Source organism: Bos indicus, chromosome 16, assembly GCF_029378745.1.
Source record: "Bos indicus isolate NIAB-ARS_2022 breed Sahiwal x Tharparkar chromosome 16, NIAB-ARS_B.indTharparkar_mat_pri_1.0, whole genome shotgun sequence".
NCBI lineage: Eukaryota > Metazoa > Chordata > Mammalia > Artiodactyla > Bovidae > Bos > Bos indicus.
Genome location: NC_091775.1, coordinates 4,735,230 through 4,876,766, shown reverse-complemented (window position 1 = coordinate 4,876,766; position 141,537 = coordinate 4,735,230). Strand labels below are relative to the sequence as shown.

At 47.9% G+C, this 141,537-nt stretch overlaps 4 protein-coding genes and 1 long non-coding RNA gene across 9 annotated transcripts; 3 read left to right on the top strand and 2 right to left on the bottom strand.

Annotated features, from left to right (window-relative positions):
- The first annotated feature begins 60,904 nt into the window (after window positions 1-60,904).
- FCAMR (Fc alpha and mu receptor) lies at window positions 60,905-81,064 on the top strand. Of its 3 annotated transcripts, XM_070767855.1 has the most exons (6): window positions 60,905-61,304; window positions 64,036-64,096; window positions 69,454-69,792; window positions 70,731-71,490; window positions 72,162-72,316; window positions 73,182-74,465. In XM_070767855.1, exons 1-6 carry the CDS (start codon window positions 61,266-61,268, stop codon window positions 73,349-73,351), a joined length of 1,524 nt encoding a protein of 507 aa, XP_070623956.1. In that variant the 5' UTR covers window positions 60,905-61,265; the 3' UTR covers window positions 73,352-74,465. The 3 variants fall into 3 exon arrangements, with proteins under 3 accessions (XP_070623956.1, XP_070623955.1, XP_070623954.1); XM_070767854.1 differs by lacking the exons at window positions 60,905-61,304; window positions 64,036-64,096 and adding an exon at window positions 76,559-81,064 and having other exon boundaries at window positions 69,255-69,792; window positions 74,373-74,475; XM_070767853.1 differs by lacking the exons at window positions 60,905-61,304; window positions 64,036-64,096 and having other exon boundaries at window positions 69,255-69,792.
- A 36-nt stretch (window positions 81,065-81,100) lies between these two features.
- Window positions 81,101-89,175, bottom strand: LOC109570693 (uncharacterized). Its single transcript, XR_002182518.2, has 5 exons — window positions 89,082-89,175; window positions 86,073-86,186; window positions 85,675-85,715; window positions 82,137-82,226; window positions 81,101-81,278 (listed from the first exon to the last, which is right to left on the bottom strand). It is a non-coding gene; the product is annotated as an uncharacterized lncRNA (long non-coding RNA).
- PIGR (polymeric immunoglobulin receptor) lies at window positions 83,741-101,412 on the top strand. The gene is made up of 11 exons (XM_019976844.2): window positions 83,741-83,895; window positions 90,871-90,964; window positions 91,777-92,121; window positions 92,870-93,523; window positions 94,685-95,017; window positions 95,964-96,287; window positions 97,524-97,686; window positions 98,062-98,183; window positions 98,823-98,954; window positions 99,075-99,133; window positions 100,130-101,412. The coding sequence occupies exons 2-11, from the start codon at window positions 90,922-90,924 to the stop codon at window positions 100,226-100,228; spliced, it is 2,274 nt and encodes a 757-aa protein (XP_019832403.2). The 5' UTR covers window positions 83,741-83,895; window positions 90,871-90,921; the 3' UTR covers window positions 100,229-101,412.
- A 6,181-nt stretch (window positions 101,413-107,593) lies between these two features.
- On the top strand, window positions 107,594-127,713 carry FCMR (Fc mu receptor). Of its 3 annotated transcripts, none has more exons than XM_070767851.1 (8): window positions 107,594-107,774; window positions 115,413-115,748; window positions 116,512-116,643; window positions 117,611-117,833; window positions 120,317-120,453; window positions 120,778-120,936; window positions 121,723-121,781; window positions 125,192-127,713. In XM_070767851.1, exons 1-8 carry the CDS (start codon window positions 107,738-107,740, stop codon window positions 125,366-125,368), a joined length of 1,260 nt encoding a protein of 419 aa, XP_070623952.1. In that variant the 5' UTR covers window positions 107,594-107,737; the 3' UTR covers window positions 125,369-127,713. The 3 variants fall into 3 exon arrangements, with proteins under 3 accessions (XP_070623952.1, XP_070623951.1, XP_070623953.1); XM_070767850.1 differs by lacking the exon at window positions 107,594-107,774 and adding an exon at window positions 114,971-115,340; XM_070767852.1 differs by lacking the exon at window positions 107,594-107,774 and adding an exon at window positions 114,974-115,316.
- On the bottom strand, window positions 127,247-131,239 carry IL24 (interleukin 24). Its single transcript, XM_019975906.2, has 5 exons — window positions 131,048-131,239; window positions 129,903-129,965; window positions 128,875-129,033; window positions 128,222-128,293; window positions 127,247-127,330 (listed from the first exon to the last, which is right to left on the bottom strand). Exons 1-5 carry the CDS (start codon window positions 131,216-131,218, stop codon window positions 127,247-127,249), a joined length of 549 nt encoding a protein of 182 aa, XP_019831465.2. The 5' UTR covers window positions 131,219-131,239.
- Between the last annotated feature and the right edge of the window lie 10,298 nt (window positions 131,240-141,537).

Below are 141,537 nucleotides of genomic sequence, written 5' to 3'. Positions count from 1 at the left end.
AGCAAATGCTTTCAATTTTTCACCATTGAGGATAATGTTAGCTGTGGGTTTGTCATATATAGCTTTTATTATGTTGAGGTATGTTCCTTCTATTCCTGCTTTCTGGAGAGTTTTTATCATAAATGGATGTTGAATTTTGTCAAAGGCTTTCTCTGCATCTATTGCGATAATCATATGGTTTTTATTTTTCAATTTGTTAACGTGGTGTATTACATTGATTGATTTGTGAATATTGAAGAATCCTTGCACCCCTGGGATAAAGCCCACTTGGTCATGGTGTATGATCTTTTTAATGTGTTTTTGGATTCTGATTGCTAGAATTTTGTTAAGGATTTTTGCATCTATGTTCATCAGTGATATTGGCCTGTAGTTTTCTTTTTTTGTGGCATCTTTGTCAGGTTTTGGTATTAGGGTGATGGTGGCCGCATAGAATGGGTTTGGAAGTTTACCTTCCTCTGCAATTTCCTGGAAGAGTTTGAGTAGAATAGGTGTTAGCTCTTCTCTAAATTTTTGGTAAAATTCTGCTGTGAAGCTGTCTGGACTTGGGCTTTTGTTTGCTGGAAGATTTTTGATTACAGTTTCAATTTCCGTGCTTGTGATGGGTCTGTTAAGATTTTCTATTTCTTCCTGGTCCAGTTTTGGAAAGTTGTACTTTTCTAAGAATTTGTCCATTTCTTCCACGTTGTCCATTTTATTGTCCATATAATTGTTGATAGTAGTCTCTTATGATCCTTTGTATTTCTGTGTTGTCTGTTGTGATCTCTCCATTTTCATGTCTAATTTTATTGATTTGATTTTTCTCCCTTTGTTTCTTGATGAGTCTGGCTAATGGTTTGTCAATTTTATTTATCCTTTCAAAGAACGAGCTTTTGGCTTTGTTAATTTTTGCTATGGTCTCTTCTGTTTCTTTTGCATTTATTTCTGCCCTAATTTTTAAGATTTCTTTCCTTCTACTAACCCTGGGGTTCTTCATTTCTTCCTTTTCTAGTTGTTTTAGGTGTAGAGTTAGGTTATTTATTTGACTTTTTTCTTGTTTCTTGATGTATGCCTGTATTGCTATGAACTTTCCCCTTAGGACTGCTTTTACAGTGTCCCACAGGTTTTGGGTTGTTGTGTTTTCATTTTCATTCGTTTCTATGCAAATTGTGATTTCTTTTTTGATTTCTTCTGTGATTTGTTGGTTATTCAGCAGCGTGTTGTTCAGCCTCCATATGTTGGAATTGTTAATAGTTTTTCTCCTGTAATTGAGATCTAATCTTACTGCATTGTGGTCAGAAAAGATGCTTGGAATGATTTCTAGTTTTTTGAATTTACCAAGGCTAGATTTATGGCCCAGGATGTGATCTATCCTGGAGAAGGTTCCATGTGCGCTTGAGAAAAAGGTGAAATTCATTGTTTTGGGATGAAATGTCCTATAGATATCAATTAGGTCTAACTGGTCTATTGTATTGTTTAAAGTTTGTGTTTCCTTGTTAATTTTCTGTCTAGTTGATCTATTCATAGGTGTGAGTGGGGTATTAAAGTCTTCCACTATTATTGTGTTATTGTTAATTTCTCCTTTCATACTTTTTAGCATTTGTCTTACATATTGCAGTGCTCCCGTGTTGGGTGCATATATCTTTATAATTGTTATATCTTCTTCTTGGATTGATCCTTTGATCATTATGTAGTGACCATCTTTGTCTCTTTTCACAGCCTTTGTTTTAAAAGTCTATTTTATCTGATATGAGTATTGCTACTCCTGCTTTCTTTTGGTCCCTATTTGCATGGAAAATCTTTTTCCAGCCCTTCACTTTCAGTCTGTATGTGTCCCCTGTTTTGACGTGGGTCTCTTGTAGACAACATATGTAGGGGTCTTGTTTTTGCATCCATTCAGCCAGTCTTTGTCTTTTGGTTGGGACATTCAACCCATTTACGTTAAAGGTAATTACTGATAAGTATGATCCCGTTGCCATTTACTCTATTGTTTTGGGTTGGAGTTTATACACCATTTTTGTGTTTCCTGTCTAGAGAATATCCTTTAGTATTTGTTGGAGAGCAGGTTTGGTGGTGCTGAATTCTCTCAGCTTTTGCTTGTCTGTAAAGCTTTTGATTTCTCCTTCATATTTGAATGAGATCCTTGCTGGGTACAATAATCTGGGCTGTATGTTATTTTCTTTCATCACTTTAAGTTTGTCTTGCCATATCCTCCTGGCTTGAAGAGTTTCTATTGAGAGATCAGCTGTTATCCTTATGGGAATTCTCTTGTGTGTTATTTGTTGTTTTTCCCTTGCTGCTTTTAATATTTGTTCTTTGTGTTTGATCTTTGTTAATTTGATTAATATGTGTCTTGGGGTGTTTCACCTTGGGTTTATCCTGTTTGGGACTCTCTGGGTTTCTTGGACTTGAGTGATTATTTCCTTCCCCATTTTAGGGAAGTTTTCAACTATTATCTCCTCAAGTATTTTCTCATGGCCTTTCTTTTTGTCTTCTTCTTCTGGGACCCCTATGATTCGAATGTTGTAGCATTTAATATTGTCCTGGAGGTCTCTGAGATTGTCCTCATTTCTTTTAATTCGTTTTTCTTTTTTCCTCTCTGATTCATTTATTTCTACCATTCTATCTTCTAATTCACTAATCCTGTCTTCTGCCTCTGTTATTCTACTATTTGTTGCCTCCAGAGTGTTTTTAATTTCATTTATTGCATTATTCATTATATATTGACTCTTTTTTATTTCTTCCAGGTCCTTGTTAAACCTTTCTTGCATCTTCTCAATCCTTGTCTCCAGGCTATTAATCTATGATTCCATTTTGATTTCAAGATTTTGGATCAGTTTCACTATCATTATTTGGAATTCTTTATCAGGTAGATTCCCTACCTCTTCCTCTTTTGTTTGGTTTGGTGGGCATTTATCCTGTTCCTTTATCTGCTGGGTATTCCTCTGTCTCTTCATTTGTTTAAATTGCTGAGTTTGGGGTGTCCTTTCTGTATTCTGGCAGTTTGTGGAGTTCTCTTTATTGTGGTGTTTCCTCGCTGTGTGTGGGTTTGTACAGGTGGCTTGTCAAGGTTTCTTGGTTAGGGAAGCTTGTGTCGGTGTTCTGGTGGGTGGAGCTGTATTTCTTCTCTCTGGAGTGCAATGAAGTGTCCAGTAATGAGTTATGAGATGTCTATGGTTTTGGGGTGACTTTGGGCAGCCTGTATCTTGGAGCTCAGGCCTGTGTTCCTTTGTTGCTGGAGAATTTGCTTGGTATGTCTTGCCCTGGAACTTGTTGGCCCTTGTGTGGTGCTTGGTTTCAGTGTAGGTATGGAGGCATTTGATGAGCTCCTGTCAATTAATGTTCCCTGGAGTCAGGGTTTGGACTTAACCCTCCTGCTTCCAGTTATCGGTCTTATTTTTACAGTAGTTTCAAAACTTCTCCTTCTATACAGCACCATCGATAAAACATCTACGTTAAAGATGAAAAGTTTCTCCACCGTGAGGGTCACCCAGAGAGGTTCACAGCGTTACATGGAGAAGAGAAGAGGGAGGAGGGAGTTAGAGGTGACCTGAATGAGATGAGGTGGAATCAATAGAGGAGAGAGTGGGCTAGCCAGTAATCACTTCCTTATGTGCACTCCACAACTGAACCGCTCAGAGATGTTCACGGAGTTATACAGAGAAGAGAAGAAGGAGGAAGGAGACAGAGGTGGCCAGGAGGATAAAAGGGGGGAATGAAAAGGAGGGAGACAGATCCAGCCAGTAATCAGTTCCCTAAGTGTTCTCCACCGTCTGGAACACATAGAAATTCACAGACTTGGGTAGAGTAGAAAGGGGTTAGGGAGGAGACACAGGCAACCTGGTGGAGAAAAAGTAGAGTCCAAAGGGAGAGAGAGCAGTCAAGCCAGTAATCTTGCTCCCTAGTGAAAGATGGGTACTGAAGATTGGGTTCTTAAAGGTACAAAATTGGTCACAAATACATAAAAGCAAAAATTAAATATCTAGAGTAGAGTTTGGAATTTCAAAAATACAATGTTAAAGAAAAGAAGAAGGAAAAGAAAGAGAGAAAAAACAAACAAACCAAAACAAACAAAGTTGCAAGAATTATAAAGAAAATATAGGTACAAAATTGATAACTAATACCAAAAAGCAAAAGTTAAAAATCTAGAGTAGAGTTTGGAATCTCAAAAATACAATGTTAAAAAAAAAGAAGAAGATAAAGAAAGAGAGAAAAAACAAACAAACAAACAAAAACTAACAAAGTCGCAAAAATTATAAAGAAAATACAGGTACAAAATTGTTAACAAATACCAAAAAGCATAAATTAAAAATCTACAGTAGAGTTTGGAATTTCAGATATACAATGTTATATAAAAGAAGAAGAGAAAGAAAGAGAGAAAAAAAAAATCACAGAAATTATAAAAAATAATATAGGTACAAAATTGATAACAAATACCAAAAAGCTAAAATTAAAAATCTAGAGTAGAGTTTGGAATTTCAAAAATACAATGTTAAAGAAAAGAAGAAAAAAGGTCAAAAAAATTATAAAAAATATATATATGAATATATATATGAAGTTTGCTTTAAAAAAAAATAGGGTCTTTTTTTTTGCAAAGTAATAGTAGGTTATAAAAGTGAAAATTAAAGGAATAATAGAGGACTTAAAATTTTTTTTTAATTTAAAAAAAAAGAAAGAAAGAATGAATGATCACAAAAATAGTAAAAATATATCTAGGACTTTCTCTGGTTTTCTTGTGGGTATTGTGGGTTCAGTTCATTTTCGGCTAGTTCCTTGGTCCAACTTATATTTCTCAAGCTCTATTGGCCCCTTCCTATGTAGTCGGTACTAACCACAGGGTTTTAATCTATTGCCAGTAGCTTTCAAGGCGGTTCCCTCTGTTATAGCTTCTTCTGTTTGCTGGTCTCTTCAGTGTCTGGTTTCCACCCTGACACAGAGGGGACGGACGGTGGAGGACACTTTTTTTTTTTTTTAGGCTCACTTGTTCAGTCGCGCTGTGGGGAGGGAGGGAGGGAGGGATGCTGCAAACAAATAACACTGGCGTGTGCTCGCAGTGCCTCAGCCACACGGGTCTGCCCCCGCTCACGGCGCATGTAGCCTCCCTGCCCACACTGCTCAGGCTCTAGGTTGCTCTGCCAGGAACCATCCGTGGCCGGCCCTGGACTGCTTGCACCTCCCAGGTCCAAGCTGCTCAGGTTCAGGCACTCGGGTAGTCCTCAGAGGCGCAGACTCGGTTGGGCCTGAGTTTTGTGCCCTTCCCAGGTCCAAGCAGCTCAGGTGATGAGGTGTTTGGCCAACGTGATTGCTGCAACTTATCGCCTCCCTGGCACTCAGTTATCTAGTTGTACAACCCGCGCACCTTCTCAGGCGGATGTTGACCATCCAGACCCCCCAAGAAGTTTTAGTTAGCAAAGAAGCCTGCTTACAGTTTTATAGATAATGTCTCTCTGGGGCTGCAATTGCCCCCTTCCGGCTCTGACTGCCTGTCACCAGAGGGGGATGGTCTGCAGCCGGCTATCTCTGTTCAACCCTTTGTTCCGTGCGCGAGCCTGGCGGTGTCTTAGGTTAGGGCTGGCTTTTCGCGTGGTAGATATCCCACACTCTGGTTTGCTAGCCCAAATTATTTCGCTCAGATAGCACTCCAGGTATTCAGGCCAGATCCTTACTCTAAGCAATGCAGCCTGCGCCGCGCCTCCCTGCCCAGCCCCCGCTTGCTAGTGGCCTATGCAGGCGTCTGCACTGCTTCTCCGCTGGGGGAGTTACTGTAGGGCTCATAATCTGTGGGTTTTAATTGTTTATTTTTCCTCCCTGTTATGTTGCCCTCTGTGCTCCCAAGGCTCGGCACAGATTCGGCAGTGAGAAGGTTTCCTGGCGTTTGGAAACTTCTCTCTTTTTAAGACTCCCTTCCCGGGACTGAACTCCGTCCCTCCCTCTTTTGTCTCTTTTTTTGTCTTCTGTATTTTTTCCTACCTCCTTTTGAAGACTTGGGTTGCTTTTCTGGGTGCCTGATGTCCTCTGTCGGCATTCAGAAGTTGTTTTGTGGAATTTACTCGGCGTTTAAATGTTCTTTTGATGAATTTGTGGGGGAGAAAGTGTTCCCCTCGTCCTACTCCTCTGCCATCTTAGCTCCTCCCTGCTTATTTTATTTACTTTCTTTTTCCCTCAACAAAAATATAAACTCTGTGGAAGCAAGGACTTTCCTATATTGTAGAAGAATTCTTGAGTAAGCACTCTACAAATATTTATTTAATGAATATATGAAAGAATTTCTTTGAAACACAGTAAAGAAACAGAAAAGGAGAAAGGCTGAAAGGGAAAGAGAGAGAGAGATTCTGAAAGCAGAAAAAAGAGCTCCTAAAAGGAGACACTGTCAACAGTATCAAACACCCCTGATACATCAAATACCACAATGACAAAAACACTTTCACTGGGTTTGGAAATTAAGTTACCAACAGTTTCAGCAAAGGCAATTTCAGTGGAGAGTTGAGTGTGGAAGCTGACTTTAGAGGGTTGTCAGGTAAGTGGAAGTGAAGACAGTATAGATTTAAACTTAGCTGTAAAAGGAAAATATAAAAGACAAATGACAGAAAGTCATCAGTGTTGAGGAGGACTTTTTAATAGTTTGCTTTAAGATGAAATAGATTTGAGCATGATCATATGCTAGGAGGAAAGAGTCAGCAGAGGAAAAAAAGTAACTATATAGGAAAGGTCATCATTATAGAGCAAGGTTTTTAAAGGGAAAAGGGGATAGAATCAGGTAAACAAGAATGAATTCTTGGGAAAGAGGGTCAGCACCTTCTCCAGATCAAGAGAGAAGGAAAAGATGAAGAGATGAAAAACAAACAAAAACTGTGGGTTGAGAAGGAGAAATGGAGGGAGTTCCCTCAATAAATCGCATTTTCCCTTTTAATTCAGAAGCAGCGTCAACTGTTGAAAGCAAAGGAAGTAGGGACAGGGTAAGAAGCTTAATAAAAGAGGGGGAGGTGTTTACAAAGTAGCCATAGTGGTAGGCATGACAGTTCAGTTCAGTTCAGTCGCTCAGTTGTGTCCGACTCTTTGCGATCCCATGAATTGCAGCATGCCAGGCTCCCTGTCCATCACCAAAGCTCATTTGGAACAATAACAGAAAAGAAGGTGTGGTGATACCAGAGGCCCAAATCGGGTCAGAAATGACCCAGGGAAGAGTGAATATGCAGAGAAAGAAGGGTGGTGTTGGATCAACTCAGGCTCGAGGAGGCACAGGCATACCTCCAAACCTGGTCCTCCGACTGAGGCCCCCTCACTCACTGTTATACACCTACCACATACAAACATCCCCACCAGAAATCAACCGTATTGAAAAAACAATTACCCTAATTTTCCACACAATTAAGCTAAATCCACAGCTCTTGGAGCCACCCTTGTTCATCCTCAGAACCTGTGAGAACCACTCCAGTATCCTGATGGTACCTGAAGAAGCTGTAGGTACCTGGAGGCTGCTAAAACGGGGCTTTAAGTTTACTCTGGAAGCACAGAGCATTGGTATTACATTCAGGAAGGCAGAAAAAGCATGTTCTGAAGATGGTCTGGGGTAAGCAGAACACTGACACCGCCTCCCAGTGTCATCACAGCCCCTAGATATAAGGGAGCTGGGAGGGGAGGTTGGCAGGCATATTTCAATTAGGGCAGGAGACAGAGAAGCAGCCTGTGAAATGCTGAGAATACAGCAGAGTTCTGCGTCTAGTAGAGAGCGTGGGATGTGGAGGAATTCTGGTGTAGGAGCCTCCATGTGGGCTGGGCTGAGATCCTTCCTTGGTGGTGGCAGGATTATGCTGGTCTGGGGTCTGCAGAGCAGAACACAGGCTAGGAGTAAGTTGTTCCCTTTGAGGGGTTTTCACTCCTCAGTCTTGGGAGTTGGGAGTGTCAGGGTAGAGAGGTGATTAATCGCCCCTGCTGTGACAGCCTTCAAGGCTTGGAGCAATCTAAGCTCATCTTGTACCAGTTCCTCTAGTCAAGAGTTGAAGGGTGGATAGTTGATTGGCTTGAAATAACATTCAGCTTAAATCCAATCCTAAGAAAGACACAGAGGAGAGAGTCTGTTCCCATACAAACCTTTCTAACACTTGTCCTTTGAAGAGTTTTGGCTAGAATCCGTATTTAACAAACATTTAAAGAACATGACGTGTTGTAATTCAGGCTTCAAGTTGGGGACAAAGGAGCCATGGATTCTGCTCTCAGAAAGCCTTCCAATGTAGGAAATGTAAACAGATAGGTTAGAGAGGGTCCTGGAGAAAGAGAACCACGGTTGGCTTTCATAAATGTATGAGAACCCATTTTGGCCTAAGCCTTTTTGTCACCTAAGTCTGGCCACAGTGCTTGGCATTAAGCTGGCCTCAATAATTAACAATCTTAAAGGAGAGAATGCAGAAACAAAAAGGGAGCAATCAAAAAACAAGAATGCAACCTTGGGTCAGGGTCCTGATTCGTCAAGGGATATACATAATACTATATCTTTGAGTTCTTCATGCACTAAGGCCCCCTCCCAGGTGGAGAATGGAAAGATGGTGTTGACCCTTGACTTCAATCAACCAGACTTGGACTCTGTCAACCTTGGCCCCAATTTTATGCTGAATTCTCCTCTGCTCAAGCCCCATCATGAGTATGTAATATATACCCTTAGCTTAAAACTTCCTCAGTTTTGCTGTTTTGGGGGATACTCCTTCAGGAAAGATCCCCAACGTTCTCCTTATTTGCTGCAAGTAGGAAATCCTTCTTTCCCCCAATTTTTGGTTTGGGTGTGTCTGTTAGGGGAAGCACACTGACTGAAACCGCCCACCCTGGCCAGGCACCATAGTAACCATTTGCATGAGTTGTTTTATGACAGGAAATCCTGATAAGGAATACGGAACTAATAAGCCACGACCAACCGGAAGAGTCTGGGAAAGGTGGAAAGGAGACACCACGTGTCCATCCACTTCCCAGAATCCCTCTCGCTAGCATCCATCTTGGCTGAGTGATGCATGTGCCACCAGGAAAGACTCTGAATTAGAATGATTGGCCAAAGACCACCCGGAAACTAATCCCGTCACCCTAAAACCCGAGACTGCCAGCCACGTGGCAGAGCAATTCTCTTGGGTTCCCTTTCCCTACTGCTCTCCACCCGGGTGCCCTTTCCCAATAAAATCTCTTGCTTTGTCAGCACATGTGTCTCCTCAGACAATTCATTTCCGAGTGTTAGGCAAGAGCCCAGTTTCAGGCCCTGGAAGGGGTCCACCTTCCTGCAACAAATGGTGACTCTGGCAGGACTCTTCTTCGCTGACACTGACATCCTGACCACTCGGGGTACTCAAGGACCTGCTTGCCTGCCAATAAGCCAAACCCAGAGGCCACAACTGGGACCCTTCTGTCCCTGGTCTCCTCCTGATGTGGACAACTGGCCAGAGTGCCCCGACCAGGTAAAGAACAAGAGACTTTATTGACCTCTCTCTTCTTCCCTCTCTCTTTCCTCTCCTTAACCCTTCCTATCCTTCCCCATTTTTCTAGTCCCCCAGTCCTGGATGCAGGAATCTGGTCGAAGGGCCTCAGACTGAGCTGAGGATTGGAGACTGATCTCCTCTTGGCAGAGAACTCGAATTCTGGTTCTGGTCTGGTCTGATTTCTGGTAGGGCTGAGTTCCAGTCCTCCCTTCTCTGGAGGCCCAGAGTAAAGTCCCACAATACCTAGGTATCTTCAGGTGGCAGGAGACATCTGTAAGGCCACCCCTTTTGCCCCCCTCTCCCGCCTCCTCCCCCTTCTTCTTTCAACCTGACTTCCTTTCCTCCCTTTGAAATCTTTGAAGCTGTTAGTACTTGGATCTGAAGTTCTGTGTCTCTATAGAAGGTTTTCTGAGAGACTGTATTCTTGTATGTAAGGGAGTATCTGATGAGGACTGCCAGGTTTATATGTGTGTGTTTTAACTCTGTGTTCTGTGTTGTGATTTTTGATGGCCATTTTGCTTTGTCTGGCCACCATTTGGTTTAGAACTGCTCCCATTTTGTTAGAACTTGATTTTCTTTCCCTGTGCCTTGAGACCAGGGCTCTCAGGAACATTTATCTAGACCATCTCTAACTCCTGAGACTGAGGGGAAAGGGGGAAAAGACTTTAAAATTTTTATTTATTTCAACTGTTTTTTTATAAACCAGTAAATTCTATACTGTAATATCTAATTCATGACTAAAATTAGAAAATGAAGCTAGATCTTGCACTGTGTCTGTCTAAATGTCTTGGTATGTCTTTGTCTCTGGGTAATATTTTTGAGGTTAATTTGTAAATGAGCTCTATTTATTTGGCTTTAAAAAAGGTAAGTGCTTACACGTCAAATAATTCTAAATTAAACAGTAAATTCCAGGTTCGTGTGAACTGGGAAATATTCAGTATTATATACCTGATATTAATGGTTGTTTGTTGACCTATCTAATATAGACATGTCTTAGAGTAATTAACATTAAGTAGAATATTTTCATTGTACCTAGGTTTAATATAAGTTAAATATTATATCTGTTACAAGTTTATCAACAAGGAAATTACCTCGAGTGAAGAAATTTCTTAAAAAATGTAAATGAGATGTGAGCTTTTATATAAACTCTATTAAGAATAATTATTCTTTAGAAATATCTGTCTAAAATAGTCTCTCTGGATTGGCATAACTTAAATTTCTAAGGGTTGTGCCAAGTGTGCTAAGTGTTGGAAGTCTATTGAATAGTTGGGTCATTTCCAAATAAAATAAGATTTTGAAACATTTACTACTAAACACTAATTTCCTTTTACATAGAAACTAAAGAGGTTCGGGACTATAAATGAATAATATTTGGTGCCATCCTAAAATGTTCTAAGAAAACAAAGGTTTTAGAAATTATCACTGGTATTTATGCTCACCAATCTATAAAATGCTAATATAAAAGTTAGTTCTTGGTTGCTAAAGGAAAGTAGGAAGTGTGTTTTCAGTAAAAAAAAAAAAGAGAGAGAGAGAGAGAAAGAAAGAAAAAGATATGAAAAAATACTAAAAAGAGGTATGCATGATCAGAATTTTCTAAAATTGGATTACAGTTAGTTAGATAAATGGATTTTGTTAGAAATGACACAGCCATAAGAAAACTGGTTAGAGTCAACTAGGTCCAAGATGGCGGAGCTGACTTTCACTAGACCTTGAGCCTTGGTATTTAGGCCTATTGTGACATATCAATAAGCTAAATGATACACCCATCACCATTGATTCAATCTGGCCAAATGTTCTAAACTCTTTTAATTGATCTTTTTGATAAAACTTCCTAAATAGAATTCTTTTGAAGTTCTTTTGACCTCTAGCTAACTTTGGGGTGCTTCAGAGGGCCCCTGAAACATCCCAAAGAGAGATATTAAACTGTGTTTATTTGGTTGGCTAAATTACATGAAAAAGATTATCAAATGAGTAATAAATCCACTCATGTTATAATGTATGGTAAAATTACTAATACAGATATCCTAGAAATTATATGGAGTTCTTAACATTCCGATGGTTTTTCCAATAGTCATGTATGGATGTGAGAGTTGGACTGTGAAGAAAGCTGAGCGCTGAAGAATTAATGCTTTTGAACTGTGGTGTTGGAGAAGACTCTTGGGAGTCCCTTGGACTGCAAGGAGATCCAACCAGTCCATTCTAAAGGAGATCCGTCCTGGGTGTTCATTGGAAGGATTGATGATAAAGCTGAAACTCCAATACGTTGGCATCTCATGTGAAGAGTTGACTCTTTGGAAAAGACTCTGATGCTGGGAGGGATTGGGGGCAGGAGGAGAAGGGGACGACAGAGGATGAGATGGCTGGATGGCATCACTGACTCGATGGACGTGAGTCTGGGTGAACTCCGGGAGTTGGTGATGGACAGGGAGGCCTGGCATGCTGCGATTCATGGGGTCACAAAGAGTCAGACACGACTGAGCGACTGAACTGAAGTGAACTGAACATTCTGATATGTCCTGGTATTCTAATGGAAAACCTGATGACTTCACAAAAGTTGACAAAAGGACTGAATGAACCAGCAAATATGCTTATAACTTTAATGGTTTCTATCTGAAAAATTACGGGTTTGAATCTTAGGTTTTCAGGGAGTAGGGAAAACCTTCCTCTCAAACTAATTATGACAATACTTTGGTAAAATTAAACATTATAAACAAAACAATTATATTTTCTCTCTATCTGACTCCTCCAAAAATTGGAAATTCTTAGGTTTCCAGTAAGTTTATCAAATGAGTTAGGAAGGTTATCTCATGGGTACAAAAATCTCAAGAAATTTTTGAGACCTTAAAAAGGGAAGAATTCACCTAGATTTATTAGGCAAAATCTGTGATAAGCCTTTGGTGTGAGTTTCCCAGCCCTGTTTTATTTTTAAAAGTTCAGTCTGAGACTCTATAAATGTTTCAGCATAAAACCCGAGACTGCGAGCTACGTGGCAGAGCAATTCTCCTGGGTTCCCTTACCCTACTGCTCTCCACCCGGGTGCCCTTTTCCAATAAAATCTCTTGCTTTGTCAGCACATGTGTCTCCTTGGACAATTCATTTCCGAGTGTTAGACAAGAGCCCAGTTTCGGGCCGTGGAAGGGGTCCACCTTCCTGCAACATGTTTACTGGCTCAAAAGGCTTCCCTGGTAGCTCAGATGGGTAAAGAGTCTGCCTGCAATACAGGAGACCCAGGTTTGAACCCTGGGTCAGGAAGATTCCCCTAGAAAATGAACTGACAACCCCCTCAGTATTCTTGTCTGGGAAACCCCATGGACAGAGGAGCCTGGCAGGCTACAGTCCACGGGGTCACAAAGAGTCAGACACGACTGAGCGACTAACACTTAACACTGGCTCAACATCCACCAAGAAGGGAACCTGGTTTTCAGGTAACAGAGACAGAACACACAGATGAACAGTGCCCAGAAAGAGGAGGGCAGAGGGGCATAGTACAGACAAGCATGTCACTGCTGTCAGAGGAAGCTGACAGGAAGCAGAGGACACTGAGCTCCATTTTTGAAGGACGAAGAACGTAACGTGAAAAGCAAGGGGAAAAGAAGTCTTTAACGGGTTTGAATTTAGAAGGGAGGAAGGAAAAGTTGTAAGAACTCCTTGTCCTGAAGAGAAACTGTGAGTCCAGTTAGCCACTTCAACCCCAGTCATGCCCAGACAGGAAGTCCTGTGCAAGTGCATCCCGTCAACCTGACACAGGGTTTTCTCTGGCCTGGAGCCAGGCCACTCTCCTCCTCCTATTTCACCACATTCACAGCCACAGACTGAAACCAGAGGCTCTGGAAGGCCTCCCACCTCTGGAAGGGTCCAGGCAGGAAGGTAACCATGAACCAATGTTTAGCTCAGGAGACAAAAGGCCCTTTGATGGGCCCCTGGCCTTGTGGCAGACTTTTTCCTCTCTGCAAATAAACTTGGATTCCATGCAGGGAAAGCAGAAGTGGTAAGCACTGGTTATTGAGGAGCCCCTTGTCCTTGAAGATGGGTGCGACTATAGCATGGGGTGCAGTTTGAACCCTGGCCTAGCTATCAAGTTTCCACTGATGCCCTTGATAAGGTCCTTCTCACACCCAGGAATTTTGTACTGGCTCTGACAGAGATGGGGCTGGGGCCAGGGAAACATGTGGTGAGAACAGGACATGCAACAATACAAGGGTCCCAAAGCACAGTCCCTAGTTTAGGAGCTACCCTCAGGTTAGAGACCCTGAGCTTGCATTTCTAGAGGCCTCTCTCCTACTGTGAAGTGCTAGTTCCTTGGTCAACCTCAGTTATAGCAGCTTTCCAAGGCAAAATGTAGCAAAGAATACTAAGCAGTTGCATGGATCTACAGGGAAAGGTACTGAGCGAGGGAAGTTGGCTTGAGAAGTGAGGCCCAGTGTGTTGGGGGAGGTGAGGAGCCAACCACCCAGGGGGCTGGTAGAGGAGGATATGGTAATGAGGGAAGCAGAGAAGGGGTTCCTGGGCCAGTCCCTGGAGGTGGTGCCTATTAGACCTGCCCCTCTATTCTGGAATCACCCTCCCTGACAGGCTTCTTAATCCTTCCACAAGTTTCAGAATCATCCTCCCTTCCTCTCATAACTTCCTCATCCCCTTGGGAAGTTTTTCTTGGGATAAATAGAAGACCCTTTTCTGAACTGTGTCAATTTATTATAAGAAGTGCATTGTGGAAGAAGACCATTTACACCCTTTTACCTTAGGAAAGGAAAGTGGAATGTTTTATAAGGTTTCAGCAGGAGGGGCAGCTGAAGATCAGCTAGTTTCAGGAATAGTTGATCAAGAATAGTTTTCAAAGGAAGGAGAAACTGTGCTTCCAGTTTAGTACCTACTGTTTGGGCCTTTTGGATTTCTTCAAGAGAACTGAAGAGGAGGGACTTCCTTGTGGTCCAGTGGTTAAGAATCCACCTGCCAGTGCTGGAGACGCAGGAGACTCAGGCTCAATCCCTAGGTGGGGAAGATCCCCCGGAGGAGGAAATGGTAATGTTGTAGGAAAGGGGATCCCTTCCAGGGCCCGAAACTGGGCTCTTGTCTAACACTCGGAAATGAATTGTCCTAGGATACACATGTGCTGGCAAAGCAAGAGATTTTATTGGGAAAGGGCACCCAGATGGAGAGCAGTAGGGTAAGGGAACCCAGGAGAACTGCTCTGCCGCGTGGCTGGCAGTCTCGGGTTTTATGGTGACGGGATTAGTTTCCCAGTGGTCTTTGGCCAATCATTCTAATTCAGAGTCTTTCCTGGTGGCTCACACATCGCTCAGCCAAGATGGATGCTAGCAAGAGAGATTCTGAGAAGTGGACGAACACGCGGTGTCTCCTTTAGACCTTTCCAGAACTCTTCCAGTTGGTGGTGGCTTTTTAGTTCCGTATTCCTTATCAGGATTTCCTGTCATAAAACAACTCATGCAAATGGTTACTATGATGCCTGGCCAGGGTGGGCGGTTTCCTAACAGTAACCCACTCCAGTATTCTTGCCTAGAGAATCCCCTGGACAGAGGAGTCTGGCAGGCTAGATTGCTTGCATATCCAAACTTGTGATTAGAGGGTTGGAACTGGGAGGGTAACAGGTAGGAAGGCCAGAGATCCCCAAGCAGTAGGAGGAAATAAACTGCAAATGGCAGACTTTTCTTCTTTTTCCCCTTCTCTGTTGATGAAACCGGTTCTGCCTAAGACTAACCTTTTTTTCTTTTCTCAGCCCTTGGGCTGATAATAGCTCAACAAACCAGTATTCAAGTCAACTATTTTATGGCCAGGGAGGGGGAAGGGATGGCGTGGGGAGGGGGGAATGACACACCTTGTGCTGTCCTATCTCAAAAATGCAAACTGTTGGAGAAGAGTCTGGTGAAACTCCCTCAGCCTCGAGGTATCACTCTTATCGATTAGCAGCTCACTAACAAACATAAAACACCTTACTAAAAACTAGCAAGCAGGCACTCTTTCTGTCCGCTTCTGATGTCTACATCAGCAGCTTTCCCTATCTCTATTATACTTTAATAAAACTTTGCTACGCAAAAAGCTCCAAGTAGTCAAGCCTCGTCTCTGACCCCGGATGGAAATCCTCTCCTCCAGAGGTCATGAATCCCGGTGTAACACATGGTTTGCAGCAACCTTTCAGAACTTTCAGTCTCACCCACCACCTTCCCACCCCCAGCCTCTGGAGAGGGAAGAGGAGATGGACATTGAGTTTAAACACCAAATGAATTAATCAAGCAGGGCTATGCAATGAAATCTCCATAAAAGCCCCAAAAAGGATGGAGTTTGGAGAACTTCCATATTGGTGAACTCATGGAAATTAGTGGAAAGTGTTGGCCTAGAGGGGACATGGAAGCTTGTGCCCTTTCCTCACGCATTACCATGTGCATCTCTTCCATCTGGCTGTTCCTGCATTATATCCTTTTATAATAATCAGGAATCTAATAAGTAAAATGTTTCTCTGAGTTCTGTGAGCTGGTCTAGTAAATTAATCAGAACCCAAGAAAGTGGTTGCTGGAACGTCAAGGAAGGGGTCACTGGAAGCTCCAATTTTATAGCCAGTAGGTAAGAAAAACCTGGACTTGTGACTGGCATCTGAAGTGGCATGGCAGTCTTGTAGGACTGAGCCTTTAACTTCTGAAATCTGATGCTATCTCCAGATTGTTGTTGTTCAGATGCTAAGTTGTGTCTGATTCTCCGAGACTTCATGAACTGCAGCACACCAGGCTTCTCTATACTCCACTATCTCCTGGAGTTTGCTCAAATTTATGTTCACTGAGTCAGTGATGCTACCTAACCATCTCATCCTCTGCTGCCCCCTTCTACATTTGCCTTCAAACTTTCCCATCATCAGGGTCTTTTCCAATGAGTCAGCTGTTTGCATCAGATGGCCAAAATATGAGTTTCAGCTGCAGGTAGACAGTTTCAAAATTGAAGTGATTGTAGGTAACTCAGCTGGTGTCCAAGATTGCTTGGTGGTGTATGGACTCCTGCCCCCAAGCTACTGAACTCAGGTTTGACTGGTCACTACTCAAAAGTGCATACTTTTGAGAAACAAGTCCTAGTAGAAATGAAAAGTTTGCTGGTATGAATGGAAAGAGGCTGGCAACTGGGGAGAAGGTGGACTTGTGTCCAAAACCCAACTCTGAAGTTTCTGTTCAACCATGAATGTTTTTAAAAGGAGAATCATTTGGGAGGGGGTCAGAGTCTTCATTATCTTCCACTGTGTAAAGACTGTCTTAAGATTAGTTGGTGGTGAGGTAACAGAGTGCCATTCTAGGAATCTTGTGCTCAGCCTGACCGCCCTCCAGCTGAATGGGAGTCTTAGTACTTACAGAAGAACTCAAAGATATTGTTAGGATATTCCTTGAGGTGAAACCAGGAATGTGCCCCATTGCTGCACTATTGCTTCTTCATAGCTCCTCCTTTTTTTTTTTTTTTTTTTTGCAATCCCTTCCTTCCATCTTGCAACAACACAAGAGAAGACTCTACATGTGGACATCACCAGAAGGACAATACCAAAATCAGTTTGATTATATTATTTGCAGCCAAAGATGGAGTAGCTCTATACAGTCAACAAAAACAAGACTGGGAGCTGACTGTGGTTCAGATCATGAGCTCCATTTTGCCAAATTCAGAATTAAATTGAAGAAAGTAGGGAAAACCACTAGACCATTCAGGTATGACCTAAATCAAATCCCTTATGACTATACAGTGGAAGTGACAAATAGATTCAAGGGATTAGATCTGATAGACAGAGTACCTGAAGAACTATGGATGGAGGTTCATGACATTTTACAGAGGCATTGATCAAGACCTTCCCCAAGAAAAAGAAATGCAAAAAGGCAAAATGGTTGTCTGAGGAGGCCTTACAAACAGCTATAAACAGAAGAGAAGCAAAAGACAAAGGAGAAAAGGAAAGATATACCCATCTGAATGCAGAGTTCCAAAGAATAGCAAGGAGAGATAAGAAAGCCTTCCTCAGTGATCGGTGCAAAGAAATAGAGGAAAACAATAGAATGGGGAAAACTAGAGATCTCTTCAAGAAAATTAGAGATACCAAGGCAACTTTTCATGCAAAGATGGGCACAATAAAGTACAGAAATGGTATGGACCTAACAGAAGCAGAAGATATTAAGAAGAGGTGGCAAGAATACACAGAAGAACTATACAAAAAAGATTTTGCAACCCAGATAATCACAATGGTGTGATCACTCACCTAGAGCCAGACATCCTGGAATATGAAGTCAAATGGGCCTTAGGAAGCATCACTACACACAAAGCTAGTGGAGGTGATGGAATTCCAGTTGAGCTATATCAAATCCTAAAAGATGATGCTGTGAAAGTGCTGCACTCAATATGCCAGCAAATTTGGAAAACTCAGCAATGGCCACAGGACTGGAAAAGGTCAGTTTTCATTCCAATCCCAAAGAAAGGCAATGCTCAAGAATGCTCAAACTACCGCACAATTGCTCTCATCTCACACGCTAGCAAAATAATACTGAAAATTCTCCAAGCCAGCTTCAATAAGACATGAACTGTGAGCTTCCAGATGTTCAAGCTGGACTTAGAAAAGGCAGAGGAACCAGAGGTCAAATTGCCAACATCAGTTGGATCATCAAAAAAGCAAGAGAGTTCCAGAAAAACATCTTATTCTGCTTTATTGACTACTCCAAAGCCTTTGACTGTGTGGATCACAACAAACTGGAAAATTCTGAAAGAGATGGGAATACCAGACCACCTTCCCTGCCTCCTGAGAAATCTGTATGCAGGTCAGGAAGTAACAGTTAGAACTGGACATGGAACAACAGACTGGTTCCAAATTGGGAAAGGAGTACATCAATGCTGTATATTATCACCCTGCTTATTTAACTTATATGCAGACTACATCATGTGAAATGCTGAGCTGGCTGAAGCACAAGCTGGAATCAAGATTGCCAGGAGAAATATCAATAACCTCAGATATTCAGATGACACCACCTTTATGGCAGAAAGTGAAGAAGAACTAAAGAGCCTCTTGATGAAAGTGAAACAGGATAGTGAAAAAGCTGGCTTAAAACTCAACATTCAGAAAACTTAAGATCATGGCATCTAGTCCTATCACTTCATGGTAAATAGATGGGGAAACAGTAGAAACAGTAACAGACTTTATTTTGGGGGGGCTCCAAAATCACCATAAATGGTGACTGCAGCCATGAAATTTAAAAATGCTTGCTCCTTGGAAGAAAAGTTATGACCAACCTAGACAGCTTATTAAAAAGCAGAGACACTACTTTGCCAACAAAGGTCTGTCTAATCAAAGCTATTGGTTTTCCAGTATTCAAGTATGGATGTGAGAGTGGACTATAAAGAAAGCTGAGCACTGAAGAATTGATGCTTTTGAACTGTGGTATTGAAGAAGACTCTTAAGAGTTCCTTGAACTGCAAGGAGATCCAACCAGTCCATCCTAAAGGAAATCAGTCCTGAATATTCTTTGGAAGGACTGATGCTGAAGCTGAAACTCCAATACTTTGGCCACCTGATGCGAAGAACTGACTCATTGGAAAAGACCCTGTTGCTGGGAAAGATTGAAGGTGGGAGGAGAAGGGGACGACAGAGGATGAGATGGTTGGATGGCATCACTGACTCGATGGACATGAGTTTCATTAAGCTCCGGGAGTTGGTTATGGACAGGGAGACTTGGCGTGCTGCAGTCCATGGGGTCACAAAGAATCGGACATGACTGAGCAACTGAACTGAATAAAACTTACTTCCCTGGTAAGCAACTATTCGATTCTGCCCTTTGAAACTCAGGGAGGTCAAGGAGGCTGAATGAGCCCTCTTTCTTACAAACAATGGAACAGGGATATAGAAAGGGTTTGTACGTGGGAGGGCCCCACAGGGTTATCCATACCCATCAGTCACACACACATTGGAATTGGGTTCAGAAAAACAGGGTTAAAAATAATGTGTATTTGGACAAAATCATATTTTCTGCCATTTCAATAAACAAAGGAATAATAAACAATAAACAAAGGCCCACCATCAAGCCATCCATCACTTTAGCCACTCCAAAGTGCAACCAGAGGGGAATTTAGAACAGAGATAAAACAGGATAGGGCCCTGGCTGTATTCCTTTGATGAACATCAAAGAGCCCAGACTTTTGCATTGTAGAAAAGTACTAAAATCATTAACTTGAGATGTCTGTTTTTTCGTGGTTAGCAGTGGTTTTTTGATGTTCAACTACATGTTTTTTGTTTCTTTTTATTTTCTTCTTTTTGCATGTTTTATTGAAAAACTCCTATGTATCCTGACCCTTCTTTTAACTCTTCGTAACGATTCCTTAGAGCTATCCGAGAGGCTGATTCCCAGGCTATCATCGTCAATAAGGTCCCTGAATAAATCATAGCTCTTGACTTTTAGGTTGTCCTTTTTTTTTTTTCCCCCAGTCAACATATGTGCAAGAAGGGTTGAGGGGAATAACTGCTGGGACAAGGACACGAGAGGGCAACCGTGGAAAACTCTCAGCCCTCTAGAAGTAAAGTAGTATATGAGCAAATTCATGTGACCCACCTCCATCCCTTTAGTATCAGCACCAGCCCCTTCCCTTTGGCTCCAGCCCTGCCTGTGCCCCGCCTCCCCACAAACGGAAGGACCTGACACCTGGGGCTGGGCCTTGGAAGAGGGGCTGTAAGACCAGGGCTCTGGGGAGGCAGGAAGAAAGGAGAAGAACCTGTTGAACTAGGAGGAAGCATTCTAGTCATTCTCTCCCCAGACTGAAAAGGAAAGCGAGTGAGAGAGCAAGTGAGGTGAACTGGGGAGGGGATGAGGAGGGGCTGCGAAAGTTTGGACGTTCTCCCCTTCTGAGTCAGAAGCCAGTGGGTGCTGCGTTGTCTCCTTGCTTCCAGCAGGATCTGAAGAAGGCAAACTGTGGACTGCTCCCATCTTGCAAGGCTGTGTGTATAACGAGGGGCAAGGTTCAGTGCCCAGAGGAGGATGGAATTTGATGGGCAACAGACAGATTGACTTGGGGCCTCTGCATAGCCATGCCATCCCAGATGCAAGATGGGAGAGGCTGGCCTGGCCTGCACCAATGCATTCTTCTGTGAAACGTAAATTTGCAAGGCATTGTGTTGGCCAGTGCCTAGGTTCCCTCATCCACACATAATAAAATGCATCACGTTTTCAAGTTAACCAACAATGAAAATTGGTGAGTATCTTTTCCTTTTTCTTCTTTCTACAATGCAATCAGATAGGCTATTCCTGTCATTTATAACATAAATGTGTCACAGAAGGTGAATTCATCGGAGAAGGGAGAGGGACTGGGGAAAATGTGAAAGGGACCTCTTAATCTGTCTCAAGATTTCAGTTCAGTTCAGTCCAGTGTTGCTCAGTCGTGTCTGGTTCTTTTAATTCAGTTTACTAACAGCGCAATGGATTAATCTGACTCCCTCTTTTGATGCACAGTGAAGAGGAAAAGTAAAAGAAGGATTGGAACAAGACTCCAGGACAGAGTTTTAAATAAAGTGATGCTTAATAAATACACAATAAATTGATTGGTCAAGGAGAAACAGTTAATGACAGACACCCAATTCAGGACAACAGTTCAACAAGAGTCCTGGGTGAGGAAATGCCCCCTTCAGGCCTTGGGTTAACCTGCCCATCACCTCCTGACCTCTGACAACAACACCTGTCTTTCTCACCAGTCCAGCATTTCTCAGTAATACAAAAATGCCCATAGTGACAATTTCATTTGTATCTAAAACATAGAAGATGAGGAAGTTGAGATTTTTAATTTTATTTTACAGATGAGGAAGCTGAAGCTGAAACAGATTAAGTGACCAGTCCACCGTCCCAAAGGGATGCTTCCAGGACCAGAACCCAGGTGTCCTGACTCCCAGGCCAGGCTGACTTCTTGGCTCTAACTGCGTCTCCTGAGACTTTGCTTTGGGTTCTGCTGCCATTTGGATTCAGCCACGCGGGATGCTTCTCCCCAGACTGACCTTGTGCTGCTCCTGACCTCTCTGCTAGACTTGTTAAGAGTATGCCTGCCACAGTGCTTTTAGAGCTAGGTCCCAGAGATAAGCACACTCATTTTTGCTCAGGAAAATCCCCAAAGCCACCACCCTATTGAAACCAAGCAAGACCCTGTGGGGCTCCCAGGCACAGAAACTTTTTTGTGTTCCCCATTTCTTATGTGTAAGGAATGGGCTCCAGGACCTTCCCTGAGTTCCACAGGGCAGATTCAACAGGTGCTAATCAGGAAAGGGAGGAGAGGCAAGACAGGGAAGAACAGGTGAAGAAACAATAGCACAGCCTTGGGGCAAGGCCTCTTTCTGCCTCAAGGGATACACATCCCTGTGTAGAATTAAACCCCCAACAGAAGGAAGGTGAACTATTTGATGAAGCATTCTTCATTCCAGAGAGAAGGTCATAGTTCTATAACCTTCAGAACCACAAAAGTTCCTCAAGAGACAACCTGAGACCAGATTAAAAGAATGCAGGCCCTGCACACACCCTGATCCTTATCAACTATCCTGCTCCAGAACCACTGCTATAAAACTCCTCACCAAATCCATCCCCAGGTTGGAGCACAGCTTTTTTGATGGCGGGAGCCCACTATGTCCCCCTTAGCCTGGCAAAGCAATGAAGCTATTCTTTTCTACTTCACCCAAAACTCTGTCTCCAAGATTCAATTAGGCACCAGGGCAGAGAAGTCGAGTTTTTGGCATCGTTATGACCTCCTAACTGGACTCGCTGTCAGAGACACTTTGTGATGTTCCTATCTGGCTCAGTAATCCTGGGAAAATCACTTCACCTCTTTCAACTCCAGCATCTTTACCTGTAAAATATGGATGATAATACAATCCATTCAATGTTGTTGACAAGATTAAATGAGATAGCTGTTTTGAAGGGCCTACAAGGTGCTCAGCAAGGGTGATCTGCCCATCCTTCCTCCTCCCTCTTGCTTTTTCTTCTTTGCTATGGTTCATCTTGCATGTCACTCCGAGACTGATTTTTCTGAAACTGCACTCACTTCAGGCTATTCCCTGGATCACAAGTCTCAACTGACTTCCCACTGCCAAGTCCAGTCGCCTCTCCATGTACCATGCAGGACCCTGGGCCACCAGCCACCCACTCCACTCTTCTCCCATGCTTCATCTCCCACTGCTCAGGAACATACTCAGTCTGGTTGCACAGTTCCCACTGACACTGTCTAGTTCCTCTTTTCCTTTGCTTCTGCTAGTTCAACCCCCTGGAATGCCCCTCCCTGCCTCTCTAGCCCTGGAGGCATCCCTCCCTGCTATGTGAATCTCTCCCTTCTCTAATTTCCAACTTCATTTCCTGTCTGTCTTTGTTGCTTCGGCACCAATCATAGAGTTACATCAGTCTTCAGGTTGTTTCCCCTGCCTATATCTTTCCTTATCAACTTTACTGTCCCTCCAGGGCAGTCCAAGGTCTTTACCACTTTGAGTTCCCACTAAGCCGGTAGAGTTAAGTGGGTACACCAAATGAATCCACATCTCCAGGCCTGAGTCCAAATCCCAGGCAGAGTATTTCCTTGCTGTCTCTTTTTCTCAGCTGTAAAATGAATAATTTGACTTCTTTGGTAGAGCGTTGCTTTTTTCAAATGTGCTTTGCCATCAAATAAATATTCACTGCATACCTGCTATGTGTGACCTGTGCTTTTTGACATATTGAGCTTATCTAATACTCATCATCTCAATGTAGTAACCTCAGCTCTGGAACCCCAAATTCTAGCATGAAGTTCATGGAGATGAAATTAAAAGACTGCATCTGAAGTTGCATCATGCCTGACAAGTAGTAGATGCTCAGTACATCTTTTCTGAACCTGACTATTAGGTCCTCAATTAATTGGACACAGTTAACTCCCTCATGCAGTACTAAAACAAGCAGATCCCCTGTCCTCGTGAAGCATCCCAGCAAAGGGTGAAATAGACATGAAACAAATAATGACAGTTATCAAACAGAGTATGATGAGAACATATAATGGGACCTAGGGGCTTCCCTGGTGGCTCAGATGCCAAACAATCTGCCTGCAGTGCAAGAGACCTGGGTTCAATCAATGAGTCGGGAAGATCCCCTGGAGAAGGAAATGGCAACCAACTCCAGTATTCTTGCCTGGAGAATTCCATGAACAGAGGAGCCTGACAGGCTACAGTCAATGGGGTCACAAAGAGTCATACATGACAGCGAATAACACTTTCAATGGGACCTAGCATGGCTACAGTATTGGGTCAGACTTCTCTGAAGAAGATTCTGAGTGCACATCTGGAAGATAGGAATCATGTAAGTGGGAAGAGAGAGGAGAAAAGATTTAGAGGTGGGGAAGATGGATATTCCAGACAGTGGCAAGAGCAAGTGCAAAGGTCCTAAAGCAGGAAATCATAGAATCTTTTCCAGGAAATTGAGCATAGCTTGGTGAAGACAGTGGAGCAAGGTGAAGCTAAAGGCAGGCTCCTACAGAGTGTGCAGAGTCTGGCTGACCATGCTGAGAAATTTGCATGTGATGCCCCATGGGACCACTGGGAGTCCCAGGCCACAAGAGTGACATGATCAGGTCTGTGTTTTTGGAAGATCACTCTGGATATATGTGAAGAATAGATGAAAGGTCGAGGGTGGATTCAGGAAAGTGGAACTGAGTTAAAGAAGCACTGGTGCCTGAAACACTCCCAGTAAAGATGCTAAGTGTCTGTGGACCTGGAAGCTGGCCACAGCGGTTGGTGCTCAGAGAGCAGCAGCAGCTTCCAGGCCCAAGAACCATCTCCTTCCTGAAGTACATTTGCCCCACCTCTATCTCTTGTTCATGCTCTTCCCTCTCAGTGAGACAGCCTGATTTTGGGTGGGGATGGAAAAAAAAAAAAGAACTGCAAACACCACCGCATTAAGCATGGGCTAAGCCACAGACTAGTTTGAACCTGTTGGTTCAGAGCTAGCTACAAGGCAGAGACCTACCTGGCCTGATTCAGAGTGGCCTCTCCACATTCTTGTGCCCACAGTCACCTACAGGAGGCCAGGGTCCGCCCCTTCCTACCCAGACAGCTGGCAGTGGCCCAACCACCACTTACATCCCCTGCGCCCAGGCATTGCTGCATTCTCTTGTTCGGAGTTGGGTGGCTTCTGGAGGTGGGATTAATAGGTAGGCTCTGGGTTGGAGATGTGGAAATAAGAGCCCATTCCTGATCCTGGCAGTTCTTCCCACTAAGACCTGATGGCCTAAACTTTGGGTGTATCCACAGCTCAGACAGCCCAGGCTCAGGTGGAGCCCCCAACACTCATGATTCCATGTTAGTCTCCTCTGTTGTGAGCGATTGAAATGAACATTGATTAGGGTTAGGGGACTTCGGTTTTAGGACTCTGCTCAGTCAACAATATACGCAGGTAACACAACTTCTCTTGGCTTTGACTTTTTCAACTATAAAATAAGGGAACAATGCTTGTGTTATGTATATCAAACAGCAAGAAAGAAGACCTATGTGAAGGTATTTATAAAAGTTAAAAATATAGTACCAATGTAAAAGATGTTAATAATGATATCCATGAACAACAAAGGCAATTATAATAACTGTATGTCCATAGAAAAGAGGAGAGTGAAAAAGCTGGCTTAAAACTCAACATTCAAAAAATTAAGATCATGGCATTGGTCCCATCACTTCATCACAAATAGATGGGGAAACAATGGAAACAGTGACAGACTCTATTTTCTTGGGCTCCAAAATCACAGCAGATAGTGACTGCGGCCATGAAATTAAAAGACACTTGCTCCTTGGAAGTAAAGCTATGACCAATCTAGACAGCATATTAAAAAGCAGAGACATTACTTTGCCAATAAAGGTCTGTCTAATCAAAGCTATGGTTTTTCCAGTGGTCATGTATGGATGTGAGAGTTGGACTATAAAGAAAGCTGAGCAATGAAGAATTGATGCTTTTGAACTGTGGTGTTGGAGAAGACTCTTGAGAGTCCCTTGGACTGCAAGGAGATCCAACCAGTCCATCCAAAAGGAAGTCAGTCCTGGGTGTTCATTGGAAGGACTGATTTTGAAGCTGAAACTCCAATACTTTGGCCACCTGATACAAAGAGTTGATACATTGGAAAATATCCTGATGCTGGGAAAGATTGAGGGCAAGAGGAGAAGGGAATGACAGAGGATGAGATGATTGGGTGACATCACCGACTCAATGGACATGAGTGAGCAAATTCTGGAAGATGATGAAGGACAGGGAAGCCTGGTGTGCTGCAGTTCATGGGGTCGCAAAGAGTCAGACACAACTGAGCGACTGAACAACAACAGATGTCCATGGGAACTCTGTGTGGCTGTCCAGGCACTAAGAATCCTTGAACTTGAGCTCTGGAAGTAGTACTCTAGCAACAAGGCTGAGGCTTCCCACACCCAATTTGCCCTCCTGGCCCTCCCCTCAACGGAGTCAAGGCTGGGACAGAAGTTTAGTCCCTCGTGGTTGTGCTGCACTAGGTTAGAGAAGTTTTGACACAGCCCTGCACACGGCAGCCAGAGCACTGCTGTCTCCACTGGGACTCTTATCCTGAAGCCCCATCTGACTAATGCAGGTACTTCATAAGGAATGAGGTACAGATAATTATCAGTTCAGGCATGGCAGTTGCAACTGCCCTAGGCAAGATTGAAACTGATGCCTAAAATTGAGATGATTCCTGGAAGGATTCAAGTGCCTAGAGACAAGACAAAAAAAGAGTTCTAAGGCCAACCAGAGGACAAAATATAAAGTTTCTACACATGGCTTCCAAGTCCCAACCTTGCTGCCCCCCAAGGATGCCCTTCTTTCTCAAGGTTTTCATGAGGTTTCCAAATCTGACCCCTCTCAGGGCTCTGACACTGTGAATAAGCTCATGAGTTTAAGCCAAAGGAATGACTCTTCAAGAACACACCCACCTACAGAGAAGCCTAATCAGCCAAGACCACCAGACACAAACCTGACTCGGGGCAGTGAGGGAGGGCATTCCAGAGAAGCTATAGTAAGAGAATGAACCTCAATAATAGGGAAGACAGGAAGCATGGTTTACAAGGATTTGGTTCCTGCTGAAGAATTTTGAAGAGAGTCTCCCGGTTCTGACTTGATTGTTGTTTCTGATGCAAGATTAGGATACATGGAAATTAACTAGGGATTGAATGCTGTCATGAGCCGAGGAGTGTTCAGCAATTGAGTATTCCTTATAACAGATGGATAGAGCAATGTTGAGTTGAGAGAATCATCTGGAAGAAAGAGCTGGTCACTCAAGGAGGAGTCTTTATGACATTTTACACCTGCTGAATGACTTAGGGAGAAACAACACTTTCTATATTGCAGCTGGTTTTATCTGTGTCTGTCCTCCCAACCTGATTAAGGGCAGAGCTGCTTATTTGTTTTTCATAATGAGATGATTTTGATGATTTGACCTTCAGGTTGGATGCCTATCTATCTATCCATCCATCCATATATGTCACATGATGATCGGGGACATAGCTACTGGAATCAGACTGCTTGTATCCATATCCCAGTTCTACTACTTGCTTATCCCTGAGATCTTTAGCAAGCTATGTTGCCAAAGATAACTCTGTCTCTCAATTTCCTCTTCTGTAAAGTAGGAACAAAATCAGAGCAGTTGCCTCGTAGGATTATCAAAATAATACATGTGAAGTTCTTAGACCAGTGTCTGGCCCTGAATTAGTGTTCAACAAGCTTTAGTTCTTTTTCTTATTATTATTATTTTTATTTTAAAAGTAACCTAACTTCTGATTAAAGATGGCAGATCGACTATACATGTTTTCTCTTCACCCTTCAAAGAACTCTCTATATAATAATTAAAATGTATAACTGAGAGCAATGGAAAGACTAATAGATTATTAGCATATGGAAAGAAGAAAGTGAAGTCGCTCAGTCGTATCCGACTCTTTGCAACCCCATGGACTGTAGTCTACCAGGCTCCTCCATCCATGGGATTTTCCAGGTAAGAGTACTGGAGTGGGTTGCCATTTCCTTCTCCAGGAGATCCTCCCGATCCAGGGATTGAACCCAGGTCTTTCGCATTGTAGGCAGACACTTTACTGTCTGAGCCACCAGGGAAGTCGATGAGATGATTAGCATGTGGAAGAAATCAACAAATACTCAGAAGACATGAGTAGGTGAAGGAGTGACCACTGTTGATGCTAAGAACAGGAACCCAGAACGCAGAGGAGAGAGTGCCTGGCATGCTGCATGCTAAGTTGCTTCAGTCATGTATGACTCATTGTGATCCCATGGACTGTAGCCCACCAGGCTCCTCTGTCCATGGGATTCTCCAGGCAAGAATACTGGAGTGGGTTGCCATTCCCTTCTCCAGGGTATCTTCCCAACCCAGGGATCAAACTTGTGGTTCTTACATCTCCTGCTTTAGCAGGTAGGTTCTTTACCACTAGCACCACCTGGGAAGCCCTTGGAGTGCCTGGGGAAGATCAGAGAGTAAGGGTGTAACTGGAAAGGGTCAATTTTGACTCCATACTGGATCTGTTTCTGCAACTTCTACTCTTACTTTGCCACTTTTGTTATTATCAGTTCAGTTCATCACTCAGTTGTGTCCGACTCTTCTCGACCCCATGAATCGCAGCACGCCACGCCTCCCTGTCCATCACCAACTCCCGGAGTTCACTCAAACTCACGTCCATCGAGTCAGTGATGCCATCCAGCCATCTCATCCTCTGTTGTCCCCTTCTCCTCCTGCCCCCAATCCATCCCAGCATCACAGTCTTTTCCAATGAGTCAACTCTTCGCATGAGGTGGCCAAAGTACTGGAGTTTCAGCTTTAGCATCATTCTCTCCAAAGAAATCCCAGGACTGATCTCCTTCAGAATGGACTGGTTGGATCTCCTTGCAGTCCAAGGGACTCTCAAGAGTCTTCTCCAACACCACAGTTCAAAAGCATCAATTCTTCAGCGCTCAGCCTTCTTCACAGTCCAACTCTTACATCCATACATGACCACAGGAAAAACCATAGCCTTGACTAGATGGACCTTTGTTGGCAAAGTAATGTCTCTGCTTTTGAATATGCTATCTAGGTTGGTCATAACTTTACTTCCAAAGAGTAAGCGTCTTTTAATTTCATGGCTGCAGTCACCATCTGCAGTGATTTTGGAGCCCCCCAAAATAAAGTCTGACACTGTTTCCACTGTTTCCCCATCTATTTCCCATGAAGTGATGGGACCGGATGCCATGATCTTCATTTTCTGAATCTTGAGCTTTAAGCCAACTTTTTCACTCTCCACTTTCACTTTCATCAAGAGGCTTTTTAGTTCCTCTTCACTTTCTGCCATAAGGGTGGTGTCATCTGCATATCTGAGGTGATTGATATTCCTGCCGGCAATCTTGATTCCAGCTTGTGTTTCTTCCAGTCCAGCGTTTCTCATGATGTACTCTGCATAAAAGTTAAATAAGCAGGGTGACAATATACAGCCTTGACATACTCCTTTTCCTATCTGGAACCAGTCTGTTGTTCTATGTCCAGTTCTAACTGTTGCTTCCTGACCTGTATACAGATTTCTCAAGAGGCAGGTCAGGTGGTCTGGTATTCCCATTTCTTTCAGAATTTTCCACAGTTTATTGTGATTCACACAGTCAAATGCTTTGGCATAGTCAATAAAGCAGAAATAGATGTTTTTTCTGGAACTCTCTTGCTTTTTCCATGATCCAGTGGATATTGGCAATTTGATCTCTGGTTCCTCTGCCTTTTCTAAAATCAGCTTGTTATTATAGGTATACATAATTGTCTGCCTCAGGGAGCCCTGCCCACTACCCAGCTCCCGCATGACCCTTAGGCTAGGGTGCCTTTGTTTGGCTCACAGGGAGATAGCCTGACTCTGTGAAGGACTGCAACATTCTTGAGTTATTTGTGTGGGAAATGGCACCCCTCATCTGCTGCTTATTGGCATGGCTCAGAAATTCACATTTTGGGGGCCAGGGCCAGAATCACAGATATCTTTGTTTATTGATATGACAGGAGATATTCCATTTCACACCACCTGTGAAATAACTGTAGGGAAGTGAAACTAGCACATCCCCCTGCCTGAGGTTTGCCATTCTAAGCAATATTTGCAAGAATTGAATAGTCTTTTACTTTGTTTCCTCACCTCCCCCCATCTCTGATCCATAAAAGAAACTAATGTCCAGGCTCTGACAAGATGGTTATTTTGAGACATTAGTCTGCCATCTTTCCAGTCAGCCAGCTCTCTGAATAAAGTCATACCCCTTGCCTCAACACCTTGTCTCTTGGATTTTCTGGCCTATTGTGCAGTGAGCAGAGCAAGCTTGGACTGGCTAACAGGGGGCTGCCATGTTGAGCAGAACCCAGTGAACTTGGCCCTAAGAAATGCCAAGTGGAATGAAGCCAAGAGTGAAACATGGGTTTGAAACGGGGTGTCTGCTGAAATCCTATACACAGAACAACTGAATGCTACCCAAAGCCTTTGCTCGAAATACACAGGAGCCATGAACCAGCCTTCAAGGAAAACAGAACAACAACCAAAAACCAGAAACAAAATCCTGAAACAAAAAACAATGAAGGACATTTCCCATGAGAAACAGAATAGTCTCAGAGAAAAGATTCTCCCAAAATGCCATTTAGATGGCCCCCAGCATAACTGCTGTCTCCCCACCTTACCAGCCTGAAGCAAAGCACGTACATGAACATAGAAGTCCGAATCTGATGTTTTAAAGGAAGAACAGACAAAAAGGTCAATTATATATCTTAGAAGAGCCTCCATCATAAGAGAGAGAGAGAGAGAAAGAGACGGGGGGGGGGGGGTAGTTCTAATTAGGAAATATACAAATTAGTGAGTATGTATCTATCCAGATAGATATAAACTTACTACATACACACACACACACACACACACACACACACACACACATATATATATATATATACACATATAGCTGCTGCTGCTGCTAAGTCGCTTCAGTCATGTCCGACTCTGTGCGACCCCAGAGACGGCACCCCACCAGGCTCCCGAATCCCTGGGATTCTCCAGGCAAGAACACTGGAGTGGGTTGCCATTTCCTTCTCCAATGCATGAAAGTGAAAAGTGAAAGTGAAGTTGCTCAGTCGTGTCCGACCCTCAGCGACCCCATGGACTGCAGCCTACCAGGCTTCTCCGCCCATGGGATTTTCCAGGCACAAGTACTGCTGTTCAGTCACTAAGTTGTGTCTGACTCTGCAACCCCATGTACTATAGCATATCAGGCTCCTCTGTCCGCTATCTCCTAGAGTTTGCTCAAGTTCATGTCCTTTGAGTTGGTGATACTATCTAGCCATCTCATCCTCTTCTGCCCCCTTAACCTTTTGCCTTCAATCTTTTCCAGCCTCGGGGGTTTTTTTCCAGTGAGTCAGCTCTTCTCATCAGGTAGCCAAAGTATATGTGAAAGAGAGTTGAAACTCATGTTGAAGGATAATATTACAGCCAAAATAATACCTTGAACACCAACATACCTACCACCAACCTCAGAAAACGGATGTTCCCTGTTCCTTGGACATCACTGTGGCTCTCCTTAACCATATCCCTGCTTCCTCTAACCCAAACTGTGGTAATCATGCTCTTACCTTTCTTTATACTTATTCACATATGTATCTATCCCTAAGCAATTCATTGTTTACTTTTCCTTATTTTACTTCTATACAAATGAAATCCCATTTTCTATATCTTGTGCTGTGCTGTGTTCAGTCGTGTCTAACTTTTCGCAACCCCATGGATTGTAACCCACCAGGCTCCTCTGTCCATGAAATTTTCCAAGCAAGAATACTGGAGTGAGTTACCATTTCCTCCTCCAGGGAATCTTCCCAACCCAGGGATCAAAAGCAAGCCTCCTGTGTCTCTTGCACTGGCAGGCAGACTCCACCACTGTACCACCTGGGAAGCCCTCCGTTTTCTTCTGTGACACTTTTTCCCACTCAACATTATATTTTCTTTTAAGTAAAAGTTTTATTAAGATATAATTCAAATAATATAAAATTTACCCTTTTGAAGTGTACAATCCAGTGGTTTTTAAAGTAAGTGAAGTCGCTCAGTCGTGTCCGACTCTTTGTGACCCTGTGGACTGTAGCCTACCAGGCTTCTCTGTCCATGGAATTCTCCAGGCAAGAATACTGGAGTGGGTTACCTTTTTAGTTTAGTCACAAAGTTGTACAACCATCACAGTCATTTAACTTAAGAACACTTTTGTCACCCCAAAATAAACCCTACCTTCAGTAGAGATCACTCTCTATTCCCTCTCCTCTCAGCTCCTGGAAACCACTAATCTACTTTCTTTTTATATCTACATGTGTGTGCATGCTAAGTTGCTTCATCATGTCCGACTCTGCAACCATATGGACTGTAGCCTGCCAGGCTCCTTTGTCCATGGGATTCTCCAGACAAGAATACTGCAATAGGTTGCCATGCCATCCTTCGGGGATCTTCCTGACCCAGGGATTGATTCCTTCAATCCTTCCTTCAATCAATTACTTCAAAGTAAGCACCTTAACTTACTTTAAAAGGAGGCATTTCATGTCTCCTAAATCAGCAGAAGGGTTTTTTATCACTAGCGTCACCTGGGAAGCCCTTCTATTATCTACAAGACTTGCCAATTCTGGATAGTCTGTATTAATTAAATCATATGATATATAACATTTTGTGACTGGCTTCTTTCACTTAGCATAATGTCTTCAAGGTTCATCCTTATCACAGCATGTTATCAGTTGCTATTGTTGTTGTTATTGAGTTGCTTGTGACCCCATGGACTGCAGCACATCAGGCTTTCCTGTCCTTCACCATCTCTCTGAACTTGCTCAAATTCATGTTCATTGAGTCTGTGATGCCACCCAACCATCTCATCCTCTGTCATCCCCTTCACTTGCCCTCAATCTTTCCCAGCATCAGGGACTTTTCTAATGAATCGGCTCTGCATCAGGTGGCCAAAGTATTGGAGTTTCAACTTCAGCATCAGTCCTTCCAATGAATATTCAGGACTGGTTTCCTTTAGGATTGACTGGTTTCATCTCCTTGCTGTCGAAGGGACTCTCAAGTCTTCTCCAACACCACAGTTCAAAAGCGTCAGTAATTCTTCAGCAGTCAGCCTTCTTTATGGTCCAAGTCTCATATTCATGCATAACTACTGGAAAAATCATAGCTTTGACTATACAGACCTTTGTTGGCAAAGTAAAGTCTCTGCTTTTTAATATACTATCTAGATTTGTTATAGCTTTTCTTCCAAGGAGCAAGCCTGTTATCAGCACTTCATTCCTTTTGTGGCTGAGTAATGCTCCATTGTGTAGCCATAATACAATTTTGTTTATCCATTCTTCATTTGATCAACAATCTGGGTTGTTTCTACCATTTAACTATTATTAATAATGCTGCTGTGAACATTCTTGTATAGATTTTTTGTTTTACATTTTATTGTATGGGGTGTATGTTTTGATTCTCTTGGAGAATACCTAGGAGTGAAATTGCTGGGTCATATGGAGAAGGACATGGTAACCCACTCCAGTATTCTTGCCTGGAGAATCCCATGGACGGAGAAGCCTGGTAGGCTACAATCCACGGGGTCGCAAAGAGTTGGACACGACTGAGCGACTTCACTTTCACTTTTCACTTTCATGCATTGGAGAAGGAAATGGCAACCCACTCCAGTGTTCTTGCCTGGAGAATCCCAGGGACAGAGGAGCCTGGTGGGCTGATGTCTCTGGGGTCTCACAGAGTTGGACACGACTAAAGTGATGCAGCAGCAGCAGCAGGTGTCTGATGAATGAACTTTTGATGTCAGAAGGCCAGAACTCTACTCTTAGATCATGCTAAGCACCTCCATTTTTTTTTAGCATACATCCCATGAAGTAGCATGTAATTCGGATATGCCTGTACAGAATAGTGATTACCTAACCTTTTCCCACCTTTGCCAACAAAGGCCCATCTAGTCAAACCTATGGTTTTTCCAGTAGTCATGTATGGATGTGAGAGTCGGACTATAAAGAAAGCTGAGGAATGAAGAATTGATGCTTTTGAACTGTGGTGTTGGAGAAGACTCTTGAGAGTCCCTTGGACTGCAAGGAGATCCAACAAGTCCATCCTAAAGGAAATCAGACCTGGGTGTTCATTGGAAGGACTGATACTGAAGTTGAAACTCCAATATTTTGGCCACCTGATGCGAAGAGCTGACTCGTTTGAAAAGACTGATGCTGGAAAAGATTGAAGGCAGGAGGAGAAGGGGATGACAGAGGATGAGATGGTTTGATGGCATCACCAATTCAATGGACATGAATTTGAGTAAACTCCAGGAGTTGGTGATGGATCGGGAGGCCTGATGTGCTGCAGTCCATGGGGTTGCAAAGAGTTAGACATGACTGAGCGACTGAACTGAACTGAACTGAACTGACTGAACCTTTTCCCTAACTCCAATCAATTTTTCCCACACCTAAAACCACCCTGCTTTTTTATCCCATAAACATATCAAGCCCCTCACCTGGAAGAAGTTGGATTTGAGATTTGTTGTCCATGCTCCTCACTTGGCTGCCTTGCAAATAAACCCTCTCTTTGCTGCAATCCTTGGTGTCTCAAATGATGCAGATGATAACCCTCTAACGCAAGAAAGCAAAGAGGAATTAAAGAGTCTCTTAATGAGGGTGAAAGAAGAGAGTGAAAAAGCTGGCTTAAAGCTCAATACTGAAAAAACTAAGATCATGGCATCTGGTCCCATCATTTCGTGGCAAATAAAAGGGGAAAATGTGGAAGCAGTGACAGATTTCCTCTTTGGGGATGTAAAATCACTGCAGATGGTAACTGCAGCCATGAAATTAGAAGACAATTGCTTCTTGGAAGGAAAGCTATGACAAATATAGATACTGTGTTAAAAAGCGAAGACATCACTTTGCCGACAAAGATCCTTATAGTCAGGGCTATGGTCTTTCCAGTAGTCATGTACTGATGTGAGAATTAAACCATAAAGAAGGCTGAGCCCTGAAGAATTCATGCTTTTGAACTGTGGTGCTGGAGAAGACTGCTGAAAGCCCCTTGGACTGCAAGGAGATCCAACCAGTCAATCCTAAAGGAAATCAATCCTGAATACTCTTTGGAAGGACTGATGCTGAAACTGAAACTCCAATATTTTGGCCACCTGATGCAAAGAGTGGATTCATTGGAAAAGACCCTGATGCTGGGAAAGACTGAAGGCAGAAGAAGAAGAGAGTGACAGAGGATGAGATGATTGGATGGCATCACCAATTCAGTGGACATGAACTTGGGCAAACTCAGGGAGATAGTGAAGGACAGGGAGACCCCTGAACAACAACAACACACTGAGCAAAATGAACCTGGTTTGGTAAAAAAAAAAGTCCAGTTAAGAAAGAGGTCATACTGGAATAGAGTGGATTCCTAATCTGACATAACTGGTGTCCTTATATTGGGTTGGTCAAAATGTTTATTTGGGTTTTTCTGTAACATAAAATGAAAAACAAAACTTTACCTGAGGGGACATATTTTCCCAGGGGGTGAACACTACAGTAAGATTGGAGTTCTGCTACCCGAAACCAAGAAACAACCAGAAGCTAGGAGAAAGGCCTGGAGCAGACACTTCGCTGGTCTTCAAAGGGAACAAGACCAAATCAGCAGCCTGATTTTGGAGTTCCAGCCTCCAGAACCATAAGACATAAAGTTTCCATTATTCAAGAACCCAGTTTATGGCACTTTGTTATAGCAGCCTGGCAAACCAATATACCTGCTATTCACTTATTTGCAGATGAGATAAACTGAATGTTTGAAGGAGGAAATGTGACTTACCATAAATATATATTTGGGCTCTGTCCCCATTCCTGACACAGAATTGTCAACTCCTTGTAAATTCCTAAGGGATAAGAGCACTGAGGGCATCTTTTGTTCTAACAGGGGACTCTCAGTCGGCTCCTGGGTGGCTCCTGGATACTGCTGATCTCCAGAAAGACCACGCCGTGATGTGAAGCTTGGAATTTTCAGCCCCACCATCCAATCTCCAGAGAGGGTTGAGGGGCTAGAAATGGAATATATAAATGATCATGCCCAAGTGAGGAAAGCCTCCATATAAGTCCCCAAACTGCAGAGTTGGGAGAGCTTCCAGGTTGATAAACACTTAAAGGTGCTGGGAAGGTATCGTACTCAGAGAGCGTGTGGAAGCCCCTCCCCACATACCTGCCCTGTGCATCTCTTCCATCTGGATGTTCATCTGTATCCTTCATCATATTCTTTTATAACAAACTGGTAAACAGTAAATACACTGTTTTCCTGAGTCATGTAAGCCATTCTATCAAGTTAATCAAACACAAGGAAAGAGTTGTGGGAACCTCCAATTCATAGCTGATGGACGGGAAGTACAGGAAACAGATGGGCTTGCAACTGGCATCTGGAGGGTGAGGGGTGGCACAGACTTGTGGGACTGAGCCCTTACCTGCAGGCTCTGATGCTGTCTCCAGGTAAATAGTATCAGAACTGAGTTAAATTGTAGGACACCCAGCTGACTGGGTGTCCTACATTGCTTGGTGTGGGGGAATCCTACATGTTTGGTGACCAGAAGTGTCAGAAGTAAAATGTTCTCTGTAAAAGTAACCAGGACACATAGACTGCAGGCTTTTCTAATACAAAATGGAATTTAACTTCTCATCCATGTGTTCTTTAAATGCAAATGATTCATTAAATAGTGTTTCTCCAGTCTTCTTTCAAAACGCCCCAGAGAGAAAGCCAGGGATACCTCTCCTTTTCACCCTCTATCTCCTGTGATTTGACCACAGTCTACTTTCTGCTAATGGGGCAGAAGGCAGGGTATCACTCAGCTGTGTCTGACTCTTTGCAACCCCATGGACTGTAGCCTGCCAGGTTCCTCTGTCCATGAAATTCTGCAGGCCAGAATACTGGAGTGGATAGCCATTCCCTTCTCCAGGGGATCTTCCCAACCCAGGAACTGAATCCATGTCTCCTGCATTGCAGGCGGATTCTCTACCGACTAAGCCACCAGGGAAGCCCCCAAAACACCCCAAGTATACTACTAATTCTTCTGAAAGACTTACAAAAATAAATGCTGGTCCTACTGAAATTAAATAAATAATTGGAAATGAATTATTCTATTCACCAAATTACAAAACCACCTAAAACTATGCAGTGTGATGGCCAAGAACCTTTTCTCCAGAATCTGATAACCTTGGAGCACCCTCCCCTAATGCAATAGAAAACCTCATTTCCCGGAGCCTGGGAGCAAGCCCTACAGCTAAGGCTGCCACTGGCCTAGAGAGTGACCAAGAGGTTTCAATCACTAGTGAGAGCAGGACAATAATCAAACTGAACTTAGCTAGAAAAATCCCAAGTGCTACTTGAACTTGGTGGAGTAGAAACAATATTTTGTCTCTGTTCCAAAATCCCATTAACATGTAAAGAATTTTAAAAGGTAAAAATTCACAAAGACAAAAAAGAGAAAAGGAGATGACAGTGAACAATGAAAAGCAAGTTAGGAGAGGGTTCCTGACCAGGTGGGGCAGGGAGAATGTGATCCCAAGCCTGAGACTGGGAAGCCGGAGAAAAGCAGCCTTTTGTGCTGAAGCTGCAGAAACATCAGGAATTAGAGGAACGTGGAACTCAGAAGGTGTGGATGTGGAGAATTCCAGCTGAAAGTAAAGCAATTGTACCAGATAACTAAACACAGAAACACCAGGCACAGCTGAGAACTGAGAGATTAATTCACTGTCTACTCTGAATAGTTGAAACCTCAGTCTTCCTCTATTTGATTCAAAAATGCCAGCAGAGGCTTATACTCTCTCTCCACCTCTGCCCCTCTACCCACCCCACCCTGCACAGGACTGGAAGATTCTCTGGGGAAACCAACCAGCCCAAGAGAAAATGGCTATTGCAACTGAATTTGGGGGGTTCTGCCATGAAATGGATGGGTCACTGCCTGAAAAAACAAAACAAATCTTCTGCAGTGAAGCTTGTCAAGACTATCGACAGGCCCCCAAAATACACACAATCAGATAGCTGTTTGGGTGCTTCAGTCTTAAGGATGAACACATGTACACAGACCTCTAGACTTGAGGAAAGCCTCTAAAATCAGCCCAGAGGCCAAAATAAACAAACATGAAGAAAGAACTTGAGGGGAAACAGATACAGTGCAGAGATAAAAAAAAAAAAAAACTCTACAAACAATTCTTTAAAAAAAAGGAATCAATATCTTTGGAAACAAAGAGATACTGTAACCATGAGCCAAGAAAATGTCATATATTTTAAAAAGGGAATTTTGAAAACAAAATATCCTTATAAAATGTATACGCGTGCATGCTAAGTCACTTTACATGTCCAATTCTTTGCAACCCTATGGATTGTAGCCCACCAGGCTCCTCTGTCCATGGGGATTCTCCGGGCAAAAATGCTGGAGTGGGTTGCCATGCCCTCCTGCAGGGGATCTTCCCAACCCAGGAATCAAACCCGCAGTCTCTTACGTCTCTGACATAAAAGACATATGTTGGCATATGACTTCTCTACACTAGCACCACCCAGGAAGCTCTGTAAAATATATACACATACACATATAGCTGTGGAAAAATCTTCTTTGGTTCTGACCCTCCTGCTTCTCTCTTCCCCTTTATAAGGACCCTTGTAATTACCCTTGGGGCCACCAGATAATCCAGGATAATTTTTTCAGGTCAAGATCCTTAATTTAATCCCCTTGCAAAGTCCATTTTGCCAGGTAAGGTGGCATAGTCATGGGTTCCGGGGATTAGCATGTGGACATCTTGGGGGGAACCATTATTCTGCCTGCTATGGGTGGGATTTCAAACGGACACAGTCCATTCTCCTTCCTGAATGGGCCACCTCTGCCTCTGGTCCACAGGGAACTCATTCTTTGCCCGGATAGAAGCTGAGTGACTCTCTTTAGCTTGCTCCTCTCCTAAAGTTGCTAGTCAACCAGCCTAGCCTCTGCCCTGGATGCCATGGGCAGGAGTCGGCCCTTGCCCAAACTGCAGGAGGCCCCGCACTCTAAGTGATCAGCTAAAGCTTGAGCAGGGAAGCAGAGCCACCCAGCCACCCATGGTCCTTTGTTGAGGGAGGGGGCTCAGTCTCAGCACAGGTCAGAAACGGCTGCCTCACCAGCCCCCGGTCTCTACTCCCAAACCCCTCACATCCTCGGTACAGCTGCCTCACCAGCCCCCGGTCTCTACTCCCAAACCCCTCACATCCTCGGTACAGGGATTTGCCTCACTGGTTCTCTTGCTGGAATATTTTTTCTGCAGATCTGCCTCTCATCTCACTTTGGGATAATTTATTTCATGTCTTGGTGATTCAGTCGAACTATCTAACTTCATCTGCTGTTATAAAAACAAAAAAGAGAAAAGTAAGCAGAGGACACAAAAAGGCAAGTCACAAAATAAATATGAATAATTAATATTCATTTAAAATTCATTTTCCATGTGATTAAATATATTCATATTAAAACAAGATACCATTTTCACTGATGAGAGGAAGAAGATCTTAAAGTTTGATAACACCCTGCAAGGGCCTGAATAGACCTTTTATACGCTGCTGAAAAAAGTCAGAGTTAGTCGCTCAGTCGTGTCCAACACTTGGCAATCCCATGGACTGTAGCCTGCCAGGCTCCTCTGTCCATGGAATTCTCTAGGCAAGAATTACTGGAGTGGGTAGCCATTCCCTTCTCCAGGGGGTCTTCCTGACCCAGGGATCAAACCTAGATCTCCTGCATTGCAGGCAGATTCTTTACCATTTGAACCACCAGAGAAATGCTTGTATACTGTTGAGAGGAATTCAAATATTTTGGATGGCAATTTTTCAATATTCATCAAAGTCTTTAAAATTGGGTGAAATTGTTGGTAGGTGTACAAAGATGAATGAATAAAGAATCACTGAATCAACATTTATATTAACAAAAATCATTAACCAATAAAGGATTGGTTAAGTACTTTATAACCTCCATAGGTGATGTAATTCTTTGCAATCAGTCCTCTGAAGAGATGTTATAGAAGGTGAAATGACATCAGTAAATAAGTCTGGGTATACTGACAAATGAAAAAACTATTTGCAGGATAATTTTGTGGGAAAATACATATGAGAGAAGAACATTCAGATTTTAAAATAGGATATCTTTATGTAGTGAGGTAATGGGTAAATTCTCATTTTCTTCTTTGGCTTTTCTATATTTTTAATATAAAACTATGAAATGGTATTTATAAATTTTATAATAAAATCCACTTTTCAAACACTAAATAGCTGTTTCTTGTATCCGCTGCAGAACTGTCTTCAGGAACTGGTTTTGATGTAAGCAGAGTCTGTTCAGAGGTACTGGGAGGCACTCTCACTGTAAAAGGGGAGCAGGAACATGGAAAACGCCCGACCACGACAGGGGAGACAAATCCCACATCACGATGAGTAGGGCGGGGAAGGCCGCTGGGCCAGACGGTGTCTCTACTCAGGGCTCTGTTAATAGATGGCATGCTTGGCCCTCTGGGGCCCCATCAGCACACATTGGTTCTATGCCCATGAAAGAGGAGAAAGAGCACATTGTGTTTGAGTCTCAAAGGGCTGGTTAAGGAGAGAAAATACAATGTATGAAATAATTACAAAGGTATGCAGTAAATATAGTTTTAAATAGTATGGAAACTATTTTGATATATTTTGATATCTGGTTTGGCTGGATTATACAATGGTTGGGTGGTGCAGTACTCTCAATAAGTGTTTTGGAAGGAAGAAAGGAAAGAAGTAAAGAGAGAGAGAAAGAAAGGAAGAAAAAAGAGAGAGGGAAGGGATGGAAGGAGGGAGGGAAAAAGAAGAGACATTTCAAGTGGAAGGTATGGCTGAGCCAGTGGTTCTCAAAGTGTGGTCCCTAGACCAGCAACATTAACGTCACCTGGAACTTCTAAGAAATGAAGATTCTCAGACCTCACCCAGATGTGCTGAATCAGCTATAAACAATCAAGGGATTCTAAATGGCTACAGTTTGAGAACCACTGGGCTAAGCAAAGATGTGGAAGCTGGTATGAGCAGGTTGTGGGTATAGACTCTGGCTTTACCAGAGTGAAGAAGTCATATCAGACATCGATGGGAGACAAAGTGGGAAGTAAGGAACCAAGAAGGCTTTGTATTATTGGAGGCAAAATTGATTAATTCTTTCATAAACAACATGATTGGTATTTGCAAGGAGTTGGTATTTGTATTCATTGGTATTTGCAAATATGAAGGAAATCTGTTAAAGAAAACATATCACCTATAGCCACCCTTCACCAACACATCAATTAGCTTTATATTTTCCCTGCTCCATCAGTGTTTGTATGTTTATTTAGACAATGTTCATGCAGTTAAAATGAAGTCATACATGCAATTGGGGGGGTTATTCACTTGTTTTAGTTCTTTGTAGTTTTCTTATTCAACATATTATTGAAAGTTCTAGCCAGATCAATTGGGCAAAAAAAGGAAATAAAAGACATCTAAATTGGAAAGGAAGAAGTAAAATGGTCACTATTTGTGACCAGGGCATGGAAGCAACCTAGATGTCCATCAGCAGACAAATGGATAAGAAAGCTGTAGTACATATACACAATGGAGTATTGCTATGCTAAACTAAGTCATTTCAGTCATGTCCAACTCTGTGTGACCCCATAGACGGCAGCCCACCAGGCTCCCCCGTCCCTGGGATTCTCCAGGCAAGAACACTGGAGTGGGTTGCCATTTCCTTCTCCAACGCATGAAAGTGAAAAGTGAAAGTGAAGTCGCTCAGTCGTGTCTGACTCTTAGCGACCCCATGGACTGCAGCCTAACAGGCTCCTCCGTCCATGGGATTTTCCAAGCAAGAGTACTGGAGTGGGGTGCCATTGCCTTCTCCACAATGGAGTATTACTCAGCCATTAAAAAGAATACATTTGAATCAGTTCTAATGAGGTGGATGAAATTGGAGCCTATTATACAGAGTGAAGTAAGTCAGAAAGAAAAACACCAATATAGTATACTAACGCATATATATGGAATTTAGAAAGATGGTAATGGTAACCCTGTATAAGAGACAGCAAAAAAAAACACAGATGTATAGAACAGTCTTTTGGACTCTGTGGGAGAGGGCAAGGGTGGGATGATTTGGGAGAATGGCATTGAAACATGTATATTATCATATGTGAAACAAATTGCCAGTCCAGGTTCAATGCATAACACAGGGTGCTCGGGGCTGGTGCACTGGGATGACCCAGAGGGATGGGATGGGGAGGGAGGTGGGAGGGGGGTTCAGGATGGGGAACACATGTACACCCGTGGCGGATTCATGTCAATGTATGGCAAAACCAATACAATATTGTAAAGTAATTAGCCTCCAATTAAAATAAATAAATTTATATTTTAAAAAAAGAAAACCCTAAAGACACTTAGAAGTTGTTAGAAATAACAACAGATACAATAAATTTGTAGGGTACAAAAATCTGTTGCATTTCTATATGTTAAGGATGAGCTTGCAGAAAGAACAATTGAGAAAGAAATCTCATTTACAACTACAACAAAAGAATAAAATACCTAGGAGTAAATTTAACCAAAGAGGTGAACGACTATAAAATACTGATGAAAGAAGTTGAAGAAGACACAAATAAAGGAAAAGGTCTCCTGTGCTCGTGGATCAGAAGAATTAACATTGTCAAGATGCCCATATAACCTACGCCAGGCCTTGGCTGCAGCATACGAACTCGTAGCTGCAGCATGGGAGATCTGGTTTCCTGACCAGGGATTGAACCTCGAGCTTGGCATCTTAGCCACTGGACCACCAGGGAAATCCCTAAAATGTATCTTTAAAGTTAGAAATAAACCTTAAATGTGCTTGGGGCATTTTGGGTCCGTAGGCAATGTAGAAAGACATCTATCTTCCCCTCCTCCCTGCCCCTCTTTTAATAGGTGTAGCTGGGATTTCCTTATACTTTGTGCCAGAGGGTCTCAAGACTCTTTCATGTATTACTAACCTTGAACTAAGTGGAGGATGGCCAGCGTGGGTAGTTGTAGGAAGCTTCTTGCTGGGAGTCGACAGAGGGGAGTAGCATAATTTAAAACACTGCCCCTAAAGAACGCCAAATCGTCCCCTTTTTCCATATTCCCTGTCCCAGTTTGTCTGGCATAGTCCCAGTTTACACCTGCTGTTCCCGCACTAAGACTAAAAGCCCCCTTCCACTTTAAAAAGTGTCCTAATCTGAGTAATGGGACTTCCCCCATGGCTCAGCGGTCAAGAATCCACCTGCAATGCAGGAGATGCAGGAGACACGGGTTCGATGCTTTGGTAGGGAAGATCCCTTGGAGGAGGAAATGGCAACCCACCGCAGTATTCTTGCCTGAAAAATACCATGGATAGAGGAGCCTGGCGGGCTGCAGTCCATGGGGTCACAGAGAGGGCATGCAGGCTCAGGATCTTAGTAATAAAGGATGTGGTCGCCCTAGCCACGAAGCCTTGCGGCCACAAGGTGGCAACATCTGTTCATCGTTGAAAAAGCACTGCAGCTGGTGGGCGATCCCAGTGACTGTGACAGAAAGCAGCCCATTCCTTAACCCAGGAGAAGGGTGGAAATACAGCACCAGACCAACGAAACGAGGGTAACTTAGAACTCAGGGACTTGTAAGGGGGTCATCTTGTCCACCCTCCAGACCTGAGAGCTATGAGAGAGGCTGTCCCCCCTGGGATAGGGATTCTCTTAGCCCTTAGTTCAAGCATTTCCTGGGTGATACCAGGGAAGGGTCCTCTCCACCAGCAGTTTCTGAGATCCTGACCTACAAAGGCACTAGTCCTTGCACTGAGGGTGCACACTGCTTAGATGTATTCAACGTGCCTGTTTGGTTTTCCCAACAATCCTTTCATTGTTAGCTCTTTTTTTTCTTCCTGTTTTCAGGCTGAATTCTTTCCTCTGAAAGGATAGGCTGAAGTTCTAACCCCCAAGACCTCTTGAAAATAAGGTCATTAAAGAAGCAATTAGCTCAAATGAGGCCATACGGAGTGGAGCAGACCCTTAATCCAATATGACAGGTGTCCATAAAAGAAAAGAAGAGGAATGGACCGGAGTGATGCGGATGCAGGTCACGGAACACCTGGGGTGGAACAGGGAAGGATAAATCACTTCCTGCAGGCTTCAGAGAGGTCATGGCCCTGCCAACACCTGGATTTTGCACTTCTAACCTCTGTAACTATGAGAGAAAACATTTTTTTTTCTCTAGCCACTCAGCTTGTGATATTTTACAACAGCCCTAGAAAAATTTTATTTCACTCACTGATCCCACAGATTAGCACAGATTGCTGCATAACCATACTACCGTACAGTTAGCAGATAAAACAGCACACGTTTATTTTCTCATGGTTTCCTTGGGTCAAGAGCCCCAGGAGCGGTTAGCTGAGATCTCTGTAAGACTGCAATCAAGGCATCAGCCAAGGCTGCCTTCCCATCTGAGAGCTCAGTTGAGGAAGAATCCACCTCCATGTTTGCCTGATTATTGGTACGATTCAGGTCCTTGGGGATGCCGGACTGAAAGCCTCAGTTTCTTGTTGGCTGGAGGCCAAGTGAAAGTGTTAGCCACTCACTCGAGTCCGAATCTCTGCAACCACATGGACTATAGCTTTCCAGTCTCTTCTGTCCATGGAATTCTCCAGGCAAGAATACTGGACTGGGTAGCCATTCCCTTCTCCAGGGGATCTTCCTGATCCAGGGATCAAACCTGGGTCTTCTGCATTTTGCAGGCAGATTCTTTACCATTTGAGCCAAGGCTGCCCTCATTTCCTTGCCCCAATGCCTTTTCCTCAGAGCAGCTCACAATAGGGCAACTGCCTTCAGCAAAGCCCACAAAGAAAAAACTCTCCTTATAATCTTATGCATCTTAATCATAAAAGTGACCTCTCATCACCTATGCTCTTGGTTTAGGTAAGTCACAGACTACACTCACATTTGAGGAAAAATCATGAGCACCAGGAGGCAGTGATCTGGAAGCCACCATCTAGCAAGGCCATGGACAACAAATTACTTGGAGATGAAATTTCCAGGCCAAACATCCAGGGGCCTGAGTCCCTATAGCTCTCCCTAGCCCCTACCTTTCCACAGTTCAGTTAAGTCATTCATTCGTGTCCGACTCTTTGTGACCCCATGGATTGCAGCACACCATGCTTTTCTGTCCATCACCAACTCCCAGAGCTTGCTCAAACTCATGTCCATTGAGTTGGTGATGCCATTCAACCATCTCATCCTCTGTCATCCCCTTCCTCTCCTGCCCCCAATTCCTCCCAGCATCAGGGTCTTTTCCAATGAGTCAGTTCTTCACATCAGGTGGCCAAAGTATTGGAGTTTCAGCTTCAGCATCAGTCCTTCCAATGAATATTCAAGACTGATCTCCTTTAGAATGGACTGGTTGGATCACCTTGCAGTCCAAGGGACTCTCAAAAGTCTTCTCCAACACCACAGTTCAAAAGCATCAATTCTTCAGCACTCAGCCTTCTTTATGGTCCAACTCTCACATCCACACATGACTACTGGAAAAACCATAGCTTTGACTACATGGACCTTTGTTGGCAAAGTAATGTCTCTGCTTTTTAATATGCTGTCTAGGTTGGTCTTAGCTTTTCTTCCAAGGAGCAAGTGTCTTTTAATTTCATCACTTCAGTCACCATCTGAAGTGATTTTGGAGCCCAAGAAAATAAAGTCTGTCACTGTTTCCATTGTTTCCCCAACTATTTGTCATGAAGTGATGGGACCAGATGCCATGGTCTTAGTTTTCTGAATGTTGAGTTTTAAGCCAGCTTTTTCACTCTCCTCTTTCACTTTCATCAAGAGGCTCATTAGTTCCTCTTCACTTTCTGCCAGAAGGGTGGTGTCATCTGCATATCTGAGGATTTTGATATTTCTCCCGGCAATCTTGATTCCAGCTTGTGCTTCATCCAGCCCCAGCATTTCGCATGATGTACTCTGCATATAAGTTAAATAAGCAGAGTGGCAATATACAGCCTTGGCGTACTCCTTTCCCTATTTGGAACCAGTCTGTTATTCCATCTCTGGTTCTAACTGTTACTTCTTGACCTGCATACAGATTTCTCAGGAGGCAGGTCAGGTGGTCTGGTATTCTCATCTCTTTAAGAGATGTGGGATACCTTCCCACATATCCAAACAATAAAATGATTTTTCCCTCCCCATTCCCAAATTGAAAGAAACTTCTCACTGGTCTGTGGGATGACACCCTTCCCACACTTCGCACTTCCTTTCTGCTGCCAACTGAACATGTCACAGAAGGCCCTTAAATTCTGAGACGGTGCAGAGACTGAAAGCTGAAAATAGTCTGATCTGAGGCAAGGAGAGGCTGTGTTCTCCCTGAGCCTGGTGCGTACTATCTTCTTTCAGGGATGAATGAGCCTTGCTCACCCTCACTCACTTCTGCCTTGCCTCCTGCTGGGCAATGGGTCAGTCCCACTTTATGGCAGGGACAGCCTGCTCTCAACAGTCCATGGCCTTGCGCTTTCCCGTACTCCTTTGCCGTTAGGCGGGGCCATGTGACCGGTGCAGGCCCTGTATATTTGGTGCAACACTCTTGTGTGAAGAAATTTAAGTCCAGTGTGTCTCCTCCATCCCTTTCTCCCCGGACTCAGCAAGCTTGGAGGCCTAGTGCTGAGAGGGTGATGCCCAAAGATGGAGGGAGCTTGGGTCCTGACACGTGGTTCTCCTTGCCAGAAAGCCCCTGCTAACCACAGAGGGTATCACTTGACTGAGACGTGAGGTTCATTGCATTAAGCCACTTGGGTTTTGAAATTCGTCTATCACATTAGCTTAGTGATAAGTACCCTTGCTGATCACCTTCATTTGGGCTTCTTTATCAGCCTCAGGCAAAACGGTGCAGAGAAGCTCAGCCAGCAGTTCTGAAACCTTCAGAACCTGCCCTAGGCTTGACAGATCTGCCAGGGCCACTTGGATGGCAACTCTGACAACTCATTCTGTTCTATGCCACTTACAAGCTACATGACTTTGGGCAAATTACAGGTGTTTCCACACCTGTAAAATAAGCTCTACTCTTAAGGCTTTGGTAAAGAGTAAATAAATAAACATGCAAAGCAAGGGAGCTGCTCCAAGCTCATCATCTGTTTTACTGGCAGGGATACAGGGGCACACTCTGGGGCACCAGGGTGGTACTCACTTTAACCTTATCCTCAACCTGCCAGCACAGGTCCCTGGGGGTGTCTCCTTGGCCTAGGAAAAGGACTGGGCCTCCCATCTCCAAAACAAGTCCTCACTTAAATTCTTTCTTCCTTCCCCAGCTCCCTCTCTCTCAGGCTATTACCTTCCTTTTCTGACACTAGAAGGTTCTTCGTGAGGAGTATCATCCAAATCTCCAGTTCAGATTCTCACAGCCCAGTTGGGAACGGTCAGGGGCCAGACTTGACCCTGGAGCACATCACTTTAAGCAGGAAGATGGGCTTCTCATTCACCGGCCTAAGTGCTGCTAGTATATAACTACAGGTGTTACAATTGTATAACATCAGCGCAACCCCCTGTGACTCCTCCCTGACATCCCAACCTCACCACCTTTGGTTTTATCAGAATTTCCTAATAGGCTTTCGTTTTTCCAAATGTTTGCTCTCCAATACATTTTTTAAAATGCATTTCTATGTTTTACTTTATTTTACTTTTCGGCCACCCCACATGGCTCATGGGATCATAGTTCCGTGACCAACGATGGAACCCAGGCCCCTGAAGTGAAAGCACTGTGCTCTCACCACTGGCCCACCAGGGACTTCCCCCCAGTACATTCTGTCCTCTCCTCCAGCCGGCTCGAAAGACCATTACCCACAGGGCCAATTTCCAACTGCTTTGAAGACATACTAAAAAAGTGTATCTAGAAAGGAGCACTTTTGATAGTGGGGTTGGGAGGGAGAACGCTGAAATTCCACTATGGGTGTACATCTGAAAGCTCTTGTCTATGTAGTGGGGATAGTAATACTGCCTTAAGGGTCATTGCAGCACTTAAATGAGACTGTGGTAGGTATGAGGACAAGCAGAAAATAGACATTTCATGAAGGACGCATTTTTGCATTGATAAGATTCTATGATTTTAGTTCAAAGGAATGGAGACTGTTCAGGTGAGCAGACAGAAGACCCTAGTGGATGAGTTCAAAGGCTACTAAGGGAAGTGGGAGTAGATTTAATCTTATCTTCCTCTTTCCAGAAGGTATAAGCATTATCAATAGGAAGGAATTAAAAGCAGTTAGAGTTTTCTCAATTAGAATTTCCTGAAAATTAGAGACATTTGAGAATGCGATGGCTTTGTATGAGTTTCCTGTCACTGGGAGTAATCAAACTGAGGTGGAATGCCTCATTTTAAAACAGGTCTTTGAAACTGAATAGATGCTTTTTCAAAAAGGAAATGTAGATGGCCAACAGGCATATGAAAATGTGCTCAGCATCACTAATCATCAGGGAAATGCAAGTCAAAACAATGAGTCAACCTCATATCTGTCAGCATGGCTGTCATCAGAAAGAACACAACAAATACTTGGCAAGGATGTAGAAAAAAGGAAACCTTTATACATAGCTGATGGAATGTAAAGTGGTGCAGCCACTATGGAAAACAGCATGGAGATTTCTCAAAAAACTAAAAATAAATGTGACCGACAATACCACTCTTGGGTATATATCTGAAAAAAACAAAAACGCTAATTCAAAAAAATACATGTACCCCAAGGTTCATAGCAGCACTATTTACAATTGTCCAGATGTGGAAACAACCTAAGTGTCTGTGAACAGATAAATGGGCAAAGGTATGGTACATATATGCTATACAATACTACTCAGCCATAAAAAAAGAATGAAATAATGCCATTTGCAACAATATGAATGAACTTAGAGGAGCATACTAAGTGAAGTAAATCAGAAAGAGAAAGACAATACCATATGATATCACGTACATGTGGAACCTGAAAAGTACAACAAACTGGTGAAAATAACAAAAAAGAGGCAGACTCATAGATACAGAGAACAGATGAGCGGTTACCAGTAGGGGGAGGCAATATAGGGGTGGGAGAGTGGGAGGTGCAGATTACTGGGATTCAGTGGAAGCAGTGCTAAGGGGAAGGTTCATAACAATACAAGCTTACCTCAAGAAACAAGAGAAAAATCAGATAAATAACCTAACTTTACACCTAAAGGAACAAGAAAAAGAAGAAATGAAGAGCACCAGGGTTAGTAGAAGGAAAGAAATCATAAAAATTAGGGCAGAAATAAATGAAAAAGAAATAAAAGAGACTATAGCAAAAATCAACGAAACTTAAAGCTGGTTCTTTGAGAAGATAAATAAGATAGACAAACCATTAGCCAGACTCATCAAGAAAAACAGGGAGAAGAATCAAATCAACAAAATTAGAAATGAAAATGGAGAGATCACAACAGACAACACAGAAATACAAAGGATCATAAGAGATTACTATCAGCAACCATATGCCAATAAAATGGACAACTTGGAAGAAATGGATGAATTCCGAGAAAAGTATAACCTTCCAAAACTGAACCGGAAGAAAGAGAAAATCTTAACAGACCCATCACAAGCATGGAAATCAAAATTGTAATAAAAAAATCTTCCAACAAACAATAGCCCAGGACCAGATGGCTTCACAGGTGAATTCTACCAAAAATTTAGAGAAGAGTTAACACCTATCCTACTCAAACTCTTCCAGAAAAGTGCAGAGGAAAGTAAACTGCCAAACTCATTCTATGAGGCCACCATCACCCTAATGCCAAAACCACACAAAGATGCCACACACACACACAAAAAAAAACTACAGGCCAATATCACTGATGAACATAGATGCAAAAGTCCTCAACAAAATTCTAGCAACTGGTCTTGCCTTTATTTTTTTTTCCCATGGAATGTTTTTTTTTTTTTCTAATTTTATTTTATTTTTAAACTTTACATAATTGTATTAGTTTTGCCAAATATCAAAATGAATCCGCCACAGGTATACATGTGTTCCCCATCCCGAACCCTCCTCTCTCCTCCCTCCCCATACCATCCCTCTGGGCCGTCCCAGTGCACCAGCCCCAAGCATCCAGCATCGTGCATCGAACCTGGACTGGCAACTTGTTTCCTACATGATATTTTACATGTTTCATTGCCATTCTCCCAAATCTTCCTACCCTCTCCCTCTCCCACAGAGTCCATAAGACTGTTCTATACATCAGTGTCTCTTTTGCTGTCTCGTACACCGGGTTATTGTTACCATCTTTCTAAATTCCATATATATGCGTTAGCATACTGTATTTATGTTTTTCCTTCTGGCTTACTTCACTCTGTATAATAGGCTCCAGTTTCATCCACCTCATTAGAACTGATTCAAATGTATTCTTTTTAATGGCTGAGTAATACTCCATTGTGTATATGTACCACAGCTTTCTTATCCATTCATCTGCTGATGGACATCTAGGTTGCTTCCACGTCTTGGCTATTATAAACAGTGCTGTGATGAACATTGGGGTACACGTGTCTCTTTCCCTTCTGGTTTCCTCAGTGTGTATGCCCAGCAGTAGGGTTGCTGGATCATAAGGCAGCAATTCTTCCAGGCTGAAGTAAATAGGGCTGCAGGATTCCAGCCCCTTCTCTCCTTCAAGATAAATCTCAGCCTCAAAAATTGAACAGTTAGGAAGGAGAAAACCTCAGGAACTTTGAGGACCTAGGTATTAGCTTCTGAAATGAAGACTGAGGCTTCAACATTTCCTTAGGCATCTTTGTAGAAGCCATTAAAAAATTTTAGAGATTTTTGAAAGATGGAGGATTAAGGGCAATGATCTCTGAAGATAATCTCCCTTCTTCTCAAATTAAGACATTTTGTTACTGTGGAGCTTACCAGATGAAAATGTGAACAAATAAGCTTTATTTAGCACTGAGAACTGAATGAAATGTCAATTACCAATCATTATGGAGCTTGCCCCATCGTAGCAAGTCTGGATACACATCCATCTGCTCGTTTCAACATTTGGTGGGGAAACGGCCCTTGAGACCCTCCTGTTATCAGCTGCTGTCGAATTTCAGGGCAAGTTGGGCAAGTAACACAGCATTCTCTCTGTAAAGGAAAGCTGAACCTGCCCTTTCTGTTCTATACACTGAAGTCTAGAGAAGGGAGACATCTGGTGGGGAGATGGAGTTCTGGAGCTTGGGATGGGGCATCTGGTGCATGAGGCTTCCAAAATTTTAAGTCCCAGCTTCTTCTAAACTCTCAGAGCCTGCATAATTGGCCCACCTCTCCCTATGAAGAACTAGCACCACTCTCTCTAACCCCCAATTCCCACCACCCCATCTTCCTTGAAGACCCTACAGAGACCTCTCCCCACCATCTACCTTTCAGATAACTAAGCTTATGAAGTAGGGATAAGTCCCAACATCACCAGTTGGGATGTGCTGGTCCTGATAATGGAAGAAAATGAGCTGCAAGCCCTAGTCAGCGTGACTCAACCAAAGTCAGAGACGATCATATGGGACTAGATTCAGAAGGTCTGGACCAAGGAGGCTGAAATAGAAGATAATGCTGGGAAGAGCTTTCCAAGGGTATAAGATTTAACACCTTGGCAGAGATTTCAGGAAGTCCTCGCTGTTCCCATGACTCCTAGAAGCACAGAGAAAGTGATGGCCCAAGCTAGAGGCAAATGAAATGCCAGTGCTCCTCCAGCAGGCAGTGGAGGAAGAAATAAAAGGATTCAGGAAGGGATCGTGCTAGAATGGATGTTCCATACATTTGGAACACCTACCAGATGATTTTGTTCCATGAGAAGGCCTGGGGAATATATATTTACAAAAACTACAAGAAATGAGCCAGTATTACTAAAAAAGATAGACGGGGGCTCTCCATAAGCCAGGCTGCTGGTAGGAGAGGTAGGTGGAGAATTTGGCTCAGTGATACCAGCAGTGATGAGAGGCCCAGAACCAGAGAGGCCGAGGGGATGCAATTATTCGATGAGTAACAGGATTGGAGTGCAGACACAGGCCCTGACTCCAGAGAGTTATAGAGATGATTAAAAGAATCTGGTGTTCTTACAGGCAAAATAAATGGGGCTTCCCAGGTGGCAACAGTGGTAAAAAAAAAAATCCACCTGCCAACACAGGAGATGTGAGTTTGATCCCTGGGTCAAAAAGATTCCCTGGAGAAGGAAATGGCAACCCACTCCAGTATTCTTGCAGGAAAAATCCCATGGACAGAGGAGCCTGGCAGGCTACAGTCTATAGGGTTGCAAGTTGAACATGACTAAGGGACTGAGCACACACACACAGGCAAAATAAAAACCAACAAGATCATTTCTTAAATTCTACCATTAAAAGAAGTCAACGATGGATGACAGTCTTAGGGCTACTGCTGCTGCTGCTAAGTTGCTTCAGTCGTGTCCAACTCTGTGCGACCCCAGAGACGGCAGCCCACCAGGCTCCTCTGTCCCTGGGATTCTCCGGGCAAGAACACTGGAGTGGGTTGCCATTTCCTTCTCCAAAGCGTGAAAGTGAAAAGTGAAAGTGAAGTCGCTCAGTCATGTCAGACTCTTTGTGACCCCATGGACTCCAGCCTACCAGGCTCCTCCTCCCATGGGATTTTCTAGGCAAGAGTACTGGAGTAGGGTGCCATTGCCTTCTCCAAGTCTTAGGGCAGCCACCCCAATAAAATGTCAGACTCAGATTCAGCCAGGTCCCGAAAAGAAAAAAAAAAAAAGCCAACAACACCACACCTAACATACAGAGTCAAGATTCCATAAGTCCTTCCCAAAGGGACCCACAGTTGTCTGATTGGGTAACTGGGGGAAGAGAACCCCCAGTTGTTCTGAGGACTACTGGACACAGAGTCTGAGCTGACATGATACCCAGAGAACCAGAGCATCACCCTGACCCCCTATTCTAACCAGTGGGGCATATGGGGGCCAGGTAATGACTAAAGTCCCTGCCAAGGTCTGGTTTACAGTGTGCCCACTGGGTCTACAGATATACCCAGTGGCAATTTCTCCAGACCCTGAAAGTGTAACTGGGGCTGACCTGCTTGTTGGTTGAGTCACTGGGTCTTAGGCTTTTGGGTAAGAGCTATCATAGTGAGGAAAGCCAGGTGGAAGCTTGTGAAAGTGCCCCATCTCTAGCCAAGATCGTAAATACAAAACAGTATCTCATGGTAGGGAGGAACTGTTAATATTTGCATCACCCTTAAATCACCTCATGGGAAATAGATGGGGAAACAGTGTCTGACTTTATTTTTTGGGCTCCAAAATCACTGCAGATGGTGACTGCAGCCATGAAATTAAAAGACGCTTACTCCTTGGAAGGAAAGTTATGACCAACCTAGATAGCATATTCAAAAGCAGAGACATTACTTTGCCAACAAAGGTCGGTCTAGTCAAGGCTATGGTTTTCCCTGTGGTCATGTATGGATGTGAGAGTTGGACTGTGAAGAAAGCTGAATGCCGAAGAATTGATGCTTTTGAACTGTGGTGTTGGAGAAGACTCTTGAGAGTCCTTTGGACTGCAAGGAGATCCAACCAGTCCATTCTAAAGGAGATCAGTCCTGGGTGTTCTTTGGAAGGAATGATGTTAAAGCTGAAACTCCAATATTTTGGCCACCTCATGCGAACAGTTGACTCATTGGAAAAGACTCTGATGCTGGGAGGGACTGGGGGCAGGAGGAGAAGGGGACAACAGAGGATGAGATGGCTGGATGGCATCACCAACTCGATGGATGTGAGTTTGAGTGAACTCCAGGAGTTGGTGATGGACAGGGGGGCCTGGCGTGCTGTGATTCATGGGGTCGGAAAGAGTCGAACATGACTGAGCAACTGAACTGAACTGAAGGATCTAAAGGATGCAGAGTGGCAATTCCCATATTATCTCTATTCAACTCAACAGTTGGCCCCTATAGAAACCTAGTGGGCTCTAGAGGGTGACAATAAACTACTGCAAACTCAACCAATTATTAACCCCAATTCTAGCTACCATATCTGTTTATCTACTGTAGCAGATTTGATATGGCCTCAGGCACATAATATGAAGCTTTGGTTTGGTGAATGCATTCTTTGCTATTCCCTTCAGAGGAGAGGATTAGAGACCATTTGCATTTGTGTGGGTGAATAACAACATTTACTTACAATTTGGTCCCAAGGCTATGTTAACTCCCCTGCCTTATGTCACAATACAGTCCAAAAGGATCTGACCAACTGGACACCCTGGAGAATGTTATATAGATCCATTATTTATTGATGGTATTATGCTAATCAGGCCATGTGAGCAAGAAGCTGTTAGCATGTTGGAGGCCCCAGTAAGATACACATGACTCAGAGGAAAACCTTATGGAAATTCTGGGGGATAGTCACATCAGCAATATTTTTAGGGGTTCAGTGATCAGGGACCTGCCAGGGACTCTCATCTCAAGTGAAAGACAGGACATCATATCCTGCATCTTCCATCCCAATGAAGGAAACAGCATATTTGACAAGTCTCTGGCTCTGGAGGCAGCGCATGGGAAACCTGCTCTAGGCGAGGCAGCAAGTGGCATGAAATGCTCTTCCCTTTGAGTGGGGCCCAGGTCGGGAAAAGGCTCAGCAGCAGGTCCAGGCTGAGATGGAAGCAGTCCTGCCATTTAATCTGAGAAGCACAGGTGTTGGCAAAAGATGCTATGTGGAGCTTATGGTTGCACAGTCCCCTGTGGTTCTTTGGAAAGGCCATACCATCTGCAAGGAAGAATCATGTGTCCTTTGAAAAACCACTGCTAGCATGATACTGGGCTCTGGCAGAGGTAACACCTGAACACAGGACCCCAGATGAATATGCATCTGGAACTGCCCATCATGAACTGAGGGCCACTATACCTACGAGGTCACAGGGTCAAGTAGGCCAGCAACAACTCAGCAGAAATGGGAAGTGCTGGGATTGAGGGCACACGCAGGCTGCATGAGCCAGTAGGCTGCCCCTCATCTCCGAGACCACAGCTGCACCTATGCCCCCACTCCATTTAAAAGGGGCCACACAGGAGCATGTCTTAAAACCACATGGCAGAGGAGCAAAACCCAGGCTTCATCTATAGATGAGTTGTGGCTCAGCAGGTAAAGAATCCGTCTGCAACTCAGGAGACCTGGGTTGGATCCCTGGGTTGGGAAGATCCCTTGGGAAAGGGAAAGGCTACCCACTCCAGTATTCTGGCCTGGAGAATTCCATAGACTATATAATCCATGGGGTCACAAAGAGTTGGACATGACTGAGCGACTTTCACTTTCACTTTTGTGCCATATGTGGGTTCAAGTTGAAAGTAAACAGTAGTTAGTTGGGCTACAAGGAGTAGCCTTGAGAAACAGTGAAAGCAAGAGAATCCTTCCAATAAGCAGAACTTTAGGCAGTGCACCTGGTCATCTAATTTGTGTTAAAGGAAGAATGTCCTGATGTTAGAGTATATTCAGAGGTCTGGGTAGAGAAAGATTGGTTAGAGACATGTGGGTGAACGTGAGCGGGGTGTGGCGCATGAAGCTCTTTGTATCATAGGCTAATGCCCACTAGAAAGTATCCACCATGGAAGAGGCACTAAATTAGCAAGCGGACAGGATGATTTGGCCACCTGACATCAGCCAGTTTCAGGCATCAGCCACCATGGCACTGGCATAATGGACACAAAAGAGAAGTGGTCAGGGTCAGAGGGAAGGACCACGGGCTCCCGCGACAGCCTGGACTCCCGCCAACCAGGCTGAGTTTAGCACTGTTGCTAACGACCATACAGCCTGCGAGCAATAGAGCTGACCCAAGTCCCCCGTCCAGCACCATTCGGGGACACCAGCTGCTCTTCCATGACAAAGTAATTATTTGGGGTCCCTTCCATTCTGCAAGGGCCAGTGGTTAGTCATCACAGGATAATGTCTATTCCAAATAGGATCTTAACCCAATAATCCCAACCAGTAAGAAATACATTTGTTTTAATCCCCAGACTCAAGTCACTGCAGAAAGTTTACGCTAAGAGCTGTGAAGCATGTTTTCCCATGGTGGTCTCCACCAGTACCCCGAGAAGAGTATCAGCTAAGATCTTAGGCTATGAGTACACTGCTATGATCTATGGTACGGTCTCCTGGGATTCTTTACTCTGTGCTCTTCCCAGGAGGAAGTTAAACCACCTCAGTACTCTCCTGGCTGCCTTTAGAATGTCTTCTGTGTTTGGAGGGTGTGAATGTTGCTGGATTGTAATCTTTGCTATCAGCCCAATGATGATTGGAGTTGTAAAAGCTTGCTAATGGCATTATAGAATGATCATTTGTTCTATACAAGCACTTTCTTCTGTTATCATCTGGACGAGTGACAAGTCTCATAGTTCACCTTCCTCTACGAATTTCTAAGGAAGTCATAAAAGGATTGTAGTAATCCAAATGACTTTATTTTTTCTGACTGCTCTGCATCTTCGTTGCTGTGTGCAGGCTTCCTCTAGTCACAGGGAGCAGGGGGTTCTCTCTAGTTACAGTCCTTCTTAATCCAGTGACTGCTTTTGTCATGGATCACGGACCCAAGGCTGAGTGGGCTAAGTAATTGTAGCAAGTGGGCTTAGTTGTCCCAAGGCATGTGGGGATCTTGGTTCCCAGATTGGCAGAAAGAGTCTTAACCACTGGACTGCCAGGGAAGTCCCTCCAAGCATTTTTAAATAATGCTTTCTGCAGCCTTCAGTATTCTGACCAGAACTTTGGTGAGGCAGGGGCAGGAGGGAAGAGTCTCTCCTGCAAATAACAAGGATAGTAAAAAAGCTTACATGTGTGGGTAGAGTACGCAGAAAAATGTACAATGATGTGCAAGTTCAGTTCAGTTCAGTTCAGTCCAGTCGCTCAGTCATGTCCGACTCTTTGCCACCCCATGAATTGCAGCACGCCAGGGCTCCCTGTCCATCACCAACTCCCGGAGTTCACTCAAACTCACGTCCATCGAGTCGGTGATGCCATCTAGCCATCTCATCCTCTGTTGTCCCCTTCTCCTCCTGCCCCCAATCCCTCCCAGCATCAGAGTCTTTTCCAATGAGTCAACTCTTCACATGAGGTGGCCAAAGTACTGGAGTTTCAGATTTAGCATCATTCCTTCCAAAGAACACCCAGGATTGATCTCCTTCAGAATGGACTGGTTGGATCTCCTTGCAGTCCAAGGGACTCTCAAGAGTCTTCTCCAACACATGCTTTTGAGTGTTCAACATCAACATACTTTTGATGTTCAAAAGCATCAATTCTTTGGCACTCAACTTTCTTCACAGTCCAACTCTCACATCTATCCATGACCACTGAAAAAACCATAGCCTTGACTAGACGGACCTTTGTTGGCAAAGTAATGTCTCTGCTTTTGAATATGCTATCTAGGTTGGTCATAACTTTCCTTCCAAAGAGTAAACATCTTTTAATTTCATGGCTGCAGTCACCATCTGCAGTGATTTTGGAGCCCCCCAAAATAAAGTCTGACACTGTTTCCTCTGTTTCCCCATCTATTTCCCATGAAGTGATGGGACCAGATGCCATGATCTTAGTTTTCTGAATGTTGAGCTTTAAGCCAACTTTTTCACTCTCCACTTTCACTTTCATCAAGAGGCTTTTGAGTTCCTCTTCACTTTCTGCCATAAGGGTGGTGTCCTCTGCATATCTGAGATTATTGATATTTCTCCCAGCAATCTTGATTCCAGCTTGTGCTTCTTCCAGTCCAGCGTTTCTCATGATGTACTCTGCATAGAAGTTAAATAAGCAAGATGACAATATACAGCCTTGACGTACTCCTTTTCCTATTTGGAACCAGTCTGTTGTTCCATGTCCAGTTCCAACTGTTGCTTCCTGACCTGCATACAAATTTCTCAAGAGGCAGATCAGGTGGTCTGGTATTCCCATCTCTTGAAGAATTTTCCACAGTTTATTGTGATCCACACAGTCAAAGGCTTTGGCATAGTCAATAAAGCAGAAATAGATGTTTTTCTGGAACTCTCTTGCTTTTTCCATGATCCAGCAGATGTTGGCAGTTTGATCTCTCGTTCCTTTGCCTTTTCGAAAACCAGCTTGAACATCTGGAAGTTCACAGTTCATGTACTGCTGAAGCCTGGCTTGCAGAATTTTGAGATGAGTGCAATTGTGTGGTAGTTTGAGCATTCTTTGGCATTGCCTTTCTTTGGGATTGGAATGAAAACTGACCTTTTCCAGTCCTGTGGCCACTGCTGAGTTTTCCAAATTTGCTGGCATATTGAGTGCAGCACTTTCACAGCATCATCTTTCAGGATTTGAAATAGCTCCACTGGAATTCCATCACCTCCACTAGCTTTGTTCGTAGTGATGCTTTCTAAGGCCCACTTGACTTCACATTCCAGGATGTCTGGCTCTGGGTGAGTGATCATACCATCGTGATTATCTTGGTTGTGAAGATCTTTTTTGTACAATTCTTCTGTGTATTCTTGCCACTTCTTCTTAATGATGTGCAAGGAGGAATGTAAATCTTGACCACCAGCAACACGGAAGTGAAAACATCTCTATACATTGTTCTTAATTATTCATTAGAAAACATGTTTTGGAAAGGAGAGAGATTAATATATAGATTCTTTCAGAACAAATGATTTTTTTGGATTGGTTAATATTCTGTATGCTGATTTTCACTCTAGTGTGTCTTTTGAGCGAATAAGAGCCTTTGCCACAACTGGAATTGGGGGTTGGAGATGGGGATGTCGGGAAGTGAATAAAGCTCTTCCCAGATCTGACATTTGGTCTAAGTATTATTTCGCCTTTTTCTGGAGTCTGGGCCCTGTAATCAGAAGGTCACAGTGTCATAAATCCATGTGAACAGGCCACCTGTGCCTTTGTGCTGGGCAAGAGAATTCAGTTATGCTCCCAAAAGAAGTAGCCAGCACAGTTTTCACCCCCACAAAGTTTCAGAGAGGACGCCACTTTGGCTTTGGACCAGTGCTCTGAAAACTAGCCCATGCTTTCCAAACTAACTCGACTTTGTAATTCATGTATTTATAATAAAAAAGCCTTTAAGGTGTTCAAAAAGAAGACATTATTTTTTTGCAAAATGACCACATAGGTTATAAAATAATGAAAATTTGACAAGTATTTATTTTTAAATACAAGATCATTCCAGACATATCCTGAGTAAAATTGACTTTCCTTTAATCTTTCAAAAGGCAAAAGAAAAAAGGATAAAGAGCAGCAGACCTCAGAATAGGTGAAAACATTCAAAAAGGACTCTGGGGGAAGGTTTGATCATTGTAAGACTCTTTCTCTCCCTGTTGCTTTGTGTTAAGCTATTAACACTATCAGCTAATATTTACTGAGAATTTACTGCCTGTTAGGCACTTCAAGTTCCATGGATTATCACACTTAATTCACATAATAACTTTATGAGATAGGTGCTAATATTCACATGTTTTAAAGATTAGGAAAACGAAGTTTCCAAAAGATAAGTAATCTGACCCACATCACTTTCCCAGTGAAAAGTACAACTGGGATATCAGTTTAGGGGAGTCTAATTCCAAAGTCTTTGTGATCAACCACAAGGCTATACTGCTTTCTGAGGAGCTGGGAGGGGAGACTCTAGCCAAGCACCAATCCTCTCTGCACCTGCATGCTAAGCTGCTAAGTCACTTCAGTCGTGTCCAACTCTGTGCGACCCCATAGACGGCAGCCCACCAGGCTCCCCCATCCCTGGGATTCTCCAGGCAAGAACACCGGAGTGGGTTGCCATTTCCGTCTCCAGTGCATGAAAGAGAAAAGTGAAAGTGAAGTCACTCATTTGAGTCCGACTCTTAGCGACCCCATGGACTGCAGCCCACCAGGCTCCTCCGCCCATGGGATTTTCCAGGCAAGAGTACTGGAGTGGGGTGCCATTGCCTTCTCCCCTGCACCTGCATAGGAGTCATTCAACTCTGAGGGTGAGTTTCTGAAGGCAGGACTGCCATGCACAGTTCTTCACCCTGTACACTGCTCCAGGATGCCACAGCTGAGGGGAGGCCATCCACATGGTAGACGTGTTCCAACTTACAAGGGAGGCTCTAGGTATTCGCGAAGATCTAAAGGCCATGACCAGGTCCTGGGACAGCAGCACACACAGCTGTGCACAAATGAAATGGGGTAGGGCCCTATGGTCCCAGCCCCCCAGGTCTTCAGCCTGCCTTTTGTCCGCAGAAAAACTTTAGCCAAAGAATAAGTTTAATCAGAGAAGTGAGAAATGCAGAAACAAGGGAAAACACTCAAAGGAAACCAAATAATAATAATGTGCTCATTAAGAACAGTCAAGAGCCATTAGTTCCTTGTCAAGGGCTACAGGTAATATTCTGAGCCATATCCCATGAGCATTTATAGATACCGAAACCCCCACCAGGTAGAGAAGTTAAGTACATGATGAGCAGACTGTAGCCATGACATAAGCTGCCACAATTCTGAAGTCCTCAAGAAATGGAAAAAAAAAACCAGATCCTGGAACAGAAGATTAACTGTACTTAATCAAGATGACACTGGCCAGATCACTGATGACCAATTTCAAGATGACTATCAGAGCTGACCATGCTGTTTCTGCAAATAGCCCCTCCCTCTGTCTATAAAAGCTCTTACTCCTGATTGTCAGTGCCGGTGATAGGCCTTTGGACAAGTATCCAGCTTCCCCAACAATTGCCTGCATCCAAAATAAAGCAAACTTTCCTTTGCACCAACCTGGCCTCTGTAATGGCTTTGGAGCGGCTCGCAGCCAGACCTGGGTTCTGGAACACAAGGACACTGGCACGCACGACTGCATGAGACCGTCTTGTCCCAGCCATATGCTAGGCATCCCCTGGGGGTATTTCTTTTCCTCTCCTATTGCTTTCAGTGACTCAGTTCCTATCCCTACTGTGTCTGCAAACCTGGAAGGGAGAAAGCATAGGCAATACATGCTGCCCCAGTGGTTTCCAATATGTAACAATACGCCAACTGCATCTATTTATTTTAAGGAAGAAGTGTCGTTTCTAATTGCCTCGAGAATACTACCTAGTCTATCAGGGGTCCTGGTGAGAGCCTTGTGTCCCCTGAAGCCCTTTCATTGTTGAGTGCTTGGGCTACGCCTGCCATTTTAATGTCAGTTTAAAGCCAAAAGAGGCAGACAAATTACATCTTGTGCAAGATATTTCCATGAACTATCTTGGGGTAATTTTGAAGTACGTCATCCACCTGGATAAGCGACACTTGCCAGTGTTCTCTCTCCATGGAGATCATCTCATTTACTCTATTGTGTTTTGTCCAGAGCATAAGCGGTAGCTGCCAAGCGTGCAGTTGAACTGGAGTCAGGGCCTCAAACTGCCTCCCCGTGGAAGTCGAAGGGGACTGGTCAGCTAGTAGGCACAAGCTGCCAGCCAGACAGCGGGGAATTCCTTTCCTGAATTTTCTCTTCTGCCCAAGCTATTGCATCACTTTACCCAGAAGAGTTCTGAATGAATTGGCTGATCTGGCGCATTCTAAAAACTCTGGGCCCTGGACTGGAGGGGACATAAGAGGTAGAAGGATATGTGTCAGTGCGTTTCCCTTAAAGCTACTGTCATCACCCCTGGGAAAGTTCTGCAGGAATGAGGGGTGGTAAGAATGACAGGGGGCCTGGACTGGCTCCCTATTATAAGAAATAAAAACCGAGGCCCAGCGTGAAGCGCTGATGGGAGTGTAGAGTGGTGACCAGCAGCCCTATGCCTCACGCCTCCAGTTTCCAGTGCTAACTCCGGCTGCCTTCCAGCGCATCGGACAGCCAACTCAGCCTCAAGGTTTAAAGAAAAGAAACTAGAAGGTTTCCAATCACCAGCACGTCAAAAACAGAAAAGGAAAAGTCCAAGTGGATTTTATTTCTGGACTGAGATGGATCTAGAATCCCCAGCTAAGCCTGGAGATCCAAAGGTGAGACGAGGCTTTCCCCAAGGGGTTGGGGGCTTGTCTCCTGATGTGGGTGATGAGGGGCAGAAGCAACTGTCCCAGAACAGCCAGGCCTTGCTCCCAGGGGCCAGGGAAGGATTCTGGAGGTCAGGCCAGCATCTCCCTCCTATGGTGCTACTCTTCTCTCACTCCCACTCTCCCACCAGAGTGTAGGACTCCTTACAGTCCCCTGAGTGACTTAGAACCAACTAATGTTAAGAAGGGCTTCCCAGTTGCTACTAGTGGCAAAGAGCCCAGCCTGCTGATGCAGGACACATGAGAGACACCGGTTGGATCCCTGGGGTCAGGAAGATCCCCTGGAGGAGAGCATGGCAACCCACTCCAGTATTCTTGTCTGGAGAATCCCACGGACAGAGGATCCTATGGGGTTACAGTCCTTAGGGTTGCAAAGAGTCGGACACAACTGAAGCAACTTAGCACACACACATGTTAACATTAAGAAGGAGAAGGAAGCATGGAGCTCCTGCAGTCAAAGCTTTTGTGTGGCTGTGGAGAGGAGAGATGCTTTGCTCAAGGTCATTGCCATGGGCAACACGGAACCTCCTGAATCCTGGTTCTGTGCTCTTTCCTCTACACCTGCCTCCTTCCTTTCTCGTCTGCTGCCACAGGTGGGAGGACAAGAGAGAAGCAGGGCTCAAGGGGGCAGCAAGGACTTGGGGAGTTACACACCAGCCTGGGCTGAAGCTGGGGTAGAGCCCTTCCCAGTGGGACTGAGGGACAAGAGAATTCCCCAATGTGCCCTGTCCTCTAAAATGCAATGCATGATCCTAGAGGTATTTGGCCCCAAGCTACTGAGTTGGGGCTCCCTGTCTCCTGGAAAGAGGTTTGTTGACTTGGAGGCTTTCCGTTGGATGTTATCCTTGCAACCTCCAATCAAGGTTGATAACTCTTTGGAGGCATTTTATCTCACACCCCATGCTTCCTCATTGCCCCGCAGAGGCGGTTTTGCTCCTGTAGCCAAGAGATAGCTGCGCCCACTGGGGCTTCAGAGAAGCCAGGCAGTGCAGACTTTGGCCCCAATGTGCGCTGTGTCGGCACTTAGCACTTGAGAAAAACCTGCCTGGGGGAACCTGGACAGCAGCCCCAGAAATAGCCTGGACCTGGTGGATATTAATCAAACAACAGATTAGGTGCAGACACACCTGGGAGAGCCTCCAGATGAGAGCAGGAAGCCAGCAGCTTCGAGGGCAGGGAGGGCTTGAGGCTGCCATGATGGTGCCCGAGACAGGAGGCAGAGGGAACCTGTGAACCTTGCCAGATCTGACCACCCTGGGGGCTCCACCTGGGTACAGCTCGCAGAGGCTTGAATGGACACAGCCAGGCAGAGCCATGCTGAGGTGACAAGGTGCCTCACAGAGCCGACCACGGACTCCGTCTCCTTCTCTCCGCTCTCTCCTCCCTTCATCTCCTGCCTCACCCTCCCTTCCCCCTTCTCCTGTTTCTCTGAACCACCCCCCCCCCCGACTCCCACCTTGTTCCCTTTTCTCCTCCTTTAGCCCAAGCCCAGTCTGGCCACTGGCCACATGTGGTTTTGTCAATTTGGAGAGGGAGTGTGGTGAGGGGACCAGATTATGACTGTATGAGATTGTTCTCAACATGAGCAGGACAGGTATTAGCGTGGGAAGAAGGAAACAATGGCTAACTGCAGTTTGATTTCTTTAGAAAAAGTATCCACAGGTCCCAGGAGCTGCAGGCAGTAGAAATATTCAAAGAAGAGATTTTTAACCACTCAAAAAGCATCCATGAAAACCCTCTGGGGACGACAAAAGAAGCATAATGTATTAACACAATCCTTGCCTTTTTTCCATCAGCAAGCAACAAAGGGCCACTGATAATGGTCAGTATGGTGTTTCTCAAAAGAATGAGAGGTTCTTGTTCATAACTTGTTTAGTTATGCTCAGTTACGTGCCTTGGGCACCTACACCAGGCTAGATCCCAATTCAGAGCCTGGAGGCTCAAAGTCCTACCTTCCAGGAGCTCCCTGGCCTGTGGGAGAGACCAGAGCAGGGCGAGAGCAGCAAAGGCCAGGGGCCAGGGAGGGATTTCAAGAGCTTGTGGAGGAGAGACGGAACAGGACCCTCGGGCAGAAACGACTTGGCCTGAGAGTTGGTTTTTAACTCCTGCTATTGCCTGGAGGCTCACATCAGTGAGAGAGATTTTTCCTTGTAGGAAGCAATCCTTCTGTGAAACAGAAGGGGAAGTGGGAGACTCGGCACCAGGCCCCCTGTGGACGCTTCTAACTCAGTCATTTAAGTGGCACAGCACCTGTACTGAGTCTCAGTCCCCGGGAGAGGAAGCTGATCCCCAACACTGAGTAACCTTTCCAGGGTCCCACAGTTCCAACTAAGCCTTAAACTTCTGGCCTGGAGAGTTTCCACTACACAGTGCTCCCCCAGATCTAGAGCCCCAGGCTGGCAAGCGGGTGCTGGGGCTGGCATGCCACAGAGGGAGTTTTTCCAGGCTTGGTGGCAGCGAGCCAGCCCAAATGTGGTGTGTCTGGGGCCATGAGGATGGAGCCACGCTTCTCTCAAAGGGCCGTGACATCCTGCTCTTAAATGAAGCTGATCCGGCCCCAGGGCTGAGCTCACCCCAATCCCTCAGTGAGAAGGTGACCAACCAGATCCCAGGGCTACTGGACCAGCGTCTCACTCATCTGCTCTCAGGCCTCCTCTTTGACGGTGGTTTTTTCTTGCAGGTCACCAGCCAGAGGGCAGGATGGAGAATGCTTGTCTTCCTCCTGATGTGCCTGCTACAGGGTGAGTTCCAAACAGCCAGATTCAGAGCTTGCACACCCAGACCCGAGCCTTCCAGGCTGCAGGCCGGTGAGCACCTCAGTGACCTTCAGCAACCCCTCCAAAGTACAGGCATTCTCCATGGCTTTGGAGCGAAGGAGTGATTGGATCTGGGCCCAGGAAGAGGGTGGGAGGCGAGAGCTCACACGAAAAGGTGTATGTCCAGCCTGATGATCACTGGGATATTCAGTGTTTTGATCTGTCTCTGCCCTCTTCCATTCAAGCTGACGACTGAAAGTCAGCTGCATTTTCGAGATATGGGTTCCAGGATAGCATCGCTCTATTAGCACTCATTCTAAAATAACTCAAGTGCCAGGCCACAGTACGTCATGTAAAGACAAAGACCTTGCCTTAAAGAGTGCAGGGTCTACAAAGAAACCAGATGGGTAAATAAAAACCACATCGATGCATTTACTTCTTTAGTCAGTGCACACTTATGGAGGGCCTAGCCTGTACCAGGCACTAGGGACAGATGGATGAAAGTCAAGTTGCAGGCTGGTGTGGTGATCAGGCTCAGACAGGGCAGCACAGTCCTGTCTCCATGCTGTGGTATCTGGTTTTATTCTGATGGTAATGGGGAGCCACTATGGAAGGCAGTAAGTCTGTGCCCAGAGTATCCAAGTAGATGCTTAATAAAAATGTTGAAAGAGTAAATTAACAAATAAATCCTGTGATAACACCCTGAAGCTGGGAAAGATTGAAGGCAGGAGGAGAAGGGGACAACAGAGGAAGAAATGGTTGGATGGCATCACCAACTCAATGGACATGAGTTTGAGAAAGCTCCAGGACATGGTGATGGACAGGGAAGCCTGGTGTGCTGCAGTCCACAGGGTCACAAAGAATCAGACATGATCTATTGACTGAACAACAAATAATAACACCAAAAATAATTTTGTTTGGCTTATAAACAAATCATATTTTAATGAATCAAAGGTAGCTAATATTGGAGCAAGAAACCTCTGTGATATAATCACACCACCTCTTTATTTTCATCTCTCACTGCCCGCTTTAAAATTTTTCAGTAGGAGCAAGCTTCCTGGCCCCCAAATGAAAACTCAGGCAGGCCCATGATTTTTCAAGTCTTGAAAGTTCTAATTGAATCATTTTAAGTAACCAGTTAAATATTTTGGTCAACCATTTCATCTTCATTCAGAGATGTGCACCCCCCCGGCCACCCCAGGCCTGCAGTCAGGAAGGCAGGGAGGGGTGTGAGGCTGCCTTCCCCCCCTCCCTTGGTCCTTCTCCCCCACTCGGAGGCAGCTGGCACCTGGGACCCCAGCAGGGTCACAGTGGCGGGTGGGAGGGGAAGCAGGAGGCAGGCTGCTCATACCTGATGGAGTGGCCTGGAACTCTCTGGCCTGGTAGGCTTAAGAGCTGGATCTTCCTCTTGTGGATGTCTTTGAGGACCCCTCCAGGGACCATCTCCCTACTGTGGTCCCTGCACACAGAAGACCCCATCTCAGATGGCTGCAGGCTGGTTCTCTACCGGCTGGGCCCCACTGCTGGGCAAAGGGAGCGCCCAGACCTTTCTCATCCTGTTGCTGGGGCAGAAGTGATCCATCCCAGGCCCAAGCCGGCTCTCCCTGCTCCTGCCACATGCCCCTTACAACTCCTCACACCAAGTCAGGCTCCAGTCTGTGGTCTCCAACTGCAGGCCTCACTTCCCCGTCCCTGCCTGAAGCCACACAGTGGACACTGCTGGGAGATGATGGGTGAATGATAACAGGGGCATCACCTCCACAAGGGGCCCCTGGGAGCCATCACACTGACCCTAAAATGCCAGCCCTTTCTTTAATTCTCACAGTCACTAGTACAAAATTCCCCAAGCCTTTATCACATATAACTAAGAGCTTACATAAGAGTCAGGCCTCCTGAGTGGCACTAGTGGTAAAGAACCCGCCCGCCAATGCAGGAGACATAAGAGACGCAGGTTCGAGCCCTGGGTCGGGAAGATCCCCTGGAGGAGAGCACGGCAACACTTCGCTATTCTTGCCTGGAGAATCCCATGAACAGAGCAACCTCTCAGGCTACGGTCCACGGGGTTACAAAGAGTTAGACACAGCTAAAGCAACTTGGCACGCACACGCAAGAGCTACCAGTTATCCACTGAACAAGTTCTTAAGGGTGCATGAAATTTGATATTGATAAAAGAAAAAAATGTGCATTGCAAAAGTTGATTAAGGATTCCTAATCAGCTCTCAACTGCAAAGTCAGAACACCCCATCCTGCTGATCAATGAGGCTCATAAATCCTCTTGCTCTGCCCCCTGCCCCACACACACATGTAGATCACACACAGATTCCAGAAATCAGAATGTCATCACTGTTGTCCTGAGATAGTCCTTGTTTGTAATTACAAAGACTTGCTTTTTATGATAAGTTGCTATGTAACTTTATCAACAGTGGCATAGTTGCGATGTGTCATTTAATTAAACCCACAGTGAGTATTGATTTATCTCTAACATTTATGGTCTTGACTCTTCCTATAATGAGACCTTAAGACATATGCAATAGGCAGGCCAGCTTTATGGGCATGTGCCCTGTGCAGTCACACAGGGCCTGGTTTATAAGGTGCCTGGTTTAATGCTCTACTATTGCCTTAGTGCAGAGAAGGCAATGGCACCCCACTCCAGTACTCTTGCCTGGAAAATCCCATGGACGGAGGAGCCTGGTAGGCTGCAGTCATGGGGTCACTGAGAGTCGGACACGACTGAGCGACTTCACTTTCACTTTTCACTTTCATGTATTGGAGAAGGAAATGGCAACCCACTCCAGTGTTCTTGCCTGGAGAATCCCAGGGACGGGGGAGCCTGGTGGGCTGCCGTCTCTGGGGTCACACAGAGTCGGACACGACTGAAGTGACTTACCATAGCATAGCATTGCCTTAGTGAACTCTTAGTAACTTTGGAACGAGAGGTCCTCCATTTTTATTTTGCACTGGGCCTTGTAAATTATGTAGCCAATCCTGGCAACAGGATTAAACTTTCTTGGGTTCAGAGGTGCTAAACACATAGAGCTTCCCTGATAGCTCAGTTTGTAAAGAATCCACCTGCAGTGCAGGAGACCCCGGTTCGATTTCTGGGTCAGGAAGATCCACTGGAGAGGGGATAGACTACCCACTCCAATATTCTTGGCTTCCTTGTGGCTCAGCTGGTAAAGAATCTGCCCACAATGCGGGAGACCTGGGTTTGATCCCTGGGTTGGGAAGATCCTCTGGAGAAGGGAAAGGCTTCCCACTCCAGTATTCTGGGCTGGAGAATTCCTTGGACTGCATAGACTATGGGGTCGCAAAGAGTCAGACATGACTGAGCGACTTTAACTTTCACTTTCAAAGACATAGAACAAGTTGTAGATGCCAGGCACCCATATCCTAAAGCAAGATGTTATAGCACCGATACAGGACTGTGGAGAGAGATGGCAAAGCTGGTTGTTCCAGAAATAGCCCCCATATCATTCCCCGAAGAATCATCATGGGTTGAAAAGAAGATCTCACAGTAAGAGCTTTCTGGAAAGAAGCAGTGTGATGTGCCCTGCACCACCTGTCCATAAGGGACAGAGGGCTCACCTCTTCCCCACTTTTAGAGGAGTAAGAGAAGGCACTTCTAGGAAGCCACTCAACAAGCTTGCTGTAGTCCCAGCAGTCTCCCAACAGCTCGGATCCAGCGGGGACCAAATGTGGATCCCAGATAAGGAGCTGCCCCAGGGCCTCCAGCAAGAGGGCCACCCAGGGGGAACTGTGACTTCAACCGAAGGGGCATGAGGCCCCAGGTCACAGGCTTGATGTCAAGGGACTGTTAAAAGGCCAGCAGGAGAGGAGGCAGTTCCTACCAGGCGGGAACTAACCGCAGCAAGAGGCCCCGACAGGGAATCTGGGAGGCAACAGGGAAGGACACGACGCTGGACGCTGCCTTGCCCAGAGGATGCCACCTGCAGGCCAGGACTCCTCCTGCCCTCCCCTCTCCCCTCCACACCCAGCCCCAGAGGGGCCCCAACAGCAGCTCTGAGTAGAGAAGGGGGTCCAACAAAGCACGGTACCCTGAGCAGTCCCCCTCCCAAACATCAGGCCTCCAAGCATAGCTGGAAGAAAGGAAAAAGGCTTCAACTGGATAAGAGACTGGAATTGCAACAATCATTGGGCTGTGTGTTTTCTTATCCAAGTGACACTACAAAAGCTACTGTACTTGAAATTAGGTCTGAGATCTCATCAAGGAGCAGAGACATCCCAGAGCCAGGGTGAAGAGGCGGTCAGTGAAAGGGCCGTAGACTGAGCTTCAGCTATGATCGCAGCCACTGCCAAAGCAGACGTAGTCACCGTTCTTCTCAGCTTTGACGGCAGCCCTTGGTGGTTTCCATTTCTAGAGAAAAGTGAGAAGTGTTGCAAGCGCTGGTCTGAGGAGGTACCGCCAAGCAGGGCAGGATTCCTGTGCTTTCAGCACCCTCTCCTTTCAGCAGCAAGCATACGCTTCTGTTTTTACTATTTTACATCTCTCTTTTTAAAAAAATGTATTGAAGTATACCTGATTCACAATGTTGTATTAATTTCTGCTGTACCGCAAAGTGATTCAGTTATACATATACGTATATTCTTTTTCATCTCTTTTTCCATTGTGGTTTATCAAAGAATACCGAATATAGTTCCCTCTGCTATACAGTGGGACCTCCTTGTTCTAGTATCTCTCTTTTACATTCCATGCAAACAAATCACGGTCTTTTGTCAGGTGTTGCCTTGGCCCCCTTATAGGTGCTTAGGTGGCAGCTTTTTAAACATCTGCACTGGAGCCCAGTGGCTAGAACCCAGGCTCTGGGCAGACTCGCAGAAGATCAGCTGGCACAATGTAAGTTCTGTGGTGGTTAGCTGAACAGTGGTAAAATCATTCTTGCATTTTCATCTCTCAGATGGGGCCTTTCACACAGCTCCATTCCATCCTCTGGGGCTACTCCTGATCTAATGCTAAGCACTGACATTTCTATATTGATTCTTTCTAGCTTCCCCTGTCGCTGGTGGTGAAGAATCCTTCTGCTAATGCAGGAGGCACAGGTTCGACCCCTAGGTCAGGAAGATGCCCCGGAAGAGGAAACGGCAACCCACTCCAGTATTCTTGCTTGGGAAACCCTATGGACAGTGGAGCCCGGAAGGGCCACAGTCCATGGGGGATCACAAAAGAGGCAGACACGACTTTAACAACAACAAAACCTCTACTTTCACAGAGGCACTTTCTGACCTGTTTCCTAATTCTAGCAGAGTCTGGACCTCAGAGCGCCTCAAACGGCGACACACTCAGCACTCTTTCTCCATGGACTTTTTTCTCCCTCTGCCTGCAGCCGCCAGCGCACTGACGGGCCCACGGCTGGTGTCCGGGGAGCCTGGGGGAGCTGTGACCATCCAGTGCCGGTACCCCAGCTTGGCCATCAACAGCCACCTGAGGAAGTACTGGTGCCGCCTCGGGCCCCCGGCGGGGGTCTGCCGCACCGTCGTGTCCACCAACCGCTACACGCACCTGCGCTACCGCGGCCGCGTGGCCCTCGCGGACTTCCCCAAAAGAGGCTTGTTTGTGGTGAGGCTGTCCCGGCTGTCCCCGGAGGACGAGGGGCGCTACCGCTGCGGCCTCGGGAACTCAAACAACGCGCTGTTCTTCAGCATGAACCTGACGGTCTCTCCAGGTCAGGGCCGGCGGCTGGCGGGTCAGGCGTGATGAATGCTAGGAAGGGGGAGAGACCACAGGAAGCCCAGAAGCCCAGGAGGGCTGAGGTTTAACCAAGGCTGGTTAAACACGAGGACAGTGATGATGAAAGGTGGGGTCATCCAAGGACCGAAGGTGCGGGCTTGCATTTCAGATGGAGGGAAGGTAGATACCAGGGAAAATGGCCCAGTTGCGCCAACGGCCCAATACTAGGGACTCCCCGTAAGCGATCCCACCCTATTCCCCCTGAACGCTGTGGCACACGTATTTGAAGTGTTCCATGAAGCTAGTGAGTTAGATAATGTGGCTCCGTATGGTCACATCTCTTTGTTCAGACGTGCGGAGCAGGTAAGATGGGCAGGACCGAGCCCTTCCTAAGACAAGAGCCTCTCAGCAGGCGTCTGGCAGGGGCCAGGCCGGGGTCCTGTGCGGCCAGTTCCGGAGAGCTGTCCGGAGTCAGGTACCCAAAGTCCAGGGAAGGGCGTCCAGGCTGTGAGAGGAGGTGCAGGCAGACAGGAGTCCAGAGAGAGGACTGTTCGATTAGAGGCTGCTCTCTAACCATCTGCAGACACTGGCCACTCTGCTGTGGCTGGAGTTTTTCTTTTTTTCTCATTTGCAGAGCAGTACGTGAAGGGCTGTGGGCCTCTGGGGAAGCGGACACCATGGGGTCCTGGGGCAGTTGGATAGAGAACATGTGGGCATAAAAGAAGGAGACAGGAACATAAAGTGTCAATATTTGCAACAGACTGGAGAATACATCTGGCTTTTTCTGTTTTATCCAATATATTGGCCAAAGACCGCACTGCGTAGTGAGGGTACATTCTACATGGCAAACACCTCAAGCCTGATGTCCTTTGCTAAAGCCTGTAGGCAGCCCGGACAGCCTTCTCATTAGGCCTCCTTCTGCTGTTCACACAGGTCTTTCCAGAACCATCCCCACAGCCACTTTGGACTATGGTGAGCTCATCACAGGATCCTTTGAAATAACATCACCCCCAGCCACCAAAAGATGCACACGAGGAAACACCCAGACGACAGGAAGACAGAGGACAGGATGGGATACAGTTGCCCTGACTCCAGGAGCCAGGAAAACCACGGCTTCAGCCACAGGAAGGCAAACCCCAGGAGCAACTGCGGTAGTGGCTCCAGGGACAGGCAGCCAGGTAGAGGGCTCCGTCTGGGCAACTGTGCCCACTGTGCAGAGTCCGGCTTCAACAGTCAGAGGCATGACCGGTGCAGCAGAACGGGGTCTGGTGTGGAGCACCAGCAATTCAGAAGCAACCAGGGCCAGGGCCAGCGAAAGAGAGAGGGAAACTACTCCTGGGGTTAACAGGCCAAGCGAGGAGACAGACAGCGTCAGCGCAACCCCGGGCACCACTGAGACAGCCGCAGGGACCATTAGGCCATCACCCCTGGCCTCAGAAAGATGGATGTGGGAACCCCTCCAAGAGGAGACATCGGCTTCTGAGCCACAGAGCCTGGGCTCCATTGAAGGGACCATCCGGGCTGCGGCTGTGTGGACCTCAGAGCCAACCCGTATAGAGATGGCATCTGCGGAGGGAAGCAGTGAAGGTGACCTGGACACCCCTGCAGGAGACGGTGGTGCCCGCGTGATGCCGAGCCAGGCCCTGGCAGCGGGGCCCCCTGGGCTCCCGACCGAGGAGTCTTCCGTAAAGAGGTAATCCCCAGGCCCCCCTCCCCTGGGGCTGCACCTCTGCCCGCTCCCTCAGTGAGCTCAGCTTCACATGCCCCTGGGTCTGCTCACTCCTCTCCTCCCCCTCTGTAGCCTCAGGACAGTTAAGGGCAGAGGTCACGGGGGGTCAGAATGCTCCCTCCTTCCAAGGTCCTCACTGGGAGAATGCCATCTGAGTATTTTCACGTGACTGAGCAAACATCTAAGCAACAGAATATTTAGAATATTTAGGTGGGACTGTTGGGACTTTTCGTTCCTTAAAGATGAGGAAACAAAGCTCCAGCGGGTGGCAAGGTGGGGTGGCGGGGTGACTCACTGAAGCCACAAAGAGAGACTTTGCAGCAGAACCAAATGCCTAGCGTGGATTCCCTGACCCTGACTCAGTTCTCTTGGCCCCTGTGGCCCACTGGCAGGGACCCCACACAGGTGGTTGGGGAGGGGCAGGACTGAGGACTTGGGAACCGGGAGGCAGGGGACCGCGTCCCAGGTCAGCGACTAACCCACCAGCCGTGGAACAAGGGCGGCCAACCGGCCCAGGCCTCCACGTCGCCTCTGTAAAATAAGGGGTGCGGCCCCAGGGCCTTGGCTTCCTGGGGTGCTCCAGGCCCCCCTCTCGTGTGCTTTTCTGACGCCCACTCCTGCTGCTTCCTCTGCAGCATTTCTCTGGAAGAGAAGAACTTCTCTGGGATCCTGACTCCAGTCTCATCGGTGCTGTGCCTGCTTATGCTGGTGACCCTTGTTCTATGGAAAAGGAAGCTCCAGAGGAAAGGGAGCTGTGAGTGGGGTCTAACTCGCCCCAGGCCCGCAGAGGGTAGGGCTCGTTCCCCTCTGACACCCTCAGGACTGGGGCGGGTCAGGGCCGGGGCCAGCACTGCTGGATGCGGAAATGCTAAATGCTAGTCTGGGCCATGCCAGCCAAGCTTGGCCTTGGTTCCTTTATCTGTCAAATGGGAAAGTCATCTGTTTATTTATGTCCTGGTAATGTCCGAGAGCCTAGGGAGACGTTCTTCAGAGAATGGTGAGACTGTTGCTCAGTGTAGGCCTGCTGCTGCTGCTGCTAACTTGCTTCAGTCGTGTCTGACTCTGTGCGACCCCATAGACGGCAGCCCACCAGGCTCTCCTGTCCCTGGGATTCTCCAGGCAAGAACACTGGAGTGGGTTGCCATTTCCTTCTCCAATACATGAAAGTGAAAAGTGAAAGTGAAGGCGCTCAGTCGTGTCCGAGTGTTAGCGACCTCATGGACTGCAGCGCACCAGGCTCCTCCATCCATGGGGTTTTCCAGGCAAGAGTACTGGAGTGGGGTGCCATTGCCTTCTCCGCAGTGTAGGCTTAGGAACCACGTGAACAATGCCAGCAGCAGACAGGAGTGCAGGGCCCAGAGGTGCAGCCAAACTATACCTGCACCCTCTGCAGACCTCTTACAGCACCAGGCCCAGGTTTAAACACATCTAAAGCAACTGCTCCACTGTGGTTAGATGTGGCGAAGAAAGGGTGAGATACTGTGGGAGCAAGAAAAAGGAGCTAAGCTTCCCAGACCCAGGGCCCTGACGGCCTGGCCCAGTGTCTGCAGATCTAAGGGTCAGGAAGCCCTTGACGCTTGCAGCAGGTGAGGGTGGTTCTTGGGGAGTCGGGCTCAGCGCCCAGGACCCTCACAGTGTGCTCCGTGTCTGTGCAGCTCAGAAGACAGGAAGGTCCTCAGGGGTCACCTTGATTCAGATGACACAGTTCCCGGAGCTGGGCCTCCAGCCAGGCCAGCCACCCCCGGTGGGAAGGAAGAGGCTCCAAGTTGACCCTCCTCCCCTCCACGCCAGCCTGAGTCTCCCGGCGAGAGACCCAGGACCCTAAGGAATGGAAGGATAAGCCACTCGGTCACTGTGGAAGAGGAACCAGGACTGAATACCATAGCCCAGCTTCTTCTCTTCCTTCCTCCACGTGAAGAGCTGGGGCAGAGGGAGCTGGCGGGGTGGGACTCCATCTAGGGAGACAAAGGCTGGGCCAAGGAAGGTCGAGCATTTTCCACGGCCATAAGTGACACTGTGACTCAAAGAAGGCTGCCAGAAAGAATCAGTTCACTACTGGTGGAGGTCAGTGGACCCGGATAAGGCGTGAAATTTCCATTCCTGGAGGTTTGAAAATAGGAGAGGCTTCCAATCAGAGTGCAATGTTAACAAAATTTCAACCATCACTCCTAGCCCCTGTGGGTGCCCCCTTTTCTGATGTCTGTTAGCACCCAGCCTACTGCACACGTTTGATTATTCATTTCCAGTAGATTCTAAGCTCTGGGGGCAGTAATTGCATGTTGTCCTTCTCACCACGTCCCCGAAGAACTTCAGCTCAGTAGAACCCCCAATAAATAAGTGTACTGAATGGCTGACTGGAGGGGCGTGGTCTCTGTGGCCTCTGGTGACCCTGCCCACGAAGATGCTCTGAAGCACTTTCAATGTTGGGGGGGTGCCCATAGATGATCCCACAGGTTCCTACATTGGGACCAAGAGAAAGAACACTTGTTCCCCATTCATCCCTCCCCATTTGGCCCCATACACATGATGCTGTAGACCTTTTGACCCAGTCAAGATTTTCTGGGATTTTCCTAAGTTCATGAAGGAGAAGGGTATTTTTCAGTAGATTCTCATCTTCTTCATAAAGCTCCTCTTATTCAACTGCTTATAAATCCCTGATGCCAAGGACTGTTGATAAAGCTGGAAAGCGGTTATGGTAAGAGGGGTGGATAAGAAAGAAATAGCCAAGAGGAATTTTATGTGGATTCTGCTTTGTGACCATTTCATCACATGCTTGTTGGGGGTTTTGCTCTAGTCCCGGGTGTCATGTCTCGTCAGGCGTCACCTCTGCTCTTTCACTTTGCCAGATCTGTCAACAAGCTGTCTGAGCTTCACGTTTGGACAGAGCAGCCCTCAAGCAATGGAAGAGAAGGGAAAGAAAGGCTCCACCATCAAGTCAGGAATTGTCAGGTAGATATTCCCAGAAAGCTCAGCCCTGCCTCCTAAGCTGTCAGCAGCACCACAAATCCTACCTTGCTGCCCCTGCAAAGCTGGGGCTGAACCCAGACACTGTCCAGAGAGCATAAATATGAAACGCTCTTCATGGTTTGGGAGAGAAAGGCTCACTGTTTTGGATAAGCAGTGAAGTTGCCTGCACCTAACCAAATGGATTACAGAACTTTAGCACTAATAGATCCTCAGAGATCAACCAGTCTAAAACCCACTGCCCAGGGTGAGATAACTGAGACCCTGTGGCAGCAAAACAGCTTGCTGAAAGTCACTCAGTTAACCCAGTTAGGACTGGCAGGATGAGGACTAGAAAAGGGAACTCATGACCTTGACCTAGCTCTTTCCTCACTTCACCTTTGCTAAACACCATATCAGAGCAAAATTCATCATCAAAACTCAGGAATCAAAGACACCACACCCCTGGCTCTAGACCATTTTCATGCACATGATCTCAGGGGCCTGCTTCAAACACCTGTAAGAGAGACAGAAGAGCCACCGTCATCCCATCCAACCGATGTGGAAACAGGCCCTCAGGGGTATAGAGTTCAACCACGGTCCCTCAGCTCATGGCATGCAGGAATGGGAGCAAATCAGACTATACAGGGTCCTATACACTCCAGCAGTGTTTTCCAGAGGCATCCACAAAACGCTAGCTTCTGAGGACTGTTACGAGCTATTCTGAGGAAAAGGTTTGGTAGATCAAAGAAATTTGGGAAACATGGCTTAAACCAAAAGCAGGTTTTGTGCAGGAATTTTGGAAGACTTTAATACACCAAGGTGCATTATGAATAGCCCTGGTGGGAGGGTCAGGGGACATTGTACGTGTTTCCTCGGGTTTTGGACTATCGTGTTTAGCTTGAAGTGACCTCACAAGACTGGGCTCCTCAAATCGCTCCTTGTTTGGGGAAGCCTGATGCACTGAATCAGGGGTTACAAACCTTTTCTATAAAGGGCCAGAGAGCAAATACTTCAGACTTTGCAGGCTGTAAAGCCTCTGTTGCAACTGCTCCACTCTGCCCTGGCAACCCAGAAGTGGCCAAAAACCATCCTGAAGTGAATAACTTTTGGCTGTGTTCCAACAAAACTATTTACAGAAGCAGGCCACAGGCTGGATCTGGCTCAAGAGTGGTAATTAATTTACAGCCTTAGTGCCAATCCCTGCATTAAACCGTAAAACCAACTGAGGCTCTCCACTTCCCACTCTGATATGAAGGATCTGACCCCAACCTCCTCAACAGCTTCCCTTGACCACCCTTTGCTGGCACCTTCCTCCTTCTGAGCCCTTGTAAGCCTCTATCTGGGATGCAGCAGTTGGGCATTCTGCCTGACCACCTGCCTGGGGGAGGGAGGGCACCTGGGGGCCAGAGTGTTGTCCAAGGGGTTGGGGTCAGGGGCAGCTTCCAGAAGTAGGAGAGGCTGCCAAACCAGAGTGTTCCAAGGAAAGCTGAGGTCCACCAGCGGGGAGAGCCAGTACAAGCTCAAAGGGATGGAGCAGAGCCAAGACCAAAGTCTTTGGAGCTGAGCAGAGATAAGATCTGAGTGAAATCGTGGCCAGGAAGGAAGTGGGGGAACCCCTAAGGCTTAAGGCACTCCTTTATGGGCTTAAGGTGCTCCTTTATGGGCTAACGAATACTTGGAGAGGGGCAAGGGCCAGGATTTAAAGGGCCAAAGGCAAAGGAGGCTAAGAAGGCCATGGCCACCGCTGGGAACTGTCAGCGCTCTGGTTTTTAATCTCTTATCCCCAGCTAGCTTGATACCCACATCTCTGGGATGAGAAGCAGGGGGACTTCCATCTCTGAAGCTAGAATCAGCCAAGTGTCCATAGGAAGTATCCAAGATACAGGGAAGCACTCCCTTTCCTAAGATCAAGCGTGTTCTCTGGATTAGGGAGCAACCCTCCCAAGTCTCACCTTGCTACATAACAATGCTGCTGCTGTTCATTGAGTATCTCTACCAAGCAGGCACACTCCCGGGTGTTTTCACGTTCTACGTTCACTTGATGCAACATTTCTATAAAGTAGGCAAGATAATCCCCATTTTACAGATGAGAAGACCGAGGAGACAGAAAGCGGCCGGGAGCCACTGAACACAAGGCAGCCACAAACGAAATCCTTGATCATGGCACTGCACCACCGTGCTTGGACTTACAGCTTGCTTATTTTGGTCACATGCTTCCCTGTTTAAGATTCTAGAGAAGTCCTTGTTTTCCTCTTTTAGGCCTGTGTGTAAAAAGTCTCATAATCATTTCCAGTAATTTGTTCTCTTCAGTCACTGAGCTGACCTATTCCTGTCCTGGCTAAGTGAAGTGGAAAAGTTCAGAGAGCTGGAGCTAAGTGAGAAAACTTCACTGACCAGCCCTGAGGTCCTTACTGGCATTTGCAAAAATCCAGCTCAGATCCTAACCGCTTGCAGGGGTGTCCATCTGTCACAGGTAACTCAGGACAAGCGCTTGACTTGGCAGCCGACTTCTCATACCCTTCTCATACAAGGTTTGGGGGGTTACTTCCTCTACTCCAGGAGCCAGTGGGGTCTGGGAAGTACAGAATCAGCTCCCGTCAGATACAGAGAGGGAGGTATTTCCACGAAAGGACTTACACTTCACTTCAGTCAAGTAGACATGTATTATGTGATTATTTTCCATTGGTGCAGATAATCCAGGGCTAAGAGCTTGACAAAGGTCGAATGGAGAATGGAGAGCCCATACTAAGGAAGTGTGTTCTCTGTGGGTGGTGCTGCATGCCAAGTTCAGGGCCACCAAGCCCTCCATGTTTCTGGAAGTGACACAGCGTGACTTACAGGCACTGGGCCTCCCAGGCCAAACTGCTCCCCTCACTGTCAACAAGGGGCTGAGCCATCACCCCACGGCCCACCCTCCAAGGGGACAGCTGAAACCCAGATGGGCAGCAGAGAGGTGCCAGCTGCCGGAACAGACCCGATACCGCACTCCTAGAGGCCCATAGCCATCACGAGTACTGAGGCACTGGGTCAGGGGGCCGCTCTTTGCCTCCTGGTCCTGTTTGGCTGAAACATTTGCTGATTAGCATCTAGGGTTTTCTGTTCTGCCTCTTCCGGCCTCTGACCAAGTTCCCATCCTTTGCCTGTTTCTTGCCTTGATCTAGACCTACCAGTTTTGCTCTGAGCACAGAGGTTCAGTTAACAAGGGCCACCTCCTTTCCTAATGTTACAGATTCCTGGTTCCCCAACCCTGAGTATCTTAGAAGGAAGAGAGCCATGATGACCGTGACCGAAAGCATTTTCCAAGTTGTCCCATAATTTGATGATGTTGCACTTCAAACAAGAGTTCAGGAAGAGGGCACTGGGGAGTTTGCTTCTTTAAATCCTGGCATGGGAAGGACAGACTGGTTAGGAAATACAACTCTCCCCCACCCGTGTAGCACAGACAGCTGAAAACCAACTACAGTATATGTCACTGGAAAGAAATGGATTATACACCATTGTACAGATGGGAATGTTGAGGCTCGGATGGGCACAGGCTGCAGGGGGATCACAGAGGATGTGTTTTTAATGGCTGCCACCAGGCAAAGCTTCGGCTAAAGGCCAAGCTTAGACCAGGAACAAGGAAACAGCAAGTTTTCAGGAGGACCCCAGTGGCTTATGAGAGGGGCTGGGCCCTGCCACCTGACACTCCACCTATTGACTTTGGATGTCTGCTCTGAAAATCTTCCTTCTTCCGCCCCTCCCTGGCCAGGGGATAGAGGCAGTAGAGGGCAAGAGAGTGGTTTGGTAACTTCAGAAAAGATTTGCTCATTTGTTCCTGCCTAGCAGAATCAGAGAATAAAAGCTCTCTGGGGTCCCAGAACTGGCCTAGGGGAAACTGAAGGAACCTGGAGACCGAAGCCAACTTTCCACTTCCAGGATCTTTCACGCTCTGGTTCGACACTTCTAGCCCCCTCGGGCTCAGGCGTGCCCACCACCATCTCTGCCGTCACACCCCCACCAGTCACAACGATTGAGTACAGACAACCCCTGACTCCCGCCCCACTCCAGAAGGCCTAGAAGAAATGTCGTTTTCACTTTCTAATTAGGAATCAACAGAGTTGGGTAAACAGTGAGGGGCTGGACATCTGGGCAGTGACACAGGGAGGCAGGTTGTCAGGGATAAGGAGGTGACTCAGTGAGCTCATGGAGACAGAGAAAAGATCTGAGGCCCCGGTGCACACACGTGGCCAGTCAGTCGCTCTCTGCGACACATCCAGTGACCTGAACCTTGAATCTGGTAGCAGCCCTCCTCCCCTCACACTCCCCACATGCCTGCCACCCAGCATGCCACTGTGACTTTTCCCTCATTGCGGTTGTTCTTGGCATGGACACAAAGCTGCCAGGTCATAGACGCTCTGCTCCAAGTCCCCTAAGAAGGGCCCTGTGGATCCCCTATGAAATCACCCACCAGCCAGGCAAACATTTATAAGGAAGCTTCCTCCTACCTACTTCCTGACAGGGAGGTTCACCAGAAAACCTCTGGACATAAGTCTGGGCTCAGAGACTCCTCCAAAATCTGACCCGAGCTAAGCCAGGCCTACCGGACGGTTCCAGTCTGGGGCTCCAGGCAGTGACCACACAGGGACCACGCTGCCAAGCTGAGCAAAAGTGAAGTCGTCCACGTCCCAGGCCCTCTCTCAAGCCCCAAAGGTGAAATTAAAACAGCAAGAGCCAACGCTGTGCTCCTGCCAATGGATGCCAGCTGGGCCAGGAAATACTAGATCATTATTTGCTGATGGCAAGGGCAGGCAACCTGGGCATAAATAATCCCAAATGGTCCACTTCCTTAAAAAACAGGGTTGGGAGAGGAGGAGAGGGGCTTGGTATTTAGCTTTTGCAGAGTCACTGTCACAATTCTCTTTTCCAGCAATTGTTACTAAAATGCTCTATAAATGCTTACCAAGAAATGCTCAATTTCAGGGCTGGCTGACCTGGGATTAAACATTGACTGCAGACAAGGGTTAAACATTGACTCAGCTAAAGACCTGCACATGGGAGCAGAGAGCTGGCAGCAAACAGCAGCAGTAGGCGTTTCCTCTCCCCACTCTTGTCCTACTTGTCCCGCAAAGCTGCATTCATGAGGACTGTCCCCAGGGAGCGATGCTGAAAGGGCAGTGGAGACCTGGGGAAGGACCAGATAGCATAGGCCTCCCCTTCTCTGTTGGTGGCTGAGTCAGCCCAGGATCTGGGAGCCTCACACTGGTAGTGCCAACCTGGGGGCCTGTGGACCTGGCCTTCTCCAGTCTTGGCGGGATCAATTCTTGGCAGGTGCAAATGGGAGCCCTTGGCTGCCTGGGAAAACAGACTTCCAAAGATTCATCCGGGGGAGTAAAGGCTTTGGGAAGTGGAGGAAAGTGCTCAATGTTGGGAGACCTTGGTTCTCGACCCATCCATGCCATCAGCTCATTGTGCAAACCTGGCCAAGGCCTCCCACTTCCCTGCCCTTGGTTCCTCATGGGTCAGCGGAGAAATCAGTTCATTCCAACAGCCTCTGCTGTCCCCATGCTGAACCATCAACACCTTCTAGATGCCAGCCACTGTCCATATTATACTTAATCTTCACACCATAGTAATGGGGTAAGGATAATTAGCCCCATTTTATAAATGAGAAAACCAAGAACCAGAGACATTAAATAACTTGTCAAGGGGCCCCCTGCTAGGAGGTGGCAGGACTTGGATGTGAACCCAGGGAGTTCCAGGTCTGGAGTGTGGGAGCTTTCCCAAGGCTGCACTGCCTGGCTGGTGTGTGGGGCTGATGACTCTTCAGTTAGACAAAAAGCCCTTAAGGAACAGGGATGCACACCCCTGCATGTCTCAAATTTCCCTGGACCTCGAACTTGCTGCAGGCATAGTTTTGCAGTAGACTGATTGAACAACTGGTCACGGACACAGCAGAAGTTTGTGGTGGGCTGAAAAATGGCCTCCCAAAGATAGGTCCACCTCTGATCCCTAGAATCTATAAGTGTTACCTTGTTTGAGAAAAGGGTCTTTGCAGATGTAATTCAGTTCAGGATCTTGAGATGAGATCATCCTGGATTATCTAGACAGACCCCAAAGGCCATCACAAGTGTCCTTATAAGAGAGGCAGAGAAACATTTGAGACGCACAGAAGACAATGTGAGCCAAGGACACAGATCAGAGTGGTGTGGCTACAAGGCAAAGAGGGCCAAGGAATGCCAGCAGCCACCAGGAGCTGGAAGAAACAAGGGTCCGGTTCTTCCCCTGAGTCTCCGAGGGAGCCCTGAGCCCACACCCTGATCTCCGACGTTTGCCTTCCAAAAAAGAACACTTTTCAGCTGTTTTAGGCCACTCAGGTTGTGGTCATTTGTTGAAGCCGCCACAGGAAACTAATATGATTCTCAATCAAAACACAGAGTCCTAGAAGCGGGAAAGCCTTGGAGGTCATTTGGTCCAGTGCCCAAGTTTAACAGATGAAACACCTGCAGCCCTGAAGGGGAAAGTGATTTGGCAAAGGTCGCTCAGTAAGTTAGAGCCGGGTACAGGCTCGCTGACCCCAGGCCAGGGCTCCCCAACTGATTCGTGCCAAGTCCCAGGGTCATGAAGGGCAAACGAGGAGACTTTCTCATTATTATTTTCCTCTCTGATTATTATTTTAAGAGGGAGGGGGAGCTCTTAAACAGATGAAGCGCTGTCCATCTTGCAGGTGTAACTCCTGCTTTTATCGTCATCAGTCTTGAGTCGGGCGGCCACTCTCCTCACTCAGGACTGGGAGGAACGGCCTATGTCTTGGAGCCAGTAGGTTCCTGGTGGGGAAACAGCAGCGAAAGATAGGAAGCTGGGGGACTCCAGTCACACCGCTAGCATGTGGCTGAGCCCAAAATAGGACGCAGGGTTCTGACTTCATAACTCTTCCCTGGTTCTGCTTCTCATTTGCTTCTTTCCCTAAGCTGGGTCAGTAGGCAACATGGACTTGGGGTACGTGTGGGGAGCATGGGCACCATCAGCTAAGATGGTTTTGGGACTCCTGGGAACACACCAAGACATGATCCAAGAAATGTCCCGTCATCACAGACTGTAGGGCTAGGAGAGGAGCCCTGGGCCCCTCAGGCAGCCTGAGAAGCAGCAGTTTCCTGGACATGCTTCTCTCCCTCCCCACAGGCCCGAAACTCATCAAGGTTGTGTCCTAGGGCTGAGCGGGTCCCCCTTAAGTCGGACTCCAGACAACTAGACACAAGGTAGCCCTGCTTTGGGGGAAGTGGGTAAATGAGAATAAGAGAACAAAACCTACCAATAGCTTGACGATCGAATTCCAAAGAAGAGAGAAATAAGGAAAAACCTTTGAAAGGAGCCGTATAACCTGGCAGAACTAGAATTTTCCCCTCATCGTCCCCAAACCATCTCCACCTCCCCTCACACTCTCCCACTTCATACTGACCCTGGGGCTAGGGAAGGAGAATGACAGCTGAGCGGGGAAGAAAGATGGCTCAGCTATCGATGCATCTCTGGGCCTGTCATCCCCCCGTCACCGCGGGGCTTAGTCCAGGGCTGCCGCTGGAGAGGAGACTGACATTGATGGAGAGACCCCCAAGGGTTTGGGGATGCCAGACAAGGGGGCCTGCTCCTTGCTTGTCCTGTATGGAGCCCTGGGGTCGGCATCTTACCAATGTCCACTGAAGCCCCAGTTACGTGGGGCAGGTGAGCGCAGAAAGCTGCAGGGGTATTGGGGAAAATGAGGCTCTGAAGCACGGGATCTGAAAGTACCAGAAAAATGTGAGTGAGCCACACTTGCCCTGCACATACTGGAGGTCCTACCTGCAGGAGCCCAGAGACAAGGAGCAGAGACAAGGAGACCCGGGGTGGGCAACAGACCTTTCAAGATGGGCTGGCGTAAAGGCCACCAGCCAGCAGGAGGTGTCACACCGAAGCAGACAGGGCTATTCCCTTCTAGAGCACGAGGCCCACTCAGAGGCCCACTCAGAGGCCCACCCAACGTAGGGGATCCTTCCCTCCATCTTGACAGTCACACTGGTGGAAGCCGCCCCCTCACCCAGACCCGCTCCCCTAGGGTTCACAGAAACACCAGAACAGCGACAGGGGGACAGAAAGGAAAGCCAACCCAGAATGAGACTGAGTTTTAAATCGGGAGGAAAGTGAACGAGATATCACTGAACCAGACCAACTTTACATATAAGTGACTAGGTAACTTTTTTCCAACATCAGTCAGATTATGGCTTTAAGGTCTGAAAAAAAAAAAGCTGCATAATAGAAAACAAGGTTTATTTTCTCACCATCCAAACCCATGACCTCAGGCTGATAGCCCACTGTGGCTGAGCGGCTAGCTAAAATAAGACCCAGGTTCTGCCTGCCTTGTGTTTTTTCCAGGACTCTATTTCCCCTTTCCTTCTTCCCCTTCTGGGGTCCGGCCTGCAGGACGCTGTAGACAGAGCCTGGGCCAGCCCTGCACAGGTAGGACTGGGTGGGATTCTTGCATGGGGTGGGCGTGTGAGGGGTGGGGGGAGCACACGAGTGTCGGGGACGGGGCTCCACTTGTATGACTCGGACGAAGATCGTTTGGGGAACTCCTGGGAGTCCTAACCAGTTCAGGTCAGGGAAACCACCAAGGACTAACCGAGTCAGGGAGGGAGGCTTCTACCGCAGCTCAGATGCTCAGCGCTCATTTTGCCGAGTGAGGCGCCAAGCCCGGGTCCCAGCAAGACCCTGAACTCTGCCATTCCCGGAAGCCCGGGGCAGCCGGAGCCTCCAGCTCCTCTAGCATGTGAGAGGGGAAAAACATGGTCCCCTGGGTCCTGGGGGCTCTGGGACTAAATGAAAGGGGCTCTGCAGGAGACGCAGAAAGAGTGGACTTAATCCAGGAAGTGGGGGACGGCTCCCCAAGTGTGTGGAGATGTGAGGCTATTCCTGCCACCTGTACCCCTTCAAATGCATATCAACTCTGCATTAATATCTGGTGCTAGCCTCAGCCTGAAGGTTTGGTATCACTCTCTCTATTTTCCGGCTAAAAAGAAATAATGAAGGGAACTTGCCTAAGATCTTGCAGCTGGAAAGCAAACAGAACAGGCTCTCCATGCTTGATACCCTGTCTCCCATCCTGCAGATGCAATGATGGGGGACTCCCAAGTAACAGAGTCTCCCCAAGGTCAAGGAGAAGCAAGTGGAGCCAGGCAGGAAGGCGGAAAGGAAAGGAAAGCAAGGGCTCTGTGGGAGTCACGTGCCGCTGGCCGGCCGCCATGCCCATGGGAGAGTGTCCCTTTAAGAGCCCAGGTGTGGGTCAAGCACCACAGTTTCAGTTTTGGCAGCAGCATCCAGCGTCCTGCCGGAGGCTTCTACAAAAGCCAGGGCTGCGGACTGGTCAGCAGGCGGTGCTCCCAAAGCTGACGGGATAGGAGGAAGGAGCTCAAAGTAAGTGGGGCTGCTCTGGGATCCCCGAAAGGATGCCATCTGGGAAGGGCCCTCTGTACGCACGACCCCTGATCTCCAAAGAACAGGATGAGGGGAACGTGGCCACCGCCCGTGTGCCCAAGCATATCATGGGGGAGCTGATGGGCACAAGCCCGGGCGCATCCCAGAGAGACAAGTGAGGACCAGGGGTGAACACTCAGCAGGTGGGAAGAAGGGATGTCTGGGCTTGGCACATGGCGTTCTGCTCAAAATTTTGTCTCTGAGTTCCCTCCTAATTCCTCCATAATTTAACTGGGACCTTAGGCAAGGCACCTAATTGCTGTCTCAACCTCTGTTTCCTAATGCGCAAAATGGGCATAAAACTAAGGCCGATCACTTATGGTTGATTCAAATGAAAAAAGATGTGTGAAATCGCTTTGAAAACTCCAGAGCAAAATAACAGTTGTTTTGGTGTTTTCCAATTCAGTTCAGTTATTCCAAACTATTGAGCATCAGACCGACACGGATAGGATAATGCCTAAGCAGGTCCTGGTACAAGGCAGGTACCCTTCTAGTCGTTGAATATTTCTCCCTTCAGCTTTCTGGTGGAGGCACACGAAGTCCATTTTTCTGGGTTTCGAAGACATCCTGAGATCTTTCCAACTTCAGCCCCGCTTTGCTCTCACAGATCCCTGCCACCCCAAGGTATAATGTGCATCACCGTTTCATCCTGTACCTGCTAAGGTGGGAAAAATGAAGTCCTTCCCAGGAAAGTGAGTTAGGCGGGCAAAGCCCCCTGCCAGGCGCAGGCAGCATTCTTCAGTCCTCAGGCTCCTGCTGCCTCTGCAGCCAGGAGACCTCAGCCTGCAGCTCTCTTATCCTGACAGCATCCCAGGCCAGCCAGGGGACACTCAGCACAAGCGCAGCTGCTCTGCAAGCTGCATCCCTCACCAGCCCCACTGCGCGCCACTGCCCCAGGCCACCTACGTGGCCCGCGCTGTTTTGCACCACAGCCTTCACTGTCGCTTTCCCCCTTCACGAGAGGAATTACAAGTCCCTGAACATCTGGAGTTGGGATGTGTCAGTTCATGGGTTAGTGTAGAAGGCAGCTGTCTATGCTCAGAGCCAGTTTTGAAACTCTCCATCCATCATCCCTCTCCCTGCCCTTGGGTGTGGTGATGTGGCAGACAGAGCAACGAACCAGGAGCCAGGAGAGCAGCTGGTTCTGTTATCTCTGCCTGTCTCTTAGAACCTCTGGACTCTGTGGCCTTATTTTACAAATAGTGTAATAGCAGCAGCTTCCAGGTAGAAAACACACTTACCCTTGACTTTCACAGCTTCATCTTCTTCCTACCTGAAACAAACCCAGTGGGAGTCAGGGAGTCACAGGAACATAAACCTGTGTTACAGTTGAGGAAACTGAGGTTGTGAATTAATGTGAGTGGTGTAAGGCCACCCAGCAGGTATAAATGACAACATTTGGGTACAGTCATTTTGGTATGGTCATGGGGATATTTTGACATCACCTAAAAAAACACGATACACAACTTTTTAAAAAGTATCACACGCATGTGGTCAGCAGAGACCCCCGCACCTATGTCTTGCCCCCTCTCTGGGTGGGCGGGGGCTGGGAATCCCAAAGACCCTGGCATTGACACAGTGTGATGGACTGGAAAGAAGTTTTGGAGGCCATGTGTCTGGTTACAGGAAACAAACATAACCTGCCGTACATATGGTAAGTGCTGAATAAATAGCAGCCATTATTAATTTTCAGGAAGAAATTCTTCTGTTGGCACCTACCTCTGAGTTCAAACAGAGTCTTTTCACAGGAACCACCTTTCCTATGAAAAGCAGAGAGGAGAGAATTGGACTAAGTTCTCCTCTAAGACTTGATTTCCTGCTTCTGCACCTTCTGACTGCTTCCTCTCAACTTTAAGACCCTCTGCAGGACAGCACTGTAACTAAAATCTTGTATGCTTGATCCAGAGTGCCTGAATCTGGATCCCATCCCAGTCACTTACCTGCTGTGTAACTTTGGGCAAGCGTCTTACTTCTCTGGACCTCCACTGTCTCATTTGTGAAATGAGTTTACCCATTGTACCCTACCTCCCAGGGTGACTGTGAGGACTAAATGAGTTAACAGATATAAAGCGCCTGAAAGTGACTCCATTGTGCCAGCTATAATCAGAATCCCTCACTTGTAACCTAGTCCCTGGCACATGTCTGCTCCTTCCGGCCGTGACAGTCCAATCTGAACAGCTCGCCCCCAGTCTTCGAAGGATGCTCAGCAAACAGACGTCTGTTCTCTCACTCTGAGACAGGAAAAAGAGAAGACTGTGTTGACTTTAAAGAGGATGTGGGAAAAGGACTGTTATTTTTAAGCCCGATACCCTACTTAGGACTTTACATATGTTGCCTCATTTAATCCTTATGGCGACTCACAAGACTAGATGCAATTTCCAGTTTACAGATGAACAGTGGGGCTCAATGGATTTAAATAGTCTGCCCCAAATCACACAATCCCCAAGTGAGAGAGCCAACAGCCAACCTGAGGAGTCCGTACACTGTGCTACTCTCTAAGTGCACAGCACGCGTAAAAGTCAAGTGCATAAGCCCCTCAACCTCCTGTGCTAACAAGTAATTGCAGTCTCTTACAGTGGAAGAGCACTTTACACTATTGGGAATGCCTCTATGTATATTAACCATAGTCCCCCATCCCAAGGTAGCCCCTCAACTAGACGAGTCAGGGACGACAATACCCATTTTCAGATGGGAGAGTTGAGCCAGCACATTTTGCCCAAGTGGGAGAGCTCTTCTGGTAGCCTGTGACAGAGCAGGACTCTGGACCTCTGAGTCTCTTCCACCCTCCCTTGAGCTACTGTCCCTTGAGCACCCAGAACAAAGAAGGCATTGGGCAAAGTGAGAGAAATCAGCCCTGACTTTGTCCTTCTCAGAGAGGGAATGAGGCCATAACCATTCCCAGTCTGATTGGTCTTTTCTGAACAGCTGGTCCTTGCCAGGCACTCCCCGGAGAGCAAGGCCTTCTGGAGATGGGGAGATGGATCTCAGTTGACCCTGCTTTCCAGAGCTTGCCATCTGGTAAGGTGGGTGAGATAAACACCCACAGACCAAGCTAGGATGGGATAGAGTCAGTGACAGGGCTTCTCAGTCTCTGTTGAAAGGCCATCTGAAAATCTACAAGGCTTATTCCCAGAGCTTCATGAAGCTTGGATTCCATATGTTGAATTTCTGCTGAAGTCTTACATGCCTACTTTTGACAGGGATGGGGCCAGTATGTCTTGGATCTTCCTAGCTCACGCCTTCTTTGGGGAACCTATGGCTTTTCTCTCTATTTCCCTGCTCTCGGGAGCTTCAGTGCCTTTTCTCCAACATTGCCTGTGCTTGGAGATTCTCACATATTCCAGGGCTTACGTAAACTATATAACCTCTCTTACAACCCTGTCTGTCATTACAAGCCTGAGGCCCTTCCAAACTCCACGGACTGCCCTCCCTCCCCTAGTGGTGCTGTGGTTTCCAGGCTCGCCCTCGTGTGTGCTCAGCCTCTGCATCCACGGGAGAAGAGAGTGATAGGTCCACACGGACTCGAGCAGCGCCTCTCCTGGCCATCAGTCCAGGCCGAGGAAAGCCCCTTCCCCAGCCAGGCCGGCTGCTCCCTGCTTCTCTGAGCCCCAAGATCCCTGCTGCCCCAAGTTCACACTCACAGGAGCCAGAAACTTCCAACATGGCTTCAAGCCCCACGTGGTGCCTGCTCTCTCTTCCCTCCAAAGCCCCAAGGACCGTGAGAGCCTTAACTGTCCCTCTGCTGTGAGCCAAGCTGGTGACAAGCCCAGAGTTACTGAAGGCCACATGCTCACCAGCAGCCAAGCCAGGCCCTGGTCCAGAAGACCCTCTCCCTCTGATAGAGGAGAAAGCCTGAACTGAGACGGACAAACATGTGACTCTCAACCACAAGAGCGAAGATCAGTCACTCCGACTGAAGGCGAGCTAGCTAGAGTAATTTTATAAGACGGCAGACTCTATTCTTCAGCAGAGCCTACACCTAGCCCCAACCTGCAACTGTGCAGACATACATTGTGAATATACGAGGGGCAGTAACTTGGTAAAATGAGAATGATCTAGAATACCCCAGCCTGACTACTGAAAATACAACTTCTATTTTAAGAGCCAGGAAAGGTGCCTTCATGCATGATATACTAACCTATGTATATCTGGGAGAATAGGTCCCTCTGAGCATTCAAGGAGTGATAGGGTACCAATTTGATCCCATTCTGTTGTAAGTCTTGGGGCCAGAATCTCTCTAACCCTTAGATTTCCTATCTTCCCAGGAATATATTCTCTATCCCTTGGGTTACTATGATGGTGGATAAAGTCATAAAGCAAAGAAGGTAGCAGAGCATCTTGTGCCAAGTAAATAATATGCTCTCTCTTTCCTTCCTAAAGCAAATCCTTTGAATCCAGCTCCAGCCCCATGAAACTGGGGCCTCCCTGACACCCGAATCTCCCAGGTTTGGGAACAAATATGGTTTTAAGACTTTGAGAGGAAGGGATTTCTAATGATTTGCAAAGCCCAGGGTCTTTCAGCTGAGAGCAGAGAAACTGTGCTTTAAGTGAAGTTTTGAGCAGAGACTTCCTGCTCCTGAGAATGTGGGGGTGTGGGGATAGTCCAGTCTCCACAGGGAATGGACTGTGCGCTTCCTACCAAGGTCAGCTTCCACAAAACTTGCCCTCTAGCTCTGCATGCCTGGTGATCTCATCCCTGATGGGAGGTTACGCAAAGGGTTATTGGGCACATGTGAGCATCCTCCCCCTGCACGGACCTTCACCACTAGCCAAGCATGTCCCAAATGAGAGGTGCCTGGGGAGGAAGTCTTTGGAAAATGTGGCCTCTGCCTGCAGCAAGCCAGGGCAAGTGGCTGTTACCAGTACAGACTAGGGATTGTCTCCTCCAACTCATCCTATGGGAAGACCCACTGCAGTCCAGAGAAATTTTTGCTGATGTCAGGGGAGAACAGAGACGAGAACCAGAGAGCCCCTACTGGTTGTGGCTCCTTAAAGCAGATGGCACGGTGTCCTCCCACCGGCCACTGCGCCCAAGCCCAGTGCAAATGGCAGGTGGCGGGACTCTGCAGTGAGCCCATCCCAAAGAGACAAGAGAGACTTCCCAGCCCTGTGACCCCCACTCCCACCTGGGAGTCAGTCCCACGTCCACCTGGGTGGTCCTGCAGCCAGCTTCGTCCTGAGCACATCCGAGCTGGAGCTGACGCTGGCATTTGGCTAAGGCCACACTCCAGAGGTTAATCATTGGCCTGGTATGAAAAGTCCAGGGCAATTAACCGGAATCAAGAGAGGCTCAAGCTGCCACCCAACACCCATATTTGTCCCTACCTCCCCAAACCCGCTCCCCCAACTCTTCCGAAGAACTGGAGAAACAGAATACCTTTATCTCCACAAGGAAATAAAGAGGTGCTTTGCTGGGAAATTCCCTCACAGAAAAGAAGGAACCAAGATAAACAGCTCTATTGCCTTTGGCTCAAGCTAGCGAAGGGCGTCTCTGGGAGCAGGAGCGAGGCCAAGGCAGGAAGCGGGGCCTGGGAGATGGGTGCCCGCACTCCCTGCTGCCTCGAGCCTCCTTATCTTTATGGGTGCTCGTCACTGCCCAGCACATGTTAACACAGCTTTCTCCTTTCCCCCTCTCATCGTCAAGTCCATTCCAAAACTGAAAGCCTGGCAAGGTCCATGGGAGAGTGGGGACTCCCCTCTTCACTTCCATCCTCCTCCAGGCTGCAGTCAGGGTCCAGAGGACGGCAGGGGTCAGGCCGGGCCCTGGGACTCTCAACCTTCCCCAGCCCTGGGCTGTATCCCCAGATGTGACAAGGGCCACACGTGCAACACCCTCTGAGTGGCCTCACCTTGGATTTTCCATCTTTGTCTGTCAGCCTCACCAAGCAGGAGGCGGTCACACCTACATGTTTAACCCTGACTCCATAACGGAGTCTCTGGGAAATCCTGGGCATGTCACTCAGCATCTCACGATCTTGATTTTTCTTATCCAGGAAGTGGTTGTAATTATATCTGTCCTGTCTCATTTAAAGGGAACTTCTAGAGTTCCAGTGAAGTGGTGTAAATGACAACATTTGAAAAGCAAAGAGCACCCCACAGATAACAAGAATAAGCATGAAGGATAAGCACCTCACCTTTGAGATGGAATATGGGCAGGGAGACAGACTCAGAGCTTGGACTCTGGGGGTCAGATAAAGAGGGTTCGGTCTTCCCCACCACCTCCACCCCCACCCTACCTATCCCCACATTTAATCCCCCTGTGTGGCCTTGAGGAAAGCCCTTAACCTTTAAGCTTTCATCTCCTCCTATGTCAAGTGTAGATAAGAATGCCCACCTCTTAGGAGTGATACCAACTTTAAATGAGATACTGGAGGTGCATTTTTTCACGGGTACATCATGGAATGCAGTGCGAGGACCGTTGGCAGTGGTTGCGACCACGCGGCCTCTGTGCATCTCTATTTACTCGTGTGACAGGCCATAAATTATGCCAGCCCCCTCCACCTCCCAGGGATGTAGGGAGGGCAGCTGGAGCAGAGAGGTGGAGACACTTCTTGGTAGTAACCAATGATCTGGGGAGCTGTTCCTGAGATCTTACAGATCTTGCCCAGGACGGTGCCTACTCCCAACCCCACACGGGTGGGGAAACAGAGGAAATGATGCATGTGTGTCCCTATCCCAAAGGAACTGGCAACTTAGCTGAGAAAATGAAAGTCTACCTATCCCTACTAAAGAACAAAAGGCATTGTGAGACGACGGGACTTTGAGCTGTGATGGGAAAGGCGGGGCCATTCATTCTTTGATAGGTTTTATGTCCGTTGCTGGAGACGAAGAATTGAACAGGTGTTACAGGGGCCGGAAGGTCAGCTAGTCTTGGACAACAAAGGCGTTTCATCCCCTCGTGCCACTGTCTTTCAGCAACCACACAGGACGGTGGCTGGCGGCAGAGACCCGCGGGAGCCCCCAGCGATGTCGCGCCTGTTCCTCGCCTGCCTGCTGGCCATCTTCCCAGGTGCGTCAACCAGGCCCCAGCCCGCTCCATCCTAGTCCCCTGGGCCCAGGGATCGGCCCGTCCCCAGGGACGTCCAGGCAAGGCTGGCACCCCCTCGGGGAGCGACCACAGACACTGCAGGGAGGATCGGTGGGCCAGCGTTGGGGCATCAGGACTAAAAATGGCACTCTCTTGCGTCTGGCCAAGGGTCTTCACTGGGAATAAGGAAAACGAGACCTTGACCTAGAACCAAGCCTCACTCTTGAGTTGCTTTGGGGTTTGGGAGAAATGACTTATATTTGTGCCTGTTGACATTTTTATCTGGAAAAAAAAGAAGAAAAGAATCTACAAAGTATTTTAGAAATATAGGGAAATAGCAGACAACAAATGAAATAATGTAGCACTCCACAAGGATGGTTTTAAATATATATATATAATATACATATATTTATATATATTTAAATATACATAATATATATTTAAATGTATATAAAATATATATAATATATAAATATATTATACCTATTTAAATATATATAAATATATGTATATATGCAAGAAATATTATACATATATGTATACATGCAAGGAGACCACTAAATAAGTTTGCCATTTGTTTTCTTAATGCGGCTATCATTAATGAATTATGATTAAAACCTTAGAATTGTTTAATAATTGTGCAATGTAGCAATTGCCTGGCTGCAGCGCCTGGTAACTAACCCACAGAAGACACATGTCTCAGGAGGAAAAGTTCCTCAGCGTGGACTGTCCAGACCCCCTCAGGAGGCTTTCCCTCCGGCAGCCTCAGAAAGCCCCTGTCTCTGTCCCCACAGTGGTCTCCATGAAGAGTCCCATCTTCGGTCCCGAGGAGGTGAGCAGCGTGGAAGGCCGCTCAGTGTCCATCAAGTGCTACTACCCGCCCACCTCCGTCAACCGGCACACGCGCAAGTACTGGTGCCGGCAGGGAGCCCAGGGCCGCTGCACGACCCTCATCTCCTCGGAGGGCTACGTCTCCGACGACTACGTGGGCAGAGCCAACCTCACCAACTTCCCGGAGAGCGGCACGTTTGTGGTGGACATCAGCCATCTCACCCATAAAGACTCAGGGCGCTACAAGTGTGGCCTGGGCATTAGCAGCCGTGGCCTTAACTTCGATGTGAGCCTGGAGGTCAGCCAAGGTAAGGGCTCAGGCTCTTTAGATTTCTGAGGAGAGCGAGAGGGAGGAAGGATTTCCCGAGAGGGCAGGGTGTCCTGGCATGGGGAAGGCCGTGGGTCCATCCAGAGCCTTCCATTTGCACAGTAGAAGGTGGGAATGAGACAGATGGGACCTACTTGGACAGGTGGAGGCCGGATGGGCCACTCTAGGTCTTAAGGGCCTGACACGGTTCTGGTTTTACTAAAGCTCTAGCTTAGAAGAGTGTGAAGAGAACAAGTTCTCTCCTCATATTTGTTGCAGGTGGGACCAGAGGTCCAGGAGCAGGGGGAGATTTGTAGGCATCCTTAAGTTCTGCTGTTAGAGCACCCTTCACATCAAGACCTTGGGCCACCAGACTTCTTTTAACATGTATTCTCTTACCTGATCTCCAGTAGTCCCTCAGAAGTCTCTGCATAAATTAAATGATCAGTTCTTATCCAAAGACCATAAGATTGGATGTAACAAATGACACAGGCACAAGTATCGAGAGAGAACAGAGCAGGGAGAGATGAGTGCCAGCTTGGGAAGGCTTCCTGGAGGGGGCAGCAGAAAAGCTGGGCTTTGGAAGACAGATTCTGACACTGTCTCTCTGGGAAAGAGGGCCCTCCGGGTGATAAGCATACCCAGCCCTCATCAGAAACATTGAGGAAGTGAACCGTGTGGAAGGCAGCTCAGCATCCTATGATGCAAGAAAGAAAACCACAACTTGTTCCCCACCCTTCACCCTGCAGATCCTGCACAGGCAAGTCATGCCCACGTCTACACTATAGACCTGGGCAGGACTGTGACCATCAACTGCCCTTTCACGCGTGCGAATTCTGAGAAGAGAAAATCCTTGTGCAAGAAGACAATCCAGGGCTGTTTCCAAGTTGTCGACTCCACCGGGTATGTGAGCAACAGCTATAAAGACAGAGCACATATCAGTATCCTAGGTACCAACACATTAGTGTTCAGCGTTGTCATCAACCGAGTCAAGCTCAGTGATGCTGGGATGTATGTCTGCCAGGCTGGGGACGATGCCAAAGCCGATAAAATCAACATTGACCTCCAGGTGCTGGAGCCTGAGCCTGAGCTGGTTTATGGAGACTTGAGGAGCTCGGTGACCTTTGACTGTTCCCTGGGCCCCGAGGTGGCAAATGTGCCCAAATTTCTGTGCCAGAAGAAGAATGGGGGAGCTTGCAATGTAGTCATCAACACGTTGGGGAAGAAGGCTCAGGACTTCCAGGGCAGGATCGTGTCCGTGCCCAAGGACAATGGTGTCTTCAGTGTGCACATTACCAGCCTGAGGAAAGAGGACGCAGGGCGCTACGTGTGCGGGGCCCAGCCTGAGGGTGAGCCCCAGGACGGCTGGCCTGTGCAGGCCTGGCAACTCTTCGTCAATGAAGGTGAGACCTGAGAGGCGGAAAGGGGAGAGGTGGGCAGTCTGCAAGTGAGAGCCCAGCTTGGCCCCTCTGAGTCTATCTGACAGCTTCTGTCCATTGACCGTATCTGCTCACTGACAAGCTCTGGACCAGATGCTCTGGGCGCAGCACGAGAGCCCCAAGGCTGTGCGCGATGGCCTCTGCCTTGTGCTATCTCTTAACCCTTCTTCTCTGTTACCAAAGGCCTTTGATGGCCACCCCTGATCCTTAGGAATGAGGGGAGTGAAGATCCCGACTGTCTGGGTTTGAAAGAGCCATGGGAAGCACTCTACGTGGAGTCTCCCTGACCCCAGAGCAGGATGGCAGCTCAACCATCACATTCCGGTGGAAGAAGCCTTGGCTTGTGTTGGTCTCATAGCTTTCCCAAGTCAATGCCCTGGCTTCCAAAATCTCCCCTCCAACATCTCTTAGGGCTACTTGTTATTCAGCGTGATCTGGTTGAATCCCTGCCCCTTTCCACCCTGGGAGCACCCTGTAGTGAGTTACCGTCTTGAGAAACTGAACCAGTACTTGTTAGTGGTCACTACACTTGAGGCTTTCCCATAAGGGGCTCCCATTCCCTGTCCTTCTTTCTCCTTCCAGCTCAGTCCTCACCACCTCCCTCAGCATTTTCAGTCACCTGGGACTCTCCCAGAACCTCAGCTTTAGTTTCTTGAAGATAGACCACGCTTCTCTTGGATATGGCCTTTGCGGCCCTCAATAATTAAATTTATCTGTGCTACATAGTATATATTTTAAATCAAACTGTTCTAAATGTATTTTCTTAATTTGGAGGAAAAAAAACCCAACCTGGCCATCTTGTGGGACGAGCTAATAATAAAAAGACAAAAACTATCTAGAGGGAGATTTTATAAGAAGCCCAAGGTGAAAGGCTGATGGTCACTCTTTAAATGCCTTCCGTTCTCTGCTCAGAATAAGGTGGGGAAGGAATAGTGGGGGAGGTCCCTGAAGACGGGGAGAAGGCTCCTGCGCCAGGCTCTGTGACATTTGGAAAGGCTTTTTCACTTTCTGAGGCCGGTAAGGGGATTGCTCTACACCTCACTCTCCACCCTGGCTGAGCCCACGGGGAGGAGGCTGCCCAGCCCACTCTGAGTTCTCCCATCCCATCTTTGTCTGTGCTTCCAGAGACGGCAATCCCCGCAAGCCCCTCCGTGGTGAAAGGTGTGAGGGGAGGCTCTGTGACTGTATCTTGCCCCTACAACCCTAAGGATGCCAACAGCGCGAAGTACTGGTGTCACTGGGAAGAGGCTCAAAACGGCCGCTGCCCGCGGCTGGTGGAGAGCCGGGGGCTGATGAAGGAGCAGTACGAGGGCAGGCTGGTGCTGCTCACCGAGCCGGGCAACGGCACCTACACCGTCATCCTCAACCAGCTCACCGATCAGGACGCCGGCTTCTACTGGTGCGTGACCGACGGCGACACGCGCTGGATCTCCACAGTGGAGCTCAAGGTTGTCCAAGGTAAAAGTTGAACTTGGGCAAGAGGGAAGGGAGGCAGCTCCGGGACCCCTCCAGTCAACCTCAGCATCACCCCCAGCCACTCTGCCTCCCGCCTCCCCCACCTCCAAGCTGCTGGAGAGAGCCCACCCGTTCATCCGTAACCAGCACCCTTCCCCGACCTGTCCATACCAGCAACAAACACCCTTTCCTGCCCCCACGCTCTTCAAACCACCACACATAGCAACTCCTGTGATCAAGAGCATCAGCTTCTTTGACAGTCTGTATGGCACCAGCTGAAGCAGAGTTCAGTTCTTTGTACTGAGTCTTGCTGCTGTTGTTCAGTTGCTAAGTCACGTCCAGTTCATTGTGACCCCACGGACTACTGCACACCAGGCTTCCCTGTCCATCAGCAACTCCAGGAGCTTGCTCAAACTCATGTCCATTGAGACAGTGATGCCATCCAACCATCTTATCCTGTGTCATCCCCTTCTCCTTCTGCCCTCAATCTTTCCCAACATCAGGGTCTTTTCCAATGAGTCGGCTCTTTGCATCAGGTGGCCAAAGTACTGGAGCTTCAGCTTTAGCATCAGTCCTTCCAATGGGTATTCAGAGTTGATTTCCTTTAGGATTGACTGGTTTCATCTTGCTGGCTAAAGGACTCTCAAGAGTCTTCTCCAGCACCATAGTACTGAGTCCAGGAGAGCAGATAGCAGCAAGGAAACACACAGAAGCCCTTGGCAAGGCCCGTGGTCTGTGATAGACTGGAAGGACTCATAGTGGACACCAGTAATCTATTACATGGTCACATAATTGTAAGTGCTTTTTGTTCAGTATAGTGTATTTATTTAGCATGCTGTCCAAAAAGGAACCGGACTGTGGACGAAGCACCCCCACCCCGGCCCCCAGTCACATGCCTGCAGCATCACTGGGGCCAACTTCTGCACCTGTTTCTCCCTCCCTGCTCCAGGAGAACCAAGCCTCAAGGTACCCAAGAACGTCACGGCTTGGCTGGGAGAGCCCTTAAAGCTCTCCTGCCACTTCCCCTGCAAATTCTACTCCTTTGAGAAGTACTGGTGTAAGTGGAGCAACAGAGGCTGCAGCGCCCTGCCCACCCAGAACGACGGCCCCAGCCAGGCCTTTGTGAGCTGCGACCAGAACAGCCAGGTCGTCTCCCTGAACCTGGACACAGTCACCAAGGAGGATGAAGGCTGGTACTGGTGTGGAGTGAAGGAAGGCCCCCGATACGGGGAGACGGCGGCTGTCTACGTGGCAGTGGAGAGCAGGGTGAAGGGTGAGTCTACGAGGGCCAGGCCCGCATGCCCCAGGGGACTCCAGAGAATATTGCCTGAGAACATCTCCATCAAGGGTGGCCCCAGGTTTGGCTGTAAGAGGCAGGGGCCGGGGGAGGCCTTATGCCCCTTCCTGGTCTCATTTATCCTTCCAAAAAGGACATCCCAAATAAACATACAGATTCATAAAAAATAGTGCATTTGTCAATTAACCTCAGTCTCAAGACAAATCCCATAGTCACCCCTTCAGGCCACCATGTAGCCAGTCCTATATGGAGAGGTCTTCTACATGTAGACATGTCTAAGTCACTGTTATACCATATTCTGCCAAAGTCGGCTCCAGAGAGCCAGATAACCTTCATGCACAAGGTCTGGTAAGGAAAATCCAGGCAATCTCTTCCAGTAAGATTGCATTTCAAACTGCTTCTAAAAATATCCCATGAAATGTCTTATCCCTAACGAGAGGATATTTTTGTGTGCGTGCATGCTCAGTGGTTAAGTCGTGTTCAACTCTTTGTGACCCCATGGACTGTAGCCCGCCAGGCTCCTCTGTCCACGGGATTCTCCAGGAAAGAATAGTGGAGTGGGTTGTCATGCCCTCCTCCAGGGGATCTTCCCAACACAGGGATTGAACGTGGATGTCTTATGTCTTCTGCACTGGCAGCCGGGTTCTTTACTGCTAGTGCCACCTGGGAAGCAGGCACTAGAGATCAGGGATTGAACAGGTGTCTCCTGCATTGGCAGGCAGATACTTTACCGTTGAGCCACCAGGGAAGCCCAAGGAGTATGTTTAGTGCCTCTAGAAATGAGGTTATGGCAGCTTCCAGTTGTCAGGCTCACTGAAGGGACCGCTTGCTAAGCTGCCACCGACTCTTTGCAACCCCATGGACTGTAGCCCACCAGGCTTCTCCGTCCATGGGATTTTCCAGGCAAGAATACTGGAGTAGATTGCCATTTCCTTATAGTCAAGAGGCCCTGGGCAAACCCTGTGAAGAATCTCCCTGTCAGCCCTTGTGCACAGCTGGATCTAGGCACGCAGCCTTACAATGGAAGTGAAGTTGGTATGAATAGGGCAGAGGTTGTCTGTGACAGGCTGGAGAAGAGTGTAACTCCCCTGCTTCTGGTGTTCTCTGAGACCCTGTCCGAAAAGGCGTGAGATCTCCCCAAGATCCTGGGATTTCTAATGAAGTCCCGCTCTGCAGACTCCCTAAACTCAAGCCCCTCTCTGCTCTCGCCAGGGTCCCAAGGCGCCAAGCAAGTGAAAGCTGCCCCTGCGGGGGCGGCAATACAGTCGAGGGCCGGGGAGATCCAGAACAAAGCCCTTCTGGACCCCAGCTTTTTCGCAAAGGAAAGTGTGAAGGACGCTGCTGGTGGACCCGGAGCACCTGCAGATCCTGGCCGGTGAGGAGGGGTCTGGGGACCCCCACCTGGAGAACATTCGAGAGTCCAAGGACCTGAGGCTGGGTCACCAGGTCCCAGGAAGAAAGCCCGTCCACCTCTTGACAGTGGGTGCACCCACGCCACCTTGGCCTGTGGTCTCTGCCCTTCTGAGGCCGGAGCGCGGTCCACCATTCAGCTCCATCTCCCAGTCCTGGGATGCAGGGAAGGCCCAGTGCTCGCTTTTGTCCTGTCTGAGAGGGCTTCTTAGAAGGACGGAGCTTGGGGGGCTGTATCCGGAGGAGGGAGTGGATAAATCTGGTTGGCTGGACCCAACCTGCCAGCCCCTCCTGGGACCCCCAGTGTCCCCTGCAGGGACTAAGTTAACCCTTCCCCCAGCCCTACAGGATACAGCGGGAGCTCCAAAGCACTGGTCTCCACCCTGGTGCCCCTGGCCCTGGTCCTGGTCGCAGGGGTCGTGGCGATCGGGGTGGTCCGAGCCCGGCACAGGAAGAACGTCGGTGAGTCCCAGGGCGCTGCCTGCCCGCCGCCTGCAACCTCCAGCCCTCAGTCCTGGCCCCACAGCTCCAAGGGGTCTGCCGGGGTCCATCCTCTCTCATCCGCTCAGAGGAAGGGTCCGGGCAAAGTGAGGCGGGGGACAACCAATGCACACGTGCCCGAAACTTCCATTATGTGCTGCCGTCCAAATGCCGACTCTGGAAGCGCATCTTCAGTCGCTAGGGGATCTAAGCTCACAGGGAGGGGCTCCGGGAAGAGGAGGGCAGGGTCCTGGAAACCTGGGCTTCCAGCCTGGGGGTGAGGACCGGTCAGCTGGGTGGCGCTGGGTGTCCCCTTCATACCTCTGGTGTCCATACAGCTCAAGACAGAGATGAGGATAATCACTTCCAAGGGCTGGTGCGAGGGCAAAACGAGATCCTGTGCTCTGGAAGGTCCCACAGTGATGAGCAGAGGCCAGGGGCTGCTGGGTCTAGGTTTCTGTGGACAGGACCTGGCGGGGAGGCTCGGGTCATTTTCATTCTGCCTCGGGTCCTCATCAGAGACAGCCGTCAGAGACCCTGCCCCGCTCCAGCCCTCCTGCAGGGATCCCTCGGGGACCTTCCGCTCCCAGCCCTGCACCAACCCCCTTCTCTCCCCGACAGACCGGATTTCAATCAGGAGCTACCGGACAGATATCAGCATGTCAGACTTTGAGAACTCCAGGGATTTTGAAGGACGTGACAACATGGGAGCCTCTCCAGAGGCCCAAGAGACGTCTCTCGGAGGGAAGGACGGTACGTCCCTCCCTGGAGGACTGCCCAGCCCTGGGGTCAAGCATGAGCCCCGACTCTGCCTCTGGAGCAGGAATTGGGGGCCAGGGAGAGCTGATGCCCCCTCTCCTGCTCTTCACACAGAGTTTGCCACCACTACCGAGGACACCGTGGAGAGCAAAGAACCCAAGAAGGCAAAGAGGGTGAGGCCAAGGAGGGAGAAGGAGGCCTCTTGAGGGTGACGAGGAAAGGCAGCAAGGCCTGCAGTTAGACACGGGGAGAAGTCGTCTCCGCTGAGGGCTGGTGCCAGGGCAGGGAAGGGGTGTGTCTTTCTGGCTGCGGGGTTGATGTGGCTGAAATCCAGGCAGGAGGTGAGCTGCACTGATGGGCTATCAACAGGAGGAGGGAGGGAGGTGGTGCAGGGGCGTGGAGAGGGGACTGGGGGGTGGTGAGGACAGTGGCCGCATTAAAGATTCTGGCCACAGGGTGGGCAGGTCAAATGGCATTCCCTGGGGATCAGGGAGGTGCTCTTCCCGGGCCATGGGACTCACAGACTTAGCTCAGCACCCTCACTGGAGGATTTTTGGGGCCCGGCATTTTCACTGGGCCTGGAAGACTTTGCTCATGGGGGGCCCCTTCCCACCCCAACCAAGATCCACCTGAGTTGAAATCCTACCTGCCTTTGGGTCACAGGTTAACCTCTCTGCTTATTATCACTGATGCTTATTATCACGTCCACACCCCCTGGCCACAGTAGAGACCCCAGCATCTGGAACAGTGAGGGGAACAGGTCGGTCTGGGAGACAGCCATCCCCTCCAGGCTGGTGGTGTGTCTCTGAGCCGGTAGAGGAAGAAGCTGTGAACCTCTGTGGCTAATGCCAGCCTGGGTCACCTTGGCCACGACTGTGGGCAGGGCTTCCGGGGACGGGCTCAGGGCCCCAGAGGTGGTTCCACTCCACGTGTTGGAAGGAGGTAGTGAGACCGAGGCAGGTATTTTTAGAAGCTGCAGTTTTCCGTTTCTCACGATCAGTCCCTCAAGGTGAGTGTGGCGGCTGGGGTGAGGAGGGTGGGCGGACACAGGCTCGAGCTGCTTACGACAAGATCGTGAATTTAGGACACTTAGCGCGTCCCCTCCCCTCGACCCCCACTGTCCCGGAGCCGCGGCCCCCAACACTGACTCCTCTCCTGTCACCCCCCAGTCGTCCAAGGAGGAAGCCGACGAGGCCTTCACCACCTTCCTCCTCCAGGCCAAAAACCTGGCCTCCGCCGCAACCCAGAACGGCCCGACAGAAGCCTAGACGGAGCCCTGGGCGCCCCTTCCCTCCGCACGTGGCAATCACGCTCCGAATCACGCTGATCCTCAGGGCCCTCAGCTCGGGGGGCTCCACTGCCTGCACTCACACCCCGCCTAGGCTTCTCCTGTCTGTCCTCAGAGGGTGTGCTGGTTCCTTCTTGGTGGCATCCAAGCCTGGCTTACTTGTTCCTATTGGGGGTGAGGTGGTACGAGGAGTTCCCACCTGCAGCTTATTCGAACGAGAGAACTAAAGGTGTGGAGGAGAATTAAGATCGCAGAGGGGCCTCTCAGAAAGAAAAGGAGTGGGTGGGGAGACAACCGCAGAAAGGGGGCCATTCAGCGCTTCCCTGTCCCCTTATTTGGGGATGTCAGTGGAATCCTCCCTTCCACCCCATCTCTGCACCTCTCCATCCCCACTCCATTCCATCTTCTCTTCTTCTTTCCCTCATTAAAAATGTGCATTTGGTTACTCACTAGATTCCAGGGACTCTGCTAGACACTGGGATAGGTAGGCCGCAATCCCAGGCGGCAGCCTTCCGCAAACATCAAGGAGCCCCTGGAGCCCACAGCATCTCTTCACGTGTACACTCACTGACCTCTGCCTCTGCTGGGAGAAATCATAAAGGGTCTGCAGCCCTGAGGCCTTAGGGATTATGTAACACAGGCATACACACAAGGCACCATCAACACATTCTTACCATTTCACAGGTGAGAAAGCCGAGGTCCTGAGAGGTGGAGAGGTTTGCTCAGAGTCAGCAAGTGAGATGTACGAGTCTCAAGCTAAAGATTTGACACCTGCTGTCCCTACAGGAGGGCCTCCTCTCTCCAGATGAGACAGCATTCCATAGGAAGGAGAAGAAAAATGTAAATAAGACTGGTCTTTCACAGGCCCCACATCAGGGAAGATACCCCTTTCCCTGTCTGTCACTCACAGAGACCTAATAGGATAAGAGAATGGTCAAACACTCAAAACCCCCGAATGTGAAGAGTTCTAAGTGGAAAGGGAGAAAAAAGGGGGGATTTGATGGTGCCAGGGAGGGGCTGATCTCCAAAGAACTAAGGTTTAAGTTTTTTTGTTTTTTTTTTTCCTTCTAAGCTCTGCACTTCAACTAGCATCTATGAGCTGGCACTTGCTAACAAATCAAAAATGTGAATTAATTAATAATTAAAGACCATGATTTCCTCCAAGGAGGCTCAGACTGCATCTGTCCCCATACCGTCTGTTCCCCAGGCAATCCTTTCAGAGCAGTTTGCTCTTTTAGGCACCCCAGGACACAAGTCTAAACCAGCTTTCCCCGACCTCCAGCGCTGGGCTGAGAGGGGCTAGCGGGTGGCCTATGAGTGGGACCAAGATTATCTTCAACAAAAGGATAGTTTGGGGTCTATACCAGTGGTCAAGACCCCAAAGCTCTGTGTTATAGGAGATAATTAAGACTGAAAGCAGGTGTAACCAGCACTCCTCTTAGACATTAAAAAATATCTTGGTGTGGCATCCATGGAGCACTTGACCTTAAATCTCATACCTCCCTGGGTTTTCCGCTAAGATCAAGAGGCTGTTAATTAACAGCCCAGGTAACCAAACTCAGGTAACCAAATGAATAAACTCCCTCCACAGACTATCAACTAGAAGCCAGCCAGATGATACGTGTTGGGCTTCAGAATAGTTGACCCAAAGTCTCTTGGGGGGCAGAGATTAGATAAAGGATTCCCTTGTTGCCCAAGGCCATTCCGAGGTTTTGGTGCTGAACCTTGTCATATCCTACAAGCCCTCATGTCACCGCTAGACTCTTCCTCAGGGTGTCTGTGTGTGGAGAGTTCTCTGTGGGAGAAAGTCCTTCCTGACCTTCTACCCCACCCGATGTGGGGCAGAGCCTGGTCTTGAACGTAATGTTTTCCATGCTGTGTGCTTCCCCAGTCTGAGATCTCAGCACTTCGGGAGAATTAAAACTGCACGATGTGTCATAAGCTATCGCTGTTTTACCCTCAGGAAGCTGGTCTCTGACCCACCAGAGAGTCATGTCTGGGGCAGAGGGCTAAGATACAACTTCTGTGTTAATGCGATATCCTGCACACCAGTGCTCAGCTCAGGCAGCCTATCCCGGTCCCCAGAATCAAAAGCCAAGAAACATCCCTAAAGCTGCGATCGTCTCTTGTTCTGAACTGACACTGTCAGTAGGCGACAGCAACTTTAGTACTACGTCCTGCCCCCAACCCACCTGCTCCTTCTATGAAGAAGGAAGCTGGTCTATGGCCTCAACGGGATCGCTAATAAGTTACAAAAAATCACCAAATTGCAGGGGAGGTTGGATGGGATATTAATTTCCTAGGGCTACTCTAGAAAGTGCCATGAACTGGGTGGCTTAAAACAACTGTAATTTATTTTTTCACCATTCAGGAGTCTAGAAGTCTGAAATCTAGGTGTCAGCAGGGTCAGTTCCTTCTGGGGGCTCTGAAGGAGAATCTGCTCATGTCTCTCTCCTGGTTTCTGGTGGTTGCCAGCAATCCTTGGCTTGCAGTGGCATCTCTCCACTCTCTCCCTCCATCATCACCTGGCCTTCTCCCTGTGTGTTCCTCTGTCTTCACATACCTTCTTACAAGGACATCAGTTATTGGATTGAGAGCCCACTGTAATCTGGTTTGACCTCATTCTAGTGAATTACATCTGTAAAATTCCTGTTTTTAAATATTTAAGGTCATATTCTGAGGTTCCAAATGGACATGAATTTTGGAGGCACACTAGACAGCCCAATACAGGGGGATAACAATCAACTGTGGGATTGATGATGATAAACCATAAAACCACAGTGTCCAGCAACCACTCAGAGAACTACTTCAGTATTTCTGACGGCAAGAGAATCTTCCTCAAGTTCTTGAATCATCTTGAATTTTTTCTTTTAAAAATCCATTATATAATAATGATTATGCATTACAAAGTCCTAATAGTGGTTGCTGCTGCTGCTAAGTCACTTCAGTTGTGTCCGACTCTGTGCGACCCCATAGACGGCAGCCCACCAGGCTCCCCTGTCCCTGGGATTCCCCAGGCAAGAACACTGGAGTGGGTTGCCATTTCCTTCTCCAATTCATGAAAGTGACAGTGAAGTCACTCAGTGGTGTCCAACTCTTAGCGACCCCATGGACTGCAGCCTACCAGGCACCTCTGTCCATGGGATTTTCCAGGCAAGAGTACTGGAGTGGGGTGCCATCACCTTCTCCTAATAGTGGTTGAGAATCTGTTTATAGCAGTTGATTTCTCTTTGTAAAACTATACACATTCTGTGCTTAGTCGCTCAGTCGTGTCTGACTCTTTGTGACCCCATGGACTGTAGCCCGCCGGCTCCTCTGTCCACGGGGATTCTCCAGGCAAGAATACTAGAGTGTGTTGTCATGCCCTCCTCCAGGGAATATTCCCAACCCAGGGATTGAACCCAGGTTTCCCTCATTGCAGGCAGATTCTTTACCCACTAAGCCACCAGGGAAACCAAAAAAGACTGGAGTGGGTAGCCTATCCCTTCTCCAGGGGATCTTCCTAACCCAGGAATAGAACCGGGGTCTCCTGCATTGCCGTTGGATTCTTTACCAGCTGAGCTACCAGGGAAGCCAAAAACTATATATGTGTATATGTATGTATGTATATATGTGTGTGTGTATACAGCTAATATTTATTAATATTAGCACTATATATATACATATATATAGCTTTACAACTTAGCTATAGATAGTGGCTATATAATTTTATAGATAGATAGATAGATAAAATTTGTCCAAGTCTTTCCCAAAACTCAGGACAGGGCATCTCCCCTAAACAGCAGAGAGGACCTGCATGATGTGGTCTGTGAAGCTGGTCCCCAAGGCAGAGAAACAGGTACAGTTCCCCTGTCCCCACACTTCTGTGAAATAATTCTGCTATGGAGCCTGTACAGCAAAATAATAAATCATATCAGAAACACTAGATATCTAAGTAGACAGGCATACTGAGAGAGAAGACGTAAGACTGAGACCAACAGCCCCCATCTAGCCAGGAAGCTGAAGCCAGAAGGGAAGGAAGATAGGCTGTAAAATTTGAGGAGTTCTAGAAGCTTATAAACCTCTCCTAAGGCAGATAAGGAAACCGGCAGCCAATCCACCCTTCAGTTCAGTTCAGTCACTCAGTCATGTTCAACTCTCTGCAACCCCATGAATCCACCCTTACTAGAGCCAAAAGTCTTTGTTTAAATGTATGAAGCTGCTGCTGCTGCTGCTGCTGCTGCTAAGTCGCTTCAGTCGTGTCCGACTCTGTGCGACCCCATAGACAGAAGCCCACCAGGCTCCCCCGTCCCTGGGATTCTCCAGGCAAGAACACTGGAGTGGATTGCCATTTCCTTCTCCAATGCATGAAAGTGAAACGTGAAAGTGAAGTCGCTCAGTCATGTCCGACTCTTAGCGACCCCATGGACTGCAGCCTACCAGGCTCCTCCACCCATGGGATTTTCCAGGCAAGAGTACTGGAGTGGGGTGCCATTGCCTTCTCCACACCTCCTCCCTAGCCATCCTCAGATCCCTAAGACTTGCTTTTAACAACCCAGTGTGACGTTGTTTGGGCCACACATGAGGTGACACTCTCATCTTACACATCCCCATGCTGCCCGGCAGGCCCAGCCACAGGCCAGCTGAGCTGTCATCTTCATGGACACACACTCACATGCAGGGCACAGTCACACTCACACTCACAACCAGGCACCCACGCACTCACACGCTCATGACCACACACTCACAACCACACACTACTCACTTTCACACTCACAACCACACATACACACACATATACCACACAGCCATATACTATACACTCACACTCACAACCATACACTCACAACCACACACCACACACAATCACATACCATATACAACCACACAACCACACACTCACAGCCACAACCACACACCACACACAATCACATACCACACACAACCACACACACACACATTCACAACCACAAACTCACAACCACACACTACTCACTTTCACACTCACAACCACACACTCACACATTCACATACACATACATACACACATACCACACACAACCATATGCTACACAGTCACACTCATAACCATACACCACACACAATCACATACCACACACAACCACACACTCACACATTCACAACCCCACACTGCTCACTTTCACACTCACAACCACACATACACACAACCACACACTCACACACAGCCACAACCACGCACCACACACAATCACAAACCACACACAACCACATACCATACTCACACAACCATACACCACACACAATCGCATATCCCACACAACCACATACCACCCACTCACACATTCACAACCACACACCACACATAATCACATACCACATACAACATAACACACACTCACAACCACACACTCACAACTACACACATTCACAACCACACATACAGTCACACATCACACACACACACACACACACACACTAACATCACACATAAAACACTCCTGTGTCACTCTTTGCTATCACCCAGGCACATATCCCAGTCACACACCACTCATGCTCATCCATCACACCCCTCAGGGTCACACCTACAGTCTCTCACACACACATTTCATTCATTCACTTATTCTCTCTCCCTGCAAGGCATCCCAGGCCTCAAGCCCAGCACATGTCGGAGCCCAGCCGTGCGGCAGCCATGTGGTTGGGAGGAGGCCTCCAAGGAGAGAGGCTGACAGGACAGCCTGGACCCGAGCCTCACGGCTGCCCTCCACAATTTGGTCAAGGGTGGTTGGCGGAAATCACAAGAGCAGCTGCTCGGGGATGTGGGGGCGCAGAACCCTGCCACCCACACTTCCTTTGCACCTGTCACAAGTCTCACACTCCACTTCCACTGCGGATGCTGTTGTTTGTGTTCTGATGAGCCTGTGACAGACCTGAGGTGTGGGGGCCAGTGGGGGTCAGGAGGAACTTTCCAGAAAGGCGTGGAGACAATCTGAGTCCCCTGGGGGCCCAGGAGGTCGCCACCCCTGGAGGTGGGGACCCTGGGAACTGAGCTATGGACAGCCTCCAGGGATGAAGCCAGGGAACCCTCTGACCAGAGCTCTTCCAGGTCTCGCATGAGGGGCTCTATAGACACCCGCATGGCCATGGTTTCTGCAGGGCCTCAGGGACTCCATGGAAGAGGGGAAGGTGGGCACCACCCCCACTTCATCCACAAGAGGACCGAGGCCCGAGCTAGGAAGCACCAAGCCAGGACCTTCTGACTGGAGCTTCTGACAGCCCGGGCTTCTGACTGGAGCCTGAAGTTCCTCCCAGGATGCCTCACAGCGAACGGCCTGAGCACCTGGACCCCTGGACACAACCTCAGAGCATCTGGGTCCTGAGGGACTGCTCTGCCAGGCAGCTCTGATGCTAGGCGGGCTCACTGCGTGACCTGTATGCAGGAGAGCAAGCCAGGGATCATCCAGCCCCACCTTCATTTTCTAGATAAAGAAATGGAGGCTCAAAGGAAGGCAGTGAGTTGCTCAAAATCCACATTTAATATTCCTCCATAGTAGGTCTCCCAAAAGAAAGCAAGAAAAGTGTTAGAAAGTGAAGTTGCTCAGTCATGTCTGACTCTTTGTAACCCTGTGGACTGTAGTCTACCAGGCTCCTCCATTCATGGGATTTTTCCAGGCAAGAGTACTGGAGTGGCTTGCCATTTCCTTCTCCAGGGGATCTTCCCGACCTAAGAATCGAACCGAGGTCTCCCACATTGCGGGCAGATGCTTTACCTTTTGAGCCACCAGGTCTCTTAAAGTGAAGTGAAGTCGCTCAGTCGTGTCCGACTCTTTGCAACCCCATGGACTGTAGCCTACCAGGCTCCTAAGTCCATGGAATTTTCTAGGCAAGAATACTGGAGTGGGCTGCCATTTCCTTCTCCAGGGGATCTTCCCAACCCAGGGGTCGAACCCGGGTCTCCCACACTGCAGGCAGACACTTTATCGTCTGAGCCACGAGGGGGGACAGGTCTCCCAAAGCATTTATCAAATGTGTTCAAGGGCTACAACCAGCACCTTCTGATTTCAGGCCCAAGCTTCTGTCCCTACAGCCATCCTCAGAGGGAGAAAATTGGCAAGAAGGCTCTTTCATGCTGAAGACAGGCATAAAGCAAATAACTCTGGCTCACATAAACCCCACAAAGCATAGGAGGACCCTCCAAGGCATAGAAATATGAGGCCTGTTAGTTTCTAGCAGTCTTTATTAATAGAAGCTGCCTCGAGGCACTTTGAACCCTGGGGACCCATTCTCACCCAACATAGCATGATTTCTCAGTTTCTGGCTTCCTCTGTGGTTTGCTGGTATTTTCTTTTTCCATCTAAAACTAGTAAGCAAACAAGATAGGTTGTCATTTCCTCTTTTCCAAGCCCCACTCCTCGTGGGGGCCCAGAAATCTCTTTTGAGCATCAGACAGCACAGAGCTCCGAGGTGAGCAGCGGGCCTCTGTCCCCCTCTTCGGGGGGCCCTTGGATGGGACCTTGCTCTGGAAGGAGCCATGGACCTGTGGCTTTGGGCGCTTTACTTCCTTCCAGGTAAGTGCTCTGGAGAAACACCTTGGACGCCGTATGAGGACTGAATTGGTCACAGGTAGGGGAGTGGCTCAGAGAAGGCAACAGCACCCCACTCCAGTACTCTTGCCTGGAAAATCCCATGGATGGAGGAGCCTGGTGGGCTGCAGTCCATGGGGTCGCGAAGAGTCGGAAACGAATGAGTGACTTCACTTTCACTTTTCACTTTCACGCATTGGAGAAGGAAATGGCAACCCATTCCAGACTCATTGCCTGGAGAATCCCAGGGACGGGGGAGCCTGGTGGGCTGCCATCTATGGGGTCGCACAGAGTCGGACACGACTGAAGCGACTTAGCAGCAGCAGCAGGGGAGTGGCTGGGTATCTCTGGCTCTGAAGCGTCTGGATGAATTTAGTTGTAAACCAGTACCTGGGGCAGGACAAGGGTGGAGGCCGTCCCAGCTCCCAGCTAGCACCCCTCTCTCCTCTCCAGACACTCCTCCTGAGCCCTAAGGTGTCGACTCACAGGCCGAAGGCGTCCCCTCTCCCAGGTGTCAGCCTGTTAATCTGGGATTTAAAAGCCTCCAATGTTCTCTCTTCTACCTCTACATTCTTTCTTTGGTTCTTTTATCGCCTGAATTTTCAAAGTTCCAATCGAAGACTCCCTGGTCCATTTGGTAGGCCTGCTTCCCCAGGTAGCTCAAACGGTAAAGAATCTGCCTGCAATGCAGGAGATCTGGGTTCAGTCCCTGGGTCGGGAAGATCCCCTGGAGAAGGAAATGGCAGCCCACTCCAGTATTCTTGCTTGGAGAATCCCGTGGACAGAGGAGCCTGATGGGCTGCAGTCCATGGGGTCACAAAGAGTTGGACACAACTGAGCGGCTAACACTTTCAATTCGTTTCCAGAGCTTCATATCTTGATTTACAGCCATCTCTTGGGCACCCCCACTTCCACATCTCATCAAGATCAAAAATACAACTGGCCTGACACCTAACCTCAGATTTCTCACTGGTCACCACCTAAATCAGCTACTCTGTCTTCACTATCTATGATATCAGCTGCAAAATGCCAAAATAGCTTTTTACCCACCTCTCCCCTTTAACCCCTAACCAGACTTTGACCCAACTGATGGCCAATTCATGTAGTTTGTAGATTCACACTTACCAGGATAGGAAGAAATGGCAGCCTCTGCTAGAGACAGAACAGAGGAGTGAAAAGAAAAAGAATACAGGAGCAGCTTTTAACTACCTCCCTACTTTCTGCAAGTCGACAGCCTGTGGCTCCAGATCCACCTTACTTCTTCTTGCCTCTGATCATAACATCATCCTCCCCAATGACCTTCCATGCCTCCTACTGCAAATTGAACCAAACTCCTGAAATACCAACTCCTTCCTTGGCCTCCGCCTTTATACGCTGAGCTTATCGTTCTCCCCAGGACTTTCCTAACCTCCAGCCAGCAGAGCTCCCTGAACGTGCGCTGGACTTCCCTGCCACCACGGTCTTGCTCCTGCTGCTCCTTCTGCCAGGAGCGCCCTACCCCCCACCTCCACCACTGATGCGGCCCTTCAAGCCCATCTCAACCTCCACCTCCTTCTCTACACTTTCCAGAGCCCCTTCTTTGGAACCTTAATATATTATTGATTCGGTGGTAAGTTTCTTGGGGGTCAGAGTAGTTGTTTATTCATACTTGCTTTCTTTGTGATGGCTGGAGTTTTGAAGAAAGGCAAATGTTTGAGTCAAATGTTGGAAGTCCCTGAAAGCCCAAAGGAATGAAGTTTTAATGAAATAGACTCTGTGACAGGTAGTAGGACATGGGTGAGCACAGCGGATGGTTAACCAAACTTAGGCCAGAGAGGGAAGAGGGACTGGGTGGACGTGGGAGATGTCTAGAAGTGAAGGGCACCCGAATTGTAGTCCGGCAGTCTGTCCAGAGCACTATGACTCTTCTAGCCAGAAGGGTCCTTGCTCTGGGCTTTGTCCTTCTCCACTGGTGCCAGTCCCCATGGGGTGAGGAGTTCAAGACCCCAAAGGACATGCTTACCCCAAGCCCACATCCACACCCCCTCTGCTAGGCCTCAAATTCCCTGTCCAAATGACTCTGAATCCACCTTCAGTGACTCTGCAATGCTACCCTGGGTCTTCTATTCTAGAGTTATGTCTTGGCCTGTAAAAGTGGCTACAGGTGGATGTTTGGGAAGGAGATGGGGTTTATACATGCAAGCTGGGTCATTCACCAAGTATATGCCAGGACTGTTGTGGAGTGGGCAGGAGCTAGGGTTGAGAACTGAAGGGAGAGGGGCCAGAAGCTGGAGGCAGAAAACTTGGGGCCATTTTCCCCTGCACTGCATGTGTGAGAATGGACATCCAAGGAGAGCATAAATTTGTCAAGATGTTGGAGAGCCCCAGGGACAGAGGAGCCTGGCGGGCGACAGTCCATGGGGTTGCAAAGAGTCGGACACGACTGAGCAACTTAACAACAACAACAGTTTACTAGCTTGGTGATTAACTTTAAACTATTCAGACTATGATGAAAGTGAAAGTGAAGTCGCTCAGTCGTGTCCAACTCTTTTGGACCCCGTGGACTGTAGCCTACCAGGCTTCTCTGTCCATGGGATTCTCCAGGCAAGAATACTGGAGTGGGTTACCATTTCCTTCTCCAGGGGACCTTCCCGACCCAGGGATCAAACCCAGGTCTCCTACATTGGAGGCAGATGCTTTAACCTCTGAGCCACCAGGGAAGCCCAAGACTGTGATATTTAGGCCTTATTTGCATCCCTGCCCCAGGTCCTGCAAATATGGGGGTGGCCCTGGTCCCAGAACCCAGTGCATGAGGCACAAACTACAGGCCACATCGCTTGGGGCCCCAGGTGGAGGCCCACAAAAGACAGCAGGATAGGAGGTCGGCTTTCAAACCTACCTATACCTTGACCTATAATAGTAAGAATGCACACGCTCGATGCTGTGACATAGGACAACAAACACACATCTAAAACTTACCCTTAATTCTTTAATATGAGGATGACTCTGGGGCTTCAGCACTTGAATGGATGTTGACGCTTTCTTCGGAGATAGGAAGAGCTTGTACAGGAACAGGTTTTGGAGGAGGAATCAAGAGGGTTTTTTTTTTTTTTCCCCTTTTACCATTTTAAGTGTGAAATATATCTTAAATGTTTGAGTGAAGTCCAAGTGGAGGGATCCAAAAGGCAAGTCTGGAGCTCAGAGGCACAGATAAGGCTGGAGATCCACGAAGTGCTGAGATCTAGACAGAGTTGGCACTAAAAGGCATGGGAGTCCATGGGCTCTTGCGGGGAGACCCGGGGGGACAGAGAGGAGGACAGGCCCAGTGCCAGGCCCTGGGGTGGCCCAAAACTGGTGGAGAAGGAGCCATACATAAGGAAGGAGGCAAAGAAGTAAGTGAGGAGGAGAAGCAAGCGAACAGATAAGTAAGGAGATGGCAAAGGACAGCCATCGAGAGAGTGACGTCAGGGAAGCCAGGAAAGCATTTCCAGGCAGGAAGGCTCTATCCCACCAAATGCTGCCAAGAGGATGAGGAAAAAAAGAAGACAAAGAAGTGACCGATGTGGCAACAAGGAAAGTTTTAGTGACCTTGATTGGAGCAGTATCCATGGAATATTGGAGACAAAATTCTGACAGATGTGGGTGGAAAAGGAATTAGGAGACATGGAATTGGATTGCAGCTGAAGGGGAGCGGGAATGTCAGTGAGGGGTTGTCCAGTGTGGGCATCATCAGGGCATGTGTGTGAGCCATGTTAATGCTGGAAGAGAGCAACCACCGAGGCAGGCAGAGAAAGGCGGTGATTGCAGGAGAGAGGCTCTGTAGGACGTGATGGGATGGACTCAGGATCCAGGGCAAAGGACTGGCTTTTGAGAGAAGACAGATACTCCATTCACAGCAACAGGACCAAGGCAGACAGCAGGCCTGGACACACACAAGTCAGTGTGTGCAGAAGTAGGAAGCCGCTTGGGATGTTTCTCATCTTTTTTTTTTTTAAGAGCCCTGCTCCATCTGATAAACATAAAGCTCTCAGGCAGGTCAGCTTCCTTCTTCCAGAGATCCTGCTGTGACTGGAGTTGATAGGGTCCTCATCACCTCTCCTGCCTAGAAAATCACCACCCTGCAGAATCCAGTCTATTCCCAGAGCACAGCCACAGCCAAGGCCTTGGGGCCTAAACCTTATTTTGTATTACGAAAACAAGATTTTTTTCCTATGTTTCAAACATATGCTGTGCTGTACTTAGTCCCTCAGTCATGTCTGACTCTTCGAAACCCCATGAACTGTAGCCTGCCAGGCTCCTCTGTCCGTGGGGATTCTCCAGGCAAGAATACTGCAGTGGGTTGAGTGGGTTGCCATGCCCTCCTCCAGGGGATTTTCCCAAACCAGGGAAGGAACTCAGGTCTTCCCCATTGCAGGCGGATTCATTACCAACTGAGCCACCAGGGAAGTCCAAGAATACTGGAGTGGGTAGCCTATACCTTCTCCAGGGGATCTTCCCAACCCAGGAATTGAACCAGGGTCTCCTGCATTGCAGTTGGATTCTTTACCAGCTGAGCTACCAGGGAAGCCCATTTCAAACATATATTTATATCCAATTACATGTTGAGAGTGACTTTTTGTACCACATATATCCCTCTCCCCTACCATCATCACTGAAAATCAAATCACCGATTCAGAGATTAATGATACATCACAGCTTCTCTAAAACATCAATATTAAACAGGTTGATTCCTTTATATGTACTTCTGCTCCTCCCTTTCTTCCCTGGAATCACTTGGAAATGTAATCATAAGGCTCAAAATTGCAAAAATTCAAGGGCACCTGGGTTGCTTACCTAAAAATGAAGATTCATAAGCAGATATACTCACCCGTTCAAAGCAGATATAATCACCTTGCTGAAGGGCAGGACCAGGTCATCTGCATCTTAACAAGTTCCCCCACAGGAGTCTTACGTATACTGTGCTAAGTTCTAAACCTGGAGGTTGTATCTATCTTTTTTTCTATTTGGGAAGTCTGCTTGTGGTTAGAAGCTATTATGAGCTCCAAGGAGAGTGGAATCTGGTCATTTTCACCTTGCCCATTAATGCTTCCCTGGGACCAGAACTCAGTGTACCCAGCAGCTTTCCTTGTGCTTCATCCATCCAAAGTTTGCCCACTAAGGATGTCCCAGTCAGTGCTGGTTTCTGTAACAAAGTGTCATAGATGTGGCTTCCACAATAGACATTTATTTCTCACAGTTCAGGAAACTAGAAGTCCTAGATCAGGGTGCTGGCAGATATGGTTTTCTGCGAGGGCCCTCTTCCTGGTTTGCAGAAGGCTACTATCTCCCTCTGTGCTCATGTGGTCTCCTGTGTAAATAGAATAAGGACACTGATCTCATTTTGAGGGCTGCAGCTTCATAACCTCATCTAACCCTGCTCCTGCTGCTACTGCTGCTAAGTCACTTCAGTCATGTCCGACTCTGTGTGACCCCAGAGACGGCAGCCCACCAAGACTCCCCCATCCCTGGGATTCTCCAGGCAAGAACACTGGAGTGGGTTGCCATTTCCTTCTCCAATGCATGAAAGTGAAAAGTGAAAGTGAAGTCGCTCAGTCGTGTCTGACTCTTAGCGACCCCATGGACTGCAGCCCACCAGGCTCCTCTGTCCATGGGATTTTCCAGGCAACAGTACTGGAGTGGGGTGTCATCATCTAACCCTACCTACCTCCCAAGGCCCCACTCTGTAATACGGGAGCTTCAACACATGAGTTTTTGGGCAATACAAACATACAGTCCGTAACGTAGGATCTGGGCAAGCCAGAGGGTGACCAGCAGTACCCCCACTGAATAGAGAGAGGCCACTGGAGGCGTCTGCATGTGTCATGACCCATCTCTGCTCTGTCTTGCCTCTGCCCATTTTACAACACCTCACCCTTGAGAAAGCAGCCAGCATGCCCTTTTCTGGCTGAGTTGGTCTGAAAACGTTTGAATGCTCACTCTCAGTTGCCAGGCTTTGCACACAGGTGTGTGTGGTCCCTCTGGACCTACGGGGGATTCCCCCAGCCCCTTGGTTGGGTCTTTGCCCTTTGAATGGGTCGCCCTTCCATTGGCATGTTCCAGTCACAGGGCTGCCTCCCTCGTCTCAGTTTCCAGGGTGTTTAAAGCAGAGGTGGGTGATTCGCATGAGGGCTTTCACATCAGCTCACACGTGTCTGGTAGTGCCCTCTGCTTCTCCCTGCTGTGCTAACCAGCTGCACATCCAGATACTAATGAACTCCTGCGAACGCTCCCCTGCTAGCCCTTCTCTAGCCTCCTCCACCCTGTCTCATGCTCTCACAGTTGCTTCCTCCTCTCTCCAGATATCCCCATCCTTCCCTCCCCCCAGAATGTCCTCCTCAGCGCATCTAGAAGCCTGCAGCCCCACTTCTTCCCCTGACTCCTCGGAGCAATTCTAAATCTGTGCTCTGCAGATGAATTTCAGGAAGCTTGTGAACACCCCTCCCCTCCTCATGAACATGCTGTGTCCTCTCTCCTCTCTTAGGCTTTATGGGGCCAATTCTCATTGTCTAGAAGGGTTTCTCCTCCACCCCAGTCCCCCCAGCCTCACCCCAACACACACACTCCGTCCTCTGCATCATCTTCCCAGAAATATATGGACCCTTATTGGACCCACTTAGTTGACAATCATACCCTCTTCTCTAGCTTAGCCCCGCCTTCTCTCCACCATAAGCTTATTGATGTCAGGGACTCAGGAGCCACACCCTTCACTCCTCCCGGCTCCACACCAGCCCCAAGGCACAAACAAGGTGTGCACACATTCAAACACACTCCTGTTTCCCTCTGTATTCCCTCCTTCGGTGAGGATGACCATCATTCTCTTAGCCCTCCACACCCAATCCTTCAGGCCACAGCTTACACAGCCCTTCTCCCAGAAAGCCTTCCTCAAATTCCCCTCCGTGGCAGCCTGGATCAGGCACTCCGCTTGCTGCTTCCAAGGAGCCCTGTGTATTCACGCCATGGGATTTATTACACTTTGCTGTGGTGGCCATAGATTTGTTTCACTGAATAAGTGATTCTTTCTGTGAGGGAGGGATGGCAGCTAGCTTATCACATGAACGTGATTCAATAGATACTTGTTAATGATTGAATTAAAAAAAAAAACTGGAGGTGAAAGAGTTGTTTTGGTTGGATGGATCCAAGCAAAACAAAACTAGACAGGAAAACCTGTTGCAGTAAATTTCACCACGCCTCCAGGCAGCACACTGAAGTCACTCAGGGGCCACGTGCTGGTTGGGGGCGCAGTTCACCATGGCACATGTCATGGCACATGACATTGTGACTAGATTCTCAGGAGGTTGGTGTCTGGGACCATAGAGGTTCAGGAGGAGAGCTACATGAAGGCTTGGGCTGGGGAGAGACTGAGCCTCGGGTGTAGAGTAGGGACGGACATAGAGCCAGACCAAGGAGGTTAACAGGGTTCAGGATGGAAAGAGGCTGTGGGTGCAGCTAGGGCTAGACATGAGGGAGGCGCAGGGCTGCTCACGGGGATGAAGCTGGATGCATGGATGAGTATGAGGCTGCACTGGGGCCCAGGTTGGAAACAGGGCTGTGTTGGGGACGTGGCTGGGGATGGGGCTTCCTCTCACTAAATCCCTCTCCCTGCAGTAGTCGGAGCCCCGAAGGTCCTTCCAGAAGTAAAGATGGAAGGAATGCTGGGAGGATCCATTACCATCGAGTGCCCACTTCCTGAAACGCATGTGAGGATATATCTGTGCCGGACCATTGACGAGTCTGGAAGATGCACCACCGTGGTGTCCAGCAACAAATACGTCAGGGAGGAATTCAAGCACCGAGTCACGCTGGAGCAGTGTCCGGACAGGAATCTGTTCCTTGTGGTGATGACAGAGCTGACCAAGAATGACAGCGGGATCTATGCCTGTGGGGTGGGCGGGAACACAGACCGAGGCAAGACCCAGCAGATCACCCTGACTGTTCACAGCGGTAGGTGCCCCACTCGCTAGAGGCTGAGGACACCCAGGAGGCGGGGCAAGCATGGGGCCGCAGCAGTCCCCACACCCTAACACTGCTGCCGTACCAGCTAGTCCAGCGGAAACTGGGATCCATGGGGCTGTAACCTCGTAGAGTCAGTGAACTTCACGATCCACCAAATTTTCTATCCAAGCCGTGAGAAAGGAACAGGATCGGTGCGCCCCCGGGTGGTAACGTGCCCACCTTTCCCCCGGGTCACAAGCCAAGTGGGGGGTGGGCGTGAAATTGAGGAGAGGCTCTGAGACTGGAGGAAACTGGAAGCAAAAGGACATAAGCAGCCCCATAATTGGTCCCGTGAGAAATATCAGGGATAAATATACAGGAAAGACAATCATTTTTCAAGCCACAGTTGATGGCCAAATTTGTTACTTTATATGATCCTTTCCTTATTGCTCCAGAACCCCTCCTTTCTCCCTTCTTTCTCCGCTGACTTCCTCAGACATACACAGTACTCACTCAATAATCTAGATTCCTGACGGACTCTGATTTTGCAGAGAATGCCCACTGCGTCAGGGTGAAAGAGGATTTTTTTTCCAGGGAAGACCCCAGCTCAGTTACTTTTCCTCTCCTCTCATGGGCACCGTGTCCTCATCCCTTTATTGCCATCTACCCTGGCAATCTACCCTGAGTCAGCCTCAACTCACACCAGCAGTCCCTCCCCCGGGCCTCAGGCTGATGCTGGAGACCACCAATGGACTTCTCTTGCCTTTGGTAGTTTACGAGCCATCCTGGGAAGAAGAGCCGATGCCTGAGCCTCCAGCATGGTTTAATAGATTTCTACAAATGCACTTGCCTCCTTGGTTCCAGATGCCTGCACATGCCAGTTCTTTAAAATTCACGTCCAAAGGTCAGTTCTCCGAAGCTAGGGCAGGGGAAGTGGGAGAAATTCTATGTTGTTGTGAAAGTGGACGAGGGGAATATGTGTTCAGTTCATGCAGTGGTTGGCAGAGCAGAGCTGAGTCTCACGTGTGTATTTCCCTGTCTTGGAAGAGGGAACCTCCTTGAGATCTGCATTCCAAGGCTGTCAAGCCCATCCCTCAGCCACTGCACTAGTTGCAGTACTTACACATCACCACCAGGTGGGGCCGCACATAATGAAGTTTATGCTCCATTCACAAAATCTAGCCCTTCTATGAATGACTTAGCAAACCAAGACTGGGCAGACATTTCCCAGCCAGAAGTCCTCCTGCCTTCTGCTCCCCATGTGGCTATCTTCCATTTGATGGCATACAGTAATTTAACAGCTGTATTTTGCGACAATAAGATTAATTATACTAATGATACTTTTACATTTCTATCACTTTTCTGTCTTGAATGCATTTTGACATACAATGTTTCTATCATATCCTCACATGTTCCCTGAGAGGTAGACACATTAATTGAATATTGTTACCCTAGAGGACTCTGCTGGCCCTTGAGAGGGGGATAATGTCACTGAGCTCATTACATACCCAAGGTTGTGACTGACAGGTGTGGAATGCGGGAGAATAGACAAACACATAGATATAATACAAGTCAGGGTGGGAACTGAACTACAGTCAAGGTTTTCTCCGTGGTTAAGAGGAGGGAAAGCTCTTCTGCCTGGGAAGTCAGGGAAGACTTCCTGTAGGAAATGGAGTTTGAAGCAAATATAGACAGAAGGGACTAGGTGTAGATGGCCTGTTCAGAAGGCATTTCAGGCAATGTGGATTGCAAGAACAAAGGCAGTCTACCTAAAAGGAAGGAATGTGTTCAGGAAAGAAATGGTTGACCCAAAGCTACCGGAGACCAGAGTGTGGATATGGAAGGTCACTTTGTCCTGCTCTGTCCTGCAGTAACCACACCAGCTCAAAGGACCAAGTCTCCTCGAGCACACCAGGCCTCCCCCAAGCCCTCAGTCACCCACCGCCCCCGAGTTTTCAGGGCATCTTCGGTAGCAACTGCTGAGCCCACCATCTTCCTGCCAGCCATCACAACCTCAAAAACCTCAGCCCAGAAGGGGCTTCTCAGGCTCCAGACGGCCAGCTACAACCACCAAACCAGGCTTCACAGGCAGAGGTAAGATGCCTCCACCATTCGGACGGGGTAAAACTGGTGAAAGGAGACTAGAGCTAGGAGATCCACCGAAATCTCCCTAAAATGTCTGCCAACAGAGACACTTCTTGGCTTTGTCTCTAGAAGTCACTGTGAAATACAGTATAGATATATTTCTTATAGCTATACTAATGTTATGCCTATAACATTAACTCATTAGTCCTATTAACAAGTACACACTTCTGTGCTCCAGCAGGAGATCTTGTAGAGATAAGACGATCTTTCAGTCATTCAACATTTATGCAAATCTGTTTTGACGCTGCAGCTGCCGCTAAGTCGCTTCAGTCGTGTCCGACTCTGTGTAACCCCATAGACAGAAGCCCACGAGGCTCCCCCATCCCTGGGATTCTCCAGGCAAGAACACTGGAGTGGGTTGCCATTTCCTTCTCCAACGCATGAAAGTGAAAAGTGAAAGTGAAGATGCTCAGTCATGTCCGACTCTTATCGACCCCATGGACTGCAGCCTACCAGGCTCCTCCATCCATGGGATTTTCCAGGCAAGAGTACTGGAGTGGGGTGCCATTGCCTTCTCTGGTTAACCATGTAGATCCTCCCCATAATTGTAGGAGTTTTCCTTTTAATAGATGAGAACTTAATTTTTTATTGAGACTTAGCTCATCACTCCGATTGAGTTTAAATGACCCTAAGAGAAAACTTAAATCTATGGCCAGCCTCAGAGCAGGTATTTTTAACTGGCCAGGTGAGAGGACCCCATCTAGAATGATTATGAACAGATAGAACAGGACTGAACACTCATCTAAAACAAATTTCCTAAGGGGTATCCAATAAGAGCCCAAAAGAACAGAAATCCACCAAGGTAACCCAGAAGTAATAGGCACAGGTAATTGGCCACAACCCAACAATTGGATTGAGTTTTAAACTAGCATAGAATCATGCTATCATAGATGGCTCTGAGAGACTGCTCCTGTTTTGATGGGGAAGAACTAAATGAATATAAAATTAGCTACTAAACCATCAGTAATTTAAAAATTACTTTTGTGTGTTTCCTTTTACTCTTTCAACGTGGCTACTAGGAAATTTTAAGTTACCTTTCCGGCTCGGACTACATTTCTGTTGGCCAGCTCTCAATTAATGGAGGGGGTGCAGCCCAGGAAAGTGCTGCTATCGACCACTAGGAGGCAGCATTAGAACAGATTCCAAAGAAAACCAGTCAGATCAGATCAGATCAGTCGCTCAGTCGTGTCCGACTCTTTGCGACCCCATGAATCGCAGCACGCCAGGCCTCCCTGTCCATCACCAACTCCCGGAGTTCACTGAGACTCACGTAATACCTGCGAATTATTTTTTTGCCAAAGCAAATAGAAGGGGCTTCCCAGGTGGCTCAGTGCTAAAGAATTGGCCAGCCAATGTAGGAGACAGGAGATGCAGGTTCTATTCCTGAGTCAGGAAGATCCCCTGGAGGAGAAAATGGGAACCTGCTCCAGTATTCTTGCCTAGAAAATCCCATGGACAGAGGCGCCTGGTAGGCTACAGTCCGTAGGGTTGCAAAGAGTCCATAGGGTTGCAAAGACTCAGACTCAACTGAGCAGTTAGGCACACATACAAGCAAAGGCAAACGTGAGCGAAGAAAGGCATTTCTGACATCATTTGGGCCTTAAAATTAGGAAATTGAGCCCATGAGAGCAAAGTGGTTACAAACAGAACCAGGACTTCTGATTCCTAGTCTATTAAACCATAACAGCCTACTAGTGGAGAAGAATTCAATTAACTCAACCAACATGTTTTTAAATCCCCACTACATGCCAGGCATTGTGCTATGTCCTGAAGATGTAGAAAAGTTTAAAAACATGATATCTAGGTGTTATTTTACTAATACTAGTCTTGACTGTGGTAAGTGTTGTAACTGGTATGAACAGAGGAAGTGGTGACACAGAGAAACAGTTGATTCTAGTTTACCACGACTGGAGAAGAAAATGAGGACTTATGTAATGGATAAGGAAAGCAAGATTTCAACATGTAGAGAAAATGGAGGGAAGACCTTCTAGCAAAGGGAGCACCATCCTCTCTTCCATAGTTATCAGAAACTAACTCATTTAAAATCTGCAATCATCTTGTGAAGAAACTGAGGTGCAGAGAGCTGGAAGTGGAACTGACCTTTGTTGATTGCTGCTTGGGTCAGCTACATTAAGGTCTTTATAGCCACTATTTTATTTCATCCTCAAACTGTTCTGTGAAACAGGTTTTACTGTAACCATTTACTGGGAAATGAGGCTCAGAGAAGTTAGGAAACTGATTCAAGATCACACAGCCAGGAAAAAGCTAAACTTGAAATTTAATCCAGGTTTCCTAAGGTGGGTGGGGTGAGAATTCTGTTATCCAAGGGACAAACCTGTGAACTGCCTTCAAAAGTTGGCCCTTGGGGTGCTGCCTTAAATCCCCCTCCGTTTCTTACCTCTCCTTCCTCTCCCCGCTCTTCCCCTGCTCAGAGCCTCCAACCAGGGCCCGGGCGCTGCATCTGGGATGGAAGACCAAGGTGTCTTCGTCCTGATCCCCACCATCCTGGGTCTCATACTCCTGGCGCTTCTGGGGCTGCTGGCGAAAAGGATCATTCAAAGACGGAAAGGTGAGTGGGTCAGGCCCAGTGACGGAGCTCCCAGAGAATCCAGCTCCCTCTGATCCCCCAGGGACACTCAGGACTTTGGATGAGCAGACTGAGTTTGAGGGGACTTGGGATGGGACTCGGTGGTCTGGACACGGGGACGGTGAGGGGCGCGGCCCGAACCCTGAAGTGGAGGGCCAGCCTGTGCCACTTTCGAGCGGAGCACCCTCAGGTCAGACGCTGCCAAACGGCGGGGAGGGGGCCGTCTTTAGTTTTCTGTAAGACTGGGCGAGTGCGGGCTTCTGACACCCTCCTTCCTCCTTCTGTCCCTGCGGCTTGGTCGAGAAGCTCTCTCCAGGCGGGTCCGCCGACTGGCCGTGAGGATGCGCACGCTGGACGCCTCCCAGCGGGCCCTGTCCCGGAGGCCGCGCGTGTCCCGGCGGCCGCGCACCCCGAGCAATATCTACAGCGCCTGCCCTCGGAGGCCCCGCGGCGTGGACGCGGCTGGTGAGCCGGCTGGCAGGCGGGAGGAGGGCAAGGCTGGGCGTGCAGGCAGGCAGCGGGGAGAAGGTCGGCCTGTGGGGGCGCGAGGCGGGTCTGGGCGGTGGGGGGACAAGAGGGGTTGGGGGCGGGGTGGGGCTGGAGGGGTGGGGAGGGTGGGGTGCGGGAGGAACGAGGCGGGGTGGGGGGCGGGGCTGGAGGGGTGGGTCTGGAGGCGTGGGGGTGGGGGTGGGGTGGGGGGTCCTGGGGGACGAGGTGGAGGCGGGGGCGGGGCTGGCGCGCGAGCTGGAGCCGCAGAAACTGCGGCTTCATTTTCTAGATAAAGAAATGGAGGCTCAAAGAAAGGCAGTGAATTGCTCATTTGAGTGAATTTGTCCTTTGCTTTATGTTTTATATTATGTCAAAAAGACCTTCTTGGTTTCCTAGTCATTGATAGAAGAGCTAGATTTTGTGAATGGAGCATAAACTTCATTATGCGTGACACCGCATAATGTAATATCTGGCAATATCTGTGGGATCTTGTGGTGCTCTGACCTGGGGTGGGATGGGAGCAGGGTGGTGGGGGTTGGGGGAGTGGGAGCGGGGTGGAGGAGGTGGGGGCCGGGCCGGGGCCGACACACGAACTGGAGCCGCAGAAACCGCGCGACGCACAGCGAGAGCCTGGAGACCCGCGCCTCCAGGACAGCCGCGCACAGCCGGGCAGGGTCCACCGCCCGGGGGCTTCCCGCAGAGCTGGGGGTCGGGGGTGAGCCCTGGGCCCCGCCTTCATGCCGCCCTCCCCTTCCCCATTAGGTGGAGGGGCCGCATCGCCCCCAGTCCCCGGAGCGCCCGCAGCCTCCGCCCAGCCGCAGGTAAGCCCCGCCCGCCGCGGGTAAGCCCCGCCCCACTGCTGGTAAGTCCCGCCCCGCCTCTGATTGGCAGCTGCGGCTCGAAAGGGCGGTCCCAGACCTGGGCGTGGCCCCGCGCGCCGTTTGCGGAGGTTCGGCTTCTCGGGAGGGCGCGGGCTTTCCCAGCTGCTGCCGGTCCCTGCGTCCGAGAGTGAGTATCCGTTTCCTCCTTGGACGGTGCACGTAGACGGCTACCCAACAATTGTGGTAGACTTAGTTACTTGGCTTCTGGCCAAGCATTCCTCATGGGATAAATGGGAGCTTAAGAAGAGGATACTAGATGTCGACTGGGAAGGGCTTTCCTGTGTAAGAGATTCAGTTTCCAGTAGGTCTTAAGAGGGTTACTCGGTTTCATCTGAGGAAGTACTTTCTAGTAAGCCCTCTAAGATAAGAGGAGATTGTTTACTGAAGGCAATTAAGCCTGGCCAATGGCACCCCACTCCAGTACTCTTGCCTGGAAAATCCATGGATGGAGGAGCCTGGTAGGCTGCAGTCCATGGGGTCGCTAAGAGTCAGACACGACTGAGCGTCTTCACTTTCACTTTTTATTTTCATGCATTGGAGAAGGAAATGGCAACCCACTCCAGTGTTCTTGCCTGAAGAATCCCAGGGGCGGAGGCCTGGAAGGCTGCAGTCCATGGGGTCGCTGAGAGTCGGACACGACTGAGCGACTTCACTTTTACTTTTCACTTTCATGCATTGGAGAAGGAAATGGCAACCCACTCCAGTGTTCTTGCCTGGAGAATCCCAGGGACGGGGAAGTCACGACTGAAGTGACTTAGCAGCAGCAGCAGAGACATAGATGGGCTTCCCTGGTGGCTCAGCTGGTAAAGAATATGCCTTCAATGCAGAAGACCTGGGTTCAATCCCCTGGCTGGGAAGATCCCCTGGAGAAGGGAAAGGCTACCCACTCCAGTATTCTGGCCTAGAGAATTCCATGGACTGTACAGATAAGATTCAACACTTTGAGTGAGAAAGATTCCTCTTTAAATCTAGGTGTGGAGTAGGGAACTCATCTTTTTTTTCTCTCTCTCATCTTTCCATTGATGAGCATTGGCAGGTGTATGAAAAAATGTTAAGCTATTCATCCTTCTTTGTCTTCCCCAATTAAGAAGAGAACATTTTATTCTTTAAAGCATCCACAGTAGCAGAAACATTATTGCTTCTGGAACCAGGAAAACTAAGTGTGGCAAATGTCCCTGATTTAATTAGGGTGTAGGCTAAGCTGATGCAGCAAACGCTAAACCCCAGGGCTTGCAAGATGGAAGCCTGTTTTCCTTGAAAGTGAAGACAGGGAGCCAGGAGGAGGTGGCCTGAGCCATGGGGTCATCCAGGGCTGCAGATGCCTTCTAACTGTTGTTCCACCATCCCCTGGAGTCTTTCCTCATCCGTGGTTGATGCTCAATCACTAACACCATGTATGCATCCGCACATGGGAGGGAGAAAGTTGCTTTTTTAAGACCAGGAGCCTGAAGTGTCACGTATCAGAGAACCACTGGGCACAGCTTAATCACATGGTCACACCTGCCTTCAGGGGAGACTGAGAACTGTATCCCTGTGGGTCTTGCTTAAAAGGGGAGAGTGATGCCTGGGAACAGGCAACAGCTCTGCCCCCATCAGGCCCAGCTTCTGGAGCTTGCCCTTGCTCAGCCCTGCTGGAGGGGTTCTCAGTAGCGTAGGTAGGCCCAGCAGTGCCCATCAACTCTACCCTTTGTTGCTCACTCGCTAAGTCACATCTGACTCTTTGTGACCCTATGCACTACAGCATGCCAGTCTTCCCTGTCCTTCACTATCTCCAGGAATTTGCTCAAACTCATATCCATTGAGTCCTTTTCTCTGAAACTGTTCTGTGACCACACATGGCCTCATGTGAGCCTGTCAGTTCAGTTCAGTTCAGTCGCTCACTCGTGTCCAGCTCTTTGCGACCCCATCAGTTGCAGCACGCCAGGCCTCCCTGTCCATCACCAACTCCCAGAGTTCACCCAAACTCATGTCCATCGAGTCGGTGATGCCATCCAGCCATCTCATCCTCTGTTGTCCCCTTCTCCTCCTGCCCCCAATCCCTCCCAGCATCACAGTCTTTTCCATTGAGTCAACTCTTCGCATGAGGTGGCCAAAGTATTGGAGTTTCAGCTTTGGCATCAGTCTTTCCAAAGAACACCCAGGACTGATCTCCTTTAGAATGGACTGGTTGGAGCTCCTTGCAGTCCAAGAGACTCTCAAGAGTCTTCTCCAACACCACAGTTCAGAAGCATCAATTCTTCAACGCTCAGCTTTCTTCACAGTCCAACTCTCACATCCATACATGACCACTGGAAAAACCATAGCCTTGACTAGACGGACCTTTGTTGGCAAAGTAATGACTCTGCTTTTCAATATGCTATCTAGGTACCTATACCTTGCTTAAATTTTACCCTTCCTCCCTGCTTGAAATTCACACTCCTGCTATCAGGGATTAAAAAAAATCTTGATAAAACAAATTCACAACAAGGTGCCTCTGATAAATGACTGAGTAGTTTAAGCCTTCACAGGAAGCGACTTTTTAAAAATGGTTAAGTCAGATTAGTCTCAAATGATGAACTGTAACAGGCAGTGGGAGATACATTTTTGAAGCAAGCTGCTGCCCATTCCCTCTCTGGTAAAGTACAGAAAGGAACAGCTCCTTTCAGTGAGCACTTACTCAGTGCCTGCTCTGTTCAGGGGGCTGAGCTTCTAGTTCTCAGTGGTTGTGTTAAAAATATGTGACTCTCCCTGCTGCAGCCTTCCTGGGTGGATGTCACAATAGTTATGCCACACTGGGGTCATGCCATAGCCCTGCCGTCCGAGAACTGATCCATCCCGAAGGCAGATGATCCTGAAGTTTCTTTCCGGGGAAGTGGAGCTCCACACAGCTTGCTACCTTCCTCCCCTTCAACCGCCCACTCCTTCCTGGAATGCACTGTCCCGTCACGTCACAACCTCTCCAGGGAATGAAAGCCCTATGGAGGTGCAGAGGATGACTCATCCTCCTTCTGAATAATTCCCTGAGAAGATGCATATTTATTCCACAAGTCACATCATCTAATCCAGAGGGGGAACTCCTCTGGTGGCTGGTTCTCCTTCAGACCCATGCTTAGTCACATGATTTTTGTCTGAGCCCCATTTAAAACACTTCCTGCCGTATTAGATCTAAGTGTTTTCCAGTTATGTAGAGCGTGAGGCACCACCCTGAAAATCCCCAGGGCTGAGCCGCCTGATGGAGCTCAACCACCTCTGTGTTTTGCCTTCTGGAGGACAGCAACCACGCGCACCCCAAGCCCCACCCCACCATTGCCCACTGTGGATACTACAGTCACCCTACCCAAACCCAGGGATGATCCTTTGGTCATTTCCAGGTACCTGAAATTCCCTGGCTCCATGTCCCATCTCTGAAGATCGACTGTGAATATGTAAGCTTCTGCCACCAACCTGCTGCCAAGGTGGAGGACACTGATTCCGATGACTACGTCAACGTTGCCTGCCTGACTCACCTCTCCAGCTGTGCCCCTGAGCCCAGACCTTGGTGTCAATGAGTCTTGCCTGTCTGCTGGCTCCCAACACCCACTCCATCTGTTTCAGAACCCTTGTTACCTCCCCACCTCAAGTCTCATCCCTGCCTGTTTGCCCGGAGCATTGATCAGTCTCCCCTCCTCCAGCTCTCCTTACACACTTTTGAACCCCGTGGTTTTCAGGTGGCCTCTGGGAATGCAGAGCATTTACCCTGTTGCCACCTGCCTCCTTTCCAAGCCATGTGACAGGCTATGGACTTGCAGAGTCTTTTTGATCACAGGGTCCTTACTCCCCTGGCTCTAGACCACATGGCTTTGGACTGGAGTGGAGGCATAGCTGTTGCTTTGAAAGCCCTTCTCGAGCTTGAGTTCCCCACCAGCAGAAGGTACCTGGACTGCCCTGTGAAGACACGCTTCAGCCCTGAGCTAGGAAGGGACCTTGGTATGAAACACCCCTGGCAACCTCTCTGCCCCAGTCTTAGGGCTAGCACTTACTAGTGATCTTCTGTTTGTCTGGAGTCCTGTGGTGACGGCAGTTTATTTGGATGTGATGAAGGGTTGTAAATTTTCAGAACCATCCTTGTTAGTCACACACGTGGATACCCTCTTTAGGTCTTCCTCCCTTGATCCACGTAAGTACCCTGACTCCAGCATTTTCTCTCTTTAAGAAATAGAATAGCTTTTGTTATCTATTTATCCTTGTTCTATAGCCTAGTACTATCTTAGCCGTGGTCTATTTGAGCTATCCAAAGCCATTACAACTCTCTGCTTTCAGAAATACAGTCTGTTCCAGTCCAAGTGGCTTATGGCCAGGTGGGGAAGGACAGTGATCTGGGGTTCCTGGCGGGCCCATTGTTCTGCAAGAGCACTGACATCGTGGAAGAAGAGACTGCCCACATCCTATTCATCCTCCTAAGTGTTCTGAAGGAGGGTAGAGTTAGGCAGACATTGTATCTTTGGATTGAAATCAACTACAAAGTTCAACCAGAGCTGGAGACGAGAGAATGCCCAGTCCTGCTTTCAAGAAGGCCTTTCCCAGACACACAAGTCAGCCTCACGGGCACTGGTCCAGTACTAGAAAGCAGAGGCTCCCGAGGTCCCTGCCTTATGAGCAGGGAGTGCCCTCACAGGTGGGCCTGTGTGTCCAGGCATGAGGACACCAGCCACAGTGTCAGCCTGACTCCAGCCCCCAAGGCAGGCAACAAAGGCGGATGAGCAGGATCAGAAAGAGCACCCGAGGGACGGGGCTGGTGGGAGCGGGTGGGAAGGGCTGACGGGAGAGGTGAGAGGTGGTGCTGACGGGGAGTCTGCTTTGTGCTGGGCACCCTCTGTGCTCTGTCTTTCACCATTTACATTCCAACCAGTGCTCTCACCTCACCCAGCGCTCTGTTCCTGCAGATGTCGTGACCTTGTGATTTTCATGCCCTGAGGCTCAACTCCATATCCCAGCATCCCTCATTGTTCCTCAGCAATTCAAAGACAGGTTTTAAAAATCCAATTTATTAAGCATTTCCTGAGCATTCCCATCCACTAACCCCACACAGTGGCAAGGATTGTGGGGGGAAACAGAGAAACGTGAAGAGGGCAACTCCAAAAGACAGTTTCACTGAAACTTCACTGAAATAGAAGTTTCAGTCTGACAGATAAATATGGCATCAGTTAAAACACTGATGGGAATTAAATAGAGTTGTAATAAATATAGGAATCTGCTTTGTAGATTATTCACAGCATCCAAGGGAACCTTCCATGACTGTTGTTATGGTCACTTAAAGAATGAAGTTGTAAGCTGGGGCCAAGAACAGGACCCATGGTCAAGAGTGTGAAGTGCCCAGAGGACATCACGGGAAGGGACCTTCGTCTGAAATGACACGGAGAAGAAGGAGGGTATCCTGGTCTAGGCCTTCAGAGCTGGTAGAATTTCTCCATCCAGCTCAAGAGAATGTCCATTTCTCCAAAGGCTTTGGTCACAGCTGCTTCTCTGTCCAACTAAAGGGAAAGGAAAGTTGAAGACCTGCCGTGTTAGCCACAGGAACAGGTTTCCTTCTGACCCCTGAACCTGGTGCGACTGTAGATCACAGGCTGTGACCCCTTTAGGATGGCCTCTGACAAAGTCACCACCCATCAGTTCTCTGTGTGCGCTGTCTGCTTTGGAGGCAAGGACAGATGGGTTGGTGAGTGGCCGCAGATAAGGAGCAAGGGAAAAACATCATGAGTCCCTGACAATCAGAATCCCTGTGCAGGGTGGATTCCATCTACCTGAGACCACTGTGCAGATGAGGAAATTGAGACCTGGGTGGTCCCTTTCCCTAGTATGTTATTGCTCTTCACCATTTGTTTATAAACTGGAATATCTATTCCTCAAAAAATGATCGAAATTGGATTGTCTTGGGGAGGGAGCTGGGGATGAAACTGGAATTTTCTTTGTTGTCTTAGTTTAGGAAAAGACAACATAATTCTTTTTTCACAAACTCGACCCTTTGAGCATCCTGGAAAATACTGCAGATTTGTGTTGGGGTTGGGGATTCTCCCTTCTTTCTCCCTCACTTTTGACTCACCAATTGCCCACCTCAGGTACCCATAAAGCTCTCACTTTGGAATGTCCTTGGTAGTGAAATCATCTTGTAGGGAAATAGAATAGCATTTTAACTTGAAAACTGGCAGAAAAATTGGCCATGTCACTTGCAGTGTTTATGCAAAGTGTATGGTAACTAACGCAGCTACAGTATAGCTATGCTCCTGCTAAGTCAGGTGGCTCAGGGCGAGCTGGATGGAGTCCCCTACATCGAATTCTACACCAGGTCCCTAAGGCACCCTCGTGCGACAGTTCAGGGTAGTCTGCTTCCAGATGGGCAACTCTCAGTTCCCAGCCTTGATTACCTGTTTAAATGCTTGGTAGAACAGCAAAAATCGCCTGCGTGCACTCTTACGGGTGGAAAACATCTTTTCCTGCTGGATAACAGAGAAAGAAAATCGTGCCAAGTGTCAGGTAGGAGCAGAGGTGCCTTCTCCCACTCTTTCCTAGTAATGCCAGAAAGACTCCCAAGGCCTAAGAGGGCAGCTCCAAATCTCACATCCCCAGGGCAGCCAATGCTGACCTCCCACCGTGCAGCAGAGACTGCCTCCTTTCATACTCACAGTAGTCTTGCCAGATAGAGGTGATTATCAGCACTTTATAGATAAGAAAACCAAAGCCCAAAGCGATTGACCACTTTCGGGGTTTTGTTTTTGTTTTGTTTTGGTCTCCCAATTTCTCTCTCAAAGGTGTTTTAAATAAATAAGATTGATTATTTGCACACAAAAAAAAAAAAAAGAGAGAGAGAGAGAGAGAGATTGACCACTTTGCAAATGGACACCCAGTCTGTTAGACTTGGACTTAACCCAGCACTGCTGGTGTCCAGAGCCTGTGCCCCGTTCCATGACACCTGCAGCTCCCTGTCACGGAATAAAAGCCAGGGCCAGATAAGGGAAGAGGAGTCTTCTGAAAACACAGCATCTCCTGTGGACCTCTGTCCCAACTTTGTTCTACTCACACTGGCTTGCAGTTTTGACACGATGACAAAGAAGTTGTTGGCCAGAGTAGAGAATGGCTTCAGGATCCCGAATTCAACAGCCTTGTCATGGTAGTTTTTGAAGACAGTGTTCACGTAGAACCTCAGCAGGGCATGGATGAGGTGGCAGCTCTCAGTCTCCTAGGGGGTGGCAGGGTCACTGCCAAGCCCAGGCCTCTGCCCACTCTGACCCTGATGAACCACCCACGTGGTGCACAGGGCAAGATAAGCACAAGTGGAGGCAGGGATCCTCCAGGAGATGGGGCTCTGAAGCGTTGGGTCTTACGCTTCAGAGCCCCTTTGGACATCTTTGTTTGACCAGAGGACCCACAGGCCTAGAAAGGAAGGGCTCATCCGGGGTCCCACAGCCAGTGAGTGGCAGGCCCAGGCCTGGCGCCCAGGACTCCCGCCTCCCATGTGGTTAGATTTCTTTCTTCTCCAGCCCATGACCTCTCTAATAGCTCTGGGCAGTGATGGGCCTTGAAAAGCACCACCTCTTGGTTAGCTGAGCTTTGGCAGGGAAAAGGTTTAGAAGGAGAAATGAAGAGAGAGAAAACTAGTGTCCATGAAGGCAGGAATTGCACCCTGGGCCCCTGAGGCGCCACAGAAGGGAGCTTGGCATCCCTCAGGGGTCAGAGCTTGGTGGTTTTTACTCACTGCCTAGATGGGTGAGAAGAAAGTAGGGGCATGGAAGAGGCCCAGGCAGACGGCTCTGGGCCAATGAGAGCAGAAGAGAAATCCAGATTGATGGAGACTGGCTAAATGGAGACAGATATTTACAAGCCTCAGTCCCCGCCCTCTCCTCAGGTCCTGTATTCACATACCCTGGGTACTGAGGAGACCAGCCCAGGTGTTCCTCCTCCAGCTCACCACCCAGCCCTGACCTGTGCAGGCGCAGCCCGGGACAGAAGTGAAGTCTTCTATCAGCCTCCCCCGGAGCACCCCTCAGCCTCACCCTCAGGAGACCAGCCACCCAGAGGAGACAACACCCTTCCCCCACGTCTGATTACCGAGACGTTCTGCAGAACCTCTTTCCGCAGCAGCCGGACACTCATGATGTTATCTTGAGCTTGCTTGGGGAACAGAAAGGACAGATGTCTCCAGGTTGGAGGTCAACATAGAAGCCAACCTTGCAAGTACATGCTGCTTGCCCAGACCCTTCAGTCTATCTAGTCTGTGTGACCTCAGAAGCCACAGGGGGGACCCAGGGAGGGGCATGCTGAGCTGGCTCCTGGCAGGGAGGTACAAGGTTTCAGCTTCAGAAAATCATGAATCCTGGCCTCCCGGGGGCAGATGGAATCTTAGGCGTTCTCAGAGCTTTGATAAAGGACTTGGTCCTTTGATTCCTTTGGTCACTTGAAGCATGAAGAAATATGCCCATTTTAAGAACCACTAGGATTCTTACACTAGGATGTTACCCCCACCTTCCATGGAGAGTCGGGGAGGCTGCACCTCAAGGCTTCCCCTGCAGCCCGCCACTTCTTGGGTTTCCAGCCAAAGAATCCTTGATTCTTTGTCCTACCTCCTCATTGTGCAAATAAGGAAACTGATAGCATAGGAGTGGGGGAAGGCTGCTGTATGGATTGGTTTCAAGGTCAAGATCACACAGAGGTGTCCTGTCCCAGTCCAGCACCCTCCTCTCTCCCCAGACTGCCTTGTCAAGCTCCTTCATTCTGCCTTGCATCTGGATTGTCCTTTAAGGAGTACGTGTCACAGGATGCATTAACCGTTCTTTCCCAACTCAGAATTAAACATTCTTTCAATCTTGAGTCAAGGCCTCAGCAGGTGGGAACAAACTAGGAGGAGCTGGCAAAGCAGTAGGTGAAAACTCTGGTGGGTCTCAAAGGATTCCCCGTGACTTCCCGTGGGTGAAGGCTTATGTAACCCTGGGACAGAGATGAAGTGCAAATGAATCAGGCTTCCTTCTTATTCCTCATGGGCTGTGTTTCTTTTCCTATGGATTGGCCACATCTTTCTGAGCCTCAGTTTCATCGAGTGGAGAAGGAAATGTGGACCCACAATATCTCTGACTTCACTAAGCTCCTAGGTAGGAACATGATTAGCAAGCTGCAAAGGGCTCCATAATCATCAAATATTTTCCTTTGCCCAGAATCACCTCCCTCCATGGCTGGGTCCAGAACAACACTTCACTCACCACAATGTCCTTCATGGCCCAGAAGGCCTGCCACAGTTTCTGGAGAACTACTCCTTCTACCCGGCAGGGCCCAAACTGGAACTCTTGGCCCCGGACCCAAGGCCCCGGGCTCCAGAGAAGCAGCATCAGACTCAAGCAGGGAAGAGCAGCCACGTGCATAGAAGAGTTCATCTGCAGCAAAGAAGGTCCAGGAGGATCCTGCTGGGGGAAGGGAGCACCCCTGTAAGGGAGGATCCTGCTGGGGGAAGGGGGCACTCCTGTGAGGGAGGATCCTGCTGGGGGAAGGGGAGTACCCCTGTAAGGGAGGATCCTGCTGGGGGAAGGGGGCACCCCTGTGAGGGAGCGTCCTGCTGGGATAAGGAGGCAGCCCTGTGAGCAAGGCCCTCAGCCTCAGGCGTGGTCCCCCTGGAGTAAGGCTCCTTGCCTCTGCCGCAGCCAGCCTTGGGGACACACAGATGCAAAACCTGAAACCAGGGTGCGTTCCTGGTGTTAGAACAGTTCAAACGTGTGGCCTTGCCAGGGTGCCCTGGGCGAGGCAACGGTTTTTCGGCCCCGAGGGCCTTTCTGCCCCTCAGTCTTACTCCCAGTGGTCTGGCTATCCCTGCTACCTCCTCCCTCAGCACTCCCCTCTGCATCACACACACACACACACACACACACACACACACACACACACACACGCCCTGCCCCACCTTCCCTGCTCCGTTACAGTCCTCTCTAGCCAACAGCCCACCCACCAGTCAGAATCTGACCAAGAAAAGTGAAGAAACGGGGAGTTATAATGTGCCAAAGAACACACACAAGGATCTCAGACTCGGCAGAACACATTCGCCGATCTGAGTTCTGCCCTCAAGTCACCGGACACACATGGGCAGGTCTTTCTTCCCTCCCCCCGGAGAAGGCCACCTCTGACTCCCATCACCATCCAGAGGCACTGCGGGTTTAATCCTGGCCCACAGGGATGGGCGAGCTGGTACGCACACTCACTCTGCCACCTCAGCTGACCGACTCACTCTTGACGCTAGGAAGTAATGTTTCAGGTGACTGAACAAGAGGAGGGATCAGGAGGACTCACATGAATCACCTCTAAAGCCTTCCACTGCATGACTGTGTGAAGAGCCGCAAGCTAGAGGCAGGGAATCCCCTTGTCTGTCTGTCATAACTGTATGCAGAGATTGCTTCTCCATGACTCCTTGGCCCTTTGCTTCTCTTCTTGCTTCTTTCCTCAGAGCTCGGTCCCGCCCTTGCTTACTCCAGGCCCTGGTCTCACACCTGAGGACGCTTGGTCTTCCACCCCTCAGCTGGGCGGGAAGCCAGGAGAAGGTCTGTCTCCCCAGTGCCTGCCAACTCGCGAGCCAGAGGAGCAGGCCTGGGGCCAGCACTCGTTGTCCTGTCATGCAGCTCTGAGCTCCAGCCTCTCCCTCAGAGTCTTCCTGGTCCCTTCTTTCCAACGCCACCAGCTCTTCAGCCTCTTGCAAATTCACCTGTGGGCTTCATAATCCTCCTAGCCTTCCTCTCCTCCAGCCTAAACTCTTCCAATGTTAAACCCAAGAGAGCAGCTCCTCCTCATGGCATATCTCACCCTTTACATAAACGCTGACAAAGTTCGCCTCTGTGTCCCCCCAGCCCCTATGCTTAGTCGGGCGGCAGTCGGTCTAAGGCTTCAAAGCCAAGTACTCGGGAATCTCCCATCACTCACCTCGGGCCCTGGAAGGGATGCTTGAGGGCTTGCTGGTTGGTGGTGGCTGGTTCCTGTCGTAGAGGAAGAAAGTTGGGCAGGCGTCCACACACACACACCATGCACCAACCAGGGGTGTAACAGTGGATGGAAGGCTCTTGTTCCAGCTGTGGAAGTTGTTTCCAAAGTAAAGGTGTGCAGGCAAGCCAGGCTTTGTGGAGCTTCATATACATGGGGGCTGTGGGGGAGGAGCGGGGGAGGCAGAGGGAGGTGGAGAAAGGGAAACCGGTCATGCTTTCCCAGAGAATGACGTCACTGCTAGTCAACCTTCACTCTAGACAGTGGGGCCGTGGGGGAAGCAGCCCCTGGGTGCGGTGAGCGCTGGGTCTGAGTTCCAGCTCTGCCATTGGCAGCGTGACAGGGGCAGGTCATCTAGCTACCTCGAACCTCAGTTTCTACATCCATAAAGTTAAAACAAGCAAGCAAGCAAACAAAAGCTCTATCCCATTGCCACAGGAGCATCAGTGCCATCAAGAGACCTGGCCGGGTGTCCTCCTAGTAGGACGCTCAGCCTTCAGGTGTAGGGTGTAGGTGAGGGGCAGACTGGAGCAGTGTTTCCAATGCATGTTCCCCAGAACCTGGTCCTGAGGGATGCTTATCTGCAAGACTCTCTGTGCACTAAGGATTTCACTCTCAGTAAATTAGAGAAGGCTGGCACATGCTTGCCCCTCTTGGAAACCTTTGTGCCCTGTAGGAGCCAGAAGCCTGGTGTGGGCTTAACACTCCTTAACCCAGTCTTTCCCACAAGTATTAGACCATGACTCTGGGAAACACAGTCTGAGAAACACTGGACTCTGAATGAGGAACTGGCCAACTACTGGCCGAGAATAAGATGAGAATGGCTCAGCCTGGTGACTGAAGACAGTTCTTGTATTTTTTAATGATCGAAAAAAAATTAAAAGAACATGCATTTTGGGACACATGAATGTGGGTGAATTAAAATTTTAATGTCCATAAAGAAATCTTTACTGGGACGCAGTCACACCCATTTGTCCATATGTGGTTTGCTGCTTCTGTGTTACGGGGATGAGTAGCTGTGACTGAAGCCATGTGGCCCACAAAGTCACCAGTATTGACTATTAACATCTGACCCTTTGCAGAGAGGGCTTGCTGAGCCCTGTTCTGAATTACCTTCTTGCGTGAACATTCTAAGAGTTTCTTTAAACCTGGATCCAGGCAAAATCATGGGAATAGAAATGTGATGTGAGGGGCAGGATGACTTCCTCTAGTTCTCCTTGGAGAAAAAAGGACAGGGGACACTAGGAGGAGCTGCTGCTGCTGCTGTTTAATCACTAAATTGTGTCCAATTCTTTGCAGCCCCATGGACTGCAGCCCTCCAGGCTCCTTTGTCCGTGGGATTCTCCAGGCAAGAATACTGGAATGGGTAACCATTTCCTCATCCAGGGGATCTTCCCCACCCAGGGATTGAACCTATGTCTTCTGCTTGGCAGGTGGATTCTTCACCACTGAGCAGCCCTTTCCAGTCTCTCTCCAGTTGGCGGACCCTTAATCTCTCTTCTCTCTATCACAGACACTGTGCTGTTTGTTTTCTTCAGTAAGTCAAATACGTGCTGCAATCCCCAGCCAGCAGGCTGGCCAGCTGCCACTGCCGTATTAAAGACCATGCTTGAGGCCTTTGCTCCCAGAAGGCTGGAGTCTTGTCCTCTAGGCCTAGGCAGGGGCCCACATCACAACCCCCTTTTCCTTTCAGGATCTAGGTCACTACTAATAATCGCTAACTACCATGAGAAGAAGATGCCAAGAGGCTTTGATGAGACAGAGAAGACAAACTAAAGAATATTGAGACAATAGATGAGGGGGAGGGCAAACAGGACTAGAGAGTCTAGACAGCTAAAGCTGGAAGCTGAGAGCAAAAGTGAGCCCAAGGGCATCTGCAATCCTAGACAACTGTCTACGGTTATGCAGGAAAGCAGGAGGTGTTAGCAAGGCAGGCCAGGACAGAGGCATGAGGTCATGGAGACAGCGAGGCAGGCTCCCGAATAGCCACCTGGGGTTATGAGCAGCTCTTTCTGTCTAAGGAAGGAGTAACGTAACACAGAGATTCCAGGCAAACACGTGCCTGAGTCTCCGGCTTGGCTGAGCTTATCCCCAGGAGGGCATGATTCCCCGGGAAGGGAGGGCATGGAGAGAACTCAAGGACCTTGGCCCCAGGTCAACTGAGATCGCTGGTTATGAGTTCACACCTTGTCTGCAGGCAGACCTGGGTCCAAAACATGATGAGCCCAGGAGCCCTCTGAGTTTCAGCTGCCTCACCTATAAAACTGAATCCCCACAGGCCCCAAGGACAGTGACATAAAGCCTTGCTGCTCAAAGTGTGGTCTGTGCTCCAGCAGAACAGCAGTATCTAGGAGTTCCTTAGAAATGCAAGATCTCAGACCTTTCCCCAAAAACTACTGAACCAGAAAGTGCACTTTAAAAACTCCCAAGATGATTCTTAGGTATGTTAAAATTTGAGAAGTGTTTACATAAAACCCAGGAAGTATCTGGTATCTTCCACATGGTAAATGCTTAACAAACAGGAGCTACAAGTGAAGCAGAAGGAATTAGAGCAGTGGTTCTCCACGGGGCAGTTTTGACCCAGGGGAATAGTTAACAATGTCTGGAGACATTGTAGGTTGTTATAACGGGGAATGGGGGGGGGGCGGTGGGAAGTGGGGTGCTACTGATGGGTAGTGGCATGGGCCAAGGGACGCTGCCACACATCCTGCAGTGCATGGGACAGCCCCTCCCCACAAAGAACCAGGTGACAGCCCCCTAAATGCCCAGAGCACTGAGGCCCAGAAATCCTGGACTAGGGGAGAGCAGCGTCTGCAGGGGAAAGAGCTGACATAGAGCTGACATAGAGAAGGGTCAGAAGCGTACCCTTCGGGGAAGAAGGGCTGTGGCCAGAGAAGCAGTGGACTGTTGAGACGGTCAGGAGAGGGGAAGGAAAATAAGGTGGCAACTCGGCAGACGGGGCCCGAAGGCCCCGGGTGGGAGCAGAGGGCGAGGCCTGGCGCACTGGCTCACTGCCACCACCACCCCCGCCCCCACTCCCAGGGAAGCTCCAAGTCTCAGACTTGGAGAAACTGGAGAAAGTGGGGCTGGTCTCCTAGTCCAGATCTGTGTATGTTCATCCCAACTCCATGCTAGGCGAGATGAAGACCAGAAGCTCTCCTAATATCTCTCATCCCCTTGCTCTCTGGAAACTTGGAAAATTTCCTTCGCGATAATACTGGGTGGGAGAAGAGGTCCTCTGTGGATAAACTTTGATTTACAAGGCCACTTTCCCCCTAGATACCCTTTATTGGACTGAGGGTGTTTATTCTATGACTCTCAGGCCACTCATGCCACATATGCACGTATGCTTGTCGTGTATGTCATGTCATGTCTGCAGTCTGAATTTTCCACCTATCTCTACCCCCACCCCACATCCCCTACAGATTCTCCTAAACCTATAGAGAGAGGAAAGGGCTGAACCAGATGGAGAAGGATCCCTTCTCCACTCCCCGGTGAGGCAGTAAAGATCTCACTCTAAACCTGAATATCCCCCTCGCCCGGTTGTGATTGACAGAAATGCCCTGCAGGAAAGAAGTGATGAGAATATGAAGTAGGGTTTCCTGAGCACCAGAGATAAAGGAAAGTTACATCACCATTTTTCTTCCAGTGAACTGATTTAATCTTCACTCTAAAATAGATTGTTATCTCGCTATTTGGCTGGGAACACGTGCACTGACAGATGTGAGATTTCTGGGCTTTTGTCGGTTCTTCTCCCTGCTTCAGCTGCTGTCATTCTAGGAGTGGAGATGAGAGGTGGGTGTCCACTGGTTGGCCCCCCTAAACTGGCACTTTGCCATTCTATCTTGTCCTCCATCACTGGTATAATAAATAATTTATTATTAACACAGATCAGTCTTGCAGCTCTACAGCATGCTTAGATGTACAAAATACCTCTAAGTGAAATCTCTCATTTGCTATTCACTATAACAAAAATGTTAGAAGGAGAACAGATATGGTTAACTGTCCTTTGAAGATTAGAAAACTGAGATCCAGAAAGGTCAAATAATTTTCCCTACCTCACATAAATAAATGACCGAGTCATAACTGGAGTACAGGTCTCCTGGCTCTCAGTCAGTATTCTTTCGTCTGTTCCACCCTTCATCAACTTTTCAATCTTGCATGTATTCACACACTTACTGAATAAGCTCTTCCTAAGCACCTACTGAGTGTCAGAAAAGGCTATACAAAAATGAATGACTATGATAACATTTACGTAAACGTCCAGAAAAGACAGGTTATAGAGACAGAAAATAAAGTACTGGCTCCCTAGGGCTTAGAGTTGGGAATTTGGTGGATGGAAGGAATTGGGAGTGACTGAAGATGAATACAAAGTTTCCTTGGGGAGTAAAGAAAATATTATAAAATTAGATTATAGTGATGCACTCTGTGAGTATACTAAAACCCAATGAACTGTACACTTTAAGCAGTGAACTCTGTGGTGCATGAAATATATCTTGTTAAAGCTGTTTAAAAAAATAATTAAGACTCACTTATTGTTCTCAGTTCTAATGAGTCAATAGAGTGAATACACTTGCAAACAGATAAATTGCAACACCAAGTCATGGGAATGTGTTGACACCAGTAACAGAAGGATGGAGCCAAGGAAAACATCTAGGTGAGGCCTTAATAAGATGTATCTTGGATGTTGCTGGAAGGGTTAAGAAACTTCCTAGTGGAGGTGACATTTGATCTGAGGCTTGAAGCCCGAGTAGGAATTTGCCAGCAAAAATAAAGGAGGACATCTTTGGAGACCTCTGTGACCTCCGCTAATTCTATGGCCATATAACTGCTATAGGGAACCAAGGAGAAGAAGGTTCTAGAAGTTGCTGGAAGGATCCTTGATTGCTGTTTTGCTTGATGATTCGTGGAAATCCACGGGCAATAGCAGTTTAGATATAGTTGCAGGATATGTAAAGGAACCTAAGGTGCTACTGAGACCCAAGAGCTATAGACAGGAAGGGAGAGGTTGGGCGAAGGACTTGGGTCTCAGTTTTCCAAGCAAAGGCTTTAGCCAATCATAAGAAAGAGAGTAATAAGAGACATCCAACTCTGAAAACTGCAATTGCGTCCCAGAAGTCAGGTTCCTGTACCTTCTCACAGCCTGCAGAGCACCAACTTTGAGTCTCAAGGGCATGAATGTTTTAAATACACATATGGCAGTCAACAGGGTTGGAAAAAATGATAGTTCCAGAGTCTCCTGAGTAGATTCCGGTTAAGAATTGTGGTCCATTTCCCCTGTATCACCGTGTCTCTCATATATCCAAAGTTGCTTTTTCTAACAGATATATATTTTGTAGGGTAAGGAAGGAAGGCAAGTAAGGAGGGAGGGACTGAGGGGAGGGGGAAGGAAAGAAGGAAAGAGAAAGAAAGAAAGAGAAAGGAGGAGAAGGAGGAAGAGAAGGAAAAGACTTTGGTTGAAATGAGATATCTTTCATACTCAGCAGTTTATCAGCATCAATATTCCCGAAATAGCCCCCCTACCTTCCTCCTATGCAAATTCATTCTCTAGACTTACAAGGAACTTTTTAGAGTCCTAGACAGCAGCGATCACTCCACTCCTGTGCTCATCTTTGATGGCATCTATGTGATCCTTCCTTGTGCCCTGGTGGTCTTGTCCACCAAGCTGTGAACTCCCTAGGCACCAGCACTGACTTTCCTTCATCTCAGAAGGGCCCTCAGAACCTGGCACATGGCGGGTGCTCAGTAAGCATTTGTTGAATAAGTGCATTTCATATGACTGATCCCCAAATCTAACTGCTTACAGGACCCAGTAGCCTCCCAGACTGTAGACATAAAGTGAAAGTCAAAGTCAAAGTTGCTCAGTCGTGTCCGACTCTGCAACCCCATGGACTATAGAGTCCAGGGAATTCTCCAGGCCATAATACTGGAGTGGGTAGCTGTTCCCTTCTCCAGGGGATATTCCCAACCCAGGGACTGGACCCAGGTATCCCACATTGCAGGTGGATTCTTTACCCGCTGAGCCACAAGGGAAGCCCAGTACATAAAGTCTTTGCCAAATGTTCACCAATTTGTTCAGGCGACAATCACTGGGCTGTGAGACACTGCTTTGCGTCCCATGGTCTGATTAAATATCTGGGCCAGCTTTGCATGTGCCCCTAGTATGAGAGTAAAAACTCATGAAATGATACTATAACCACTCAGCTGCTTGTAGAATCCCAGGGAAACAGAATCTGTGCTTAGGCCAGCACAGGAGAGAGTCCTGGGTCTGCAAATAAGAAACTCGGTCCCATCCTCGAGCTTCCAAACTGCTGCCTTAAATACGCTTTCTCTGTGCCACCTGCCCCGTTCTGCCAAAGGGGGAATGATTCCTATTTCATCTGTTTTACAGACTCTCTCCCAGTCCCATCCCTCTTTAAGCAGAATGCCCACTGCTTCATAAGATCCTTCTAAATGCACAACTCTGATCATACTACTCCTTAACCTTAAAAACTATCTTTGATTTCTCCCAGCCCATTACTCTTTTTTTCCATTTCTGTATGCATCAGTGCCTAGCACAGAGCCTTCAACATTTTAGTTTGTTCTTGACCCAATTCTTAATTTCAAAACCAGGTAATGGAATACATTTAAGGGGGAGGATAACCTAAATTGATTTTTATACTCCTCAACTGATACTATTCTATGCATAAGTCCATGTAATAGAATTCGGTTCAACCACCAAATGTAATTTGTCTTTACATCCGTTAAAAAAAAAAAACTCTTTTATAACAGTTTAGACTTAAATGCAATGGCACCCCACTCCAGTACTCTTGCCTGGAAAATCCCATGGACAGAGGAGCCTGGTGGGCTGCAGTCCATGGGGTCGCTAAGAGTTGGACACGACTGAGTGACTTCACTTTCACTTTTCACTTTCATGCATTGGAGAAGGAAGTGGCAACCCACTCCAGTGTTCTTGCCTGGAGAATCCCAGGGATGGGGGAGCCTGGTGGGCTGCCATCTCAGTGGTCACACAGAGTCGGACACGACTGAAGCGACTTAGCAGCAGCAGCAGCAGACTTAAAAACCAAGTTACAGATGAAATATGCAGTATGGTCCCATTTTTGTAAAAAAAATAAAATAAGCATATGTAATGTTGAAAATGATCTAGAAATATAATACCAAAATGTTAACAAGGATTACATTTGAGTACTGAGATAATGGGTATTTTCCTTTTCTAGAGCTTGTCTGTGTTTTCCAAGGTTATACAAGTCTAATTCAAGTGTAAGTTTTTTAAAAAACATATTTAAAATTTTAATAAATCACTAGTTTCACCATTGCCCACAAAAAATCACTGAAATTCCTGGCATGGAAGTGCCCATTCTCAAACATCTGGCTACTCACCTTTCCAACTTTATCTCTTCCCACACCTCCGCTCACCATGCTCCAGCCAAACTGGGCTGCTCACCTCCATTTTCTGCCTCTGCCCCACTGTTATGGAATCTGGGATGTCCTTATCATGTGCCAAACACTAACCAACTCTGTGCGACCCCATAGATGGCAGCCCTGTCCCTGGAATCCTCCAGGCAAGAACACTGGAGTGGGTTGCCATTTCCTTCTCCAATGCATGAAAGTGAAAAGTGAAAGTGAAGTCACTCAGTCATGTCCGACTCTGAGCGACCCCACGGACTGCAGCCCACCAGGCTCCTCCGTCCATGGAATTTTCCAGGCAAGAATATTGCTTGGACATAAAAAGATGCAGTGATATGCCATTGACTGTCAAAGACAAGTTGCATATATATGTATACATGTGTTTACATATGTGCATATACATACTATAAAATGTGTGTGCATACACACACACACACACACATATCCTGCTAAAGATATTTATTTTGAAGCAGTACAATTGCAGGCTGGATAGAGTTTTATTTTTATCTTTAAAGGATTTTGCATAATTGAGGTAGAAAGAAATCAACACACACCTACCATTTGAGAGAGAGAGATTTGCATTAAAATTTTACCTGTCTTTCAAGGTCTCCTTCTTGAAGCTATTCTAAAAGCTGCAAGGAATTTTTGCCAGCCTTGAACACCACAGGGATTTGAATTTCTTTTGTGGCACTGAATCTCGTCTTTCGCCTTCCCTTGTCCCTATCCCTCTCCTCCCTTCCCTTCTGCTTCCTCTCCCTCTACCCCTCTGTATGCTGCTGCTGCTGCTAAGTCGCTTCAGTCGTGTCCGACTCTGTGCGACCCCACAGACAACAGCCCACCAGGCTCCCCCGTCCCTGGGATTCTCCAGGCAAGAACACTGGAGTTGGTTGCCATTTCCTTCTCCAATGCATGAAAGTGAAAGGGAAAATGAAGTTGCTCAGTTGTGGCCGACTCTTAGTGGCCCCATGGACTGCAGCCTACCAGGCTCCTCCGTCCATGAGATTTTCCAGGCAAGAGTACTGGAGTGGGGTGCCATTGCCCCCTCTGTATACCCACCCCCAAATCCCTCAATCTAGGGCCTTGGGAGGACAAAGGAACAGATTTGTTCTCTTCCTCATGCTGCCCAGCACAGCAGAGTAGGTTACTGAAAAAAATCAGCACGTAGTGAGTAAGATGCTTGATAGGAAAAGTATTCAGAATGATATGGAGTTTGCATTTTTGTGGGTTAATCCCATCACAAGAATAGAGAATTGGAAAAAGGTAAAAGGAGTAAAAGACACTTACTCCTTAGAAGAAAAGTTATAACCAAACTAGACAGCATATTAAA

What these genes read in the sequence shown, in the direction of transcription:
- FCAMR (XM_070767853.1), top strand. Translation starts at nt 69,279, where the DNA reads ATGGGGGATCACAAAAGAGGCAGACACGACTTTAACAACAACAAAACC. An exon ending in GAGGAGTCTTCCGTAAAGAG is followed by an intron (nt 71,491 to 72,161) that starts GTAATCCCCAGG and finishes CTTCCTCTGCAG; the next exon opens with CATTTCTCTGGAAGAGAAGA. An exon ending in TCGCCCCAGGCCCGCAGAGG is followed by an intron (nt 72,317 to 73,181) that starts GTAGGGCTCGTT and finishes GTGTCTGTGCAG; the next exon opens with CTCAGAAGACAGGAAGGTCC.
- PIGR (XM_019976844.2), top strand. Translation starts at nt 90,922, where the DNA reads ATGTCGCGCCTGTTCCTCGCCTGCCTGCTGGCCATCTTCCCAG. An exon ending in GCAACTCTTCGTCAATGAAG is followed by an intron (nt 93,524 to 94,684) that starts GTGAGACCTGAG and finishes CTGTGCTTCCAG; the next exon opens with AGACGGCAATCCCCGCAAGC. An exon ending in CCGGCACAGGAAGAACGTCG is followed by an intron (nt 98,184 to 98,822) that starts GTGAGTCCCAGG and finishes TCTCCCCGACAG; the next exon opens with ACCGGATTTCAATCAGGAGC.
- FCMR (XM_070767850.1), top strand. Translation starts at nt 115,295, where the DNA reads ATGAAGCTGGATGCATGGATGAGTATGAGGCTGCACTGGGGCCCAG. An exon ending in CACCCTGACTGTTCACAGCG is followed by an intron (nt 115,749 to 116,511) that starts GTAGGTGCCCCA and finishes TGCCTTTGGTAG; the next exon opens with TTTACGAGCCATCCTGGGAA. An exon ending in GATCATTCAAAGACGGAAAG is followed by an intron (nt 120,454 to 120,777) that starts GTGAGTGGGTCA and finishes TTGGTCGAGAAG; the next exon opens with CTCTCTCCAGGCGGGTCCGC.
- IL24 (XM_019975906.2), bottom strand. Translation starts at nt 131,218, where the DNA reads ATGAACTCTTCTATGCACGTGGCTGCTCTTCCCTGCTTGAGTCTGATG. An exon ending in GGGCCATGAAGGACATTGTG is followed by an intron (nt 129,966 to 131,047) that starts GTGAGTGAAGTG and finishes CTGTTCCCCAAG; the next exon opens with CAAGCTCAAGATAACATCAT. An exon ending in AGGTTCTGCAGAACGTCTCG is followed by an intron (nt 129,034 to 129,902) that starts GTAATCAGACGT and finishes GCCACCCCCTAG; the next exon opens with GAGACTGAGAGCTGCCACCT.